Here is a 129,861-nt window from a genome sequence, read left to right as displayed (position 1 = left end):
TTTCTTCAATGACAGCAAGTGGGATTCAGGATCGGTTAGGAAACTAGACTGATTCCACACACTCTAACTGAGCTTGACTTAGTTATCTGACCAATCAATCTGAATAAAACACACAATGTATAATATATAACTATATAGATTGTCACAGAGGTACACAGAGGCAATGTCACCAGTCCATCACAGAAATAAGAAAGACAGACAGACCATCGGATTTTGAGTAAAAGCCATTTGCAAAGCTGAGGTTCAAAATTAATTTTTATAGATCAGCATCAGCATCTTAGTTAACCAGCATCAAACCCTATTGTTGCCATGGAAATGACATGAACAACCAATGAAACAGCAGCCATAGCAAAAGCCTACAATCATATTCACTGCTTCTTACTTGCTCTCATTCTCAACAGTGTACCTGGAGCCGTATTTTGCTATTATGCTTTATACTAACTGTTTTAACTATTGCAAAGCTGTTTCATTGATAATTGACCATTTAAAATCAACAGGCTCACGCCCAATTTACTACACATGCATTTCTTTGGCTTGTAGAAAAAAACTGCAACCCCATGAGGACACCAGCAGATGTGAGACGAACTTGCAAAAGCCCCACAGAGGGGACCAGAAATCAAAACTGGATCCATCTTACTTGATGCATGCTAAACACTACACCAAAGTCTACATATCTACTCCCATTCAATACTTCACCTTAAACAGCTTTAACTGTGCATTACTTTCTGCTCCATATACAGAGTTATTCAAAGACAAAACCCTGCATAACATCCTTCCTCGCCGTGATCAACTTTATTACAGAGATCAAAGGGCTTTACAGCAGATTCAGGCATCCTAGAAATGTGATCGGCAGAAATGAAAAAGGATGGTTGGTGGAGGTGAGGGAAGCGGAGTACAGGAAGTACCGGGTGGTGCGGTCTGTATTTTGCCCTTGTTTGGCATTGGACATTGGAGGAGGAGGTTAATATGGAGGTGCTGAGTGAATTTAGATATTAAACAGATGCAAGGGACACAGTTAAGAGAGACATTAGCGGAGAACGTGAAGGGCAAAGTAACAAAAAGACACAGCACACACACACACACACACACACACACACACACACACACACACACACACACACACACACACACACACACACACACACACACACACACACACACACACACACATAAACTTGGATAGGTCTACCACATGGTTCCTACCTCCAGTAAACATAACACAGACAATCATACAAACAACTACTCCCTTATACATAAATGCCTCTTATAAATGTGAAGTGTACCCTCAGTATTTTTCGTAGTTTGTTTTGTGTTTTTCTTACGCTGACCTTGTCTACTTCAAGAGCCTTAAAAGATTTAGGATGAGACGGATTATCTGAATGAGGTGGCATGAGTCTGGATCTACCTGGACCGTTTAAGGCAGTGGCCAAGGGGAAACATGCAAAGACACATCAACTCATATTCAGGTGCGCAGAACTCTGAGTAGCCATGAAGATCACACATGCAGACAGGCAGAAACGAAGCAACACATACAGAAAAATAAAAACAACAAAAAAACATGCACCAACTCGTAAATACAAACACACAGGCTCTACCTCTGTTGGTCAGGAACCTGGCACGGGTGCAGCGGAAAAAGGCTGATCTTACCTTTGTGGTGCGGGGTCATTTTACAGACTGAACACCTTAAATGACATCACACGAGATAAACACTTAAGCCCCCACTAAAAATATCACATGCTGTCAGTAATTCAGGCTGCAGATTGGCTATTAATAAACCGCTTGCTCAATGCCAAATGCAAGAGACAAACAAACAATGGGATCACACAGAAAGGAAACAATTCACGTGTCTAAACATCTTTACCCCTCAAATGGTAAGCTATTCAGAGTAATCTAAAAGAATCTATCTCTACCTTATGTACTTAATTCAGTCTTCAACAAACTTCATACTACTTCATATAAATTAGATTATTTCTGAGTGATGCTTGCAATAATCGCTGTAGACCCATAGCATACAAGGTAAAACTATTTGACAGTTAGAGGAGGGGCACGGCAATTTGTTAATAGCCCGTCAATAACACTTTAATTTATTTTCATTAACAAGAGATATACTCTATGTTTAGTATCAAAAGCTTTGCTCATTTAAGTAGCTGTATTCATGTAGATATCTACAGAGGAGTGATGTTTAAACTTTACTTGGAAACAAGAGAGGTAGGTTATTGTAGGTACAGAAATAACTGTTTATTGTTACATGTTACCCTAAAATTACAAAAGGTCTGAGACACAAGTCATCTACTCAATGTAGTGTATCTTTAAATGTTAGCACAGCAAATCACACCGACTGTGAACAGGTGGATGTTTTTGGTGTGTATGCATCAACATTTAACGGGTACATTGAGCAATAGACCTTTCTCACAGAACACACTTTGATTTGCCAAACACAGGTATACATGGCTAATCGCATTAATAATGGTTGATTCCATTTAAGTGTGTCAGTTCCAAGGCCCTGGTGCTGTGCATGTCAACCCATTGCATGATTTACTGGCACACTGAAATACAACGAGACCAGAGTTTATGTTGTTATACCCATGCTATTCTTGCTATTGCACAATATTTCAACCAGGGTTTTATATAGAAGGTGTAGTGTGAGTGTAGCATGATGATGGTCCATAAGAAAGATATTTTAAGTATTGAGATAAAACCTACTGGAGCAAGCACATGGTTGTGAGAAAGGCAGGATTAACGCTGCGATTTTTTTAAAGAAAAGGGGGGCAGATATATCTTGTTCTGGAAGACACAAATCTTCTGCCAGTAGTTAACTATCTCACATTAATTAACTAATTATTCAGACTCACAACAAGAACAAGGGGCACTCTCTCAAATAGCCTTACGTTTCTGGCAAAGGAGATGGTTTCTCTTACAGGTTGTATAGGGAGGTCATTCAATTAAAAGAGTACTTATAAAGCCGTGAAGCTCAGGGCCACTTGACAAAAAATGGGGATGTGGATGTCACATTCTTCAAACTGTCCACACTTCTCAGAATCATTAGACAGACACTCAGCTGGCTTCAGTCTATTGGCACAATGCAGTTCACTGGCAGATAACTGCTAATGGGTTCTTACAATACTGAATGCCTCATGTGCACTGTGGTTTTATCGCTGGCACAAGATTTGGCAATCATTGAGAGAACGTTTAACGAAGGCATAACATATCAAATTCAACATCAAGCCTCAATTTAAAGAAATAAGCAGAATTCTTTGTTCCTTGTCGTTATGTTGTTATTTGTGTACATCCCCAATTATATTTGTATGTGTATCATATTTACACAAACTGGAAAAGTAAGCATTGTACGATGACATTAAACCCACATCCCCAAGTTGTTTTGGTTCAGGCATTCTCCTCATGCAGGCCTGGATTGGTCTATTTCCATGGCCTTTTGGCTGTGTTCCTCCTCTGCAGCTGAGGAAGGTCAAAGGGCATTGGCTCACCCCCACTCTTTAGTTAAGTTTCTAGGAAGCTTCTGAGACAGGACAGCAGAGCAGTGTCTTTTCTCCCCTAACGGCACTAAGAGAAAACCTCTGCCTCTCACACAGACCACTCTCAAACAAGAATGTTATTCTACTCAGAAGAAAACAACAAGTTATTCTCGTTACAAAAACTGCCCAACAGTTATGCAGCCAATGAGAATGTGATTGAGTGGTTCTTTCCACGAAAACAAAAACCAAAAAACAGTATTTCAGGAGTGGAAACAACGTGATGAAATAGTTAATATCCTCAAGGTATTACTGCCAATATCACCTTAAACATAAACCCACCAATAACGCTAGTCAGTTGAAGTTGTCTTAATGTATAGCCTTGACCAAGCGAGGCTGGGGGCAGGTAAACGGTAAACTCCACATAACCATTATAGGCACTCTGTATTTGGCAGGTACCCTTGAGTTGGGTTACATCGTGTGAGAAAGTGATACCTGTCGACATATCAGTATCACAGGCACCCAGTCAATCCTAACTCAGCTCCTGTCTCAGCTGTGTTTGGGCTGAAGCCTGTTTGGATAATCCAATAGATAGGAAGCTTGACACAGTGGTATGCCAACAACACGCAACACCTCATCCATAGCTGTACATGCAGCGGTGTAATGTGTGGACACTTTAAGGCCCTAACAAAACACAAAATACAGCAGATGCTGTAGTTGGAAAAACCCTGGGCCATGGTTTAATCTGTTTGTGTTTTGAATACAGTGTCAGTGGCGTTTCCATTCAGCAGTAATTTATCTCAAAAGACACTTTTGCAATGACATGCTGGAGTTGCCTTCACACATGGGTACCATAGCTTTCCCATGTATTTCAAATGCCTGAAGAATGCTCAAGTACTTGCTTCATTTTATCCAAATGGCAAGGTCTCCGTGTTTGAAACTGTTAAATGTAGAGTATTTGCTCAAATAACAAGCACACTTTGTTTTCACTCCCTCATTGCATAGTATTAAAAGCTAGGCATTGCAAAAACACAATGGCATACCCTCAGTATCTTCAGACCAAGGCTCTTTCTCACAAACTGTCTTTCTCACTCACATTCTTGTGCATAGACTGACAGAATTTGGAGGCAGCTATGTCTGACACTGCAACGGTGACAGCACACTGTTAAACCATGTGTATCTATTCAAATATATCAAGTTTTTAAAGTATGGGACAGAGTCATACTGATAAAAGAGCTGAATATGAAAAAAATAAATTGAAGACAAAAGGAAATGTGAGACGAAAACTGAATGAGGTAAGATCAAGACACTAAATGAAAAGATGAAGGAACAAGGATTGCAGGAATGAGTGGAGCCTTATAAAGGATAGACTGAAGGTACGATGAAGCCAAGGTTTGAAAGCTGATATCATAATATTTAAAGAAATTTGATCATTGTAACGAGAAGACAAGCGACTGCTTCAACCAGGACACCCAACACTGTAAATTATCTCATCATGCAAAGGCAAACAATCTCAGTCCCTAATATTAATCCTTGGAAAAAGCCAACACACGTGCAAAAACACAATACAGTAATATAACGCTCTAAGACGGAGTACAGTTACACTTTGAGGCTTGGTGCATTGCAGGCTGTACTACTGAAGAACGCGTTTTTACATGCACAAACAAACGCAAGCAAGAATGCGCAAACAGGCTGTTCCACACACATACTAGGATTCACACCTGAGAGTCAGTAAATAACCAGGATATAACCAGGATATAACCAGGATGGAAAATAATCTGCCACCTGCAAAATGCTTGTAGGTGTTCAATCTTGTTAATTTAGGTCTTACTGGATCTGCTTTATGTGGTAATATAACCCTAACTCAAATCCCTGGCCCATGGCAAGCTAGTTTTGTCAAATACTCCCACACAAATGTAGTCACTATAAAACATCAGTAACACACTACAATATAAACATTATTCCCTATCCAAAGCCAACACATATATAGCTATCTTAATTATATTATTCCATATCATTTTTGGGAAGGGAGATATGACACAACTTGATTCCTATAATTACTTTGGCACAGACTGCTATCAAAATGTAGGAAGAAGCACCATTGAGTGTGGCCTTATGATGGATGTTTAATGTAATAAATCAGCAGGGCAAAAAAGGATGACTGGGATAAGACATAAAGCTCCACTGTAGAACAAGTGAGAAAAACAGTGAGGAGATTTATAGTGAGGTCTTTGATAAAATAAATGTGTTTACACTGTCTGTGTGGGTATGGATGTTGGCGGGTGATACAAAGCAGTGTGGGCTGCGTTGGAAGCAGTGCAGTGTGTTTCTGTGCCACAGACAGCTCTGCACTGCAGTGCTTGTGTGTGCACGTTAAGAGAGTGCACGTCAGATGATTACAGGAGAGCCCATCCAAACTCCCCTCTAAAGACGCCCTCCCCCATTCAGAGCTAATCTACACCCCTTCCTGCACTAATGCAGCCCTCATTTCTATCTCTTTGTCAAGTGAACATCAAGTAGTCAGTCTTACCCAAAATAGCAGCATTTATCCACAGGGAAAAGCACATCATACCCTGAAACCAGCAAACAGCATTCAATCCACTACAGCTGAAATCTAATGGAGGCAACTTCTTTTCCTAGAAAAAATGTTTCTCAACGTGCACAAGCATATTATTTTCCATTACCTGCAGTACACTGCAGTACCCCCCATTAACCTCTCATCCACCAGTTGTGTTAAAATGTTGATATCTTTGTGACTCTCCTCTTCTCACTCTTGTCTATTTTTCTCCTGAGCTAAAGTTTTGTACCTGGACAGTGAGCAGTGCAGGTGATACATGAGAAGAGTTGTGAAGACGGTGCCGAGACTGCTGGGGTTCGGGGTGCTGAGCCTAATGATGGTTTCTGAATGGGTGCTGATGGGAAAAACTTGGCCATGTTCAAGGAAGCTGGCTAAAAACCTGCAGAACACCCAAAAAGAGACAGAAAGAAAGGACAGCTAAAGGATTATTACAACAACAACAACAACAACAACAACAACAACAACAGCACCTTTTATAGAGTTTCAAAGTCCTTAACATACAATACAATAAGCAAACAGAAAATTTGATATCTGTAATTCACATGTGGAGGATGTTTAATTGTTTTGTGTCATTAGTGTCAAAGAAAATATATAATTGTGAATTGTCTGCATAGAAATGGTAACATAATATTATGTTTTAAATAATATAACCAAGTGTTAGCATGTAAATGGGAAATAGTATGTGCCAAAGACTGGATCCCTGTGGAACTCCATATTTTAGTGTTACTGAAGCGGATTGATAATTCCCAATTTCCACAACAAATAACATTCCTGGAAGATAAAAACAGAACCAGTGTTGACATCTACATCTGAATTTAAGTGGACGACAAGAATTTCAATCGAGAACAAGAAGCTTGCATTCTTTATCAAGACCTTGCAATTTTTCAAACAACCTATTTGTATGTTATATTTACATTAGCCCTCTCAAGGGGTAAACACAAAATACAAGATAGTTTTACATAAGAAAAGATGAACTGAAAAGTGCAAGGTGTGGAGACCTGAGAAGTCCTAGGGTACAGAATTACCCCTTTCAGATAATCTCAGCTATAATGTAACAAATATGTTATGAGACATGAACATGCTGGTAACCCCCTAACAGAAGGTCACATAGTCATTTCGTAATTTCTAAATCAGACTCAGAGTCTTTCCCTCTGATGACTTCCTTGTGCCGCATTTATATCAGTCTTAACATAGGGCATATCCACTTTCTGTCCAAATGTCCAACCCTTATTTATCTCTACTCAGAGCCAGGACAATATTTGGCATTAAGATGGACTTTCCCCGCTGGCTGGTGTTTAGTTACAATAAAGTGTTCCATTAAGGACCAGCACATTTGTACCCCCTGATGAAGACGTTTGAAACAACAGGTAATGAGTGGAGCAGTGAATTAATGGAGGGTGAATTGCAGACAATTGAGGGTCCAGAGAGGTCCTTGCCTACCTGAAACTCAAACACCCTTTTCTTGGCTTGGTGTGCTCAAAGGACAACCCCTGCAAAACACACAGAAACACATAAACAACACCTTATAGTTATGACTGCATTTGTTGCTAAACAAAATGTAAACAAGGTTGTACATACACGGGCACAAACAAAGCCAAACCCCCAAAATAGAAACTGTTGTTTCCATGCCATTGACCTCTTCTACCCTGACAGTGTTTTTTCGCCATGATGGAGAGTTGCTTATGTGCATTTCTCTAGAGCCAAACCCCTCAACTGAACTCCCAACGAGTCAGTGGAAGATTAGAATTCACACTGCCCAACTCTCTCCTGGCTGGTAGGCAGGGAACAGCCTGTTCCTAAAACACAGTGCACACACACACACACAGACACACTCAAACATACATACATACATACATGAGTAGTGTCCGACAAGGCATGAAAGGTGCATGTGTGTGCACACATATTGAGGGCTGTCAGGCATACGAACTTCAGGGGAAAAAAGTGATGCCTGATTAATCAGATGCAGCACAGTGATGGGAACACACTGGCGCAGTAATTCTCTGAATGTTCAGGTCTTACATGCAAACCCCAGCTGGGGACTCCACTGGGAGAAACTAGGTCCTGCATTGACAAAAATAGATAAAGAGTGACGGTATTATCCAGAGGGAGAGAAGTCTATGGAACCAAGAGATGTTAGACAGAAAGGCTGTAAATGTGGAGAGATAGTGAAGGGAGTCAGACACCAGACAGACACAGATATGTACTTCAAATGAGCTGGCAGTGCCAACAAATGCTTGGATGGTGCAAACAGAGGCTAAATATAAATTTAGTAATCCCTCAACAAAAGGGCACTTAATGGGAGTCAGCCTGAATGGTAGGATATGAGCTTGAGGGAGTGAGGTAAAGGGAGCAATGCTGCTGGCAAAGGCCCAGGATTCTGCCACAGCTACTCAGAGCAGGTCGTCCACTCATCGAAATGGAACGGCTTCGTGCTCAGCGCCCTCCCAATGACAAATACCACTCTCCCCTTTGCTTACCAACTGACTGCCCTCGCAAAGGCCAGCAATCCACCTCGATGCCAAACCTTACAGAACCATGCTTCTCCTTTCAAACTGGGCTCATGACTACTAATCAGAAAAGTAAATTAGCAGATTATCGTATGCTATCTCAGGATTAAAACTCGTCCAACTTTCCGTGATTGAGAGATGGTGACTGAGTTTGCAAGGGAACAATAGCCCTGATAGTCTCCCTGTTGGATTGGGGTAAGTACCTGAATTATTCAGAGGTCAAAGAAACGCTGCTGGCTCCAGGCCTAGGACACACTTTGATACTTGCGCCTCAAATGAGGTGCCAGCACAGGGTTACTTTCTCTCCACAACACAACTCTGATGTGGTTTCATCTTGTCCATATCCAGTGTCTATTTCTCCCTTAGATTTGATCTCAAAGGGAAGCTCTTCTTTGCTCCTGTGGAGATATCGACCTATCTTTAATTTCCACCTTCCTGAAGATAAACATTGTGGGAGAGGCATTAAGAAGATATATTGTGAGGCTTTTTGAAACAGTGCATTTGTGTAAACAATAAAAACACAAGTTAAAAGCAGACCTGGAGCATGAGTTTTATACAAAGGCCTTTCTAAAAAGGTATGTCTTAATCTGGCACTTGAAAGAAATAACCGATTCAGCTAACCGTAGGTGTGCTGGCAGAGCGTTCCATAATTGTGGAGCTACTGCCTCAAAGGCTCGGTCGCCACGGGTTCTAAGGCGAGTGCGTGGGACAGAAAGCAAATTCAAGTCGTTTGACCGGAGAGTGCAGGCTGATAAATGGGGGTGAAGAAGTTCTGCTACATATGATGGAGTCTGAAAGACTAACAACCTCACTGGGTTTAAATGAAAGACGGAGTTGTATGTCATGTTGGATGTTATGGTCTACAGTGTTGAATGCAGAGCTGAGGTCGAGAAGGATTAAGACAGAGCAATCACCTGCATCAGAAGACATCAATAAGTCATTTGAAACCCTCAGGAGAGCGGTTTCAGAATGCTGTTAACGAATGCCTGAAAAGTCAAGAAAAAAGTATGTGACAATGTCTCTGTGACAACTCTATGTGGATAGACCTACGGTATACATGGGATCACTGAGCAATGCCCTAAAAGTTATATCAGATTAGACACACAAAAAACAACTATCTTGTTAAAAGCACACTGGTTGGTTTCACCAGCAAAAAGTTCTTAATCCCTTTTAGCGCCATCCCAGTAAACATGGCGGTGTGTATGAGCATGTGTAATAAGAGCTCTCAGATCAGAGGTTCGGGAGATTAACAGGGGCTGAATGATTGACTGCGATGCTGTGGCATCGTGTAGAGTTGGGGATAACTGAATGAGGAGAGGGACCAAAAAAGCTTTTTATTTTTAACTATGTTTTACTTGGTCTGTCAACCTGCATATACTGCTGTCAGCCTTATCAACATCATAACAGAAAGGTTGCCGGCAGTTGCCTCCCAGAGTTTGTTGCTACCAGGTAAACAGGGGGAGTCCAGGAGTCAGGGGAGATCTCACACAACAAAGAAATAACATGTATAGCACTGCATTTAAGTTCATTTTATAATCATAAAAACTATGAAAACCAGCAAAAACTTACATATAAGAAGCTGACACAACAGAAGGTCTGGCGATTTTGTTATACAATTAACAAACAATGAATTGATTACAAAAATAGTTGCAGATGCATTTTATGGCAATCTTCAATTACTTTTTTTAAATGCATGGCAAATTAAATTCAAATGAAGGAGAACATGTTGTAATGTTTTGGTCTCACAAAGTCAATTCCCATATTATTATTTTTTTCTTTGAAGGTATACCATAGCTGCTTGGCTTTGCCTAGCAATATATCTACATGTCTTCGTGCAACTGCTGTTACACAAGATGAATTAAAACCTTGTACCAGCAAGATAATACAAACTAAATGCAAATTAAATAATTGCAGATTATCATGCAATGAGTATCTGATCCTATGGGTGGATGGAAGCATAAAATACTGTGTGTGCTGTATGTAACTAAACGTTTGTGTCAGTGTACACAACCGTGCTGTGGGAGATCGTGCAACAGTGTATGAGAAGTGCTTGTGAATTATGTGATGCTAAAATCTATCTTCAGCGAGACGACAGCTTGTCATCATCAAGTAACCACCTGGCTTCAGTTATCAATGACACAAAATACTATCACAGCATGGGGGAGGCCGGCCAAGCCAGTCAGAGCCCTTTGACCGTGGGGGAATCTTCACCATAACATGTTATGTAAGGGCCAAAGAGGAGTGCTATCCATAAGGGGAGATGCACGTGATTTTATAGGCTTTTGAAAAAAGGCATGCTCACTGGCTGGGCTGAACTTTAATTACAATAGCTGTATTCCAAATCAACATCTGGAAAAACCTAACCACATAGTTGCACATGGGAGAACTTTGCATTTCTGACAGAAATCTACATGGTTAGGTTTAGAGAAAGATCATGTATTCGAAATCTAACTATATGGTGAAAGAGAAGTTACCAAATGTGATGCTTGGTAGTGAGAACAGGCAAAAAAAATAATAAAGTGCAAAGCTGTATTCTGCGACGATACAACCAGAGATGATCTATTTTTTTGATTCAACAGTCACATATATCACCCACTCGAACACTTGAACAGACATACGGTTATCATGTGACTGCTAACATGACCGCGTCTCTCCTCAGTAACTCACCTTAATATCACACTGCTATAGGGAACATTAGCTTACTTTTTGGGCTAACCAACCATATACAGTACCAGTCAAAAGTTTGGACACACCTTCTCATTCAATGGTTTTTCTTTATTTTTATTTTTATTTTTTTCTACATTGTAGATTAATATTTCATCCAAACTATGAAGGAACACATATGGAATTATGTGGTAAACAAACAAATGCTCAACAAACCAGAATAAGTTTTATATTTTAGATTCTTCAAAGTAGTTGAATGAGAAGGTGTGTCCAAACTTTTGACTGGTACTGTATCTCACTGCTTCTGTCTAGCGGTAACCTTGGTTACGACGTTACGCAGCTGGCTACAGTGAGTTGTTAGCCCACACTGGTCCGTTCTGTTTACTGTGTGTCTGGCGTTACGGTGCATGTTGTACCGTAAGTATTCAGTAACAGTTAGATTTCTAGAGTAAATTAAAAATGAGCTCTTTACATACACTTCCTCATCGTAGCCCCCTTCATTTTTCAGTGTTGACAGATTACTCTAATTGGCCCATATTCCGGAAGTAGCAGACCCCAAAGTGGAAATCAGACCAATGAGGTGGAAATGAATTAAGCCAAGTACATTTGCTCATACTTACTGCGTTTAAGGGGTTACTGGTACTTTACACAAGCTGTCCCAATTTGTTATTCAAAATGTGGACAAACGCTTGAAATATTCCTTTCTGTATTTTTACCAACATTGTGAAGTAACCAGACTGAGCTCCACCCAGACCATTAACATTCACATTATAAGTAAAGTGAATGCAGACCTCTTCATTGTGGTGCTATCACTTAAGTCCAATGATCCATATGCTGAGAGAGAGCAAGAGAGAGGAGACACCTTTTCTGTCTGAAAATGGTTGCTTTATGGAACCAACCCTACAGTAGTTACTTGTCATCTCAATTGCTCTCCTTTATGTATTGAGCTTCTATTTTAGAATTCCTCATTTGGGAAATCCACATGGCAGAAAAAATGCACACATGCTGGCTCAAACACAATGACAATGACGCAGACATTTGCACCAGAAAAGGAATGAACCAGCATGGCAAAGACTCTCACTGGAGGGTGAGACACATGTTGCTGACACATGTTGGCGCAACACATTGATGCATTATGTAACTAGCCTCACCTCAGTCATTAACGCTTGCAACTTCTGTGAGTCAAGGGGATCAAATTAATTTAGTAACATGATGATTTTACCACAGAGAGTCACAAGGCTAAACTTATTTCAACTCTAGATTTTTTATGATACAAGCACTCAAATGTTATCCCCATTGTTTGAAAGAGAACAGCAATTTAATATTTTTACTCAATTGCAGCTTTGATTTAATGACGTAGATCAGCACCCAGGCATTTGCAAAGGTCCACAGGGTTTGGAGATAAGAACAACAACAATATGACAACAGCATCTACACAGAATACACAGAGAAAACAAGCCTCCCACTGTCCTTGGAGCTTGTTCATGGAACACCGAGTGGGCTCGTTTCTTTCTACTCAGTCAGTCTGAGAAGACAATGCCTCCTTTTTGTCTATAAGGACAAAATCAATGTCATACTGTTCCCTTAGACAACCCCTCCTTGTCACATTTGGACTGTATGCATCATGGTGGGTTATGTCACAAGATCTCCACAACAAGATCATCATCGAATTATTACTTCTCATCTGTAGGCCAGATCTCCTCAACTTAGGGTCACACTTATTTGGGACATGCAAACAAAATTCCACAGTATGCTACAAAAGCTGGCTTACATGCTATGTTACATTACTCCTTAAAAAAATAACCTTATTTTTTTGTAGGAGGGATAGAGATCAAACATCTTGAATTCATCTGGAATCATATTCTTACTGCAACTCATATCTCTTCCCCTAGCGTTCCCTAACTGGAACTCAGCCATGTTGTCAAATTGACATTGCGGCCCCAACATTCAAAAGTAAACTAATGTTTCTTTTACAGGGCAGCTTGAAAAACACTTTTAAGTAAAAAAATTTAAGACCTTTAATATCTCGCAAATACTGTCTCTATTACCGCAAATTATTGTGGTATAAGTAAAACAAGCAAATAGTTTACTGCATTCTTAAATGGTGAATGTGATAGAGTGAATTGGGTTATGTGACAGTTCTCCTTTCTGACTTAAAAGAGACTTATATGATCATTTTCAGGGTCATTCATCAAAATGTCTAGAACGCTCCGTTTTAGCAGCCGGGGACTCACTGGGAATGTGAACTAGTTAGACACCCATACACAAAAGGAAGTGACTGACAGAACAGAGCCAAATCTTATTTCACATACCTGCGATGGGTCAGGTGGGTGAACTGGTTTATCGACAGGTTTGGCAACTTGGTGATGATGAAGGCAATTTGAGGCATCCAACAGCACCGGATTCCTGGTGACCTTTCATACTTTGTGAGCACACTGGAATGTGTTCAGCAGCGAAAATGTAAGAACTAATTGCAGGGCCACGGAGGGCAAGGGCATGTTTCACAATGCTTGAACTGCAAAAGGCAGATGTTTCCAGCCAAAAGCTCAAATAAACTTGGCACCAAACGGCAGACAGCAATTCGCTGATGCAAATCATGAAACATTCAGCTGCTAAAGAGACAGATATTTCTCTCTGGGTATCAGTTGACAGAGGGGAGGGTGGACAGCGTCAGATACCTCTCGCAGAGGATTTATTTTGATCCTTTCACATCATCACCTTTGTAAGGGAAAGCCTGTCAGTGTCTCTATCACCTCCGACGCCTCAGTGAATCGAGCGGCCTGTGAAGGTGCTGTTTAACCTTTTTGCACCTTCGCTGCAGAGAGCGTCCTGACAGGGAGCATAAGCTCTCTGGTTTTGTAAGAGGGATCGCCTGGCCCTGCAGAGAGTGATGCTGTAACAGGGGGGAAAGTTTGCTGTGTAGAAGTTATGCAAGCCATCAAGCAATGCCAGATTGACCACGGTGTCTGTGGGAGCTGCTTGGAAGTGGAATTAGACTGAATAGAGTTTGGATTAATGAGAGCAAAAACATCCTCTCCCCGCAACCATGCATCCGTCCGTCCGTCTGGACTGTTCTCCACCTGCAGATTTCATTCAAACATCTAATTAAACTGGTTTAGAGCTTGACAGGCATCTTAAGGCGTTTTTTTTGTAAGTCTCCAAAAGCAGTGGGAACAAAGCCATCAGGAAACCAAACTACAGTTGTGGAAACACTCAGTGCAAGCCCAATCGAAAAGAGAAAGAGAGAGAGAGAGAGAGAGAGAGAGAGAGATCTTGCATAACCATCAGAAATAAATTACATAGTAATAAATGAGAAAGTAGAACATCCATTAAAAATAAAGGCTCCTAATCAGTTAGTAATCTCTGTCCTGCAAATGTGATTTGAGGGGTGCATTGAAGTAAGCCCAGCATCATCCCCCTCAAACACACAAACACAGTGGCACAGTGTGTTTCAAAGGCAGGCAACATTACATAACTGCAATGAAATAAAACAACAACCTTATTTTGAGGGAAAATATGTTTATGCTGCTGTGTTTATGCCCCCTAAAAATCAATCAAGTATTAGCTGATCTTATTATGGCCACTTTTAAAGCTCTCATTCTGAAAGAAACAAGTAACAGGAACAAGCTGTACCGCACGCACACACAATCGTTTCTTCACAACCCTGCAGCTCAACAGGACATTTTACACCTTTTCTGTCCCCTCCTGCCAATCTTCGCCATTGTTAGTTCATCTGAACCCAGTTTTCAGTCCGTTCATCGTCAATGCACCTCTGATTAGCACACACGGCATAGAGAGCCGGTTGGTCATTCATTCAGGTTTGAATGGGAATGACGCAAATCCCCTGACCTGTTTGGGGCCCCGGGGCCTGGACCTGCTCTCTTGGACCGAGGCTCTCCTGCCTCTACACGCCTCGGCTGGCACTCAGACAGGTGAGAACAGCTGAGAGATGGTGTAGCACAGGAGGTCCCAGTAACCTGCTGCAGTCCTGCTGAGGCTCTCTTGGCATGAGCTTAATGCAATGTGCCCTGAACTAAGTTTGTTTGCTTTGTTGCATAAGTGCTTATTTTGCACCAATGAACAACAGAAACATATTGAAATTATATTGAGCGATGTTTGTCTCTGTTAGGCTACTTATTTATTACGTGCATATGCAAATACATTTATACACAGCCATCTAATTAATATACTTTATTTATACTAGCATTATATCAGCTGCTTCATATCCTGCTTGTTTAATATGAAACTATATACTGTACCTGGCTCAAATGTGTATCATTTTCTGTTGTTACCTTGAGTTGTTGACTCTTCACTTATTCCTCCGGTCAAATGTTCGCATAGCCTATAAGAACACACAACACACTTTCATTCACGCACAGCAACCAAAACAAGTAGAATCCTTAATTACGAAGGCCCCTAGAACCTGACCTAAAGTTGTGCCATTTAAAATGCAATCGACTCATGCAGAGTTTCAATCCCACTAATGATTGAAACAGATGACAGTTGACAGATGTGCACTCTAACAATCCCTATGTGCATTCTAACAATATGAAAACAAAGTATCAAAGGGCTCAAATGCATTTGCTCATTTGCCAACCTCACAGCGGTGTGTATTATATGTGTGATCGTCGATCTGGATGCACCTCAGCATGCTACCACCTTTCCAGGATAACTGAGCTACTTCTGCCTGCACAGTGTATGCAGGTGCAATAATCAATATACTTCAGTTATTATTAGTGTCTTGCGGTCTTCATTAGTCCTGCCATCTGCTGGCGGTTAAATGTACTACTGCTGTGTGTAATCCAAGGAAATCTCCTCCTCTGAAAACTAATAAATATATAAGTAATAATAACCTCCATTCACAAAAATAATAAATAATACCCTGCTTTGAGTATAGTCAAACTTTCAAAAATTACTTAATGATCATTGAATACATAAATGCACAAATAAATGTTTCAATAAATGAAGGAATAAATAAATAAAAACAAATCGATGATTGAATAAATATAGAAATGTATAAATGCTAAAATCAATGCTAATATAAATAAATAAAAGAACAAATAAATGATGAAAGAAATATGTAAATAAATAATTTAATGCATGGATAAATAAATAAAAGCTGAACCAAACAAAATGTCTGGAACGCTCCGTTTTATCTTCGCACGTCACTGCAGCCGGGGACTCACTGGGAGTGTCAATTAGTTAAGCAGCATTTCTTTTAAAAAGAACTAAGATCGGGGAGGATGAAACTTAATTTTTAGGATGAATTTGAGATGGAAGTTGAAAGCAAAATACAACAGAGCCAAATCTTATTTCACAGACCTGCGATGGGTCAGGTGGGTGAACTGGTTTATCGACAGGTTTGGCAACTTGCGGCATCCAACAGCACCGGATTCCTAAATACAGTCTATGAATCAAACACATTCATTTTCCCTTTTACATTCAAAACGTAACAATCCTTTGCCGAAACCCGGGATCGAACCAGGGACCTTTAGATCTTCAGTCTAACGCTCTCCCAACTGAGCTATTTCGGCGGATGACATTAAAGCATTTGTAATTCATGACTTAATCCACTAGGGGCCAGTCTAGCACCTGATATTGGACAATATATTGACAGACACAAGATGTTTTGTTTTTACCCTCATGATTTATAACAAATACTTTAAGCATTTAGAGCTTATGTGTACAAAACGTTTTCCTTAATTAAAGGAACAAATTCCCTCTTATATTTTCAAGTTGCTCTTGCAGTGTAATGTGATATGATGTACACATGTATGGTACATTCTGGGTAAAGCAATACAGATGCCGGTGCAGTGCACATAGGGTCAAACATGATAATGTTAAAGTTTGACTTGATTTAAGTGCTGTACACATTTCTAAAGAAGTGAAAATGAACGTCTATTGTAAAAGCTAAATTTAGTAAAGCCTACGTTGACCTCTATCTGTCCTTTTGCAAGTTAGGATCTTCATATTATAAAGTTCAAATCTCAGGTTGTTGACAGAAATTTGGCAGATTATAGATTATTATAGATGCTGCCGCACATTTTACCAGACAGCAAGGGATCATGAAGTCCATGATGGAAGAGGTCAGTCATGATGCCAGAGCCATTACAGATGCAGCATGTATGGCAGCTGTTGAACCGTGGGCAGATATACCCTAATAATATTTGTAGGCATCTTCGCTAACCACTGAAAGGTCTAGCAGTCTGAGCTGTTGTTATTTGAGCAGTGATACAGTTTATTATAACAGCTTTTTATGGTGTCTAAAGTCATCCAGCCAGTGGCGCCTTCAGCTAATGCATCATCATATGAGCTTCTAATGCACAGTACTGGACATTATCATCATGCTGTTCGCCTCACAGTGGGGTTTCCCCGCTCCCTCTCAGCACTAGATGTACCCTTCAACCACTCGCTGTAAAAATGCATTGCTGTTGTAAAATCAGCATACTATACAAGCAAGCCATGCAAAGAATGCAAACATTGCCCATCGTATTTGTTCCTGGAACAGAGATGTATTCACAGCAACAACACAATAAGGGGATTTATCTAAAGGTGTTTATTACAAATGTTATCTTATTCATAAATGGATTAATAATTCATGGATTTATCCCATTGTAATGCCAATACATTTACAAAGAAAAGAAAAAGGAATCTTCCTTGTTCTTTCTTTTTTTAGGTCCTATATTGTTACATGAACAACAATCATTAACCCCACATGGTTCCTCATCTTCTTTTTGACTGATTTTCTTGTTCTCAGGTCTTGACAGACTTCCAGTTTTGGACATCAAGTGAGGTTGGGAGATTTGCTTGAGTGAGCTCCGCCCTAAAGTTCTTTAAAGTCTTGTGAAGCAATTTTTCCCAGCAAATACCTCACATGACCTCTACTAGTAGATCTTGTGCTTCTCTCGTAATGTTTGTATCATTTAACAATGAGACATCTGCACATGTGACCTTACAGCTCAATACTCAGTTCTCTCTCTAGGAATTTGGCTGTTCAATCTCTACTCTGATTTTTTTATTTATTTATAAATCAAGGTTTTGCTGTGGACTGTTTACAACAATAAATGACCACTGAGTTAATTTGTTGATTAACAAGCTGCAGTAAGAATTAAAGGCCTGTTTGACAGTTGTGTTTGCTTTTCTTTAGCCTTGCCTGTCATTTAAGGATGTTTTTAGTGGATTTTAATATTTGTAACCCACAGAAGAGGGTCTACAAATGTGTCCCACAATCCACAAGTATTTCACTATCTACATCTATTTGTGTAAGTCGTATCTACAAAAATTACAGACAAAAAAAACTTTAAAACCTTTAAAACGGTTGTCTTTACTCTGAATACAGTTACACAATGACTTACATGGCCTCCAACTCTAAAATGTTTTAGTCCAATACTCAGCTGAGCAATTTCAACTTGCACAGGCATAAGGTGCAATGCTAGATAATAACCGCAGAGGTCTCTCTGGACTTGACCTGAATGTATCATAAAATTAATTTTTTTCATCATTTAAATGTTTTTCGACTTAAACCAAAGAAATATCAAAATCATCAAAAGTGGTAGCAGTGGCCTGGCGGTTCTTGCTAGGTTTAAGTGGTGCTGAATTACTTTGCCCTGCAGGCTTCATCCCACATGGTTGACCTTCTTTCACCCATACTGCAGAGGTCTGTATCACCTCCCTCCCACGCAACACAAAGCCCACGCAAAGATTTCAAACAGCATGTTGGTAGCTTTTCAACTAAATCTGTAGAGTACAGCTCACTGGGAGGAGCAGGACATGAACACTGGCAGGTACTGGAGGTGCTCGGTGCCTACTGAGGGCACCCGTTGGAACATGGATGCACCCACTAGAAACAGTAAAGGATGGTTTTCTCATCATAAAACCAATTCAACAGTGTAGTTTGATTTCACCATGCCAACAGGAACAAGACAATGCTAAAATTAACACATAAAAATTTCACCACCTACTCACTTTTATTATTGGCTGCTTAGTAATTGTTATAGAGGCATAAACGAGATATCATATGCAACATGCCGTCCCCATCCAACAAAGATCACAGAGAATATCAATAAATGATGAACACAAGAATACATTTATTTATTGCAACAATGTACGCATGTGTCCGATAGGACTTGGCGTTCTTTGGCTCAGCAGTATATCACCATGTGTGTCCCTTCTGGTAACAAGAGAATAATCATGTGAGGTATATGGACACTGGTGTACATAGTTCTTATGCTGTTCTCCTCACAGCAGGTCTCCTTGTAAGGGGAAAAACAGTTGTCACAGCTATATCCGAGGCCAGGGCTTTATAGACAGAAACAATGTTTGTTTTGGATACTAATTTTTCAGTAGCCAACCTCTTTGGCATTCCACAAACTCATAGCAGACAGCATACATTAATTATTACGGACATGAGCACGGGACAAAGGCAGGAAATCCGAACCTCAGTATTTCATATTTATTGATATAATTCAACATTGCATGGTGATACATTCACATGAGAACACCATGAAGAAAACCTGTAAAGATAGCATATTCTTGGTGTACATACAATATAATCTATATATTTTTTCATGTTTACATTCAAGAATGCATTGTGTGTGTGAGAGAAACCACATGGCCACAGTGTGAATACAGCATCAGAGAAGTGAACACACGCGCAGGTAGAACAAAATCAGCAGGAAACACAAATCTTATTAAGACCCCCACAGTCTGTCAGTGCCCGGCTGTAGTTACTCTCTTGTGTTTGCTGTACACTAAGGGTGAGTTGACCCATGGGACCACATGATTGGAAGAGCCAGCTGCAACTGAAACACTCCTCTCAATCTAATAAAGTCTATAATCACATACAGACCAAGTGACTTGTATTGTAGATTACATGCATCTTGATCTGGTCAGTATTTACAACATGTACATGAATGCTATTACAAAAGAGAACTGCATGCTTTTAGCATGCCAAAACAATATTAAATATAATGCAATCCAAAACAATAGACCGACAATAAATACTACTTTTCTTAAGGCTGTAAGTATTCAGTTTTTATTGAGAAAGTTTCAAAGAGGTGTTGATTGAACTCAGTGATTACTTTTGAGATTGTCGATTTTGTGATGAGACTGCATTATATTGAAAGGTGTTTATCTTATTTGGTCCATCACCTGTCCATTTTACAGCGTCATCCCAACTAGCTAATTCAGCACAGCCAGCAGACTTTACCCATAAGCCTGCCAACATTTAATTTAATAAAATAAATTTCTTTTTTTACTATTTAAAGGACTAGCTAGACATTTTGGGAAAGAGGCTTGTTGACTTTCATGCCGAGAGTTAGATGAGAAGTTTGTTAGCACTCTCATGTGTAACAGAGGTATCAATCTTCTCATCTAATTCTCTGCAAGAAGCCAATGAGCCTATTTCCCAAAATGTCAAACTAGGACTTCAATCAATGTACCTACCTTCTCCAAGCAGTATATGCAAAACATCAAGACATTACACCATTTGATACAAATTTTGGAGTTCAAAGAGTTGCATTTATACAAAAGAGCTTTGCAAGATTTCTTATAAACACTGTAACATTGACCGTTGAATAACTACTTTAAGCAAAACTGCACACCCTGGCACATTTACATCTGCTCCTCATGCCATCACGGTTACTTGCTGGTAAATCTCAAACTTGTTCCCCTTTGAGTTCAGAATAGGCATCATACCATCAGAGCAGAACTAAGACAGAGACAATATCAAATACATTCAAAGAGTTTTTTGAGTATATATATTTGTTCAAAGTGTATCAAATCCTTTTTTTAAAAGCTGCCTTGGAGCATTCGAGTGACTGGCAGACCAGATCATCTGCTGGCTAAACACATTCTTTGGAGCAGTTAGGTAAGCATCACTATGAGAACGCTCTATCATACAACTCCATATGTAAACAGACTTCACTATTCGACAGAGTGCAAATTATATACACGTGTGTGTGTGTGTGTGTGTGTGTGTGTGTGTGTGTGTGTGTGTGTGTGTGTGTGTGTGTGTGTGTGTGTGTGTGTGTGTGTGTGTGTGTGTGTGTGTGTGTGTGTGTGTGTGTTGTTGTATGATTTTCTTCAGCCGCAGAGGCTTTGTGTCAACAGCATCCTGCTCTCCCTGCTGCCTGAGACGAATGTTTAGCATGGGCTTGGTGGAAATATTAAAACATCTCCCAGAGGTGGAAATGTGTTTTTCACATTTCTTACACTGGCTTCATGCACCAGTGAGTTTCATAATTTAACACACCTGTGACTCTATCTTTAGTTTCTACTAATAACTAACATGGCCGATGTGATTCAGTCTCACAGGACCTCTGCCAGGCAGCGGCCAGTACCTTTGCTTGCTTCCAGCCGCACTTGCCGGCTGGTTTTTTTGTTCTCTACCCAGGAGTTGTGTATGACCGTGCCCCCTGGTGAGGGGTCTACCTGGAGCAGGGACACCACCCTTTTCTTGACCTTAGCACGGAGGGCACGGCGCAGCTTCTGTCGGGTGAAGGCGTAGAGCAGAGGGTGGGAGACGGTGGTGCCGTACGCCAGGGCTATGAACCAGAGGCGTAGGCTGACCAGGGCGTCACTGGGGCCTATACCCAAGATTAGTATGTTGGTCACAGAGAGGGGAGCCCAGCAGCCCAGGAACGTGGTGATAATGATGAGGGACATCCTGAACACCCGCCTCTGTCGCTCTCGCCGATCCCTGTGTCGCCGCACTGCCCTTCTCAGGGCAATGATGGCAGACACGGAGGCCTGGACGCCCAGGGTGGGGGGCATGGCGGTCGCAGCACCTGTGTCAGAGGCGACGAGTGGGGCGGAGGACAGGGCAGGGGGTGAGGTGGCTGTGGCTGTGGGGGAGGGGGAAGGAATTAGGGGAGGGTGGCAGAGCTGTTTGGTACAATCTGTGGTGCATCGCTCCCCTACTACCTGCCCCCCATCATTGGTTCTGAGCGCCGCCTTCTTTTTCTTCTCTCTCCTGTGGGTCCCCCTGCAAGAGGTGTCCCTGAACCGCTGGCCCTTCTTCATGTGGGAGCCAATGCGGATGTTTAAAGCTCTCAGTATTCTGGAGTAGGTAAAGAGCATGACTGCCACTGTGGTGAAGAAGATGGGCACCTGCAGAATAAGGTGATAGTACATAGCCACACCTGTGTGGAAGCCCTGCCCGCCGAAGCACAGCAGTGTCTGGTTACGCCACGCTGGCACCACTGCAGCACTGACACCATGTGTGGACAACGACAAGGATGTCACCTGCCCTCTTTCCTCAGCTCCTTCTCCACTGGACCACTGCACCTCCAAGAATGGGATAAAACAAACAGCTACCGAGGTGATCCAAACTGCAGCAAGGAGCAGCGTTGCTCTACGTGTGGTCAGCAACCTGTTGGCTGGTCGCACTGAGATGTCATATCGGTCCAAGCTGATGACCAGGATGTTGATGGCTGTGGCTATGCTTGCAAAGGATACACCGGCCTCGTGGAAGCAGCAGAGCAGGGGCATGTTTGGTCCTGGAGGAAGCAGTACAACCACCAGAGTGAGGGGCAGACACAGCACACACACTGCCACATCCAGCACATGCAGATTCACAGTCACCATATTGCTCACCGAGTCCACTAAATTGGATTGAGAGCAGTAGAGCACCAGCACAGTCAGGTTGCTGCTGAAACCCAACACCAGCTCCAGCATGAGGAAGGCGGTGAGTGACACTTGGAAGGACAGCGAGTACGGCGTGTACCAGGACGCCGGGCCACTGGGCAAGCCCCCTCCTCCCTGCTCCTGAAGAAGTCCCATTCCCTCCAGGCCGGCCACCGTCCCAGTCCAGTCAGTGGTGGCTAGACCTGAGGTGTAGCTGTTAGTCTCCATGACAACCTCTCAGGCCTCATATATTGTATATGTCACACCGTTGATGAGCTCCCATGATGCATCGGACTGAGCCTCCATGATGCAGGGATGAATAACAGCTTGTTGACAGCGCTGGGTAGACAGGAACACAAACCAGACAGATGAGAAATGAACTGGGTAGGAGAAACTCAAAACACATTTACTCTCTCATAGCATGTCAGACAACTCAACATTACCTTGGAAAGAAAGGTCATAACATAGAGATCATAACCCACGTTGTCTAACTTTCTATCTATCTATCTATCTATCTATCTATCTATCTATCTATCTATCTATCTATCTATCTATCTATCTATCTATCTATCTATCTATCTATCTACCAACGTACCTACCTACCTGGTGATCAATTGTTATAAATAGACATTTATCAACCCCAGCGTCTGCAGATTGAACAGGTGCTGCATTATGCCATCAAGCCAGCCATCAATCTGTATCCTTTCAGTATCTCTGATTACTGTTTTGGCTCAGCCACAGACTGAGACCTGCACACAAGCTGTCAGAACGTCAGGCCGCTACAACAGGCCATCAACAATTTGTACTGGAGCTCTTGGGAAGGGGCATTTGTATGAAGATAAGTAATCAGACCACAGTCAGCAATTTACATAACATTGGTTATGATCGCTGGTCTGCCAGCTGTAGCAGACCACGTAAATATTGAAAAACCTCTAACGCCAAAGAAGAATATTTATTAAATATTTTTTTTGCATTTGCTGTTGCTCAAAACGTAGAAATTTCACTTTCAAATTCCTGAGCAATTAGTTTATTGTTCACAAGAGATTTGAATTTTCTCATTCATTCAAGCAAATGTTTTGACACAATCACAGAAGAGTTAGAAGAATTGGCTATAATTTGCACAATAACATCTCGCACATGGTTGCTCATAAAAGCTGATGAGTTGATTCTTATTGAAATTGTCAAAAACTCTTCACAACTTCTTAACATTCTTTGATAATTTGCACATGCAAAATTAGATATTGAGTTATCAAAATCTGTCAGACAGACATACTTGTGTATTCCATAAATATGAATAATGTGCAATTATTACACTATACGTTACATGTAACACATTGCTACACAAATATGTTTAACTGTGAACATACAAATGTGCATATTTTTTTCTGTGAACTACAGTACTGTCTTTTCCCAGTAAACTACTGGGACCATACAAGAGGATAAAACAACTTTTCATTTTAGTGGCATTGGCCAATTTACTGACACAATAACTAGCTTTTGAAGCTTGAATGTGATGTTTTTGGTGAGTTGATACATTTTGCAGACATGCAAGAGAGACTGTTTTTAAAAAGTGAGCCAAAGTGACTGAGAAAAACTCTGTGTTGGAAGGTTTTCGGTTAAACTGACAACCACTTAATTTAATTCATTTTAGTATCAGCGTCAAATCTGAAGAGTTAATTCACTTAAATATACTGTGGAAGGAGGTCAAGGAATAACTGCAGAATAAACCAATGCTAAACATCAATCATAAAGCAGATTTTAGGGAGATCATGTGATTAAAAACCAAGTACAGTAGGTTGGCAATTTTAACTACAGTTAAACCTACCAAAACAACTAATTTAATCTCTAATGAAGCACATTTCACACATTAAAAACATTGCTCTTCATTTTGGGAGATGCACTTGTAGCTGAACTCAGGTGGTGTTAAAAAATATGTCCACCAGCACTTCTAAAGTTCACCAACCTTGTTTGTTTAATACAGACACAAACAAAAATATAAATGTGATTTTAGGGGAGTTACAGTACATGCTGTAACTCTTTCTTGAAAAAAAAAATGTATCTGTCTGCCAAGCACATACAGTCTAATGTATCTGCAGCACCTCCCCTGGTTGATCAACAAACTCACTGTAGCAACATTATTACTGGTCAACCAACAGAAACACCCACATATCTCTAGGTATGTGTATGTCTATGCATTTGTTTATGTAGTTTTGACAGAGCTGAGCTAGCTACTTCAAACTAGCTAAATCTAATCACCTTATGACTAGCTTTATAGATATGGCACAAACATAAACAAACCAAACTCTTAGCAAGAAAGCTAATACGCCCATTTCCCAAAATTATTTTACCCAAACAATTTCTTTAAAATAACTTCTAGCAGTGGTAGCCTTATTATGATTATGATCAATGTATGGTGAGAGTGGTTTCAGTCACTATGTTTAAACATTTGGACCTTGGTAGGGATCTTTTTTCCTATTTTTAAAAAAATAGGAATTGTAGGTTCATTCCCATAAAACCTTGAAGAACACACAGTTGATTAGCAGGAGGCCACTGATTGCACCTGCGGGAAATCACACGAATGAATCCAATCACAGACATCTTTTCCCTTAAATCATCAAGAGGTGAAAATCACACACACAGTATTAAACATTTGCAGACGACCCTACAAGTCAATAGCAAAGGAAACAAACAACACAACGGATCAACTCTCGACTACCAACTGCTGGAAACCAGACATTTGTTTGAGCGATGGACTCATTTTCTCCTAGTTTCTGTTGCCACGGCAACCCACACTACAAGAGCCTAGATTAATGAGGGCACAGGTGCGATCGTATTGAAGTGTGTGACACTGAGCTCTTTGGTGACATCATACTAGTCCCAGAGATATGGTAGGGTAGTAAAGTTAAAACATCAACACAGAGAGTATGTTACTTTCCCATGGAAAAGATAAGGAAGACAAAAACAAATTCACTGGCACACGGTCTTCTTGTCCATTGACTTTCATGTGTTCCTGTTCTCCATGGTTATTGTAAACAACCAAATGGGGGAGGAAATGGAAGTCCCCTAAGATCAACAGCAAAATTGGATCAACAAATGACACACTTTACTACATTTTCTACAGCACTGTTTCAGCTATTAAGGGAGCAGTTGGCAGATACAGATTCACGGTTTAGTTTAAAACTGTGAGAGATATCTCATGGGGATGTACAGAAAAATGCAAGGAGGGATAGTGGGGAAAGTAAAGTGAGAAACAGACAGTGAAGAATTTAATGTGCGCATGAGCGCAGCCCTGCAGCCACTCTGCTTGACCCACGTTCCATCTGGTCCGTTCGTGAGTAGACTGTCTGATTTCCCCTAAAGGCTGGAATTGGGAGGGATTGAGGATAAAGGGACATCAGGGGATTTGGAAAGTAGTGGATTCTTGTTTAAAAGAGGGCATGCATCACCTGGAAGTAGGACATCTGGAATGCCTGCTACAGAGCTGAGACTGATTACAGAAAATGTAAGGGAAGGAAGTAGATTGAGCCAGCAGTCGTGGTAAACAAGATGTCCCAGGGTGCAGAGGTGGCAGCTCTTTTTTTTTCCACTCTACATCACCATAACTGCTGCTGGTTTCCTGGTTGCCTTCAGCACCCAACAGGCTGCTTCTGTCCCAAAAGACTCTCATGATTGCCTGAGTGAAAAGCATGATGACTGCCTGGGTTGGATGCTTAGCACAGGAAAAGCGGAAAAGCAATCTGGTGGTTGAACAGCACAGCCGTCAATGAGAAATGTAGCTCTAAATGACACACAGGTTTTACTGCAATATAGGGATTGACGGTTTAGCTGTGCTGAGTTTGCACGTTTTTTATATACATTTTATTTTGTAATGGTAGGTTTTCTACTTCTGTTTAGTCACTGTGAATTAAAAGGTTGAGTTGCACAGGGCATTCATGTGAAGCAGAAGAGTGAAAAATCAATCAATATGTCCCTGCTTTAACCCAACGTGCCTCGTGTCTGAACCTGGAGAGCACTGTGCTGTTTCACACTGTTCTTCTTCCACAAGCTGGTTATTAAGAATTTTCTCCCACTTTGGAAAATACCTGTATCGGAGTCATCTCAGGGTTGGTTCTGGTTCGGTCTTGTAAAGCGTTTTTGTATTTACGAATCCAGATAAAACCTCGTCAGAAAGTGCCTCCACTCCTCCTGCTAACTAATGTAAGCCAGAGGCAGGGGAGTGTGAAACCAGGCGCTGGTTTTAAGATGGCTTCCTAATTATGTTGCCTGCGAGTGGAAGACGCTCACCAGGGAGTGCTCCAGGTAACCGTGTGTGTGTAAGACCATTATCTGGCTTTGCAGGGGGAAATAAACTCACCTAGATTCTAACATACTGAGAACCAGGAAATTATCACATCAAGGAGCTTGCGTTTAATCTGTGGTCGCCTTGTCTCAGCAACACCTTCACCATTTACCCTGACAATGTAATGAAGCCGATTGTAAAAGCAATGACAAGGTGATGATGTCGAGAACCAAAAAGTTGTGTGATTTTTCCACATATTTCGTTGTTCGACAAAATAATTATGTTAATCTTGGTCATATCTTTGCTACGGTTGATTCCTTTTATTTTCAGTTCTATTTATCTGTAAAGACTAACAATGTTTAATATGTGATTTTGTATGCAGAAATTAATTCTGGGAAATGTGAAACAATACAGGTTCATGTGAAACTAAATGTAAATCACAACGCTTTATGAAAAAACAACTATTGGAGAGCAGAGACTGATCTGATAACATGATTGGTCATTTTTCATTTTAAAAGTAAAAGCCTCAGCAAGGGGGTTAATTCACAAACTGGTGCACCACATCCAAGACTACCCATTTTTACACAGATGTAAGTGACGCCCCACAGCACTATCTCCTTCCATGTAGGAAGCCAGAAACTATGTGACAAGAGACAGTACACCATGTATAATTGAACAGCTACTCACATCAGTAATCCCCAAGAGCAGCAGCACAAAGATTAACGATAATCTTGATATTCCTGTGAGACAAGCTGATGTAACAGGTTGTCAAACTGATATATAGTAAAAAGGAACGCAGTGGAAAGGTACATGAATATTAATGTAGCAATGTAGTAGTATAAATGTATTTTTATGGGACTACAACAGGATATAATATTTTTATCAACCACACTAAAAAATTATCATGATTTAATCAAATAGAGCAACATGTGTTTGATATTTCACTCTTTTGCTCTCAGTGTCAACGAAAGCAGAACCAGACACCACTGCGTGCGATTACTGGAATTAAGAAAAATGTATTATAATGTATAATATTATTTTATTATAATGTATAATATTATACATTATATACTGTATGTATAATGTGTACCTAGGTGCACCATATTTGGCTACATTCACAGTGCAGGCAAAAGTGGCGAAAATCAGATTTTTTTAATCTTGCACAATCTGTTTCTCTGTCCTTGAGCTGCTGCAACACCCGAATATCCCCCATGGGGATCAATAAAGGAATATCTATCTATCTATCTATCTATCTATCTATCTATCTATCTATCTATCTATCTATCTATCTATCTATCTATGTGTCTCAGATCAGTTTTTTTGTCTGAACAGTACAAATCACATGGAATCAGATCTTTTCATTACAGGGCTTCTTTTTTGCAATGGTACCTTTTTTTATCTCACATCAAGATCCCACCACTACCGGCTCCCACTCTGCATCCACACACACCTACGTACAGAAGAAACATTTATTGCTCAACTTTCTCTTCATCCGCATTATCATCTGCTCACAAATATACTGGCCTCCATGCACATCAACTTGTTAATGTAGGCATAAAATTCTCAATTAAGTGGCCTCCATCTTTACTTCCATAAGACAGTGTGATGATTGTGAACTCTTTTTTTTGACCATTTTTTATGCGAATGTAGGTTAATTGACCCATCAGGAAGTCCTGCCCCTCGAACGCAGACGGGCCAGCTAACAGGGTCAAACAACACCCAGCTCTGCTCAATAGACTCTCATGCCATTGTTTCAGATTCACTTCATTTTCAAACTGGTTTGGTGGATTTCAAGCTGTTCGAGGTAATACGTTGTGTAATTGTGATACTCGTAACCTGAAGAGGCTGGAAGAACTTATACTCTTCTGAAACATTACGTACGTAAAAACCTGTCACGCTAACTTTAGCAGAGTATGTCAGCACATCATTAACAAGCACTTCTATTCTACGCTAGCTTCTGAAGGTATACTGAATGTAAACACATGCTGCTTTTGCTTTTAGTGAATGTAACATTGAATAAAGACCGACTTTTTTGTCTGTCGTGATCACCAGGTGATGCGGTGGCTCACTTTTACACTGTGATGTCGAGACTTTAGCTTCTGTCTTTATCTTTATAAACGGTTTTCAATGTAGAATTCGTTTTTACATCCTGAAATATTTTTCTTATTTACAATTTTTTGTAAATAAGAAAAAAAAATTAAATGTTTATTCTGTGAGTGCAGTAGGTGACAGTGTGGGCTCCATGTTAGGTCTGACATCTTGACGGAGTAGCATTGGGGGCGGGACTTACAAAACGCTCAATTCCTAACCATGACAAGTTCTAACTGCAATCTGATAATGACCACATTTTGGAAAAATCTTTATCATGTTAGAATGATAACATTTGCTCAGTAAAGCATATTCACAAATGATTTTTTTCTTCACATAACACATGGGAGTTCACATGAACTCTATAAACATCACAAAATTATAGAGGTTAGGAGTAAATCAGTTTAACTTCATTGAAATGCAAACTTATGCAGCAAGGTGACTGAAAATCTAATCACACCGTCAACTCAAACGAGGGATGCTGTGAGCAAAGTATGACATTTCTGTCATGTACGGTTTCATGCACTGTATGACACTCTGATGGTAGGAAAGAAAAAAGGGAATAGTCAGGGTATTTATTGTAAAGTATGTATAATGACACTGTAGGCCTGTTACAGAAAACAAACTACAATAGAAGACTTGCTGTCACAATGTGTAGTTGAAAGATTTTGTCTACTTCAGGTTCTTGAAATTAAGCTGACCACCACAAAGCAGAATGTTGATTTAACAAGACATTACTGAGGACAAAGAATACACAAAAATAGAAAGGACAGAATGGAAGTCTGAGACTCTGCAGTGTGAGGGGGTAGTAATGACAAAATAGAGAGGCTGGAGTTAACACAGGAACATATACTGCACACTCCTACTATGCAGTACACACCCACCAGCATGTGTGTCCGCGCACGAGTGTAAAAAGACTCCCTGTTGAGACGTCAAGCTGTTATTTGAGCACTCTCTTCAGTCACCACGTCATGATGGAGACAAAAGGTCAAGTCACTGGCATGCTACTGCTCATCCTCAGCACAGTCGGCCAGAGAGAGCAACACACGCCGATAATTACTAAATCTGTGTGCACACACACATACACACGAACACAGTTGTACAACAGGACACCTGCTGAGTCTAAGTGGTCTTGTAGCAGGAGATGAATACAGAGAGGACGAAAGTCTCATCTGGAGCAGAGCTGGAGTGTTTTACAGTGTAGTAAATGTTAGGTTTTATTTTCTCTGCCAGTAGATGAACTGTTAAACAAATACGAATGTATTGAGAATTCCCCACTGAATCGGACTTCTAGCTGGTTGTCTGCCTTTAACACGCCAGCTCTTTGTGGCAAGACTCCGACCTTCAGATACGAGGACGAACAATACAGTGACATTATGTTCACCATTTTCAAGATTAGCATCAACATGTAAAATGTCATGAGCAATCTAAATGCGAATAAATTGTTATATACTGTCAATATGTCCATTTAATGCATGGTTATGGACACATAACGGGAGCGGGCTTGCACATAATTGTGAGGCCCTACTGGGACTGAGACAACATATTTGGAAATGATCAAACTGTAGAAATTTAACATGGTCATTTAACAGAACAATCCCAACTCACGGTCTACTTACTAGCTTCTTCTGGAGCTTTAAACCATATCACTCACGTAAACAGATGTATCTCCAACTTCAGTGGAAATGTTTTTGTAAACTTTTTGTAATACTATATCCAATGTCAGGAATTAACTTTGACGCTTAACTTTGAGGACGATCGTGTGAACATAGTTATAGTATAGTGTGTGGTGTTGGATTGCTTTCACGTTTAAAGCGTAAGTATATTGTATAGCATCAGACATTACAGCCTTTAAAAAGGTTAGTTCAACTCCTCTCTAGGTATAAAACTGAAGATTTTTTTGCATTTTGCTATAGTGCCCTTGTCACTACTGGTAGCATGAGGCGGTACCTGCAGTCCATTCAGATTGCACATTGTTTTCCGAACCTAGTTAAGTAGTTAATGTTTTACATGTAGTATACATACTTATTTTAAGCCCAACAATAATGTTTTCCTAAACCTAACTCAGTGGTTTTGTTGCCTAAACCTAAGCAACTGCTTTTGTTTGAATTCTGTTTGACTTGCTTTGGCATTTTCAGAATATTAAAAACTCGATTTAATTCAAAAATAAGTTGCCAGCTCTAGACAATACAACACTGTCTCATGATCAACACAAACAAGTACACACATACTACGTCAGCACACTCTCAACCTTCACTGGTATGTTAGCAAGGGCGCGAGCAGGATTAGGGGTCAGGGGTCTGCTTCACTATGATTGGTTTATTGACCCTCTGTCTAGTGTTTTTACTGCCCATAATTGTGGCTGTTGTTAAAGCTGCATCCATACTTTCAATGCAGCAATCCAATAATCATTTTGGTCCAAGTCATAAATATTTTGGCTCATTTCATAATGGAGCTGAGGAGCAGCTGGAAAAAGCCAGAAGGACCCCATGAAATATGGAGAAATACAGAGAGTGCTTTAAGGGAAAATATGAGGGAGAGTAAAATCAGGCAAAAGTCAGCCTCTTCAGCAGGAGACTCATCTTTAATGTATATATCTCTTTGAGTGACCGCTGAGGAGAAATCTGAGAGATAACTCAGTGAGTGCACCTATTGCCATATCAGTCAAAATACACTACACATCCATTATTAAGACATCTTCTCCAAACAACCGGCAATTCAGGTTTGAGCAAAGCATCCAGGCTCTCACTGAAGACCTTTGTGTTGTCCTGTTACCCTGAATTATTTATTGCTGAGCTGAAATATGGACCTCAAATAGCCAACCATTGAAAAACCTAAGCTTGGGGAAAAATAGAAGAAAAAAGAAAAGTGGGGGAATAAGAAGAAATAGAGACAAGAGAGAAAAAGCTGTTGCAGCTGACAGATGACAGATGCTGAACAGAAAGCCAATTGGTGAAAAACGAGGAGGCTATTTAACTACAGAAGGAGGCAATTAGAAGACAATTTAATCATTTGTGTGTGAGACAGAGAGGGGATGGTGATGTATTGACACACAGGCAGACACACTCCCTGTCTTCATGAGTCCAGCAGGATTTGGTTTCCCTCCTTCATGTCCACAATCAAAGCCGTCCACAGCGAACGGCGTGGCGGAGACATAGCTCAGACCCAAATGCTTTCATCAAGACTTCTCCCTTTTTCTCTTTGCTTTCATCCACCTCCACACTGTTGCAATCAACCCCTTCTGTTACTACCCATTCGCCTGCTGTGTCTTACTGCATTTAGTTTCACTTTTACCATCTTTATTTGTCCCTCTGTACATCCCTCTTTTTAGTTGTTCTCTGACAAAGAACACTGTTGCTTGTGATGAACAGCAGAGAGAGAAAACTGCATCAGACCGCATGTGGATTATATGAGAGTGTAAATCTATGTTATTTGATTCTGTGAGGGCAGATTGCAGTTCTGAAATGCCGGGCAGCATATTGTCACATCGGTCAAAGCTAATTGGTACTGTTCGCCTAACTGGTCTGTCTAACCCATAAAGGTTTTACCAAACACCATTAGTGCTCAAACAATGTAACAATCACTTTCGTGATCAATGTAATTATTTTCTCAATTAATAATTTAGACTAAAAGATGTCAGAAGATAGTGAAAAAAAGCCAGTTACCATTTATCAGAACCCAAAGTGATGACTAGAAATTGCTTGTTTTTGCCAAACAACAGTTCAAAACAAAAACGTTATCCAAAACACAGTCACAGAAAACTAAGAAATCCAGTAAATAATCATAGTTGATATACTGGAATCAGATAAATTGTTAATTGACAGGTTAAAGGAACTTGAAGACCACATTTTGGATGAAATAAGTCAAGACAGACCTGGAGTTAACAGAATCCTTTGAGTGTTTACCTTAACATATTTCAGATTAAGGTAAAAATCCACAGTGCATAATTGTAGTAACTTTAAAAGGAACAAACTAAGGGCAAGTACTAAATTCAGCTTATTACACTCCCCTTAAATTAATTATTCAGGTTTAATTATACCTTATTCAATGTAAGTTGTATTTTGATTCCTTCTAAAGGATGGGCAGATATAGACCTAACAACTAACCAATCCTGACGGGGAGTGAGAATAGATTACGAGAGGTTTAAGGCATTTTTAAAGATATTTTAAGGGATGTTTGGCCCCCAAGGCCTTTGGCACACACAACAAAACACAAATGCAAAACATCGCAAACACTATCCAAACAGACAATCAGGCTTTAATGTACAGTATGCATAGTGAGATGTTTCCAGCTAACTGCAGTGAGGATGAGTCCCTCAGGAGCGTGGGAGAAACACAGCCTCAGAGCTGTGTCGAGCACCTACTCCCACATACAGCCCGTGGGTTTAATAAAACCCGGATTCCTCTGCTAAATCGAGATTTCGTGGACAGGACATAGAGTGCTGTGCTGTGCTGTGCTGTGCTGTGCTGCTGTGCTGTGCTGTGCTGTGCTGTGCTGTGCAGCCTGCCCTTCCTCACATGGAAATAAACATATATTGTTTGACATGATATGCATTAACATATAGTGTTTCCAGTTTGTACAGATTGAGATAATTATCCACTAGAAAAGGTTATGGATTAAAATAATACGCTGCGTAAAAGTTCAACTAGCTCAAAGGAAAAAGTCAAACAGAAGGCGTGTTACCGTGTGGAATCACAGAGAAATGATTCAATGGACTTAAATTATTGTCAAACTGGGTAGGTCGCCTGCCTGCCAGCTGCTTAGAATTTTTCACTAAAAATGTCTTTATCGGACAAACGGCGGCACCAACAAACATCTATATTGCAGAGTGAAAAACACTTTGACTATGTAGCGAAGCTGCACTCTCACCTCTCGAGCTGGAGCCGTGCGCTCAGCGACTCACGTCCGCAACATGTGTGCTGATGGGGAGCGTCCCGTATGTCCTGCGGTGCCAATAGTTGACTACCGGAGCACATGCTCAGCAGCAGCAACAACAGCTCCACCAGGGGCCACCGGCAGCTCCACAGCTCAGTGGGACGGGAGGACGGACCTGTGGATCCACAGAGGACCCCGCTGCCAGGATGACTTCAGCTGACTGGTGGAGGAGGGAGGAGGCATCTACTGTGGAGGACATTCAGATCGAAGGTTTAGAACTCCTAACTTAAGATAAGATAAGATAAGATAAGATAAGATAAGATAAGATAAGATAAGATAAGATAAGATGAGATGAGATGAGATGAGATGAGATGAGATGAGATAAGATAAGATAAGATAATAAGATAAGATAATCCTTTATCAGGCTTACAGCAGCGTAGAGTAAAGTGCACACAAGAGACATAGTAGAAGAAGACAAGATAAAAAAATGAAAAATGAAAATAAAATTTAAAAAAAAAGTATTATAAATAAGCAATAATAAAAAAAAAAACAGTAGAAAAACAACAATAACTGAAATATTATATTTACAGACAGAAAAAAAACTATTTTAACTATTTTAACTTGTTTTAACTATTATTGCACAGTGTAATGTGTAATGTGTTGCACAGGTAACTTGTCTGTGCTGTGATACTGGTAGAAACTTAAAGCCCCACTATGATTTTTGTGCACCAAATTAATAGTGAAATTATTAAATGCACATATTAAAAAAGAAAGCTGTAATCTATCTTTGCGGATACATTGCCTCAAGTGATGTCACGTGAGGCAGTGATTGGCGCTGAAGACAATAAGTCTGAAAACGTACACTTCATTTGAATTGTCACAGCATAGCTACATGAATGCAATTTGACATCTGCATTTAAACTATCCTAGGTATTTTTTAGTAGCTGTGAGCTGCTAGGAAGGATTTGTGGTTGTCTCACTCAAGATCACCTCGACAGCCAGGTTCTAACCGTTAACTTTATGATTAAACGACATGCTGCTACACCCACTGAGCCACATGAATTACACAAATATGAAGTTGTGGTGATTCAAAGAAGTGAGTTTATCAGACCTCTGTAGCCCACTCCTCACCTCTGCTTAAGACTGCTCAAGGCTATATTATCTGTTACTAGCCTAATTCACAAGTATAAAGAAAGTATAAATGAAAAGAAAAACCTGTATGAAATATAAAAAAAAGCATATCTTTGTTTCTGCTGCATACATTTTTAATTGTTGTCCATGAGTTTGAAATTGTCAGGAGTGCTCCTTTAAGAATCAATTTTTTCAACTGTCAATTTTTTGTGAGTGACAGCAGGTTTCAATCTTGCTTATTTTTGTGGGTGGAGTGAACCCTTTTGTTCACAAGTTGATCAGAGGTTGTGCCTTCTAATGACCACAGAATTTACAGTAAAGCTATAAATTTGACTCAAACGTCAAAGTCAACCTAGACAACAGCATTGTTTGGTATTTTCAGTTGGCGCATCTGAACATGGTGAAGGGAAAGAAAAATCAATCCCCTTACCAAACCTGTTAAATAGAGCAAGACATTGTACCAATCAATATGGAGCCAATTGAACGGCTACAAAAACACTTTAATAGTGTCATTAGGAATACTGTGAACCACAACAAATGTAGATTAAAGCACAAGAGACAGTCAGTATGCACCCCTATGACTCATTTCAGTGCAAACAATGGCACTTGACCAGTGTTCACAATCACTTTAATGTTGTTGCCATTGGATGCAACTGCTGCTCATGCAGTCATGAGATGCAATTTAATTGTTGAAGAGCCAATACCAAATACTGTTGGAAAATGTTTTAATCATCCCATGAATCATTATCTCATTACATTTAAACAACATCCACATCCCTCAATACATTAGCCAACAATAAATCAACTAGTATTATGTCGCACAGTCAGTCTCCAACTCTTGACCTACTGATATGTACCTTAGATATTTATCTTTTTCTGGGTGTATCAGACCGCCAGTTTAGTTGAAAATCTGTCCTCAGCTTTTTGCTGCCACCGTTTTACGACAAGATGGCAAAAGTGGCACTTCTGCCGCCAGCTGATGCCATCATCTCTCTTTTCTCTCAGCATAATGTGCTTCCGGCCTCTCGCCCCCTGCAGCTGCTCTAACTTCGTTCTCATCCTCTGATTTTCTGAGGGAAGGGGCAGGCTGCAGCTGACAGGACAGTGCAGGCCAGGGACAATTAGGGAAGCGTGGGAGACACAGCTGGACCTGTTGCCAATTACACTGACTTTGACCAGGAACCACACAGACACACAAAGACAGATTAATGGGCTCACACTGCACATATAAGCTCAATTGTAGACCTACTGTATGTAGACTGGGAACGGTAAAATAAAAATGGTTAGTTTTATTTATTCATCTCCATAGGAAAAAGTTACAGTAATGAGTAAATGTGCTTTTGTGAAGAATAACTTCTGGTATTAGCTTGTACATATGGGGCAAAAAAATGTAACAGAACAAATAAAGTGACTGTGAGGCTATTGCCATGTCTGAAATGTCTGCAAACTGCACAGAAAACTGTGACATGAACACATAGAGATCGGCAGTTTCGTCTGTGGTCATCTACATTGTGCCCTAAATCTGAGAGTGGACAAGGTGTTTGCTCCACCATCGTCAGCTCTGGTCCATAATCAGTGGGATATCTTTCCCAGCAGCATGCTCTGCAGCTGCCTGATCCTGCTTTCCTGTGGCAGCACCTCCCTATTCACTGCTCGTTCCTCCTCCTCCTCCAGCATCTGCTCGATGTAGCAGGAGGAGCCCAGCAGGATGTGTCCCGTGGCCTGCATGTAGAAGAGTGTCCATCGCAGAACCTCCCTGGAAGCACAGCGCAGAGAAAGAAAGGGGTCATACTTAGCAAATTCCCATCTGCTGAGCAGCTAAACAGACACACACAAACACAAACAGAGCATTGGAGTAACTTGAGATATACATATAGGTATGAGAATATTATTTTTGTTAAATGACATGTCATGCCTTGAGTAATTGTCATAGAAAATGAACTACACAAGCTGAAGAGAAAAAGACTGACATGAAATGAGAAAATCATACCTCACATCAACTGGATCTCATAAAAAAACTGACATCTATGAAACAAACCTCTTCCACTGCACTGTGAGCACAAAAGACCCATATTTGACAAGACTGCAAAATGTAATCCTCTCTGACTGAAGCTCCGTGCCAACGCTAAAAACAAGCCGAACTCAGCAGCGATGACATAACATGAATTTAATCTCAGTAAAATCTAGCCTTTGTTCTTCTGCAATCTGATAATTTCAACTCGTCCTCCCACACAGGTATTCACATTAAAATATGAATTTACATGTTAGAGGTTGTGCACAGAATACTACTAAAAACTGGAGTTGATATGTTAGAAAAGCAGCTGTTATAAAGTAGAAAATGAACCAGAAAAAAATTGAATTGTTAGTGGGTAATAGCATTGCAAAGGTGATGATTTGCTGGGTAATTTATGAATTAGAAAGTCATTAAAGTAGATCAATTTTCATTTCTGAATGGATTAAACTATAACTAGGGAAAGTCACCGGAGAAACGCTTTGAGATGAAGAAGAAACAAACATTAATAACATAATAGTTCAACACAAAAGCGTAATAATGAGATGAGGTTTCAGGTATTTGACAGACACTCACTTCAGCATATTTTTGGCAGCATAACAGCGCAGGTCATACGACAAAGAATAAGTCCCGTACAGGGTTGCTTTGACGTTCAGGCAGCCAATGAAATCCTTGGGGTTGTTTTTGTAGAGGTCAAAGGTCAGCTTGGCCACATCTGTCCGGCGCTGTGGCCTGTACACGCTGAGCTGATCTCTGGAGGTGCCGTTCTGTGAGGCGACAGGACCAGAACCAGAAGTTGGGTCAAAGGGGCACAGACACATTTTGTTGGCGTGATTGCGACCGGCAAACTGGGCCAATTGATAACGCTGAGCTCCACCAGCAGACATTACAGACTGAAGCGGCTCCAGCCAGCAATGATGGGGAAGGCAAATGACAATGAAGCAACGTCAACATGAGGTCACCAGAGGAAACATGTAGGGGGATGCAAATCAATACATGCATCAATTTCTGTGGAAATGAATTGCTTTCGGGGGAAACGCCATTTAAATATTACCCCAGCCTTTGATTCTTCTCTAAAAATTATGATTAAAGAAACTAATCTCTGGTGTTTGCCCCGAGCTTAGACTTTGCACAATAACTGACATATTCCTCCACTATTCAGATTGAGGATACAATATTTGCTGATTAAATTTAAATTATCATTCTTCAGCCTACAGACCCCTGTACCATCCATATTCATGACTGCTTGATAAAAGAAACAGATATATCTGTTCAGTCAAAACATCAAATAATCACTGGCATAACAAAGGCTGAATGCAAGTGGTCAATCAATATGTTAAACACCACACTGTGCAGCTGATCAACAGTGTCATCTACTGGTTGATGTGAAAAAAGGTCAAACACTATCATACCGGACGTGGGGTCCACTTGTGGCCCTTCTCCAGGACCATGAGGACAGTGTTGTCAGGCAGCGTCTGGAAGAACTCCTCTGTGTCCACCCCGGTGCCGTCTTCATCCAGCACCAGGGCGCTAACACACACTACACCCAACGAGTCACCGACCTAGAAGAGCAGGCACAGGGAGGCGCAATTCAGATAACGCCCATTATGTAAAGATAGAGCATTGTAGCAGTCAAATGTCCACATCCGTCTTGTGAACTTTAACCAACATGAGCCTCACAGATGGCGCAGCAGTAAGTGAGTCACGGGCCAATCTGTCTGTGGTAATTATAATCACCGGTTGATCGTCATCCACTCTCAACTATTTCACAATTACTGCTCAGCCCTTTCGACACTTTACACATACACTCCTTGCCTTGTTCATCAGGTCTTCTAGCGTGTCCGCCATGATGCCCTTCTTCACGCTTTGGTCAGCATTTGTGACCCTGTAAGGCTTTGGCCGAGGAGCTCGACCCGACAGGAGCTGCTGGGTCATGGAGGCGCTGGCTGAGACGCTGGCTGTCACACACCTGAGAAAAGATACTTAATACTTAAACTTCACAATGTTCAACCTTCTCAACCACTATCAACTGGTGATTGTTGACCATCCCGTCCAACCCACGGAGCAGTTCTCTTACTTGGAGAGGGTTGATGGAGTCAGAAGGCTGAGGGACTTCATAGCGTAATCCATCTGAGAGCACATTGACCTGCGATAGGAGGTTTAAACAGTGTAGCAATTAGACTTTACCTATAAGACAATACATCATCACTTGCAAAGAGTTACATTACCAAAAGGCCTCCCAGAAGGAGCAAGTAGTAGCTATGAGTGAACATTGCAGCTTGAAAGATTGTCGTTTTACAGTCAAAAAAATAAAAAAAGGCAAACGATCTAAAGTCAATTCTGGTCGAGCATGCCCTATTAAGTGTCCAGGCCTCCATGTTTACATCTATCATAATTAACTCTAATCTGTAAACCAGACCCTTTCTTTAATAAACTACACAAATTTCATAATAATTCCCAATAAAAACAAATAAAAAAATCTACAACATCTTATTGTTAAAAAAAGATGAAAAGCTGTTGTCCTGACCGTGTTTGAATAAAATCCTTATAGTGGCCGTTGTGATCCTGAAGTGCTGCTCCTAACTCCACTGAAGCTTTCTGATACACTCTTCTCTTCTTGCCGTTTCTTGCACCACTTGTTTAGTGAACTTTGTTCTGATGACTGTTGAGCTTGTTGCAAGCTTTATTGAGTAATTCTCCATGAGCACGGCTCTGACCCTCCCCTGTGAAAGCCCTGGATGTCAGTTTGTTATACGGAGACATAGATACATTTAACAGAGCATCTGTGAATTGGAACTTCTTCCTACTGAGGAAAACTGTCCCTAATAAAATATGCAGTGTGGTCTGTAATTTACTCAGATTAACCCAGAGATTGTTATTGGAAAGATTTCTAAAAACATTCAAATCATATTTTTCAATGCTTATTGAACAAAGTAAATCATATTTAGCTCCACTGTATTGGAGTGGTGGCAGAAAACGTCTATCTGCATTGCTAAATAGTGGTTATGGTAAGTGAGAAAATGTTATTTGAATTATTGGGTTTATCAACCCTCTAAAGACAAAACAAAAGGTTTGTCTTTAGAGAAAACCAGGAGTCTTGGTTGACATAATATTTTTGCTTTACTTGCTCCTGATGAGAGTAGATTTGTCAAATTAGAGCTTGTGGTCAAATTCTCATTTCTAACACAATTTTCTAATAAATCCGATTTCAAATACTTTCTTGACATCAAGTCAAACACTTTTGACTCTGCCAGAGGTTGTGGAGAATATGTGACAGTAATGTAACATTATTGACCATTACCATTATTGAGCATTTCACAAATTAGGTCATGGTTCAATGTTAACAAAGTTATCTCACATATTGAGGTGTTGGCTTATGGAGGTAATAAGTGTCCACACCTTCCAGTGTTATCACATGATGGTGCACACCTAACGCTGAATGTATTCTGAGATCACCTTTGTACACTAGCCATAACAATTAAATCCCAGGGATTGATATGAGAACTATGTGACAGATATTTTACCAAGGTTCAATTTAAAATCTGCTGTTTCAGTAGGAAAAAGCAGGGACACAGGTGCTATAAAACTGTGTTTCTCCATCGTTAAAAGACCACATTTAACTGGTTATGTTCCTGAAATGGTTTAATGAAAAAGAAGTCTGGATGTTGTCTGATCAGAAGTGACCTGGTGAGACCTCACTTGCTGTGACATTTGCAGCATTTAGATCTTGTTTTGTGCACAAACATCATGTCGTTACACTATGGACATACTTTGGGTTGAAAAAATAGCATTTTACAACCACTTAGAGAGGGCCAAATAAGGAGAATAAAATACCAACGATAGCAACATAACATAATGCTAATTTTAGTAATAGAAATGCACTAGTTTCTATTAAATGTGTGCAAAAGCTGGTTTTATATGTCATAGAACAAAGTGTGGTAAACCCCAATTAAAGGAGAACTTGAAACAAGTGGAACAAAATGAAAATATTCAGACTTATTTCCCCCCCGGGTGTTCCTGATGTTAAGGGCAGCCACATGACCCCATCACTGCCTCATCGCTCATTCATAACACCTGGATCAGACTGATGCACCTCTACAGTCTGCGCCATTTTGGATCCTTTCTCTCCCTCTGTTTGCATGCTCACTCTGGAACATTTAAACAATAGGCTGCTCAGTGAAGAAGTAGAGGTAATGAATATATTTGACGATGTGAGGAGCCGTCTTTCGCCAACCTGTAAACTAATGATAGAGAAACAACGAGGACATCATGTGGACAAACGAGGAACCGCCTCCGTTTGGACTCCGTTAGGTCGGAACCCTGTTGTCACTTTGCTTTGGAGAGTGGTGAACATCTCTAGGTAAGTTAAAGTAGCACAATTTGGTAATGTTATTCAATTTGTACTGAAGTAAAAGTACAGATGTTATCTATTAGCAACACATTTTCGCTACTTTAAGCATTCTAGTTTACTCTACTTTGAGCATATATATGTGTGTGTGTGTGTGTGTGTGTGTGTGTGTGTGTGTGTGTGTGTGTGTGTGTGTGTGTGTGTGTGTGTGTGTGTGTGTGTGTGTGTGTGTGTGTGATGCCTACCTCAAACTGCCTACTTGATTTAATGCCGTTGGAAACAAGTTAAAAAAAATATTGTAATTATCCTGCAAGAGCATCAACTGTGGCATAAATTCACTTGTCGAGGCTAATTTGTGAATAAAGTTTAAAATTCAAACTGAATAAAATAAATGAAGATTGTGATGATTCATCAGAGAGAGAGAGAGAGAGAGAGAGAGAGAGAGCCTTATGATGATGAGTGGAGTTTTTTGTTTTGTTTTTATTTACACAACAGCATTAGAGCATTTCTACACATCAGACTACGAGGCTGTAGAGTGGAAAACAAAGCTTTAGGTTATTACTACATTTTTACAGTATGATTTCTATAATTGCCAAATTTCTATATCCTGTGATAACTTCTGTAGAAGAAGCCTGAGAATACCATATCCTTAAATCGATTATTGTTACAGCATGCTAATGGAAACATAAACAACCTTGTGTGCATTGATTCCAGTTGAGGTAACAACCAAATGGGAAATTTGTATATCTGCAGGGGTCTGAGGGTTTCTCTGATGCCCAGTAGTGACTTCATAGTGGCCTTAGTACTAACAGTGCACCATATTAAAAACATTTCTTGTAATATTTGCATTTTTGTTTCCTTTAACTACCACAGCTTGAAGTGGTACAAGAAATAATTCAAAGTCATGACCAGCGTAAAACAGAACAAACTCAGATGTTAATCAGATGAGCAGTTTATTTCACTCTGTTGCTTCATATTTCATGCTCACTGCAGGAGCATAGATGATTCATGCCACAGATATTAGGGCAATGTAGAGCAGATAATGCATCAGACTAAAAATAGATGCGACTTGCTTGCCAAATTTATCAAGTATCAGTGAACAAAGGTCTATAGAAAGGGTCTGTTCTTCACTCGGAGGTCAATATCCTGCCCACGTCTTTGTCCTGTTATCACATATCAGACCCTGCTGTGGGTGACGCAGGCTCATTTGGCTCAGACCCATTCATTTGTGCTTTATGGGTTGCTGATGCTTGTAATTATACCAAGCATGCCTGATATCAATGCAGTGAGTGAAATTAATTAGACTTGAGGAACAATTTGATTATCATATTAGATTTAATTGAACAACCTTTTCTTTGAATTCAAGATTACACATGCAAACACAAGAAACAGATTTCAGAACCTGATCACAGTTTCTGACCCATGGGTGAATAATCTTTGAGACAAAAGACCAGCTTCATCTTACTTTTGTTTGACATTGTTTGCAGTGTCCTTTTGTTTATGTTTTACATCATTCTTTCTATTTACTTCTGTTTCAAGAGTCAGTCCATGGAGGGACAACATCATATAATAATTTAATGCAAGTATAAAAGTGAAGCAAACCTAAGCTCTAAAGGACAGATACTGACCGTAATGACTGATTTCACCTGAACTAACACAGTTTCTAACCAGGTGCCAGTGTCACAACGTAAGAAGTTGAGTCCTCTGTGAGGTGAGATTTCGTCCATTTAGCACCTGACAGCTCCCAGGGGCCCCGCTTCTTATTTCCTCTTGCCTATTCGTGCCATCAGTTCTGCATTGGCTGCAGCCTTGGTTCTCATGTCCTGGTTCTTGGCCAGGTCTATGAGGACACTGAGGATGCTGGTGGGAACATCAAGGGACAGGGCAAAGCGGGACCCCTGCTGGGCTCTCTTTGGCACCTGGGAGGCTGGGCGCGGGGCTCGTTCTCGCTGGAGCACAGTGTGACGCTCTGATCGGAGCAATGAGTTCAACACACTGCTGCGGTTCAGGATGTCGATAGCAAGCACATCCCTCTGTATGTCTTCATCGAGTTTAGCAAGAGCGGGATTGCTCCTCTGGCTCTGGACGACCCAAGGCAGCAGCAGAGCCAAGCAGAAACACACACGCACACTTCTCATGGTTAGGACTCTGTCTGCAAGGACGAGGAGAAGAACAGATCAGCTAGTGGCTCTAGATTTTCACAATTCTGACACTGCAATATTTCTCTCAGTGATGGTATGCATGAGGAATTTTCTTATCTGCAATTATTTGAAGTAAAAACAGAAAACATTCATTCTTTACTGAATACATATGCAAATCCCTCATAAATCGAAAAGTGAGGCTATTTATGAAAAACAGGAGGCTATTAGATTAGAATAAAGATGCAACGCAGGAAGGAAATCCTTAACATTTTGTATTCCAGGAACATTTTTGTAAGATTAACATTTTAATAATCCCTGTCAATGCACGAATTGAAATAAATAATCCATCAAGTGTGCAGTAAATGGTAGATTTTAAATATTCTAAAATGACATAAAAGCATGTTAGAAAAAGTACTTAGTTTATACAGTTTTCTGCAGGGAATTACATATTCTCTAGTATCATGTCAACTTGTCCTATAAATAATACAGCATGTTGTCCAATTACCTACCAAATCATGCATTATGTTCTGAAATGAGTAGGCTACAGACAAACCTGGGTAAGTACTATCCAGTGTCATAATCCAAATCAATACTTACTCAGTGTCACAGCTGTGAAAGTCAGTAACTTGACAAAAAGGCACTTCTCCTTCTTCTGGTCTAAAGCAGGGCTTTGGTATTGATCTCTTGTCTTTGACCCTATAATGCTGTCTTCTGATTCCCAGCTTCTTCTTCTAAAAATACAGGAGGATCGACCTCTGTGACACGCAGTCGGATGTTCAAATGGACTTCTGCCGGCTCGTCCACGACTTTGTCTTCATCCACGTCTATCTTCTCAGTGGCACTGCCCCTTCCCCTCTCTGTTTATCTTTTATATCTTTACACCCCCTTCACCCTCCCCTCATTTCATCTCATTTCCTCTACACTCATTGCCGTCTTTCTCTTTTCTAAAAATAACACAGTGATAATCACAATAGTTTGCCTTGATTGAATGGGAGAGTTGCCCGAGTCAAAGCACAACTGAGACCCACCACTTCTGTTCAAAAGTTAAGTACCAACACTCTGCAATAAACAATGCCTTTCTTATTATGGTGTTAAAGTGTTCTGTATTGTCAATCATCCATGCAGACTGGGTGACCAAAGCCTCATCATTACAACATTATAAAGGGGAGGAATGTGTTGTGTTTAAGGGCAAAGACAAACAATATTGCTACTGAGAAGGGACATTTCCATGCTGTTACAGATTGTTCTGATCATCTTTGTAGTTCCTGAGTTTGTGTGATTTTTAATACTGTCTAGTTTTAGGACTGCTTTAAGCAAATGTGCTCACGGATTTTCATAAACATTAAGATTAATTTCACATGTCTCACTGTCAGGTTGTGGTGTAGGCATGGAAAGTGAATGGCAGCCACCAAGATATGTCATTAACAAGGCACAACAACTCAAACTCTGCAGTAACTGAACTGTGTCTGTAACCAACAGGCACCCTGCTATTCCAGGGTGATCATCCATAAAATATGCTGGCCTTCTTTCTCTCCTCAAATACAGGATAAAGAGTCCACTGTCTTAAAAAAGAAATGTGATTTCTCATCTGAAGCCCAGTAGATCCATCAGGATCTTCGAAACGTTGCTCAATGGACAAAGGCCTCAAAATGGAGAGTTTAACTGTATCGTGACTTTCATAAGACAAACAGAGAAGGTGTGATACCATGAAGACATATTAATGGTGGGCATGCACTCTATACCCGTTTGTGGTTTCACAAAAAAAAGTTTAAATCAATAGAACATTTTCTCATCAACTAGTCAGACTACAGACAAATCTCCAGGATCCAAAACAAGCAGCCTACATCAAAAACTCCTCATATGGGAGTTCCACATGAAAGAGCAGGCCCAAATTCTTCCGCATTACTGTGACAGTGATTCAATTATACAGGGAGCATTTAGTTGGGAGTAACAGCAGCTAAAGTTGGTGTCATCAATTAAAGTTTAGCGAGTTTAGCGATTGCATTTCTTGAAATTGGATTAATGTGTTTCATCATAATTGAAGTAAAATAATGGGAACTGCTAATTTGCTATTTGGGTTTTATTTTAAAATGATAGGCTTGATAAAAGATCAAATAATCAGTGTTGCTTCGTTTACTCATGTTGTCAACTCTGATTTTGTTTAATAACAGCCACCCCAGCTATGTGCTTGTTTTGGCACGACAAGGAAAAATGTAAATGCTGGACAATGTGCATCGTTTCTTTTTAAAGGAACATAATGTATGAGTACAGATAATCTCTATTTTAAGACCAAAGAGAGAAGGGGGGGAAGAGGTTAGACCGGAGCAATCATAAAGATAGCCCTCTGGAGGACAACAAGGAGGAAGTGGCTGTCAGGCCCGGGAGGGAGACCAATAAGACAAGCCTACCTCGTTTCCTGAGTCACCTTCAGTCCAGCCCATCAAGGGGCTTATCCTCATTTTACTAATGAGGATAAGCCCTCATCCTGGGAGTCGTTCTCCCATAGGTTTCTTCCTTTTTTCTCCCTGTTAAAGGTTTTTTTTTTAGGGGAGTTTTTCCTGTGCCGATGTGAGGGAAGGACAGAGGATGTCGCATGTGCACAGATTGTAAAGCCCTCTGAGGCAAATTTGTAATTTGTGATTCTGGGCTATACAAAATAAACTGAATTGAATTGAATATGAATATCACAAAAGCAGCCTGATTACGAGAGTTGGGCCCTCAGGGGCCTTCAGGATTACAAACAGTCTCAGTTACCCGCAGATAAACAAACATGGGTCACACAAATGTCATCCAGCATCAAACAGAGATGTCCTGGGTTGTAGGCTAAACCAATAGCATTATTACAGATCCTGCATGACGCAGGACTACACACTTATCTAAGAGGATGTCATATCTATGTTTCAAGATCTGTCTGTGCAGATCTTGAAACATAGATGGATCACATATTTTCTTTTCCATGAATGTGGCTGTTTTTCAGTCCTGAAGAACATTCTCAAATAACTCTTTGTGATACTGTTTGGCACAGACAAATCAAATGAAAGATATATATATTTTGATATATATATTTTGATTCCTACAGCAAAATAGATCATCAATTAAGCGCAGCAATCTTATCTAGTGTACTTCCTCTAAAAATCTGAAGCCTACAAGTGGCATCCTTTTATGTGTGGATTTCAGTTCTGGCAATAGTCTCTGTATAAACAGTTAAGTTATTTCTGAGACCTTCTTTCTACTTATTGCAGTTGACCATGATACTAAAAAGCGTAAGAGGTTCTGAAGGTGTAATGTAAAAACACACTGGCACAATCTTTTACAGTATTTTTTATTTTGTCAGAATGAGAGCTTCTGTTATGTACAATAGAGGACAGAAACAAACGTTACAGAAATTATAAATATACTGTTGCTCCAAACTGGTTGTATTTAGAGTGTATTCTGTGTGTCCGGTAGATGATTATTTAATATTTTATTATTCAAGTCTGCCCTCTCTCCCCTCCTCTCTTCAAGTCAATACGAAGTACCATACCGTACAATCAAGAGGTAACCGATGTCTAAAATGTAATACTCAACAATCCTCATGTGCTCACTCTCGCAGTGATCGTGGTAGGATAACGGAGTGAGGTTGAGGATGAAGATGAGGAGCAAACGCGGTACACACGGAGCAACACATGGAGCAACACAAGTACACATCTTAAAACCTCAGCCAGTACATGGCACTGCGCATTCTGTTGTAGTCGGGTAGCTGCTCGACAGGACCTGTTGGAGGAGGGAGCCAGGAGGGACAGTTTAGAGAGACGTTACAGATGGGACCTGACCTTGCTAAATATTTTTTTTTTAAAAAAGGTCTAAAAAAAACACAAAGAACTCACCAACAGCTGCCACAGCAGGACATTTATCATAGATATATTTGGAGCAGACGTCTCGCACCATCCTGGGGGTCACGGCCTGAAAGAAAACATGTGGAGGGAAGTCAGAACTCTTCTCCTGGACTGACAACAAGACTTTGTTTTCCTTTATTGTACAAATAGCACAAATGGACAGAGCCCTTGTTCAGAGTGTCAACTCACATCGATCCGAGCATCCCACTCTGCCAGAGGAATACGGCGCCCATAGTTCAGGACGTGTCTGCCGATGTCATCGCAAATTGGTGTTGTTCCTAAAAGGCAAAACAGCCGTGTTGACTTGTGATTCAGAGGAGTTTGTTTGTGTTTTTGTGTAGGTGCAAGACAGACATGCAACGTACCATTGAGCTGTCCAACCAGGCTGGCCTTTAGAGCGTTCTTGCCTCTGGCTACATCACTCTCTGTCACTGTGGTACACAGGTTCATCCTGCACAGAAAGAGGAGAAGATAAGACGAAATATGTACATTGTCCTATAATTGTAAAATGACATAACATTAACGTTATGGTGTTCTGCGAGTGTGTGTGTGTGTGTGTGTGTGTGTGTGTGTGTGTGTGTGTGTGTGTGTGTGTGTGTGTGTGTGTGTGTGTGTGTTTTTCTGGAGTCATTACTGACCAGGCATTCTGGGACCAGTGCATCATATCTTCAATTTTGTGCTTATTGGCCACAAAGTAAATGCCCAGCAGGCCGGTGTCGCAGTAGGAGGAGTGGAAGGCCTGGAAGCTGTGACACAGGTTCTCCTCCACGGCCAGACGGGCCAGACGGCTGCTCAGATGCTGCAGGAGAGAAGAAGAAGAAATGGGCGTTGATATCCGACTGTTCACAATCAAAGTGAGATTATAATCATACCAGCATCAGGTAGCAGGTCATAATACTTATGGAAATACATTTAGGTTGAACTGCTCCGAGTATATGATAGTTAAAGCAGTATAATGTTAAAGTAGTACAGCAACAATGTTAACAGAATAATAAGATAAGAATATAAAAACGGAACTTATTAATAACTTCTACAGGTCTGTATAACATTCCCCCCTTTGTCACCATCCAACTGCAGCAATGATGGAACAACATCATGTACAACTTCTGCCCCCCCACAAATGTGCTAATCATAGCGTTGTACCATATAACATCATACAAATTAGTTTAAAAAAATACTTTAATAATTATATAAAATGGCCACTCAAAACAATAACAACCTCAAGTGGGCAAAGCTTAAAAGGGGACGCAACTGTATGAGAATAATTAACTTTAGGAGGTATTACCTGCAGCTTTCACTTTCATCATTGTCGTCTTTTCTTAGTTAAATAAACTAAAACATGCTTGTACAGAAACATATTTCACCAACCTTTCCGCCACCATAGGTGAGGTCATAGCTGCCGATGATGGAGTTGGCCACCATGAGTGGCACGATGTCTGGGCTGGCAGCACTGGCCCCCTCCACAGCCACGGCAATGTGGGCCAGAGGCAAATCATCATCACGCATACGGATCTGGAAACAGATTAAAATAAAAACTATTTATCCATGACTATAAACAAAATATTGCTACCAATGCATGCTCTATGCTCTTCCAAAAGCCAGAACCTATCTATCTATTGCATCGAACACATTAATCTCAAGTAGTCTCAAACTGTAAGAGGCCAAGTGGACGTTTGTGGCAAATTCGAAGAAATTCCCTCAAGGTGTTTCTGAGATATCAAGTTCACGTGAATGGGATGGACGTGATGTCAGTGACCTTTGACCTACAAAGTCTAATTGGTTCATCTTTGAGTCCAGATGGATGTTTGTGCCAAATTTAATAAACTCCCTTCAGGTGTTCCTCAGATATCTCGTTCAATAGAATGGTACGGATGGACAATCAGAGTATCTGATAATGCCTCCGGCCACGTCTGTCAGCGGCATGAAAAATATTCCTACAAAACATTCTTAAAATATCTCACCTCACTGCCTGTAAATCGGCAGGGTGACATCACAGGCACGGCATCTCCCTCATACTCGAAAGACACTCCGCTGAAGTGAGATTTGGCCAAACTGACCAGCTCCTCGTGGTTCACACCTGTGGTGGAAGCACATCAGATAGACGCCAAGTCATTCCAGGAAAAGTAGAAATTCACAGCTACCAGAGTGCCTCCTCACAGTGTGTGTTAGGACTAAGGACCTACCTCCAGCAGCAGAAAGCACCATGCGAGGGGCTTTGTAGTGGCTATTGATGTAGTCCACTAGGTCATGGCGGGTCAGAATCCTGGAAGAAATGCATACGAGTATTGCTTACACAATGCTGCACAATTTGATAGACTATGGAATAAATATACTGGGAAAAAAAAAAAGCAAAACGCTACATCATGACAAATTGTTGTTGCGCCATGTTGAAGGGATAATTAGCATCATCACAACTAGAGGGGTGGAAATTTCTCAATTTCTAAGATGCATCGTAATGCGGATGTGAGCGACTCTGCATTGATGCAGGGACAGAACATATTAGGTAGTTTAGTGTCATTTCATTTCAGCTCAGTAGAAGTCTTTACTGCTTTTTGTTGTCACTTATTCTCTGGCAAGTCAGGAAATGCACTGTCTTAAGCCAAGTCTGTGCATAACGCTGTATATTATAAGCAGTGTATATTATAGATTGTTCAAGTCTGGTTTTTGAAAGCACTAAGTAAATAGAAAGGTAGTTCAGATTTATCTTACTGCTTGTATGAATTCTTGAAAAGGTAGCCATGTGCAGTAAAAAAATAATAATACATGAATGAATACACCAAGATGCCTTGAGAACTGTCCATTCGAATCATTGACAGGTAAATCGTAATCAAATCTAAATGAATCATGAGGCCAGTTAAGATTCCCAACACTGCCCTGTTTTGACAGCAATGTCCCTTTAATGAAAGCAATACTGAGATTGTGACTAAGTTTTAAATGTGTGAGTGTGTGAGCATGCAGTTCCTCTTGCCTGGCATTGCTAGAGGGTCCTAGCACACTCTGCCCCAGAGGAGTGCCCTGGAAGGCTGTAGCATGCAGCAGGTCAAGGCAAACTTCCTGCAAGTTTCCCCCGACTTCCTCGAGCTCACGCAGCACAACACCCCTCTGCTGCTCGATATCTGCCTCATTCAGCAAGCAGCTCTGCACCACCTCTGACAGCAGCTCCACGGCTGAGAAAACACATAAGAGAAACTATTTAGATTCACAGTTACTGCCCCATGTAGTATCAGGCAAAGTAATTGTGGTTCTCCATCCATCAGGAATGTAAACATGTTTATTGGTTGATTCTTAACGCCTTCATCTTACAAACAAGAATGTTTTTTTTTAATCAAATGATCGTTAAATCTAGGTGACAATCCATTTTCTTTACTGCTTAACCAGGTCATCTCACCTTTGGGCAGGTCTTTGGCAAGAGTCTTCATGTAGTATGCAGTGTGCTCCCGCGAGGTGTAGGCGCTCAGGTGAGCACCCATAGACTCAACCTGCTGCTCCAGGGCTGACTGGGGGTGCTTCTTGGTTCCCTGGGGGGCGAGAACGAAAGGTTAAGGGAAAGAACTGCATCCTTTCCTGTTCATTTTATGCCACACAGGGGTGCTGTTGTGTTTGGTTTTGCAACTAGGCCTAAATTAATTCTGTTAATTTCAATGGATAATCATCGAAAATTATGTGATTGCTGGAGGATTATCAATCTCCAAATAGTTTGCTGAGACAATGTTTTACCTTTTACTCGCTAGATTAGTCTAAAGTAGTTCTGTAGGCCAACCAAATATAACAAAAACGTGGTTCAAAAAGATTAATGTAGAAGGAGGTTTGATTTTATCTTCAAAAGCTTATATGCAATGTTACATAAAGTCAGTGTTAACCGTTTTGCTTCGACTTCCAGACCCTGGTCCGGAGGCAAAGGGTAGACTTTGTTTTGCCTGCTAGGCCGAACATGATTCTCACTTGAGGATTACACTGTATATTTACTACCACTTGTTAACCTCTAACTTCCTCTCTGATCCAATCATAAACACATCTGCTCTGAGATACCGTCACAAACTCTCTGACCCACCCCACAGTTGTTAAGCTTGCACGACACACTGAAAATTTCCTGAAAGGACGCACAATACTATTATAACACCATGTTTCCATCCAAACATTTTTTATTTGAATTATCTGATAGGAAGCGTCAACTCCAGCATTACTTTCCCAGGAGCTGTCAAACACACTGCTTCATTTATAGGAGAGACTCTATATATAAAGAAATCAATCAAGAGAGATGCTTTCGGCACTTCTGTCATCATCTTGCTTCGAAAAGCAGGCAACATTTTGTCATATTAGCAGAAACAGAAGAACCAGCCCAAGAACAGTCAGGGCGAGACGGACAAGCTTTCTTTTTCCTTTTTTCCCCCTAGCATTGGACTTGTGCTCAGGTAGTTACTTTATTTTCCTCAGCCCAACCCAGCTAAAGGATACACATTTAATTCACATTATATTTGTTGCCACATTTGTAACATTGGCCTTAAAACACACTTTACTATGGAATCCAATGATTATTCAAAATGGTCATGGGTAGCTCAAATAATCACTTTCAATTGATTTTGTAACAATTGTGAAAGGCCTAGATATTTCTCAAGCAGATTCAGATTTTATAGATATACGGTTCTATGGGGGACCTTGGGAGTTTTTGACCTTAAGTAGCACTATGGTTACTTTGCAGAGCAGCTGGATTGTCAAGATGACACAAGAATAGCTAGTATACATGTCACACTAAATTCCATTTTATCAGGCTTAAAGTAATGCGTATGCATTCAGTAAGGCAGAGCACAAATCAATAAGCATCCTGTGAGGAACTAGTGGCAGTTACGGAATTGGTTTATGTGTATGACAATGATAGGCGATGATGGTTTAGCCAAACGTCTGCAAAGTATTTTTTGAAAGCGCCTGTCCTTTTCCAAACAGTTTCCAATTACTGCTTTTCAGATGGTTCTGTGTGACAAACCATCTGGCGGGTCAGGGAAATGCATTCAACAGAGAACAGATCATAAACCCAAGGGATACACTCAATGTGTCATAGTGAATAACAGTGAATCTAAACCTTGCTTTTCTTTGTTTACAGGAAAACTTTACAGGGTACCTTTAAGGTCATGAAGTCTAATAATGTCTACCTTGAAAGCCATGTGCTCCAGGAAGAAGCCTGCTCCGTTGTTCTTCTCACTCTCATAGCGACTACCAACACTGATCCACAGTCCAACCTATGATTTGGGAAAAGATATGTGAAGAAAAAGGAGAAATATTAATCAACCACAACACATAGTATTCAATGACAGTGAATTGGCATGTCTATAAGTGCTTAAACAACATTGTACATTGGTTGTTAAAAAGACCCCCTATTACTGTGTTCTTACAGTGCACGTGGCATGTCCAGTCTCCTCAGATGCGACCCTCAAACCATTGTCGAGGGTAGTCAGGCGAGTTTCAGGGGCTCCCAGCAGGCTCTGGGCATAGCTGACAGAGGCCTGGCCGCGCCTCAGTGACAGAATGATGGGCTGGAAGAAAAGAGACGACAAGAGGCGACACAAGTCATTTTAAAAATAGAATAACATGCATTACTGCAACTGAAAATAATAATAATCTCATATGTGCCCTGATTGTCTATTACTATGCACTACATAACATTTCTACACGTCTTCTGTTATTAAAACCACACATTTTACAGGGACTGCACACCACAGATTTGAGGTATGTATTCTCACTAAAGCCAGAGGGAAAGTGCAGAAGCAAACTGAATGTGCAATTGAGTACCGAGAGGCTCGGTCCGCTGCCTGTATGTCTGACTGTTCCGATCTGTACATATACAAAGCAAGGGTAGAAAAGTTTGGCACTGGACAACACTCTGTAGCTGACATTGACACCACAGCCACCTGCTGCTATCTGCCAATGACTTAAATTAGATAAAGCCAGAATACAACTATATATCTGTATATATATCTATACCTATTCTTATCGGATGTAAAACATGTAGCTAAAACTGTCTAGTTTAACATATCATCCATCACATTGTACTGTAACGTAATGGGATGTCATTCCAAAACAATTTTCCTTTCAGACGGTCATTTCCACATGTATGATTATTTTCTGAGAACAATGTATATTGACAGTGACGTTATTACAAATGTACACAAGAACCCGTTATGCAATGATTTGGGATTACTCTAAGATACTGTAAACCCCTCTAACGCTAACGTTACTGTTCAGGTTGGTTCTCAACCTCGTTTGTGTTGACATAATGGTCGACATGATATAAAAGTACGTATTCAACAATAAAACACATTGTCACCATCAGCATTTCCAAAGTCACCATGCTAACGCTGCTAGCAGGGAGCTTAGCTGCGGTGTGAGGACAGGTGAGGACACGGGACAAACGTCACAGCTGCTGACCTTGTGAAAGACCGAAACAACGACCAGCTGATCTGAAAAACACCTTTTAAAATGGACGTGTGTCATTGAGTGGTCCTGACAAGACGAACTGCCTTGTTTGACAGGTGACCTTGCATGCAATGCTAGCTCACCAATGCTAACCGCGTAGCTAACCTCTTCCCGTCTCTGTGCTGCGGACAGCTCTCGGCTCTCGGTTCAGGAGAGCCGAGAGCTGTCATGTTGCTCAAAGCTTAGCCTTCAAATCAGTACTTACACTGCGGGCTTTGGCGAGGGCTCGACCCACAGTGCTCCCGACTCGGCACACGGACGCCGCCATTTCTCAGCACGGTTACAGAAAGTAGAAGAGAGTGCGGCAGTCCTGGGCTGTTTTCCTGTCTCGTCTCTTCTTCGTGTGTTTTAACGCTTCGATTTGGGATTTGTCGCCACCAACTGGCCATTGTGTAGTATTGCGGTTGACATCGGTAGTAAAATGCAGACAGGTTTAAAAGACTCCTCTGCGTTTGTTTTTCTCCCATTTGGTTGAGTTATGGTATTGTCCAACTTCATCATGCCGTACTGTCTTCTGTATGTACCATTAATCCTTAATTTTCTGGGCTCAAGTTTTCAAATCAGGAGTTCAGCATCACAAGTATGTGCTGTAAAAGTAAGTTTTTCCACCTAATAACAACAAAAAATATTGTTTCCCTTGATGTCATGGTGTTTGTTTTGTTTTTATTAGCCTCTGTTTTTGACTCCACCACAGTACACAGGAGGTGAAGGGATTTTTGCTCACAGCACTGAAAATGCCCTTTATGAAAATCAACAGCAACATTTCTGAAACAGTCTCCCTCTTACTCTGGATAATCTTCAAACTTGGCTGTAAACATGTATTGGAACTACTCTACCAAAGAAATAGTCCCGGTACAAATAGCTGACAACCTGTTCTTTGGCTTATCCAAATTGTCGGGGGCACTTTTGTGTTTAATCACATTGAAACCAATAACATTTTAAGAAAATCGTGTGTGTGAAAAAAAGACATGGTAATCTAATAAAGTCTGACCTTATTGTGAGGTCGGCAAAAATAAAGTTTAAGCTGAAGGAGTTTGTGAATCATTTGGTCAACAAACCTTTTTAATGTTTTTTAGGCACTCAAGGTGCTGCTTGTCTGGACAGTTTTGGAAAGAGACAAAGAGGTAAAGGGTTTGACCTCCTCTGATACCTCTGGTCTCCTCTTCCACAAAGGTACAGAGTGAGACTGGGTGCTGATGGGCAGGTGGATGGATGTCACAGTCATTGGCAGGTGAAGTGAGAAGGTTTCATCAGGGTCTAGCACAGGCAGCTCAGGAGGAAGAGGAGGAGGTGGAACCCCACTGCTGCTGTTTTTGAGCTGAGTCTCTGCAGTCTTTAACAACCTCTTAGGCAGAGGCTTTACTTTTTTTGCTTTAGGGTCCTTTTTCTTGACGGGGCCACAGTGTTTTGTTGCTGCACAGTTGGAGGAGTGCAGTGGAGGAAGTGAGCAGGGGCGTCTGATCTTGTAGCCCTCAACAAGGAGGTTGACCCCGACATACTGTGGCACGTATACTGCTGCCTAGAGACAAAAAAAGGACATTTGAAGTAATGTATATCTCCCTCACAAAGTGGGCCAATGAATGTACACTAGAACCTGAAGAGGAGGGATAACTCTTGCTTACCTGCCTATATATGAGCTGAAAGTCTCCAGTGTTTGCAGTGCGGTCTGCCCTCCGGTCCAGGACGACTCGTAATGTGTCTTCCTGCACAGCAGTACAGAGGCGAGCTGTCACAGTGGTGGAGGGAGCCATGGTGGGACTTGCATTGACTTCTATCAGCCATGGACGCAGGTCATGACCTTAGAAACACAGAACAAAATATCTAAATCATAATTTTTCCTTTGTTTTCATAATTGTGTTTATTAAAATTTGATATAAATTAGAATTGAATGCCATGTTTATTTTACTAGTTATATATGGCAGTATAACATATTCTGTAATATAGCACAATTAACAGTGATTCCAGCCTACCTAACATGAAGTCAGCACCGTAGAGCTCAAATGTGTTTTTGCGTGACTCCATCAGATCCTGTGTTGTTTGTAATGCGTGGATCACAGCATTCTTCATCCCAGGGACTACCACTGTCTGCCACAGAGCTTCTCGGCCCTGGCTGGATAGAAAAGTCCGGAACTGGTCATCCGACCACATGTTGTCTGCTGGGATACCACGGTGCCGTTGTTGGGAGGGTATCAGGTGCTTCTGGATGGAGTTATTGCACAGGTGGACAGAGCTGAAAGAATGGGGTAAAGAGGCCAAGGTTGGAAAGAGAAATGAGAGGAAATTGGTGACAGGGAATGGAGAGAAGTATAATGAGACATGAATTAAGAAGGCATGATTAGAGAAATGATACAGGCCTCTCACTACTTCTCCTCTCCAACTACTTTCTTGAGAGATATTCCCGTCTTACTTGTCCAGTGTATCTAGTGAGAAAGGCTGCGTAGAGAAGCGCAAGTAGCACTTTTTATAGAACCACACAGTCAGGGGGTTCCAGTCGGTGACCAAGAACCACTGGCGCATGTCAAATTTGGTGCCAAGGACCAGCAAAGGGCGCTCCAAGTACTTCTGCACCACCCACTTGCCTTCCTTCATTAGGTTTGGATCAACATTCACCAGCCTGAGGATCTGATCCAGACGATAAGCACATTTGATACCTATGAAGCAGGGGAGGAAGGTCAGCCAGGACTATGTCAGATATTATGTGAACCGTTTGATAATGTCTGACTTCTCACCTCTGCCCCTGGACTTTGCTCCAGGTTTGATGATCCAGATGTTGTGTATGCCGTCTATGTCCAGCTGTGGGCTGACCTTCACCAGCCTCTGCAGCATGGTTTTGCAGCAGTTCACAAAATGATCACTGTTCTCCATCTCTGCTCCTTCACTGAGCGAGGAAAAAGAGAGACTATAGTGAGATACTGAAGGGCACTTTGGTTTGCCAGTTTTCTTTTATCTCTCACACAGTACTCACTGAACAACAAGGTAGTAACCGTTGATAAACTCTGCCCACTCCTCCTTTGTAAGTGTCTGTGGCGTCTCCAAGTGTATGTCAATGTCCCGATGCTCCAGACTCTCTAGAAACTCTTGGCATACTTTGAGTGCGCTGTTAATCATTTGAGAAAGGACGATGGGACTAGTTCGCCGTTTGCCTCGTTTCCGCAGAACCTGAACGTTGGTTGCTTTTCCCTGAACACCATGCTCCCTCTCCACAATGTACTTCAAAAAACTGGTGCAGGCGGTCCTCCTGTAGTCCTCTACACAAAAAAACAGAGACAGGGAGGAATGTATTCTTAGCTTCCTCTGTGAGTGAAAGAAGAATAATGCTGGAAATCGATAAAAAGAGATAGGTGTAATGTAGTCGGATAGGCCGTTAAATCAGATCTGACCAATGAAAGTATGCTTGTCATCCTGTGCTCCTAGTCTGTAACAGCGAGGGAAGAAGGTGTCTGGGTCCGCTGAATCAAACCAGTGCAGGTTCCTCAGGTTCACACACAATCCCACCTGACGAAGAAAATAAAAATATCGATGGTGGGTGTGACAGAAGACCACTGAATAGTAATTTTTTGCTGTAACAAGTGATTATAGAATATAAATGTACCTTGGTGGTGAAGCTGCCCGCTTTGGCAAAATGATTGGTCATCTGTTCTTTTTGCAAGCTGTTGGTGTTGATGGCGTCTCTACGGTTTGTCCAATAGAAATAAACCATTTCATTCCTCACCAGGCGAGACTGTATGAGAAGGGGGAAAAGATGCTGAAGGAAACAAAAGCCGATAAAACCCTTCAATGTCAAACATGTTTAACAAAGTTGCCAACAATCTTTCACTTGTTGTAACCCTTCTTGCCTTCTGCATATCACCTATGCCTCATGTTAGCATACAACCATAATTGTTATTTTTACCATGAGATCATATAGTCCATCTGGAACCTCTTTTTCGAGATTGTCTGAGTTATCTGAGAAGAAGGAGAAATGTAAATGAATGATAGGCTATAGTTAGATCCGGTAATAACATTTCTGAAATAGTCATGCTTTCATCTAGCTCACCGTCATCGCTGTCACCAGCATCGTTAGTGCTGGCTCTGCTCTCATTGTTGGGCCGCTGGTGAGCATGAAGGTTTGGCCGCTGCACCCGCCGCTCCACCCAGCCTCTGGTCCTCAATGCTGCCCTGACAACAGGGTAAGGGCCCTGGACAGAGAATACCTTATGCATCTGAGAGGAATCAAAGCAGACACCAGTAATGGACAACTTTGTGGAACAATCAGAAATGTATGTGACCACATAAATGTTGAATATATCCAGTAATGTTAACCCACCTTGACAGCTTTTTCTGCAAGGGCTTTGGCTGTCCTCAATCTCTCTGGGTTAAGAACAGGAAAGGGGACAAAAGTGCGGCAAACTTTGCCCTGTGCAGGGGAACCTGACGTGCACACATACACAAATCAAAATCTAAATCTGTTGAGTAATTTATACAGTTAGTTGTCTGGAAAACTCTTCAGAGATGATGCTGTTCATGCAGTAGGAGGAGACTATCACAAGGGAACCCACTCAGCATGTTGGTTGTTGACCTGCAGGGTAAACCTACTTGTTTGGGGGCTTTTTCCTTCATCTTGCTTGCACTGCTGGACCACAGCTGTGACCTTCTGATCCTTTGACAAACCTCCTTCGTCCGCTGCAGTAAAAGAGGGATTGTTACAGCTGAATATACTGAATATTGGTACAATAGAATGGCATAGCCTTCTTCAATGGCATAACATGCCAACATAAAGCACTCCAGTACATCAAAGAGGAGAGGCAGGGGCATATTCAAAACATACAGTTTGTAACAACATTCAACATTGCATATGCAACTGTAAAATATATATTACAAAAGAAAATGTCCACAAATTTGCAGATGAATAAGGCATAGGCCTAAACTACAGGCCTTAAAGGCCTAAACCACGGGGAGGGCAAAGCCAAAGACAATGTAACTAAAGATTAAGGCTTGACATCTTTAGCTTGGAGCAAAAAAGAGGAAAGTCATTAAACTTTAAAACGTGGCCTCTGAGTTCAAACACTTGGCCATCTGTCCTCCTGAGTGTGACCTCATTATTAATTCGGCATTCATGATCTATACGGCAACTCTATTAATGCAGTCCTTTAGAGGTGTGAAGTCATACAGAAGTTACCTTAATGTTTCAGTCTAGAAATGGGTCCCTCAGCAGCAAGTTACAACAGGAAAACCCACAATTTCCTCTATTAAAGGCCCTAGCTGTAATTATTTTGAGAAAATTAGGTTCTTAACAGTTAAAATTGAAATATAGGCCTATGTAATTGCCATTTGGAAGTGGTAGATTGTTCAACTAACCATCCAGTGTTATTAATTATGGTGATCGGGGCGCCCTTTGATTAACATTTGAAGAAAATACATCTTAGTGATTTCCAGTACTATTTGTCTGGTCCTGGGGATGTTCAGATGGGGACCATGTTTCATTTGTTGCTTTCTGTCTCTTACCGCTGTCTGGGCATGGTGCGTTGCGTCTGTTGGTAGCCTGGCGTCCCTCCTGTCCCAGCTGGACAGACTGTTTGGACCTGGTGGCCTTCATACTAACATCAGCTCTCATTTTTTAGGGAAACCTTTTCTTTGATTCTGCTCCATGGTTTGGTCAGACACAAACAGCTAAAGATGACAGCCACAAAAATAATATGCACATGATTAAAACGCTGTAAACAACTGCAGAGGTGTCATGCATCTCTGGCTACTGGTCTTGTAGATCAGTGTCTATCCAGGAGCACTCAACCATAAAGTGGGTCAAATTGCTGTGCAGAGGACTGGTTGTCTACACCTGTCAAGTCCATACCCAACACCTATGGCAGGGTATGATACTCATCATTTCCCTCAGTTACCTGTTGAACAGAGGCCAAAACCAGACAAATAGCCCAACAACTGAAATGCTCATTAAATCACATATATTTTATTCTAATAATACTTTAAATCAAGCCACCACAGGTTACAAGTCCTCCTTTCTTTAACTAACGTTAGCTTCGCTTCATACTCTTTTCCAAACTTACTGGCAAAGTAGTCATACTATTACTACTATTATCATATTATTCAAGCAGAGCTTTGACTTCCTGGTTTAACGTGTGTTGCTCTTACCTGCTGCGGTCCACAGGTGTATCACCTCGAGTGTCGGCTGAGTTTGACCGGAGGAATGCCTGACTCTCGACCGGTTTATTGTCACCATAGCAACCGCTGGATAGACAGCTCCGTCTCTCTGTCTGTCTGTGTGTGTGTGTGTGTGTGTGTGTGTGTGTGTGTGTGTGTGTGTGTGTGTGTGTGTGTGTGTGTGTGTGTGTGTGTGTGTGTGTGTGTGTGATGACGTAGTCTGGTGGAATATTTAAATACGTTATGTTTTTTGTTGTCTTTATTTTGAATGAGACAGTTCTCAGTGTTCTGTCGCCATCTTGGGGCTGCCGTACGTCACGGTGTCACATGGTGCAGCAGCAGCCTGCCCTCTGCCCGGGCAGATCACGCTCTACGTGTAGCAGTCTACACGCTGATAGCTGTAATACAGCTCAACTTTATCATTTATGTAATACAGCTCAACTTTATCATTCATTTCAGAACACACAGGAGCAGGTAAGCGGACCGATGGGCTTTTAAAACTTACTATATTCGGATTAGTCTGTTGCAATTATTGTTTTCGTAGTAACTCTGCCTCTGCACTATACTTTTGCTCTGGTTTATGCTTTAAGATGCTTGTTTAAGAAAGGAGATGCACTTATGACTTCTGGTGACTAGTTGTTCTCTTGAATACCTATGTTGAATACACTTCCTGTAAGTCGCTTTGGATAAAAGCGTCTGCTAAATGACTGTAATGTAATGTAATGTAATGTAAAAACGTTTACTGCAGCCAATTTAGTGAAAAATAAATGTTTTGTTTCCCTAAATGAACTTCAGCTACACCGCTTAACACAGTAGACGTGTTAACTCAGTTCACTTAACATATGTTGAACCTCTTTCTCAGGCGGCTGAAAAGCTCTATTTTGGGCTAAAAATGTGTGGAAGAACCGCGTGTACGCTTGCTTCAGACGAGGTGAGCCGAGCCTGCTCCTACAGAAACCGGGGAGGGCAGCGGAGACAGCCCCGCTGGAGGGATGGAGACGCGGACAAATACCGACCGTCTTACAACAAGAGCCCCACGTCCATGAGTCCCGTCCTGCTGTCCCAGAGGCATTTTGACAAGGTAAGGTGACTCTCTCCGTGCCTGAGTGGGATTGATACACTGTCATTATGTGAAGATAAGAGTTATTGCATTGAATTATTGCATTGAATTGCATTATGTATTGCCAACACATATGCATTACATTACATTACATTACAGTCATTTAGCAGACGCTTTTATCCAAAGCGACTTACAGGAAGTGTATTCAACATAGGTATTCAAGAGAACTACTAGTCACCAGAAGTCATAAGTGCATCTCCTTTCTTAAACAAGCATCTTAAAGCATAAACCAGAGCAAAAGTATAGTGCAGAGGCAAATTACTACGAAAACAATAATTGCAACAGACTAATCCGAATATAGTAAGTGCTACAAACTACTACGAATAGGATAAGTGCAGTAAACAAATACAAATTCAATAAGTGCAGCGAACTGATACGAATACAGTAAGTGCAACAACTAATACGAGTGCAATAAGTGCTACGAGGAAGGCTCAGGTTATTGCATTGAATTATTGCATTGAATTGCATTATGTATTACCAACACATATGCTATTGTGTTCACTCCTTGTATGTCTGCAGAATGCTCCTATTGATGAGTGTGTGTTGGCCTCCATGCGCTGGGGTCTGGTACCATCCTGGTTCAAGGAGAATGACCCGAGAAAGATGCAATACAGCACCAACAACTGCCGCAGTGAAAATATATTGGAGAAGAAAACTTACAAGGTGCATGCAGTTTTTAGCCAATGCTAAGCTATATTATCTGTATTGTTTTAGGTCTGGTCTTTGTGCTGGATGTGTGCACACTAGTGTCTAATCACTTTGTCGTCTCCCTAAAGGACCCCTTGATAAAAGGGCAGCGCTGCGTCATCCTGGCTGATGGCTTTTATGAGTGGAAGAGGCAGGCAAAAGACAAGCAGCCTTTCTTCATATACTTTCCTCAAACCAAGGGAACCAGTCAGGAGAAAAAGGAGGATGAGGATGACCCCATGACCTCAGCGGGCAATAAGGACAATTCAGAGACAGTGTGCCCTACAGAGGAGGCCTCCCTGAATTGACTGAGGTTCATATTGGGGTTTTTTCTATTGCAATATAAGTACCCTGAACATTTACTTTCATCTAGATGAGAAGTGGAGAGAATGCAGCTGGTGCGGAAATTACCATGGCTAAAAATATCCTGCGTGAGAGATGAGCCAAAGACAAAATGTGCATGTGTCCCCCAGGTGTTTCTTTAGCATTCAAAATGTCATGATACATACAAATTCATGCTTTGGTTTTGATGCTGGTGCCAGGCTAAGGAGCGTAACAAATTACAATCATACCAACAAAATTGGTCACATTTTTCATAAATTCTGCTAATTCTTGTGGCCGTCCCCCTCTGCTCTTTGCTACGTGTTGATCAGGGAGGAGAAGCACTAGCTGAGTGGACGGGATGGAAGCTGCTGACTATGGCTGGACTGTTTGACTGCTGGACACCTCCAGGTGGCGGAGAACCGCTTTACACATACAGTGTAATCACTGCGAACTCTTCCCAAAACCTGGAAAGCATCCATGATAGGTAAGGATAGCTAATGAGGAAACACTTCTTTTCATTGGTGTCTGAATTAAATCTTAAATGACTGTGTGGTTGTGGTTTAGGATGCCAGCTGTCCTGGATGGAGAGGAAGAAGTGAGAAAATGGCTGGATTTTGGGGAAGTGAAGTCTCTGGACGCCATGAAACTGCTCCAGTCTAAAAACACTTTGACGTTTCACCCCGTCTCTTCACTAGTAAACAACTCTCGCAACAACTCTCCAGAGTGCCTTCAGCCAGTGGATCTTAACAGCAAAAAGGTATCAGATTAACTGTGGTATTTAACTTTTCTGGTGAGTTTAGAAGTTTAAGCTGACCAATCTGACCCTTGATCCGTAGGAGCCTAAACCCACAGCAAGCAGTAAGATGATGATGAGCTGGCTGAAGAGCAGTGAACCTTCAAAGAGGAAGGAGCCAACCACATGTGAGAGTAAAGAAGAGCAAGAAAGCGAGGCAGAGGCTCAGTGCAAGTCTACAGGAGCACTTCAGCAGTGGCTTCAGGGGGCCAATAAGAAAACAAGAACCAAATGAAGATAAGAACTGGGACTGAAAGCTCTGCTGTTAAAAGACCATTTAGGCATTATTTATTCCACTTAACTATTTTGACAGCTGTGAGAAAAACATGCTTTTGCTAAGTTAGTTACCGCTTTGAATGTAATAAAAATGCTACACAGATACTATTTTTCAAAATGTTATCAATAAATGTCAGAAAAAAAGACAGCATGCTTTAATCAAGATTTTTATTACCCTTATTACTTGAAACGCAAAGACATTTCGAAACAATGTAGATGCTATGCATTTATCATATTACTAATATAATAATGACGAATGCCAATACTTCCCCCCACTTTTTTTTCTTCCAAAAGTTACAGTATGTATGCTATCTTGTAATCTATGATGCATTTCAAAGTTTTAACATAATATGAACAGACAGTTAAAGATCTGATCGGTTAAAAGAAATGTCAAGCACTTAAATTGTTTGCCAACACGAGCAACTGGCGAAGTCGGATATGGAGATTTACAACACAACTTTTTGCCTTCCCCACACAGTGATTGAGAGGTTTGCAAATATACAAAGTCTTGCAATAGTTGACAGTAAAAACAAGTTAACTAACTAATAGTACTCAGTTATGAATGATATTTATACTTGAGAAAAGTATCAGGGGCTATCGGGTAGAATGACATGCTGTCTGTATTTGGTTCATTCCCACGTCAGATGTTGTACCAAGAATAACTGATTACGAGAGGAACCTTAATTTTCCCAATAGAGGAACAGCAAATAGTGTAGTAGGGACAAAACTTATCAAGGAGCCGAGTCTGGATTCAAACAATGTCCTCAACCTGAGCTACAATTGCATTTATTGTGGCTCCAAAGTGAGATGTTTGAACAAGTCTTAAGTAATTGTGGATGATAGCAAAGTGCAACAAAAAAAACGACATGGAACTTGAAATTCAATTATATGCCAATTAACGAGATTCAGCAGGCAGCATATTAATGTGACCCACATGCACCTTCACACATTCTGATCCTTCAGCTGACTTTTTTTAAATTTATTTTTTAAGTTAGGTGAAACCATGGTAACAAGTGTTTTGGAGAGTCAAAACAAATTTAAGCCACAACACAAATGAAAAAAAAATGGGGGAGCAGCGTTTCCTCTCGACACAAACATGTAGATATAATGCTTCGAAACTGGGCATGAAAGCAGCGATATATAGGGAACCAAAAACAAAAGGTTAGCCCAAACCACCACCGTCATGAAAAAGTACGTGGGGAAACACTGGGAAGCAATAAGCATCGTACGAGTGAATTCCATGATGTTTCTTTAAGGTGTTCTTTAGGCTAGGAGACTCGTATTTTATAGAAAATGTGTGTTTTTGTATACATAAGGAGGTGAGTGCAGCATGTTTTTGTGTAGTAGTATACTCGATGAGTTGGATGCTGCTTGTATGTTGGGCTTTAGGGATTAACACAGTGGGCCATGGGATAAGGGATATATAGACAAGGCAAGACAGGGTAGTGAGGGCAGAGACAGCCCCCCCCCCCTGCCCATGACGATCTTCAGAGCCCTCAGCAGCTGCAGGTCTCCGCTGACGGCTTGGCTCGCTCGTTCCTGTCAAGCTTTATCGGTTCAGGGAACTCATTGTACAACTCCACTTCGGTCTCCTGAAATCAGACAAAACAGTTGCATCTCCCAGCTTTCACAGATACAAATGCTGCAAAATGTTATTACTCAACATTCAAGAGACTGGGGTCAAACTGTCCAATAGGATTTCTTGCAGGCCTCTTACCTGTTTAAGGGCGTTGCGTGCAATAGTCTGGAAGGCCTGCTCCACATTGATTGCCTCCTTGGCGCTGGTTTCGAAATATGGGATGTTGTTCTTGCTTTGACACCAAGCCTGTGCTCGCTTGGTTGTCACCTGAAACACAAAAGGAGCTGTTGTTAAACTGAGAAACATAAGAGCATGGATGTTTAATCCAAGTTCATTTTAAAACTGTTATAAACAAAAATTTAAAAGGCCTCAAAAACAACCAACCATAACTGTACATTTCCTTGAAAAACAAATGTTGCAAATAACGACACCCCGGGCAAACATATTATCTGGACCCACCTGTCTGTTCTCCAAGTCTATCTTGTTGCCAAGCACCACAAAGGGGAAATTCTCCGGGTCTCGAGGGCTGGCCTGGATTAAGAACTCGTCCCTCCAGCTGTCTAGAGTCTTGAAGGTGTTGGGTGCGGTCACGTCAAACACCAGGACGCAGCAGTCTGCTCCACGATAGAACGCCACGCCCAAGGACTGGAACCTCTCCTGACCTGCTGTGTCCCAAATCTGAGTTACAGAATACAAAAGACATGATGTGTTTACATACACCAAATAATCAGATAACTGTAAATTAAGAGATTAAGGTAATACTTTGGCTGTAGAGTTTACATGGTTCACATTAACCAGATCTACCTAATCTCCACTAATGTGAAGTCTTGAGCTATGTTTGGTACCGTCCAAGAAACCTCTGAGAAAATCTAGAGACTTTGTTAGAGTTGTTGTTTGCCTTTTTTAAATTACTTTTTTACCCAGCATCACAAAACTGTATGCTGTTTGTGTAGAAAAACGCGGCGTTGGAGCCAGTTCATTGCCGCCCTGTGGTGCAAGTGTAGAATACAAATACTAAACAAAAGAATCTGAAATCAAAGTAAGCAAAACTGACCAGTTCTCAAGCTCATGTTAAACTTAATCTTGATTTAAATCTTCACTTCAACCAACCAAGTTCAAGCCTTAAAATATGTTTTACTTAATGCATATATAAATTGCTTTTACAGAAAGTCATAGAAAGAAATAATGCATTTACTGTGGTAAACCATTAAAACCTTATATGATAATTGTGTTTTAATGAGAGAAATGCTACTGTGGCTTTCTTGCATGCATTATTTCCTCAGTACCTGCATTGTGACAAGTCTGTCATCCACCATGACTTCTTTCGTCAGGAAATCAGCACCTATTGTGGCTTTGTACTGGTTACTGAACTTCTTATTCACATACTGGTTCATCAACGAAGTCTTCCCAACTCTAGGAGGAAAAAACAAACACAGGAGATATTGAGAAACAAGTGATACAGAAAAGGTAATTGTGATGCATTGATTAGTGAAGACAAAATAGGTTCCTTGCTTGTTGTATAAAGTGAGCATATTATTATTAGACCAGATGATATACCCCAATATGGTATTTTCTTTACAATAAACCATCAAGCATCACTCTTTATTGTTGTCCCACCCCCTTAGTTTTTAGGCTATGGCTCAACAGCACTCACCCAGAGTCTCCGAGGATGATGACTTTGAGTAGTACTTTCTTCCTTGATGTCATTGTGCCACAGCTGTAATGACAAAAAAAAGAGAGTAGATTAGAGGGGAGAAGTAAATCCCTAATAGAGGCAGACCAACGCTGGAATTGCTCAAACAAGATGAATAAGCAGTCATGCCCCAGAGATGACCCTTTTGATATGGGCCAACAGGTTTCACAAAAAGATTATACGGCCTGTGTGCTTCTTGAAATACACTACAGAGAAATTGGGCTGTTCTTGGAATGAAACAAAGCTCAGTTTCTCCAATACATACATACATTTCCTTCACTTCACAAACAGAGACAAATACAGTAATGGGGGGTAAAACAATATGCTGCACTGCATTGTACCATGACACGAGACTCTAAATACAATTCATGAAACAAACAATTCACTATACTTTTATTTTTCTAAAATATAACAATGGCAGTGCTGGGCCAGTTGAGCTGAAATAACATCGACTATTTTTAGCACCCCAAGTGTTTGTTATTGTTATACTGTAAAGCATTGATTTTGTGATGTTTGTATTTTGTTTATACAAACCATTCAATGGGAAAATAAACAACATTGTTTCATTCCCAAGATTTCATTCCTGTACCTTTATGGAGCTGGACACTTCAACAAATTGAAACCGAAAATGGAACACACACCTAGTTACTCAAAAAGATACTGAATGCAACCACGAGGGATATTAATCATTACATGTCCACACTGTATTGCATCATGACTTTGCTACTGAGACCTGTATTTGTCCTACCAAACAGGTGATGCACTTCAATCATTACAAACAGACACTTAAAGGATTTTTGTAAAACTATTAGTAAAGCAAACTTAACCTGGAAAAGAAGGTGCAATCTAGCACTTCACTCAGCTCTTCTTCAAATGTACTTGTCCTTCCACCATTAACTAATCTATATTTGGCTTGATATAAAATCCCTGATAAACCTCTCTATATGAATTCTCCCATTTTTTTTTTATATACTGTCATGCTGAAATCTGTCTCATTTATTGATGAAAACATCTGAAATTGAAACTCTATTTCTGGTAATAAATGATCTGGATCATCAGATGTACTAATTATTTTTTGTGCTAAAACCCATAGCTGATGCTACTTGAAACATTATCATCTTTGTGCCTGCTCCAGACATCGCCAAGCATTTCTTACTTTGACTGAATGTGCTTTGTGACAATAAACCGCCTCGTATTGCTGTAATGACCAAAGTCCAAACTCTATTCCCGATGGGCTTTAAATCATCATTCCAATCAAGCTAAACCTTGATGAAAGCAGTGTTAACAATAAGATATAATAGGTTTAATCCACCCATAACGTCTTGAATCCACATCGATGCTATTATGAGGACAAACTATCATGGAGCTATTGCTGCGGCTCTCATAATCTGCACCCCATGACACTGTGTCAGGGACTGATCACATGGTGTTAAAACACAGGACTAACGGAACCATGACTTGGCAAGCATGATTAGCTCAGCAAACGCTGTGGTTGCATACAATAGACACAAAAGTATAATCCTTAGTGGTGATCATTCTGTCGACCTCTCTGGTTGTACTTAACCCCATAAATAAATAAATAAATAAACAGGAGCAGAGAATCATGCCTCTCATTTACACCTAACAGGCATAAAAACATCTGACACACATCACACATCACATTGTGGGATCAACATGCTAGATAGACAGCTAGGTAAATACATACATTGAAGGAAACGATGAAACGTAGGTTGGGTAACAGTATAACTACTAACCAGACCTTGAAGCTAACAATCACCCATCATTGACACTTATTAATGTATGCTAACGTTTGGTTAGCCGAGCAGCTTTATTAACAAATGTGAAACTGAGTTGACGACAGCCAACGTTATATCGTGAATATACAAGGTCAGTAAAACCAATACCTAGAGTCACGAGACACTAACCTGGGCGATGATCCTGTGGTAAAAAAAAAATATCAAAACTGGACTTTTCTTCTGCCTCGGTTGGAAGCGTTAGCTAACGCGCAGGCTAGCTAACAGGCTAACAAGCTAACAGGCTAACAGCTCCTGCTAACGTCAGCCGGACGAAAACAAGACGTTTAACGCGTCGACAGCCTTGTGCTCTCCGGTAGCTGGCTTCGCAGCTAACTCTTGCTGTCGAAGTCAACGCTGCCACTGTCGATGTATGTCTCTCTTCGTGTAGCCGAGGCGACTGGTACAATGGTCCGCTTCGCCCTGATGCCGTTGACGCTTGCTTTTCCTGTCAAAGCTAACCTGCTATCTGCTAGCCGAGCGCCGCTCACTTCCTCCAAAACAAGCTGTGTCGGTGGGGGCTGACGTCACGCTGGACACGCCCTGATCCACAGGAGCCTGAGGAGTCACAATAATAACAGAGGTCATACATGACCATACAGACAGGGGCAGAGGAGCGAGGCTAAAGGTTTAAACTACCTGAGTATGCTTCACCTTTATTTTCATAGTCTTAGATATCAATTGTGACGATTGGTTAATTAATGAGTAGACAGAACAACAATATTTGGGCCTATATATCATCTAGTGAAATATATATATATAGATCCTTCCTTCCTGCTGCTGTCAGGTTGCACAACCAGCTCTGCTCCCAGTAGACCACATGACACTAAAAACCTCTGCAAAACAAATACACTGTGCAATACAATAGTTATAATAGTTTCTGTCTGTATATATAATATTTCAGTTACTGTGGATTCCTTACTGTTTTTCTATTGCTCATTTGCTTATTTATAATTATATTATGTAAATTTCCCCATTGCAGGACTAATAAAAGATTATCTCATCTTATGTCTTTATTTTTAGCAATGTATAGTCCCCTATCCCCTACTACTGTTATGATTACCGCCTGATTGCAGACATTCACTCCAGACTTTTCCTACAAAGACATCAAAGCAAACAAGTATTGCAATTATTGTTTTCGTAGCAATCTGCCTCTGCACTATACTTTTGCTCTGGTTTATGCTTTGAGATGCTTGTTTAAGAAAGGAGATGCACTTATGACTTCTGGTGTCTTGAATACCTATGTTGAATACACTTCCTGTAAGTCGCTTTGGATAAAAGCGTCTGCTAAATGACTGTAATGTAATGTAATGTAATAAGTATCGGGTCTTGACCGGTAGTCTATAAACCTAACTTAACAACGGCTGTCAGAATGCTAAAACACCTCCGACTCATTTAAAAGATACATTCAGCTGCCGAAACCCGGGATCGAACCAGGGACCTTTAGATCTTCAGTCTAACGCTCTCCCAACTGAGCTATTTCGGCGCATGTAGTTGACAGAAAGCAAATAAATGAAAAATGATGGTGTAACTGAACATTTATGCTTTCATAAAAGACTTCCAATATAGTTGAAGGTTCACTGACACAGGCCCATCAGGAGGGCTGAGTCACTGACTACTGCTAAATGTACTGGTCGACAGTCCTTCAAAGTCAAACATTTAGTGAGCAAAAGTTTCAAGGGTTAACTTTAATTGTTTGTATCTTCTTAAAAAAAAATAAAAAAAAATGTAATTATTGTTTCTGTGTTTGTGCCACAATCACTTCGACGCACAACGCGTGGTAAAAAGCGCGCCGTGACGTCATCACGTTGGACGGAATGAAGCGTCATCCTTTTCTGATGTAGAGCGGCGCGGCGGCCTTTCTTTGCTGCTCTACGTTTTCCTCCCAGCTCTCTGTTTCTTATCCCGGTATTTCTGCTCTGAATTTCTACCAACCATGACTCGAAAGACGCCACTTCTCGCCGCTTGCATGCTGCTCCTGGCCGCTGTGAGCTCGGAGGTTTCAGCGGACGGTTTGGTGAACGAGGAGGTGAAGAGGACAGTGGACCTGGGGACTCATCTGGCCAAGATAACCGCGGAGATCGTGCTGTCCAACCAGGGACACTCTGCCGTCCACAGCTTCATCCTAGCCGTAGAGCCGGACCTGGCCCCGCACCTGGCATACATCGGAGCTTCGGTGAGCAAAACACCAGTGACTCAAACAAAGCCAGCGCCTCTATCTGTAGCCCGGCTGGCTAGCCTTTAGCATGCTAGCTAGCTAACCTATTCATTGCATGCCACTCATTTATTGGTTGTGCAGATCTTGCTGCGCTCAAATAATGCATTTGTTTCTAAATTGACGGCAGCAGTAGTGCGTTGGTTAATAGCATGCTACAATACAATGTAAGTGAATGCATGACATCACAGCTAACTCTGGCTTATTTGATCCAGTGTGGTCCTGCGGGTAACGTTAGTAGAAGTCAACGGTAGCTAGTTTACTTGTAGCCTTATATTTCTACGTGCAAGGTATTGGCATTGGCTCATTTGCTGTAAGGTACATTTAGATAAGACCAATTCATTTTGAGTGGCTAAAGGTGTGTGTGTTGTAGGATGTTAACTTCCGCAGCGCTGCACGCTCTGTCGGTGGCTGAATGACACGTATGAGCTGGGCAGCTCACTTCCGTGTGTGACTGCGCAGGACGGCCCCCTTCCACTATTATGTGTGAAGCTGCAACGATGCTCTGTTTTTAGTCAGAAAAATAAGATGCACACGGTTTCTATTAGGAATTATTTTATTGTATTATTTTAGCATTACCATTGCTATGTAGACCTCTCACTTGTCCTGTATTTAGATTGAAAGTGTTTCTTTCATGGAGAGTATGCTCAAACCACCATGTTTCCACAGGTGAAGGGTGATGAGGAGGAGGATGGGACACTTGAACTTCAACAGACAACAATTCAGGGCCAAAGGTATGACTCTCACAATATTATCCAGCATTTCTTTGCAATCCAAAAAATTACAAGACATCCTGTGCAACTGTCAGCCCAGTGACTTTTAATATGAAAACAATACTTGGCAACTTTCATTAATAAACATTTAGGTCATTTTGGCAGCTTATTACACGTACAATGTTGATTTATAAATCCAGTCCGTCTCCTAAAAGAATCCTTTAAAGTATCCAAAAATGAATTCCTTAAAGCAAGTTTGCATTGTGTAGTTCCTGAGAAGCTGATATTTTACAGCATTATGCAAATGTGTCTTACCCATGCTCCTCTCCCTCATCTGATCCCACACAGTGGTGTTTTTTACAAAGTGCAGCTGCCTTCCAGTCTGGCAGCAGGTGCCCAGCTGAAAACGAAGGTGGAGATGACGTTAAGCCACGTCCTGAGGCCCTTCCCCACACACATCACGCAGGCTGAGCGCCAGCTGGTGGTCTTTCAGGGGAACCACTACCTGTACTCCCCTTACCCCACCCGCAGCCAAACTACACGTGTCCGCCTGGCCTCCAAGACTGTGGAGACCTACACCAAACTGGGTAACCCCAGCAAGAACGATGAGATCATTGAGTACGGACCTTTCCGCGAAGTGGCTCCGTTCAGCGAGGTACGGCTTTGACCAGGTTTGATTATCTTTAAGTGAAGCTGCAGGAAAGTTTCTAAAACGTTCTGTGTTGTGTATGTTCTCTATTGTCCAGGATACAATGAAGATCCATTACGAAAACAACTCACCCTTCCTCACCATCAGTAGCATCATTCGGACCATTGAAGTCTCTCACTGGGGTAACATTGCTGTGGAAGAGACTATCGACTTGAGGCACACAGGAGCCGTCCTGAAGGGGCCTTTTTCTCGCTACGATTATCAGCGTCAGTCAGACAGCGGCATCTCATCTGTCAAATCCTTCAAGGTGTTGTATAAAACATAAACCACTGTCTTGTTTAAGATGATGATGATGATGATGATGTTTAAGATGATGACTATGTACTTTCTCCCCAACAGACTATCCTTCCTGCCTCGGCTCAGGATGTCTACTACAGAGATGAGATTGGCAACATTTCCACCTCCCATCTGCAGGTTCTGGATGATTCAGTGGAGGTGGAGGTCAGGCCTCGCTTCCCCTTGTTCGGAGGCTGGAAGACCCACTACATCATCGGCTACAATCTGCCCAGCTACGAGTACCTCTACACCCTGGGTGAGTTGACTTCTGATAACCTAACTAACCCAAACATAAGAGACCATTTTGATTCCTACCCATGTTCTGAAGAACCACACAAAAAAAGAAGAGTAGATGCAGATAATTGAGACTAAACCAGTGTTTGTCTATCGCCAGCTCAGCAGGGCAGATTCACAGAAGCTTGCTGTTATCCTGATTTAAACCCAGGCTTCTTAATTAGACTGAATCCCAGGGTGTGTTATTTATCTTCTAGGTGACCAATATGCACTGAAGATGAGACTAGTTGACCATGTGTATGATGACCAGGTGATTGACTCCCTCACTGTGAAAATCATCCTGCCAGAGGGAGCCAGGTCAGTGATTGCAAGCAAATCTTCTGTATGTTAGGTTTTGTAGAGATTTATGCAGTATTCAAATTTTTTTCTGTAATGTCCTCTCAGAAACATCCACGTGGAAACACCTTACAAGATCGATCGCATGCCAAACCAGCTGCACTATACATATTTGGATACGTTTGGCCGACCAGTGCTGGTCGCCACAAAGAACAACCTGGTGGAGCATCACATTCAGGATGTTGTGGTAAGACGAACAGTAGGAAGAGTTGGGAATTTGGACATTATATATTATTTACTTGCATATTTGTAGGAGATTGTTTGGACTAGTATAACATGCCGCTATTACAGTGTTATTATCCACATAAAGCCAGATAACTTGCAGAATAGCAAAAATGACCTGTATGTTTTTGTTTGTGGAATCTTTCTATATCACAGTGATTAGGGGTTGTTTAGTGCTGTTAATGTTATGAAGATCTGCCTGGCTATACTCTACTTTCATAATGCATGAATGCAATCTCCCAGCGTCGACGGTCAAAACAAGGTGTTCAATTTACAATAGGTTAGAGAGAAAAGCATGCAATGGGGTTATGAAAGACCTTTTGACCGTAACGTTTATTATGGCTGTGGACATTTGTCGCATTTGTTCCCCTTTTTCTCTTCTCATTTCCTCACATCTCTCTACTTTAGCTTTCTAATAAAAGCATAAAAGGCCCAAAAAAGAAGACCTTTATGATATGAGCTGTGAAATTGTATACAAATCTGAGTTAATCAACCTCTTTTGTGATTTCCAGGTTCATTATAACTTCAACAGGATCCTGATGCTGCAGGAGCCTCTCTTGGTTGTAGGGGCCTTCTACATCCTCTTCTTCACTGTCATCATCTATGTCCGCCTGGACTTTGCCATCACAAAGGTATGACAGGTTGCTATAAAGGGAGCCTGGTTTCTGCTGGCAAGTTTTCCCTTGCTTCTTTGGCAGATATTCTGCATATTTCTCTCTACATTCAGTTCTTGTGGATTTTAAATATGTGGTAATTTCTTTCTTCTTTGTTCAGGACCCTGCGGCTGAGGTGCGTATGAAGGTGGCCTCCATCACCGAGCAGGTGCTGACTCTGGTCAACAAGCGTCTGGGTCTGTACCGACACATGGACGAGGTGGTCAATCGCTACAAGCAGTCCCGCGACACCGGGGCGCTAAACAGTGGTCGGAAGACTCTGGAGGCCGACCACCGCAATCTCACCAACGAAATCAGCTCACTGCAAGCGCGCCTCAAAGCCGAGGGCTCCGACTTGGCTGATAAGGTGAGAGCTTACACTGAAACGGCGTAAGTGAAATGATCCAAAAAGGTACAGTGACGTTAACTCCCCTCTCTGTGCTCTCAGGTTGGCGAGGTGCAGAAGCTGGACGGCCAGGTTAAGGAGCTGGTCTGTCGCTCCTGCCAGGAGGCGGAGCGGCTGGTGGCCGGTAAGGTCAAGAAGGAAGCTTACATCGAGAGTGAGAAGACTCTGACCGCCAAGAGACAGGAGCTCGTCGGCCGCATCGACAGTCTGCTGGACGCCCTCTAAACGCCCTCCTGCCACGCTAGCACACATAAACAGACACACACCACCCATGCAACAATATTCAACCGACTATTTGTATGAATGAGAGTTAAAGGAAATGTGATACAAATGCTTACACATTCTTTTTTTTTTTATACCATCTTTGAACCCAGACATGGACAATTAACATCTCATCTTCTGGTAGTGATGGGTTTATCCAGACATGTGTGCCTTGTGATAAACTTGAGGTCACTGCGCGCTCAGCTCTATAGCAGCTACGTCACAACTTTTGGCTTTTTTTTTTGTTTGTCTGTTTTTGAGTTTGTTGAGCTACAATTAAACTTTGTTACTCTGCTCAGACGTGACACCTGATTTTGATGTTCAAATCTGGACTTTGTATTTTTTTTCCCCCCGTTTTCAGTTTGTATGGTTATGGGACTTTTATTTTGGAAACTAATAGGAGAAGGGCCCAAGTGTTTTCGTCCTCATGTCTTTACTCACATATGCCGTATTCTAAGATTGAATCATCTCTCAAGTATTAAGGTGATCTTTTTTCAATCGTGTCTCTTTTGCACTTACAACTTTTTTCTACTCGCCCATGACTGATGTTTATATTTGAACAAATTTGAAGCTCTGATTCTGCATCGTCTCAAATGTTTGTTTTTGATGTTCCTCAGTCATATTTTGTATGATTTTCTTTTGTTTTGTAAGTGGTGATTTTTTTTTTTTTTTTTTTTTTTTGACCATGAGATTAGTGAATACATGAGATTAGGTTGTATGCGAGAAAAGACATGCGAGATGGAATACAGAGGTTTGTGAAATGGGCAATGATATGGAAAGCTGTCAAATTTGAAATAAAGTTTTGAGAAACTCATCATTTAGCACACTGTTTTTTTAATATTACACAGCAGGTGTATGTTGATGGACGATGGAGTTCTAATTTACAGCTGGTGTATTATTTCATTATGGGAAGCAGTACCCTTGGTTAATCAAAAGAGGGCGCACCTGTGTCAAGAACCACCACTTAACCATATTGGAGGCCACGCTGCATTTTTAATACTCTGCAGATAAATTATCATCCTGACATCCCAAAATAAAAATCAGCGATTATATGCACTGTGACTGCCCCTTTTTAAAACTGGCACCTCAGAGGGACTTTCCAGCACATTGTTGCATTCCTTGTTTCAGTGAAACCCCACCTATCACCCTCTCACCACCCAGCAGACCTGCCTCGATCACAGTCGCAACCCAGCACAAACATAAGGGTCAGTCTGAGGTCACTGCTTTCCCTCTGAGGTCACCAGGGGTCCTGGCAGGTCACTTCCTGCTCCATAATAACAGGCCCCGTTCCCCTCACAATGATAATGTTAACATATTGTATGTGCCATACAATAATCATTCTGAAAATACACAGCAGGGGGAAAGCAAAGACAATGTCTGTTAGCACTGATGCTCGGCGCTGGTGAAAGGCCACACAATAGCATTTTTGTTAACGTGTTTGTACTTGAGTGGAGATTCGGAGCGGTGAGAGTTCGGAGAACCGGCAAGTCTCATTCTCCCAGCAGAACGCAGCAGGCGGACTGCTGCTGATGGCACACGTCCACCTCAACAACAGTGACTGTGTGGAACAAAACGCTGAGCTCACGTCTGGTTGCAGCTCTGTGAAGATGCTATCGGGTCACTCAGTGAGTTTGAGCGTTGGTCTGACATGTTTGAAGGATTTCTTTGGGGACTGAACATTTATTTAAAATTTGTGGATTTGAGAGGTTTAATGATATGAATTACTGGCCTTGAAAATATATCTTTTTTAAAATAAAAGAACCTGAATTCATTAGTACATTTACGCTTTTCTGGCCTGCTTTCCATCCTCTTAACAACACTGTGATGGAGGTTCATAATAATACCAATCCAATTTGAAAATGAATTTCCCCAGGATTTTGGGACCAGAGTCTGTATTTATTAAATTATTATAACTATGTTTGTTTTGAAACAATTGTTGGTTACAATACATGTCACATCTGCCAATATTTAATCTGAAGCAATAAGTCAATTTCAGAAAAGGTTCGGAGGAAATAAAGTAAAGTAAGCATTGAATTTGTTTGCAAGTTCCATGCGTTTTCATTGTCTACACTTGTCATTGTGGTATTAAATAAACCTTTTTGTATGTTTTCTCTAATGTATGCTAACACCTTTATCAGCAACAATCAATTCAGCTCATTTCCTATTATTTGATGCCTTATTTATATTTTAAATATCATCAATATTTTAAGTTATTGTGTTAATTGTTCCTGGATATTTTAAAACATCTGTTACATAGTTTTGCAAAGAGCCTTAACTCTTCACTGTTGCTGTACTGTTGTCTGTCTTTGTAATGCATTATCATTTCAGTTATTTAGATTAATTGTATTTGTGTGATATTGTTATGTAAAAACTTAATTTTGTGCCCCTAAAAAGCATTTATATACGGCACTTTGTGATTTGAGGAAAGAAACAAGCACATCTAACCAATTAAGTTATTGTTTCTTCAGTTCTTCTGTCCATTTGAGCTAATTTGATAATTAAACTTAAGCAAATACATAAATAAGGTGATGTTAGGGCAGCTTACACCATAAAATCACATGAATTCCACCAAATCAAAGGACTATTCTGATCAGCTCAGCTAGTTAGCGTTTAGCATGGCTTGTTTATCTGGTACTTGCTTTCTCAGGAATAGATTTTTTTTTGTTTTGTCACATTATATGATTTCTTTGTTGGAGCATCATTATTCAATACAGGAAACAAAAAATTGGAACCAAATTATCTCTGGGCTATCTCAGTCACTGCTGATTGTTGTTTTACCTTCAAAAATTACACACTTATATGGCATAATACTTTCTATATAATAACACAGATGTCTGATTCTCGTCGTCAACCCAATATGTTGTTACTGTTTTGGCTTTGAAAGTAGGCAATTGCCTTTCTGACTGGCCATTCATTCTCAGAGCACACGTGATCAATCATGTGATCATCTGTTAATAGGAGCAGGTCTCTTGATAAATGCCTCCTATTCTTCAATGTGTCTTTGAATTTGCTGTTAAAATTATGCTTTTAGCAAGTATCACACTGCTGGACTATTACCTGCCTCATGAAGGGAATCAACGAATAAGGCTCATGTTTTTGTTGATGCATTTGCATTTGCATTCCCTGTGTGACTTACGTTACATCATTAACAGGGCATTGACTTGTGTGGTATTGGTGTTCGGATGATTGGCCTTTCAGTCTTTTCAGTTCCAGCTCTGTCCCCTGGCCCAGGATGTGATTACCGGTCGCAGAAGAACTGCGGTTTATCTGTTGGCGTGAGCCGAGCAGAATACTGTTTAAACCGGAATACATGTGCAGCACTGTATCCTGATGTGGCAAACCGTGTGTGTGAGTGTGTGTGTGTTTGAGGTGGATGAGGGGGTTTGTGCAGGGTGGTGGACGGGTTGGGCCATGTGGTTGAGCTGTCATGGTCCCCCCTAAGGCATGGAGTTGATTATTATCTTCCTTTCCTGAAGTATAGTAAAGATGCAGAGTGTGTTCCTTCTTTATCTGCCAGAAAAAGAATGAATATGCAAAAAGAATGTGGAGTCAAACTACGTATCAGTTGAAGGGGTAATCCACAAGCCCTGGGCCTTGTGACGTGGTGGTGATTGATTACATTGAGGGCTCACCTGCAGTTCTCTCCCTCTTAATCTTTCTTGCTCTGAAATACACACACACACACACACACACACACACACACACACACACACACACACACACACACACACACACACACACACACACACACACACACACACACACACACACACACACACACACACACACACACACAACACACAAAGAGAGAGGCAGAAGTCACCAGTCAGGGAACAATATCCTGCTCAGAAGACCCTTCACAGCACACTCTCATAAATCACTGAGACAGAGCCACCACCCTCACTGTCAGTGTGTTATTATGCACACACACACACACACACACACACACACACACACACACACACACACACACACACACACACACACACACACACACACACACACACACACACACACACACACACACACACTGAGGTCCACGTTCCTAACAATATACATCCATTCAATTTCAGTCAATTCTGCTACCCAGCCATAAAAGGATGTCATCGAAAAGAAGAAATATGACTCGATTCTAAGCTCAAAACTTGCCCTCAAACACGCCTCACCTGCGCTGATTCCCTTTGGCTCTGCTTAAAACACACATCTTCACAACAGCAGCTCTGTGTCCCGCTCTGCCCCGGCCCTCAGCACCGGCCATTCCTCAGTGACAGGGTGCCGGGATGAGGGGATGAGAGGCTCTGAAGGGCGAGGTGAGGGATGGATGAAAGCGCCCGCGGCTAAGGTCCCGGGGCCCTGCGTCCTGTGCAGGTGGCAGGTGTGATCTGGCCGGGTGCAGAAGCGTGAGGGCAAGGAAGAGGAGGACAATGAAGGCGTCTGTGGCCCTGGTCGCAGCTGCAGCAGACGGGGAGGAGCAGGGCTGACAGATCAGACAGTCAGACAGACGGAAAGATGGAGGAAGGGAAGGACAGCGTAGGACGCGCAAAGATGGAGATGGGACTTCAAACGGAGGATCGGGCCCTGGGTGCAGAAAGACGCATTCTTGTCTGGCATGGAGGAGGTGGGGACGGAGGGAGAGAGGAGGGAAGATGGATGGCTCAAAAGAAGGGCGAGCATCAAAGTCCACAGTCGTCCTCATCTTTTGCAGATGTTTACATCGCGCACACTTTTGCCCAAAGCCCCTGTGCTCTGCCTATATCTGTGTGCATATTGATGTCAACCTCCCTCTCTGTATGGATTTGTATCGATGAGACAGTAATCCTCTTCCCCTGCCGCCCTTGTGTGCAACTGTCCACAGCTCCCACTAAGACCCACTGATCTCTGCCACATGGCGCTCCATCAAAGCACTGATGGTCATGCCTATCAGGGCGAGTTCTGCCAAAAAACGCGCCCGCCTGGCTCATACATGTCCCTCCATGCAGGGGATGAGCGGCAAATGAAGGTCTAACGCGACTTTAGACTTTGTATCATCTTGGATCACATGAAGGCGAGTGAAACAAAGCTGGTCTCTGTTAAAAAAGCACTCTTGTCTGAACGTGTGCACAGACACGCGCACACGTTTCCTACTTTCTCTATCGGACCTGATTAGAGTGACAGGGGCACTTCCCATTGGCTGTGAGAGTGGCCCTCTCCTTCCCAGGGCAGCCAATTTCCCCTACTCCAGAGCTGATAGGAAACTTTGATTGTCGACTGAGCTCAGGAGAGACAAAGAGATTTTTCCTTTTGCAATCCACATATCGCTCCATCACATCTCTACCTACCATCTCCCCACTTGCTCTCTTCTCCTCTCCTCCACCATCTCTCCCTCTCGAATTTTCTCGCCTTATTTCCATGATCACCACTGTTGTGGGCTGCTGAATGTGAGTCCATTAAACTGGCACTGACTGCTTTGATGGGCAGGAAGTTTCACTTCATATGGTGACATCTGCATCCTGTGACACAATCCTACCCTGTGTATATGATCGACTGTCCTGGCTTACCACCGTCCTCTAATAGCATTCTGATCATTTAATTATGTGAGCACAGGAGGATGCTGCTGAAAGCATTTTCATACTGGTATGTACTCATGCTGGCTGTGAAGTGGATCAAGAAAGAGAGGGGGCGGACAAAATAAGCAAGGCGTCTAAACATGTGGAGGGAGGCAACAGGAAACAGCTCTCCCCCTCTCTCCCTCTCTCTCTCTCTCTCTCTCTCTCTCTCTCTCTCTCTCCCTCCACAGCCTTGCTGGCCCTCCCTGAGAACACACTTCCTGTCAGAGCTCCTCTAACTTCCTGTCCAGCCACCAGGAATCCCAGCTGGAACATTCCAGCTGTGCAATAGTCTCCCTCCCTCTCTGGGCTGCTTGATTATTACAATTTCTTTCTTGCTCAATCCCTCAGAGTCACTATGCACAAATATACAGTGAGTAGCACTCACACACACACACACACACACACACACACACACACACACACACACACACACACACACACACACACACATAGAGGCTCTTGGGGTGCTACTGCATCTCTTGCTCGCCAGGGGTCACTACATAACAGCACATCCTCTCCTGCGTGACTTGACTGCGTCTCTCTCCTCCTCAGTGCTGGGGAGACTGGGCTCTTCTATCTCCTCACAAGGCTCTCATTTATATTACTAGGTTGTTGGTTTGAAAATGCACAGTGCCATTAGTCTAATGGCATTACATGAAATGGCACATGCATGTTTATTAAATGTGCCTTGACGCGGGGTCCATATGGGGTGGAAAGAAAAGCAAGGTTTGGTGACTTTGTGTATGACCTTTTCGGAAAGAGAGCTAATCCCGAGCTATAATAGACTCCGGGACCGATATGGAAAACTGCTGCAACGTTATCTCGGTTGTCTAGGAGACCATCAGAGCACCGGGGCCGGTGGAGATGCCACGGTATTAAAAGGGGAGTGTGTGTGTGTGTGTGTGTGTGTGTGTGTGTGTGTGTGTGTGTGTGGTTGTATGTATGTGTGTGTACTGTTTCCTTTTTTTTTTTTTTGTCGTAAGTGTCACTCATAAATACTGCATTATAGAAGCACGTTTTTTTTTTTTTACTGCCATGTTTGGCCAGCAGCAATATTATTTTTTTTGTATGTTAAAATGATATTATAAATTCAATTTACAGACATAGGAACACATAGGAAAAGGTCAGTGGTGGAAAAGTGTCTAAATTAAACTGCACTCTCCTGACATCAATTTTATAATGTAGATTGGTAGGTCTTACTTTTTTCCAAATGATAGCAAACATAGACTGTTATTTAAATGATAACCGGGCCCGATGTGAGACTGGAGGCCTGCTGACCAGACCAAACGAAACCAGAGGAAACTAACGGTGCATGTTAAGCGGCTTAAGCCTGTTGAGAAACTGAAGATAATGCTATCACGTTTCGAAGTGTTTATTAGGAAGTAATCATTTTCACAAGTACAATCATAGTCGGAAATTGAGCTCATTGCGTTATCTGCATTTTATGCTGTTATCTAGAGATAGCCTAAAAACACCAAAAACATACTTAGATGTAGCCTATATATTAACTGAACTGCGAGTTTTCTATTATTGTAAACGTGTGTTAAAATTATTTATTTTAAAAAAAGGATAGCCTAAATATTTTTTATTTTTTTTTAAAAAAGCTCAACATCCTGGAGTAGTAATGGGACTAATCAGACAGATAGGCATCATATCACAGTGATGTGTGTTTAATATGTTTAATACAGCTCCTATTGATATGTAAAGTGTCGTGTGTGTACCAGTGGTCTCGCCAATAAACGCCTTCTGAAGCCAAACAGAGCCTATATATATATTGTATATTGGCTATACCGCTGATGCGCGTAAAATATTTCTCATTCCCTGCGCCTATCTGTCTCTATCAACGACACACACACACACACACACACACACACACACACACACACACACACACACACACACACACACACACACACACACGCACACACACACACACACACACAGCCCAAATGATGCATTAGATGCATTGAATGTATTTGTTGTGCAAGTTTGAAAAGGCGGCGATAATCTGGGAGTGAGAGATAAGGAACACCAATTTATTCAGCAGCACTTTGGACCCCAGCTCCCAGCCTCGGTCGGTGCTGACACCCCCAGCAGTTTGCTGATAACGATTAGGCCATTTATTATCTTCACAGAGAACAAAGATTGCGCGGTGCCGATGAAATATTACCCCTGGTAATAATCAGAAGAAGAAGGGCCCTGGCATCTAATGCAGTGTGCATGTAATACCGTCCGTCCCTGACGAAAACCACACACACACACACACACACACACACACACACACACACACACACACACACACACACACACACACAGGCGGAGAATCGTGCAGAACATGCAGAAAATTGATTAACAATACAAGTGCACATAAAATATAACATTAGGCTATAATGTTGTGAAGTCGATTATTGATACAGATAATTGGTCTATTTATTTTTTTAATTTTTTTTTACATGTAATAATAATAATCATCATCATCATCAGCCCAAATTTGGTGGTCATCATTTAAAGAGGTTGTTATTTCCTGATAGCGCCGAAGAAAAGTAGTTGACACTGGTATAAACTTGTAGTTATCTATTTGACTATCTGCTTTTAACCTGATTGAAAGTTCTGGTGAATTGTCGTCGTCTGACAGACCCTATTGTCACAATTCTTAACTAATTCGATTCTAATTAGGCTAACTACTACTGTTAAAAGGCAGAATGTTGACTGAAATATATTGTTTTGTATCACCTTATTATATTAATATTGAATACAAACTATAGTCTACATGTTGCAACTAAAATATGACGCCCATAAATATATCAAATAATCAAAAGTCACACTAATAATGCTGTTTATCAAATAATATATTCTATATATTCATATCACAGTCAAGATAATAACAATATAAAGACAAACTTTAAAAATAAAGATTTACTCAAAAAAAAAAAGCCTCATGGGTGTTGTCAGTAAAACATTTTAGAAACCATCAAACACTTTTTTTTCATACTGAACAAAGTGACATTTCTGTGGCCGTCCATTGTGCCAACACTGGATATTTTAAGCTCTGTCATCTTTGCTCTGGTGATTTTAAACATTGAAACAAATGTTATTTATTCAGTCAGACTTCACATTTCTCTTTTTCTTTCCCTTCTTTTTGTGTTGCGTGTTGCACTCTGGGGAGCACGAGCCCCGAGTTGCAGAGGTCCTCGCGCCCCTTGCACCTGCCTGGCTCCAACGCCGCGCACGAGCCCAGGTCGCGTGCAGGAGATTTCAGGGGCTTTGCATGTTTTACAAAGTTGTTGTTACTGTGTGGGATTTAGAGCACACACAAAAAAAAAAAAGGAGGGAGGGAGGGCCGCATCTTTCTTCTTTAACACATTTAACAGGCCAGGGGAGGAGGAGGGGGGGGGGGAGTCATGAAGCAGAATCTGGGTAAGTCAATTAGGACCAGAGAGGCTGTCTTTCCAAAGTTACAGTGACAGCAAACATAAGAGTAACATACCATCAACAACATTTAACAATGCCTTATATTTATATTGACTTACAGTAGTTTCATCACTGCACATTTCTCCAAATGCACAGTACACTTCTTTTCTTTTGGCTACCAGCTGCAAAACATTGGTCGTTTACAACTTACTTCCAAACTCACATAGAGATGGAGCATGTATCACGTTGCACAATGCTGGGACAGGTGGGGTGGGGCAGGGACATCCAGGGAGTCCTCACCCAAAATGCAATTATTTAGTTTCTTTATTATTTAAGAAGTGAAATAGCCTATTATGCTTAAATCACCTCTTACATCAGACCTGGGGTCCTTGAGATAAAACACAAGGACCCTGAGTAATGGGCCAGTTCAACGCTATTGATCGCCTCTCGGGAACAGGTATTGCTGCCAGTTTCTGTCTATTTAACCGGGACCCGGAAGACGGGCTGCTGGCTGACGTGCCGTTACGTTGCTGTTGCTCATACGGCCACTGAAGTTTTTTGCTCATATTCAGAAAGGTTTGGATGCAGCGAGAGAGGAGGGAGGGGGACCACACACACACACACACACACACACACACACACACACACACACACACACACACACACACACACACACACACACACACACACACACACAGCTCTCTGCCCGGTGAGGAGACAGCGAGCAGCCGCTCCACACCACCGGTTCTTACATGTTGTCTCTTATGCCTCTTTTTTTATAAAAGCAGGGCTCGACTGGACACTTTTCACCTCACCGGTCGTGTATTTTGCGCAGTTTTTTTTGGGAGAAGCGCAGAAAGCTGTGCGGTGAATCGGATAGACCGACTTTTCTCTGGGTTGGACTCAGAAAGCGCAGCTACTCTGCTCACACCGAACCGGTAAGTGAAATAATAATAATCTTTTTTTATTATTATTTTTTTTTGGGGGGGGGAATGTTATTTCCATTTAAATAATAAAATAGGAAAATAAAATAATAAAATAGGAAAATACGTGCACAAAGATAGGTCTGTAGAGGCTATAAAAAATGGTAAAAAAAATAAATAAAAAAAAACCATCACGCCGTTCGCTGTTAACATTATTGAAGCAAAAAACAATAGCTTCTTTTTCTGCAACATCGCTTGAGCTTTAGCTTTCACGACTGTTAAGGGATTGATTATACTTGCATGCTTTTTGTTCAAAGGGCCTAATTCCAGCTTACATGTACCTTCAGATTCAGCCTTGGTTTGTCACGGCGTTCAGACTGTAAACCTGCATAACATCTGCAAAGAAAGCGGCACAATATTGGATTAAGCGTGTAAAGAAAGAGACGTGTGCACTGTCTCAAGATTCGTTGTTAGACACTTTTATTTTATACACTTGCAAAGTCAGCTTCCATCCTTTTTAGACCATTAAGTAGCTATATTATTTTTTTCTAAATGAACAGAAATTAAAAAAAATAAAAGCATTGAGCCAAAACTGACAATTATTGCATCTGCCAATAATAATATTGAACCTAGCAGGTCGCGTAAATACCAGTAATAATTAATTCTATTGTAGCCCACTTTACGTTGCCGTGGGCAAGGTGTTCTATTCCTGCAAGCAAAAAAAACAAAACCCAAAAAAACCTCGATCACGAAATGGATTAGTGTATCATCAGCCTGATGTTAGTGACGACAAAGGTATTCAATTGTCACGCTTTTAAAAATGCGTAATGACTTGAGCGCTCATCCTTCATCAGCAGAGAGAGCAATCACACCGCTGTTCTGGTGGAGCAGAGACAGGGGCGGGGGTCTCCACAGGCATGCAGGGGCTGCAGAATACATGGCACCTTTTACACCACCCAACCAGCACCAACCAGCCCCCCCCCTCTCTCTATTACCTGTGCTGCTGTGTGCAAGATGCTTAATGTGCTGTTTTGTGCATGAAAAAACAAAACAACTAAATGTCTGAAGCTCTGTTATTGAAAACAGATTTGTAAGAAAGTAACCTCTATTATTTTTTTTGAATGGCTGACTAACACCGCAGTTGAGGAGCTGCATCTCTGACACTTTTTTATCAAACAGTTTCTAGAAACATCACAGCATTCAGCTATGGAGAACTTTCCCAAGCTCCAATGAGGGATTTTGGCAATAAACCATAAGAAGAATCTTCTGCTCCCTAATCCCTTTTGTTAAGTGCAGTCTGTGTGTCATGTCCTGCCCTATTCTGAAATGTTATTATTCTCCGCTCAAACTGCTTAAATGGGAGTGAGTGTGGCTCTCGTAGCAGCATCCAGGCCCCTCTCCCAGCAGTTATATGGCCCTGTGTCTGGGTGCTTGTGTCTATAAAGCCCCCCAGTGCCCTGGCTCGATCTAATTAGCCGTGAGTAAAGGGGACAATAATGCTTCAGCTGGTTTGTGTCATTCTCTTCTCCCTGGCTCTGCTTATCTTCACAAGCACCACTGTGGCTCTTCACACTCCCCCCACCCCCCAACACACACACACAAACACACACTCGCACAGTCACACACCTCTGCTCTGGATAATGATGGATGACCGTGCCCAATGGGAACAAACAGGTAGATAAAGCCAATCCCATTTAATAACAGCATGGATCGGAATGATAATCTTGTTGTTCATTAGCCACTGTGGCTGCACAGCGATACAGTTGTTGCACAAAGTTCTCACCCAGCGCAGGAGGTGTTGTGGGAGGGATAGTGTTCTCCGGTCTTGGATAGCATCCCTGGGTGAAACAATACTGCTGTGTCCTTGAGAACGACAGAGGGAAAGCAACAGCACGCCCCCCCACCACCACTCCACCCCTCTCACTAACCCTCCGTCACCCTCTCCCATCTTTTGTTCTAGCACAGATACAAATGGGATTAATGAAGGTATAAATTACAGAGGGCTAAATCCTGCTGAGTAATCCATTTGGCAAACATGCAACAACAATGGGCCTGCTGCAGTAGCTAGCTTTAGCCGGACCCAGAAGCACAGACTGACCACCGCAGGCTATAGGGACATGTTACAGTGCTCAGGAAAAAAAATGACGCGTTCACTACTAGCCTCAAGAACAAGAGCATCGCTGGTCATCCATTCATGCTTGAACAGAGGGAGTCGTTGTTGCTTCGGGTTCAAGAAGTGCAACAGCAATTATTCAATAGCAACATAAAATAGCTTATTTTATTAGACACAAAAATAGTGTATGATTGATGATTGATCTTGTGTGGATTATAATACAATATCTATAAGCGTACTATGAATAACCACACAAAGGTAAGTTCTCACTCCACCTGCCAACTTCTCATTGGAATGTCAGTTATTCAGGTAGCAGGCCCTCTGCTGCCCCACATGCACTAATTTGTTGATTTTAGGAGTTGACAAGCTCAAAGGGCTAAGCTCATCAACTCACTGCCCCTGGCAACATGCCAATGATTTAACGACTGACGACTGACTGACACACACACACACACACACACACACACACACACACACACACACACACACACACACACACACACACACACACACACACACACACACACACACACACACACACACACACTGGTATAGCAGCAGACCAGAGAGCATGATTGTCGTCCTAATGACCTGCATGGTGGATACCGTGTCATCAGGGTTATGAGGGGTCGTTTACTCAGAGAATTTGTCCAGGTATCACAATCTTCACGTGACACCCCCGCACAACTCCCCCCCCTCCAGTGATTATGTGACGTCAGGTCCAGGCGTCAGCGTGGCGGCTAGTCTAGGCTCCGAGCTCCCTCCAATTATTCCCACAAAGACACACACACACACACACACACACACACACACACACACACACACACACACACACACACACACACACACACACACACACACACTGTAAGTAGGGCTATATCTTTATGGGCACAGACATGGATTTATGCGCCCGAACTTATAATTTAACGCAGCTAATACTACAATAAGTATGGAACAGAATAATACTTTTTATTCATAGTTTTATTTGGCCTAAACGCTCTTCTTCACCATATATTTTGTTCTTCATCCAAACTGGCAGAAACATGCTTGTACATCTTTAAAGGCAGCAAATAATAACAATAATAATGATAATAAATAAATAAATCAACACGCCTTTGTTTGGGGATTTGATTTTTTGTTTTGATTGTTATTGTGCGTTGTGAATGGGGGCGTTAAGAGACACTGATGGTCACCAACCGGTTTTCATAGGTGAGGCCTTGCGCCCATCCCTGGTGCCACCAAGTAAGAAAGAGGCGCCATTCTTATGCAAACTGTGTGTTTGATTGCTCTGTCCGCGACACAAAACCTCTGTTTTCACAAGAGGAATGCCCTGCTACTAATTAAAGACAATTAGGCGCTCCCAAACAAAGGGGCCAATCTCGGGGCCATAAATCGACTCCCCTTGTGTTGGTTTTAGAGGTGCTGAAAACTCTTGTTTATTTACATAACAGCAGTATGCAAAAATCAACACCTACAATTATTGTTGGTGATGCAAGGTTAAATCAGCAACATTTTTACAAGTAGGTGTGGAATGTTAACATCACTCAAAAGTCTTGAAAACGTCTCAGAAATATTGTTAATATATTTTATGAAGGCAATTTACATTAGCTTACGCTTTCTACACCAGTATAATAGGCCTTGTAAGCCATATATTGTGAAAGCTGAATTTTCCTTCATGTTAGATGTCTGTCTTTAGGCTTATAACTGCCGCTAAAAAAAAAAAGCAGATTATCAGGGACCGATTGCTCATTCAGTGTGAGCTTCATGAGAGAGAAAGACCCCGAGAAATTACACGTGCTGATTGATAAGTCTTTTAGTTTTTTTTCGGTGCAGGGAAATGGAAATTGAAAGAATGAGAGCAGAGCAGAGCAGGGATGCAGCGAGCCAATTGTGGCAGGGCTGCTTGTGATTGGCTGAGGCCGAGGCCCCGCCCACACCGGGCTTGATATGGGAATTTTACGGCGCCAGTCGCATCAGTCTGCGCCACATCTCATTAATGAGCCTGCGTGGATCAAGAGGTTTACTTACTTACTTACACAAGCTGTATTCGCAGTCAGCTGATTGGAATTGCAACAGGTATCCAGAGGACACATTTGTATTTTTTTTTTTACTTTATGCGGGGACGGGATGCATGGCTTCGGCTTTGAGACAGCTGTGCACTATACTTTCTTTTCGACCTGTAATATTAAGACCCTAAAATGTGCAAAGTTTATTTCATATGTTAAGTGGTATGTTTAGATTTTAAAAATATATATATATATAAAAAGGACGTCTCTTCTTTGCATGGGATGAGAGGTGGAGCGCCCACGGAGTTTATAAGCTAAATTAACATTTTGTTTTCGTCCCATTGCAGGATAAACGGAGGAGAAAGGAGACCGGGATATTTAAGGATTCTATTTCTGAAGTAAATAAACACAGCCGAGACTTTCACAGCTCAGGAACTATATTGTGAGGAGGATTTAACTTCCACCTGGAGGTAAACACAAGCCTGAAAGCAGCCCAACACACAGAGGAGAGGACGCGGCCAGCTCAACCATGGAGGTCGCAGCAGCCGATCAGTCTCGGTGGATGGCGCATCATCACGCAGTGCTGAACGGCCAGCACCCGGACTCGCATCACCACAGTCTAAGCCACAACTACATGGAGCCCATGGCGCCTTTACTGCCCCAGGACGAAGTTGACATGTTTCTGAACCACTTGGACTCTCAAGGGAACCCCTACTACACCAACTCCCGGGCCAGGGTCACCTACAGCCAAGCACACGGTAAGTTTACTGTGACTCCTTTTAACTGAAGAGTGTGATGATAAAAATATATTTACATTACATTACATTACAGTCATTTAGCAGACGCTTTTATCCAAAGCGACTTACAGGAAGTGTATTCAACATAGGTATTCAAGAGAACTACTAGTCACCAGAAGTCATAAGTGCATCTCCTTTCTTAAACAAGCATCTCAAAGCATAAACCAGAGCAAAAGTATAGTGCAGAGGCAAATTACTACGAGAACAATAATTGCAACAGACTAATCCGAATATAGTAAGTGCTACAAACTACTATATATATATATATATTTGAGCATGGTATTATTTACAAGTTTTTTTATTTTCCATCAAAGACCAAACAGAGCTTTATATATTACAGCCTCTGTGTGTATCTGTTTGTGTGTGGCTCTGGAATAGGTATATTAATTTCTTACGGAAACTTTAAGTTGAACAATTAATGCAATGTGCAGTAATTTGCAAAAAAAAAAAAAATAAAATAAATATCCATCTTGACTTCATGGGCCAATTCACCAACGTAGAGGGAATTTCTAGCAGATGACAGCGAAAGGAAAGGGAAGTATGTCATTTAACCCCTCTCTGTTGGGGCAGGGGTTTCTGGAGAGAGAGAGAGCGAGAGAGAGAGGCACTTCCCGGATATAAAATAAAAACCACAAATTTACTAATAACAATCTTTAGTCCGGGAGCTGCAGACGATGATAAAACAGCCCTGGTGAGAAGCTCCTTTTAGTGTTTTTTTTTTTTTTTTTTTTTTTTACTATAAATCTCTCGTCTCTATCTTAAATAGACACGATGTGCGAAGTCATTTAATGGAAAATAATTTTAATTGTAAGGGGGGAAAAAAAAAAAATTGAATTTCAACAAAAATATTTTATCTTCATCTGGATCTAAATGTCGGAGTATTTGGCAGGTAAGATAAAGGGGTTTTTAATGTTTTGCAAACGGGTGACAAGAGGAGTGTGTCAAAGAGGCATTCAAAAATATTATATATTATTAAATAACTATATTTGGATTCCAGCTCGCCTCACTGGGAACCAGGTTTGCCGACCACACCTCATCCACAGCCCCGGCATTCCCTGGCTGGACCCCGGGAAAGCTGCCCTTTCCGCGGCCCACCACCACAACGCATGGGCGGTCAGCCACTTCAGCAAACCCGGCCTGCACCCCGCCAGCTCCGGCTACCCCTGTAGCAGCAGCACCGGCACGGCCCCGGTCTCGTCGCTCACGGTGTCCCACTCCAACGCGCACCTCTACAGTTTTCCTCCGACCCCTCCGAAGGACGTGTCCCCGGACCCCGGCCCTACCTCTCCGACCTCCAGCTCCACCAGGATGGACGAGAAGGAGTCGATCAAGTACCAAGTGCATCTGTCGGACGGCATGAAGATGGAGAGCTGCAGTCCTCTCCGCAGCGGCCTGGCCTCGATGAACGGCCAGGGCCCGGCCACGCATCACCCGATCCCGACCTACCCTGGCTACCCTCTGCACACACCCCACGAGTACAGCGGCAGTCTCTTCCACCCCGGCAGCCTGCTCGGCGGGTCCTCCTCCAGCTTTACGCCCAAATGCAAGAGCAAGGCCAGGTCGAGCTCAGGTGAGTCTCAGACTGTAGATCAAAGTGATAAGGCCTAATGAAATGGTTATGGTGGAGCATTACACACTATAGTACCCGATCAATCACCAGCAGATATGTTTGTCACCTTGTAATATGTATTTTTTTTCTTATATAAGTGTATATATGGGCTCCTCCATATTGGAATGTATGCGAGTGCTTCTTTTTAAACAGTTTTTTTTAGTTCTTAATTATCAGCACTAATCTTGACTAATTGTTAAAGTTGATGCCACTTTAGACACGACTTGTTGCTCCAGTGTGTCGCTTACACAAAGATGGATCATTTCCATATCGGGCCCTTCGGTCCTCTTAGAACCGGTCCTGACAAGTCTTATCTTTTGTCCCATCGCACTCCTCGCCACTTATGAGTCGCATCCACTTAAAAGGCGTCTCTTTAGTGAGGAATCAACCTCAGAATAAACTCATCAGACTAATCGGGGTCAACTATTTACTATACTACATGTTCAGCTATAGGGCCCTAATGCGCACGATTAAATGTTTCAGTGTGCGACCTCAAAGAAAAGAAAGTGTGATTAAAGCTAATCAAATTAAACCAATTATGCATATAAAATGAACGAAATTATTGTAGTTTCATAGATTAAACATAACTTAATATTAAATTATTTTTTTTATCTTTCACTAAGACTTTTCCACCTCGACTGTATGTTTTTTTTATGTTCAACAGTCGATTTGGATTCTTCCTCGTGCCGTGAAGTTGTTGTTCTTTCAAACGTGGCCTTTATTGCACTTAAAAACGAAGGAGTCACGACGCCCTGGCTCCTGCCATATCCTGTATACCTCCAAGTGAACAAATCACGACCTCCACCCCCGCCCACAGCTCTCTCTAGTCCTAACAAAGCACAGGCGACAGAGCCCTGCTGTTTGTGTTTTTAAGCATGGCCTTGGCTCAGAGCACCGACATGAAGTGGAGGCAACCAAGTCCACGGTAGATTCTATGAGTAGATGAAAGTGTATCTAAACAACACTTGTATGCATAACTTGGACTTAAAAAAAGGAGAATAGTGCATTAAGTAACACTGATTAAAAATGTACATAATTGTTTTTTAAAAAAAACCCAAAAACTGGTGAAATTGTTTTTTTGATAAAACTCAGTCTATTATCTGACTGTTTGGATAAGGCATGAGATTCAATAGACTGCATGTGTGGGTAGTAATATTTATGGAATATTTAGACTTTAGGTCTGACATTAATGTGCAGACATTTGTAAAAACAAACCCAGTCTGGTAATGGCTCTGTAATTTCCCTACATTGTTCCAGCTGGTGTACTTTGACATAATGGACAAAAAAATATATATATAATCCAGAAACATCATTAGACTGTTAGGCTAACAGGTTACTCCAAATGTAGCTGTGTAATTATCGATATTGTCATCCATTGAGCACATGCTTTTTAATACACCTGGGTGATGCTCGCAGCCTGATAATCTGAGTGAATGAGAGCTGTTGTAGCAAGAGAAACGTAATACTGTGACATTTAAAAGAAGCTGGCCAGACTGTGCCTGAATCAGCAACACAAACATATCAGCTACGGCATTAAAATGGCTCTTATCTATCAAAGTCTATGTCCATGTGCCAGTTATGGTGATTGATTGTTGTACAAAATGCCACTATGACATTTCAGAAATGTGACTCTCTACAATACGTTTTCACAGAAAGCTTCCCTTTTTTCCCCCTTGTTTCAACACCAAACATTGCATAAGACATAAATACAGCAGTCATTGCTGATACATATTTTAAGTGTTAATGAACCCGCTTTAATGTGGTTGATTAACCTGCGAAACGCTTAAGAGGAAGTGAAGGGAGGTACAAAAAAAAAAAGCGGTGAGATGCATTTCAAAAGGAACATAGCTTTTTACTCAGGTCAAATTCCATTGTATAGTGAGGGTGGGACTGTGGGTGTCGCTGGCATTATAACAGGAATAATGAGATGATGCTCTAGGGAGAGAGGGATACTTGAATTAAATGAATTGGTCGGTTTAGCAACAGGCTGTTTGAAGTCAGTCAAACCTGAAAGGGAGAGGAGAGCATGTGGGAATAACTAAAGAAAAGCAGGTTTTTATTTAGAAAAGCACAAGTATGCACAGGAAATCTAGTTCAAATTCAGTTATTTTATAATAATAACAGAAACTTCATCAAAATGACGTTGGATGGAAAACCATTTCTATATTATAAATTGCAGCCAACTGGCGCGCAAGCTTTTCATCAAAGTCTGCAACACTGTCCGCCACATTTAATACCAACACCACACACGTATGCTTCCTCTCATGGGTGCCCACTGAGCTGATGAATAATGTAGTCCTAATTTGATGGTGTTTCTCATTATTCGTGTTGGGACACCTCTGGACATGTTCTGGCGGTCTCTGGCCTCCCCACTCTGGATCAGTTTACATGGAGGTGTCTGTGTCCATGACAGCCGTGCACACTTGGTACACCTGCACTCTGATATGGACGTTGTCACCATCATGAGACAGATTTTGACTTCATATTACAGGGCCATCTGGAGTCGCACGTCACCGTGTAGTTGCCTGAGCGGGCTAGACAGCTGCTATGTGTTGCTTCTGATGGACAGTGAATTTTTTAATTATATAAAATTGTTCTCTTTTCCCCTCCTCTTGAACTCTATGCAGAGGGCCGTGAATGTGTAAACTGTGGTGCCACCTCCACCCCTCTGTGGCGAAGAGACGGTACCGGCCACTACCTGTGCAACGCCTGCGGACTGTACCACAAGATGAACGGCCAGAACCGACCACTTATCAAGCCCAAACGCAGACTGGTGAGTCCCACTCCCTACTCCATCGCTACACTCTGAGAGAAGGCACCCAAATATGAGCACAAAGCAGATGCCGGCAGCACAATTCCAGGAAAGTTATATTTTCCCTATGATCTTCCTGGAATTGTTTGTGCCTCTCACCCCCCGATGATCCGCCTTCACGGCCTGTTACAATACTGCTACTATTGCCATTGTTCCTGCTATCATTATTGCTGGTACTTCTGATACTGTTACTGATACCATTGCCCATGCTGCTTTAGTTAACACCAAGCTTGAGTAAATGAAAAGCAGCGTAGACACATAACAATCTTGTGGTGGATGTACCACTGCACATCCACTTCTGGTATTAACCCTACTAAAGCTGGACACATTTCACTGCACCACAATTAATTAATTTCTTGGCTTTTAATTCTCAAATTATTAAAAAAAACCTCTTTTTTTTTAAAGAGTGATTTTTTTTTTACAGGAACTCATGAATCCTTTAATGTTAAGCAGAATTTTTTTCCTCTTATACTTAAGTGGTTGGTTGTTATTCAGTTCACAAATTTGCGACAAATAACAATACGATGTATGATTTGAAAAAAAAAGTTTAACTGGTTTGTATAAAAAAAGATAGTATCAGTGAATTAAATAATTAATTTGCAACACAGTCATAAATAATACTAATACTAAATCCCACTAATAATAATAATGGCTAAATTATTACAAATGAATTACTGGCTCTAAATTTGATGTTTAAAAAATAAAGTTTAATGCTGGCACAACCTTGAAACTTTCATAAAAAAAAGTGGTCTAGGCTGATTATGATTGCGTCTACGATAGCGTGTCATTAACATCAGCAAGATCCTTTGACATGCCAATAAATTGGCTACTTTAAAACAAGCTTGATAAACCTTATTATGGGCCTAATATATATATATATATTTTTTCTTCCGTGTTGTCCCTTGGCCAGCTCCACGTCGTTCGTGCTTGTGAAAAAAGTCCATTACATTTTCCACTGGGTCGGCCCATATGGCTGTAGCTTTTTGCATTTTCAGCTCAAGTGTTTTTCAGAGTTTGTGTTCAAAGGGGCATCCAGTTGTTTCCTATCCGGATATCTGTCCGGCCCAGATAAGGAAGTCAGGCTCCCGGCTGTTTCCGCCTTCAACCAGCGCGCTGCATTCTCTGTGGCCAGACTGACATGTACCGTAAAGAGATTATCACAACACTGGAGGAGCCGCTTATGTGTGAAGAGACGGGGCCGTGAGGGGCGGGGACTGGGAGAAAGAAAGGGATTCATGTTCTTCTCTAGTTGGGTCATTTCAGATGTACAGTCTGCGGCTTTCTATCCCAAAAGATAGGTTACATTTGCAGGGGCGCCGCTAGGGATTTTGGGCCCCATGAAAAGAATCTTTACAGGGCCCCCAACACAGCGGCAAAATTTTTTGATGCTATTTTACATACAATTATGCATTTTAATGGTATTTTTGACTGGGCGGCTGTGGCACATGAGGTAGAGCGCTTGTCCCGTAACCACAAGGTTGGTGGTTCAAACCCCTCTACTGGCAACATGCCGAGGTGTCCTTGAGCAAGACACCTAACCCCAAGTTGCTCCCCGGGCGCTTCATTGCAGCCCACTGCTCCTCCGGGATGGGTTAAATGCAGAGAAATAATTTCCCCATTGTGGGACTAATAAAGGCTTAATTATTATTATTATTATTATTATATTTGTGAAAGAAGAACAGCATGACAGTTGACATGTACAGTAGGGGAAGAACTGAGCACTCTGAATACAATGGAATTCATTTTGAGTCATTTATTTGCTGCACCACTGATTCTTAAATTGGAAATAAACTCTTCCATGAAAAAATAGGGGGCCTCTCTGGGCCCCCCTCCATCATGGGCCCCTAGAATCCGTCTCCTTTACCCCCCCTTTTCGGCGCCCCTGTCCATTTGTATTCCTCTATAAGAGAGAACAGGGTTTTTATTGTTGCTGCTCTCCATGTCAATAGCAACGAGTCCACCTGAAATTAATTAACAAGGAAGAAAAAAAAAAAACCCTGGATGCTGCCTGCAAAGCGGAGAGCTGGAGGCTGCTTGCATGTAAAGCTAATGTTTCTTATTATGTGTGAAGAATTGATCCGCAATGGACGCAGGAGGCACATTGCCAGGCAGGACACCGGGTCTTACGCGACTTGTAGCCCAGTTTCCCTGGATCATGGTAAATAGGGTGTTTCACACAAGGACTTCTCTTGAACCTGTTAATACCAGCATACTTATTTTCGTACATTAAATCTGATAATCAGCGGCAGGCGTGTTCAGAGTCAGGTATATTCTGTTGGCCAACAAAAACGTCCCCCATGTCTTTAGCGCAAATGAGAAAATGTGATCATGGTGTATGGCGGGTCTTGCATACATGCAATTGATTTAGCAGGGGAATTAAGTGTTTTCTCGGTCTGGGTGACGCTTCTTTTGATGCTCTTCTGCACATGGCTCTGCGGTCTCACGGAAACCCACGTTCTGCAGTTTGATTTAAGCCAAACTTTCCGTCTCTTATTGATTTTGTGCCGAGGCAGAAAACACTAATTCATCGCATGCGATGTCAGGGCTATGGCTTTAATAACATTAAATGTTGAAAAGATTAAACTTCTATGTGTGTCTAAAGAGCCGAGATATTTAGGCTCCTACATGTTCGTGTGTGCTGCTCGGTGTACGCGCTGACCTCCACGTGTGAGTGACTGGGCCATTATTCACGCTGTGTTTTTCTCTCTCTTCCTCCAGTCCGCTGCTCGACGTGCAGGCACCTGCTGTGCAAACTGCCAGACCACGATCACCACCCTGTGGAGACGCAACGGGAACGGAGACCCGGTGTGTAACGCCTGCGGCCTTTACTTTAAACTGCACAATGTAAGTAGCCTGCAAAAACAAAACAAAAAACAACCACCTTGCACTCAAGTGCAGAGTTCTGGGGGGGAGGAGGAGGATGAGGATGAGGATGAGGAGGAGGAGGAGGAGGAGGAGGGGGGGTAGGCCCGCTGGTCGTTAACTGGTTAAGTGGGCGGACAGCTCGAATCGATTTAGGAGCAGAGAAACTGTGAGAGTGTCGAGGCGAAGCCTGCTCACCCTGTCGAGCAGAACCCACCGGTCGTCTTTTTTTATTAATCCATCGTTGTTTCAATGGGGGGCGGTACTCCCCGGAGAGGCTGCAGGGTGGGACTGTCATTCAGTGTAACGGCGTCGGTTACACTGATGAGGATTTGTCTGAGGCTGCTCCTTTCAGCTCCAGCCAGGCCCTCATCCCCATGTATTCATATTGACCGGGACTGTTCTGTTTGAAATTAGACAAAAGCCCCCAAAAACGCCCCAGACTCGCCTTATAATGCAGCTATATATGCAAAACAGATGCTCAGTATTAATAGCGGTTATTTCATGCTGGTGTTATTCCTAATATTGGGCTGCCGTGAAACAAATGCATGTAAATCTTAACAAGAAATGCAATATTTGACATTTTGGAGACATTTTAAATTATGAGCTGCAGTTGGCGGCAAAATAAACCTCAACCGCTATAAAGTGTACTATTCACGCTCTCAGTGAGGCTTTTGTCTGGCGTGCCTTGAGCTAATGTGCTGTTCTCCACAGGTCAACAGACCCCTGACCATGAAGAAAGAAGGAATCCAGACACGCAACCGCAAGATGTCCAGCAAGTCCAAGAGGAACAAGCGAGCAGGGGACGGCTTCGACGAGCTATCCAAGTGCATGCAGGACAAGGTCTCTCCCTTCGGCGGTGCGCCCGGCCTCAGCAGCCACATGACCCACATGGGTCACCTGCCCCCCTTCGGCCACACGGGACACATGCTGCCTACTCCCACGCCCATTCACCCTTCATTCGGTCACCCCCACCACTCCAATCGCTCGCCGGTCTGGGCTGAGCCCCTGAGTCACTGAGGCCCCTCCAGACCCAAAAACTCCTCCGCCTGTAGGAGCCACCGCGTCGCCATTAACACTAAATGGCCTCCACATCACGTCGTAAGCTGAGCAGACTTGTTGCATCGTGTACAGTGGTTGGAGGGGAGAGACTTTCAGTTGGACTTAATGACTGAAGGTCGCGTCATTCCTGAGCTCACTGATGGGACGCTGCAAGGCAGGACTTTAGCGAACTCTGTGAAGAGCTAATATGATGAGGGGTTTCTTAGTCCCTTGGTGAATGAAGCTTGCAGGAATGGAGTGAATGGAGACGCTTGTCATTCTTTTTGCTTATTTTTACTAAGTCACTTTGGTACCCACCTCTCCATGACCCTGTAACAGGAGACTCAAGAGAGGTCTTAAAAAGAAACGCTGTTTTCACCTCACGGCCATCTCATTATATACTGAGATACGTGCACCCTGTCTATCCCCTGGCTGTCGTCCATAACTGCTGTGGACAGACGAACCCCTTCAGTGCTGGAGGTCTTAAGACTGTCTGATAGCTACAGCACCTGTGCACCTCTGTTACCAACCAGTCAGATGCAGACTACAGTACCCACAAACCAGTGCTCCCCCTCACATGCTGGATTGTACACCACCACATCGCTCACCACCTGTTTTTAATAATGAACTTTTATGGAAAAATACACAGTAAATAGAGTGTTTATAAATGCTTAATTGCTATTATTGTTGTTATATTTGATGTTATAATTATTGCTACGATAATTTATTTTCCCTCTTTAAGCTTTCGTCAAAGACACATGGAAACTGATGATTTAAAGGTCCAGTGTGTAGAATTTTAGCGGATCTATTTGAAGAAATTAAATATAATTTTCATAACTATATTTTCATTAGTGTATAAATACCTGAAATTAAGAATCGTTAATTTTTCATTAGCTTAGGACGAAGCATTTATATCTACACAGGGAGCAGGTCTTCTTCACGGAGTCCACCATGTTGCACCAACATATTTATACAATGTCCCAGAAGGGACAAATCAAACACTGGCTCTAGCGAGAGCCTTTCATGTTTTTTCATTACCTAAAGGTCATCGTAGCTCTCCAACACACTTGTAAAAGGAAGAGTAAGCGGCGGGGTCTTCAGTTGATATTGGTGACCTCTATGCTAGATGCCACTAAATTCTACACACTGGTCCTTTAATTGTCATAGTTATTACGTTAAGAAAAACACTGACCTATCTTAGATGAAAAGTCCCTAAGCTGTACGTTTTTATCATTTTTCCATCTTACAAAAGTAAAGGAAATAAAGGAAAATAAAGTTTAATACTAAAGTACGCTCTGTCGCTGCCTCGTAAGTTAAGTCTGTCTCCATCTTTCTTCTACACACAAACATACGGGCATAAGACCGAACGCTCATTTTAACGAAGAGTGCTTGATTATTAAAATCATAAGGGGATATCAGATGCATCAAGGGAAGCTCTGTGATCCCTTGAGCGTGGTAATGCTTTGGTCAGGCTCCTCCTCTATCTGTGATGGCGTGTTGTTAAGAGAAGGCCTCTTTGTGGAGCTGAGGCCCCGGGCTGGACCATTGTACCCAGACAGCAGACTCCAGCGGAGTCACACACAGTCATACATATGCACATACCCACATGCTCATGCACACACACACACACTTGGGGAAAAAAAACAAACACAAACCCCAATTGACCAAATGTTAACCAATATATCCCATGCAAGGTCTCCTTTTTTTTTAAAACATCTATAAAAGCCAATCTTTTTAAAATAAATGTGTAACTGACAAATACTGAGTCATGAGTTTAGTTCAGTGGGAGAGCCCTCGCTCCATGTGTCTGCTGGAGTAGCCCTCTCTCTTGGCTGCGGTGATTGGAGTGAGAGGAAGGACAGTGGGTCTTTAGTGGGAAAGAGAGGAGGAAGGAAAGGCAATCAGGCGACCTGAGCAAACACGTGGGGGTCTGCTCAGACCCTTCGCACACAGATGTGCACGCAGCTGAGGCTGCCAGGAAGCAGGCTCTGTTACTCCCTCATCTCGTACTCTTTCGTTCTCTTTCCCTTTGTTTATCTTTTTTTTTTTAACCCTCTCTCTTTCTGATCTCCCATTTGTTCTGTTTGTCTTTTACTCTCCGTTCTCTCTCTCTCTCTCTCCACATTGCTCTTTCTTTCTCACCCTACCATTTGGACGATTACAGTGAAATAAAGGGGGCTGAAAATACTTTGAACAGAGCCAGCCACTAATGAGTCTGCTCGATTAGGGCCAATTGGAGGTCATCATCACTGAGTTCAGCATACCCTCACACACCCACAACACAAACCATCCGATTAAAACAGTCCAAGCTTAAAGCGGACAACTACCCCTCCCTGAACTCTCCGCCCTACTCACATCTGCTGGGCTGCTGTGGAGGTTGATCCGCTGGGGTTTCCCAGGGGTTGATCAAATTAGAAATAATATTTATTCAGGGACTTATATAGGTGCTGTTTTGTTATCCAGTGTAGCTGTAGCACTGCGTTGTCAGCTTATGCTACATTGTAGCACCCACAGCACACAAGCACACACATAGAGACAGGACTGGCGCACTGCATCTGAGTGTCCGTTTTCAGAGAGGGGGTGGGGTCCCCCCTGATCCACTTGCTGAACACCAGTGAAAATGTAACACTCGACTGCCAATAAGCAGTCTAGCCATCTGTGTGCAGCGCAGTGCTGAAAGCGCTGGGCCGTGTGCAGGCCGCAGCAGCTCCAGCGGGTTGCGTGCTGTTGCAGCCAGCAAGCCTGCTCCGGCCGGGCTTGGCCAGACTCCCGGAGCCTGAGAGGGGGAGACGGAGAGAGCCAGCACTCTTCAATGAGGCCCTCCAGAGGGAAGGAGCAGGCCTCCCAAAAATAATACCGCGGTCTGCCAGACCAGCAACTCCCGGGGCTGCCCTCGCCTGAACACGCATCCAAACACGCAGACATGAACACACCTGTGTACAAACATACAAGGATGATGCGTGGAAACAGAGGTGGTGTTTGTGGAAAGCAGGGGTGACATTTCAACTCCTAGGCCTGAACACACATTTGGAAGCCGGCACATGACGTGCTCTTGAAATGAATGCTTGTTTTGGTTTTCAGCGTGAGACACCGCTGTTTCATTTTCTTCATGGTTACATTTTTACAGACTCTGTAATGTGAAGGTTTTCTATACCGTTTACTCACCAAATCTCACCACACTAACGGCTACATTCAACGAGACATCCACCTCCTAACTCACATCTTGAATTATGTGACACGAAAAGAGCCATAAAATAGGATGTTACTTATCTTCACTATCAAAGAGGCATTCCATAGAGGAGATGAAGAGGAGAGATCTCGGATGCGTCGACGGGGTGAACATAGTGGCCACCTACATCAGAGCATAGAGAGGTTTACGACTTCAACCTGGAACTGGATGTTTCAACTCATCTCGACTCCCTACCTCCTAGTCTTTCTCCCCTACACTCTTCCGTTTGTCCTCACCAACCTCCCCCCACCACCACCACCACCACTACCGCTCTTTCCCTCAGAGCTCCATGTAACTCTCCATTTCTCCATATTCCCCTTCTCCACCCCCCCGCCCCCCTACTACTCCCACTCTTTCCTTGTCTCCCTCTCCCCCAGTGTATTTGTTTTTCCATCAAATTGAATTAGCAGAATCAAAAGGTATCTCGACCATCCCCTCACAAAGTTGAGTTAGGGAGAGAGAGACATAGAAGATGAAAGGAAGTGGAGCACAGTTCAGATGCAGGTCTCTTAGTGAGTGTGTTGCAGTGGGGGTTGACCTTTGCCTGGGTCTAGCTAAAAAAGCATCCCTCCTTCCTCAGACCCCTAGAAGGATATTAAGGCTGCAAGACGGGACAGTATTTAGATAATACAAACATTGGACATTTATTCCTGCTTGTATTTGCGATAAAGTTGAGTCACTCTGTAAGTTGCTTGTTTTTTTCCGACCTTGAGCAAAAAGAGAACTAGTGCTTTCTTATGATGGAGCATTAGCTGAGGTCTAAACTGTAATGGCTACCGGGTAACAGTGATGTGTGCTATGATCAGACCCACACATGAACTTCCTCTTTTCATGGATCAAGAGAAATTCATAGAAAATACCCTTTTGACAGGAAAAAGGTGGGTGCATTCAGTAAAACATCTGGTGAATACTATTTATAGAAACCATTTGACACTTCTGAAATTAATCAACCTTACCTTGTAACAATGATGTGATCTGCAAAGCTATGACAGTAAAAACTGTCACTCTGAGAGAGGCAGAGCTGACAGCAGATAATCACTGATGACCTGTGTTGACGGGCAACAACCGCATCCTGACCTACCAAATCGCACTGATGATATCTCAAAATGTCAGAAATTAGTCAGAAAAAGTCAAAAGTTTTTTGGTATTGCATCATTTTGTATGTCTCCTGCATGACCCATAGGGTTCTTCACGTCTTTTTTTTTCTTCACTTCAGACCCAACATTGAAATGCTGCTATACTTGTTACAGCTGGATACCAAGCTTGACTGAAAAAATGGCTTTTCAAAGCAGTATAAAAACAAGAAAAAAAACGGAGTGAGAAGTTCAAACAGGAAATACTTATGTTGTACGATTAGGACCAATTAAGACCATAGAGGTCCGTCAGAGACAGTAAAAAGAGATTGATTACGAGGGATACCATTTAAGTGCAATTCTCTGCAAGGTTTCATCCTGCAGGGTAACAGCCTGTATGCAGTAAGAGCACTCACTATTAAAAACTGCCTACCACTGGCTTGGTTAATTTGTTAATTATTTGAGATATCTTTCCTTTATAAAACTCATAGACACATTAGCTAACCATATGACAAAACTGCCTGTGCAGTATATTTTAAGGCCTACTTGCAAAAATAAGTTTATTTACAAACAATAGTCAAAAATAAAAACTGTGTAAATGTCAAATAAAATACAGAATGCGCCCCCCCACACACACACAAAAAAAACAGAACCCCCTTAACTTCAGAAAGACCACTCTCTGTATTTTTCATCAACATGTGAATTTGAAAGTAGAGAAGTGAAAGAGGGGGGAGACACAGGGAAAGTGTTTCATATAATTCATGGGTGGCTGGAGTTCGACCTTATTGCCACGGTTTGTGGTTTTGAAAAGGTTTCTGAGTAGAGCATACTAATAATCATACTAAACAAGGTTTATGAGTTCACAGAGTTACAGGTTTTTGTGGCTGCTGGGTTATGGTTACGGTTGTTGTCAAAGATGATTATCGCCTCTCTAACTTGTTATCCACGCTGCTGACAGAGATGTTACTGCTATGCTAATGTATCTGGTTCTTCCGTTTGCACACAATCCCAGATGACATGAGGCGGATTCAAAATACTGACATTATGAATTAGCATCAGTAATATTACTGTTTACCAATTCTGGTCCCCTCACACATTCGTTTCTACGTTAGTCGAGTGTGTAATCGGCTTAAAAAGTAGCTGTAACAGGCAGGGTGTGGACACGTACGGCACCCCTCCCTAGACTCACCCTGAAAATGAGGTCAGTCTCCTCTCACCTGGGACAGGGCGCATTCAGGATGTTCACCTGGGACAGGTAGTGTTCAGCTCTCATTCATGTCGTGTTCTGCTGGGCTGAGGCCCTCCTGCTCACCTGCTCCGACAGACAAATTCATCCCCACTGTCTGAGGACAAATGAGCCCATTCATCCGGAGGCTCCCATTGACAAACTGGGGGGCAAGTACAGTACTAATGCTTGGGAGGGCTCAGGGGAGTGTGCGTCTGGACCTGCCATCCTCTTCCTCGCCCATATAATGTCCCTCGCCATTCCCAGCCCCCGCCCCACTCCACCTCGCTTTCACTAGCAGGTAACTGGAGAAAGGCATGAGTGGGGGAGTCCAGGGCGCCTTGGCCCGTGGCCAGGAGCGAGAGGATGGGACCCAGGTGCTTACCCCTGGATGGATCCTCTGGACACTCCCACTGGGACTGATGACCAGACAGAGAACAGGAGGACTGTGGAGGACGTTAGAAGCCCACAGAGACCTGCCGTGCCCTGCTCAGAATCCCAAGCTGTTCAGCTCGCTATTGTAGACTAACGATGGTTGATGTGCGGTGGATTAAGTGACAGAGCCGCTCTGTGGCTGCCCTGAATTCACCTCAAGCCTTCATTCTCATGCACCAAGTTATCCTCGCAACAAAGCATGGCTTCTCTTGATGTATTGAGGTATTCAGGTGCCTCCAGATTGATGATGACAGGTTTGCCTGCATACAGAGTTACACCAGAGAAACACAACATGCTTTATTTGTCCTCTAGGGGAAATTCTTCTTCTTCCTTCTGTTGTTATGATATAATTAATTTACAGACAGGCACATACATCAATGTGGAGAGATGTCAGAAAGGTGGTTCACACTGTCAGCACTGTACCGCAAGCAGTTGGAAGATTGGTGCCTTGCTTAAGGGCCCCTCTGCAGTGGCGTGGAGGTCCATCTCCAGCTACCAGCACCACCACCACACTCAGTTCACGGTCCGGCTACCCTCCGGTTCCCAAGCCCAGTCCCCAAAGATGAGCTACTGCCGCCCAGATGCTGACATGATTGCTGAATCCCACAGAAGGAGCCAGCCGGCCGGGCCTCATTTCAGTCCTGCTTGTCTTGTCACTCATGCACAGAGCACTGCATGAGCTGACAGGCATTCCTAGATGACTGTTCTCAACGTTTATCTCAGTACGAGATTTAGTTGTGTCTATGGGTTTGTTTACCCAATACTTGTCAGGTTAATACAGATAGGCAGACACAAACATAAACACACACAGGCACACACACAGGCCAGTTTCTGCAGGCCAGTCTTTAGAAGATGGAACAATCAATGAAACACTGTGTGCTTCATTTACAAAAAGTATGATATGATTGAACCACTGAAGAGCCACAGGGATGTTTCGGAGAGAGATGAAAAAGATTTAAGCGTCATTTCTAAGGGGCAAAATTGTGGATGTAAAAAGCTCTATTAGATCAAGCAGACCAAAAAGGAAGAAAGGAAGTTTTATCCATCTATTGCTGTATCGATGTTTTATTATTTTCTTTAAAAAAAAGAAAATAGCACAAGTTTAGCATTGTCTTATTGGGACCTCTTTCATAAGCAAGGCCAGTTAGTCTTCTTATGTAGCATGAATTATCGCGTTAACCTTGACATTCATAAATTGGAGAGACAACCTGCTCTTCAACTGTTGTTATTTAAAATTTGTTTTTCTTTAAACTCGTTTCAGGATAGGAGACATGTGCAGACCTGCGACCATTAAACAGTGCATGCCAGAATTTATCAGTGGCATCACATGCACATAAAGTCATACACACACACACACACACACACTGCAGGCCTATCTGCTGAGGATCGGTATGAAAAAGGCGGTGTGCTCACTCATTGGCTCAGTGGGATGTCGCAACCCCAGCGCCTAACTGGTCCTTATCTCCCCTGAGCAGACTGCACAGCTTGATATGCATCTGTCATATTTGTCGGAAAGAAAAGACACCGCGGCGAGAGCGCGATGAGTCAAAAAACGGGCCAGCAACATAAACTCACTTCCCTGCGGTTTCTGCATGACCATGATCATTTGCTTGTCTGTGTCGACTCCCTGGTTGAGAAGACGTTCGAGACAAACAAGTCCAAGTTTCGGACTTTCGATATCGAGTAGCTCTAATTACAGTTTTCTTGCATGTGGATATCGTAGTACACATGATCATGCCGTGCCCACATGCCTGCACAGAAGTACATTTTGGCAGTCACGCTGCCCTGTCAGAAAACACGAAGCCAAGAGCAGATTGTCATCATTCCATCATGGCCATTACCATGACGACAGATAAGGCCCTGTCCTCTTGTCGTCATAGCGGCCTTGCATCAGCTTCATCTGCTGCTGTGGCTAGCTGAGCCTCAAACCGTGCGGGTATGAGTGTCTATCGGAGAGCTATCTGGGCCGATAAGAGCTAGGAGAGAGACAGCAGAGCGACGCGTTTACAACCGAGCTGCTCACAGCGCTCAAGGTTGCAAAGAATATAGACAGAATAGATGCTGAGCAGGTTTGTGTGTACGCCGTTCCTGACACGAACACATCTGCCTACAGGCATGTATACGAGTGAACAAGCGGGCCAACAAGAGATGCTCAAATTGATCCTCTCTTAGCATTTCACACATTCCATCTCCTCCCTCTGGTGGGTCAGGTTGTTAAAGGGGCCAAAAGGTCATGTAGGCAGGTATAATCCCTGTTCTCTTGCTTTAGTAAAGTCAAGTCCATTTCTCTGTGCTACGTTTATGCCTTTGATTGCCTTTTAGCCTGCCAAGCCATCATTAATTGGCATCACACACATACAAACACATTATACACACACGCACTGATGCATGCACACACACGAATACAGAGCATCTAATCCTGCTAATCCACCCTGCCAGTTGAACAACTGGTAACATGGTTAATCACCCATGTAAAAAATAAAGACAAGACCAAATTGACTGATAGAATTATTCCATTTACCCGTCTGATTAAAACATTTCACCACTGCCATGGTTCACTGGAGATCATCTCGAGAAAGAAAAAAAGGAGAAGAAAACAACACATGAAAATTAATTAAAAGTCAGTGATGTAAACGGCTTCATTCAATTATTATTATGCAAGCTCTATTGCATGATAACTGACACGTACAGAGACATCGAATTAACTTAGAAGAAAAATAGGGAATCTGGGGACCACTATGGAACTCTTTAAAAGGGCAGGACAGACTTCTTGAAACAGGAGACACTTTCTCCAAACAAGGGAAGCACTCTCCTGAAACGGAAGAATGAGCGGTTTACGACACCCTTTTCAGACGGCAGAAATGCTCGCTGGACACGAGCTCGTTCAACCTAGGGTCACTTCCCAACGGCCCTTGCTCCCGGTGTGACATCATAGGCCACCGTGTGGGATAGGGGGGTGGTAAAAGTGAAGCGTGCTGAGACAGTGGGGTGCAGACCGAACTACGAGGCAGAGTGAGACAAAGGAAAAGTGTGGTGGCTGAGAGAGGGCCCTCTGATTCGTTTCCTTGGCAGGATGACAAAACTGTGCGGAATGCAGTGGAGAGGGGAAAGAGAAGTGATCAAGAGCTCAAGAACGAAAAGAGGGGAGAGAAATAGACGACAGACGAGGGGAAAGAGGCCTGCCGAATAAGCCAGGATGGCAGGGCCTTCCATTGATTCATTTCCCCTTTCCCACCCCATTACCATTCTCTGTTTCTCTCTCCCACCCTCTTCTGTAACTACACAACCATTAGAAAAACCCCGCCGCTGTTCCTTTCTGTATCAAAACAGCATCTTTCTGGCCTGCTGGGGGGAATAAAATGGAGCTCTCTTTACATTGACCCCTAAAGATATGTACATTGAAGACAGAACATGTACAAACTGTACATGCCAATTAAAGTAAATGAAAGCTACCATCAATACCCACATTTAAGCATGCATGCTGAGGCACAAAGACAGCAGACTACACACACTCACACACACACAATTACAGTAGAGAGGGCAAAAGGCTGCCTCTGTCAGCAACATTTCACAGTGGCCTATCATGGCCAGGCGTACCAGGCCTGCGGCCAACCACTGCTTATGCACTGGGTAAACACTACCACCTCTGCCCCACGGAGTCTCCCACACACACTAGTAGACTGCCATCCAACACGCAACCCCAGTCACACATCCAGGCATGTGATTAATAGAGTATGAGCATTAGATATGACAGCATCCCTAAGCCTTCTGTTACAAAGAGCCACACACACAACCTCTCTGTTTCCTTTTGGCCCTTTTTTGTGCCCATCGCTTGTGTCCACGCTTCGTCCACTGACTCTGGACTCCTGTCAAGCCAGTGAGGCATTTTGCTCTGAAATGCCACCTTGGCATAATGTTTCATGTTTAATTTGACAGTGATGAAATGCTCTGCCTTTGTATAATGTATTCTTAATACCGCCATTATATATGAAGGCTCTATACTGAATACTGACAGCAGATCCAAGTTTCGAGGACACAGACACAGTATCAAAGGGCAGGGAGAATATTACACAAAGTCTGTGTCCAAGCTTCTCGGTGGACATTATATCTTTAACGGATGTAAATGTTCAGCTCACATCAATGTATTTTGTTCACAGTGCCGACAGAAGTGCATCATGATTCGGCGGTTTTATTGAGAAGGCTAAACGGAAGCCCCATGTTTACACAGTGCTAAGTCAGGTCATGAGTCATTTGCGCAGTATTCACCAGTTTGAATGTATTTTGGCTTCATTATATGCCCATCATGTGACAGTAGTCAGCCAGAGTGCCCCCCCCCTTCCACGGCTCCATAGCTCCTCTTCCCTCCTCTGCTTCTTCTCATGCCCGTCTCTCACCCCCGCTCTCTCTCCCCCCCCACCTTCTACTGGCGCCTGCACGGTTAGTTAGGGATTGCCACAGGACATCATGTGACAAACAAGCAAACACACACACACACAAACACACTGCCGCTTGTGAGCGTTCACACACACACGCGCACGCACACACACACACACACACACACACACACACACACACACACACACACACACACACACACACACACACACACACACACACACACACACACACACACACACACACACACACACACACACACACACACACAAACATCACTAGACGTACAAGCATGTAAACTACAAGCACCAACAAATTCTTTGGTCATTCTCCCTTCCATTGACTCCTTTCATGTGGGCTAAGTTGAATGAGCAGTAGAGCGCTCCAACAACAGAGTCCATTCTACTGCCAGAGTCGAGGCTGTGTGTCCATTCGTGTTAGTCCCGGCAGTGGCCAGACACACCTTGAGGCAAAATGTTATCTATCACTAACTGTAGTTGCAGCCTTGCCAAATCTGGGATTTGTTACTTGTTTTTTTACATGACAAGTTCATTTAAGCTGGTCGTGAATCAGACTGTTTTTAAATTATTTATATGGTTTGTCCTGAAAGACTCCGTAGCCATTAATATTTCTGAGAAAGAAGACCGTTGAGGCTTCAAGCGCTTTGATTTATGAGGGAGGACTTTTTCCATTTTGTGACTTACGGATGTCAGAACAACAGGAAATATGTATATCTTGAAAGGAAGCCATTATTAGGATAACACCCAGTTGATCCCCATACTCACTACTTGAACCCCTTACCTTCAGCATCCAACCCAGCCACGGCTCGCTTGAATCCCTCCTACTACCCCTCCTCACTCTCCCTCCTTGTCTGGCAGACCTCCAGCGTCTGAAATTCTAGACAGCGCTGGTTCTGCCCTTTCCACAAAATTTAGGAAGCCATTAGCAACATCAAATCATTACTACAGGAAAAGGGAGAGAACGATGCGGGGGGGGGGGGATCAACGACGAAAGAGAGGAAAAGAACGAGTGAAAGAACAAGACACACACAGAAATGGAGAGATATCAGATTTCTGCTGATCTCAGTCAATCCATTACAATAATGTGAAGGGACCCATTTCACTAATACATAATGGAATACCCATAATAAACAGCCAACAAAAAATCACAGGCCGAGAAGGTTGCTGCACTGGATGCAACAACACACTCTCCCTGAAGGTAGGCCTAGCACACTTACAAAACTAAAAATAAAGTCTTGAAGCTTTCAATTTCTATTTTTATGAGAGAAACTGCAGGAACAACATCCACCGCTTATGTCAGCACTATAAGCACAAAACTGAAAATAAAATAAACAGAGACAAACTGGCACTACCAGATGTTACATTCACACTAATGGTGATTGATTCCTCTTTTCATGCCCTCCAATACTTCTACTTTCCCTGACTCTCACTCTCTCGTTACTGCACTGTCACCCCAACACTAATCCAGTTCAAATGTAAACAGGCTTAGGTCTTCATTCCTCGCTTAAACCGTATCAAATGTATCAAAGCAGAGGCTCAGTGGTGTCCCTGGCTACAGAGGGGTCAGAGCGGGGCCACACGGGGCCACAAACTCCACTCAATTAGCTGAAGAGCCAGCTAGTCTAACTGACCAACTCCGTGTGCGTCTCTGCCTGTGTGTGTGGCAGACGGGAACAGTGTCTGTGTACATAGCGCAATATATGTCCCAGAGTGTGTGTGTGACTGAGTGTACATGGTGCTGTGTACTGGGTTAATAGGTCAGTTCACGGTTGTAAGGGGGCATGAGTGTATATAATCGAGTGTGTGTGTGTCTGCGTACATGTGTCTAGCAGAGACATGAAGTCTCAAAGCACCACCAACCAGAAGGGAAAATATGTGGAAGGTTGTCTACAGGCTAAGGACAATAAAGCAGTCTGTGTCTGCAGCAACATTATTTCTCCGGTTAAGTCAGAAGCCCTGGAGGAGTCCTCGATGGAACTGAGAGCGCATCGCCCCCTTTTTGTGACAACCTTAAATATCCTTTTATTTCCTTTTATATATAACACAGAATACAATCCCCTCTTAGATGAGATGCACATGAACTCTTACGAGATAAATAGAAAAAAAAACCTTTTGAACCTTTTTAGGAGCAAATTATCAAACACAACCATCACAAAGTCACAACTTGTGACCAGGATGTTTACTTAAGACATTTAACACAAGTGATACATTTGTCTACTTTGTTGATTAAAATCTACCATTCATGTCTCATTTAAAAAAGGCTATTTCTTTTTTTTTTCTCCCTGGGGGGATTCTCTCACATGGAGTGGTTGTCCTAAGATAAAATCCTTGCACCTACCCTTTGACCCTTCCTATAACATGTTGGTGCATCAGTGGTTGATACATACGTGGGAAAGCTGTCATTATTTAACTATCTTGTTCTATTATGGAACAGGAGGAAGGGAGGAAGGGTCCCAGGAGACTTTTATTACAATCATTTTTGCTTGTCAAGCTCCAATCTTCAGCTTCTAATATATTAATGCTCATTTTCACAAGCTTGAGCCAATTGGACACAATCAAACTAATTAGCAAAATGTAAACCGCAGTTTGGCTCCACAGTCAAATAAAGAATCAGCAAGACAGTGAATACATTCTAATAAAATAATAATAATAGTGTCTGTTGTTTTTTTTGTTCAATTGTCCCCGTTATTTTCGTACTTTCACCAAGTCAAGTAATCTATATCATTACGGACAACATATTTTGTGGGCTCTGGCGGTCCCTTAGCGGCCCTCCAGTATAAAGGATCCTCCTCCCAATCACAATCCCAAGCCCATCACTCTTCCTCAGGCACTCAACTGCCAATCTGAGCCTGATCTGGGAACCAGTTCTTATCTGATCCCCCAGGGCTCCCTGGAGGGGGTTGAGGGGTAGAGGTGGGGCGTCCCAGCCAAGCCAAGCCAAGCCAAGCCATGTCTGCATACCTAAAACTCCCCAAAAACTGCCACCTCAAAACTTAACAGCCAGGGATGTGCAACCCAACTGTAAGAATGTATGTTTTAATAGTTGGTATAGAGTGTAGACATAAAACAAAAAATATTAATAATTATAAATATTATGGCACAGGGTCCATAATATGTTATACATGTCATAAAATTGTTTTTAACTGATGCTGAAAATCTATTAGCCATTTGCCAGTTATGTCTATAAAACATAAAATACCATGGCAAACCTTTTTTAAGATTGCTTATACCATGAAGGGAAAAGTGGTCGAGTATACTTGTAATATAGTACAAGTAAAAGTCATGCTTTCAAATTGTACTCCGTATAAATATTATCATAAACGGCACTCATTAGGTAGAAAGAAAGGCCTTTTTTTAATTATTACTGATGCATAAGTGTGCGTGACTGAATGGCTATATTCAATCAAATGATCAAACTGAATCATTTGTATGTAAAATGTTAATCTACAAAATAAATAATAACTAGAACTATCAGATAAATGTAGTGGCATAAAAAGTACAATATTTCCCCTAAAGTACAGTGGAGTACAAGTAACCTATACAAAGTAGCATTAAATGTAAATACTCAAGTTAAGTATCTAAAAGTTGTACTTTGATACAGAACTTTATTAATACTACATTTAATATTGTCACTGATTAGATCCTGGTCCTGGTCTTATTTAAATCATATACATGGTTAGACTGGTGATAAGGTGAGTAAAAAGGCCGTGTTTCAAGTCCTCATGTCTATAAACATCTACTCTGATGCAGGTTCTAAAAACAGGACTGGAATTTATCTGCTGCTTCACAAGAAGAAATCTCAATTGTTGAAAGAATGATTTATTTATTTTTTGAAATATTGGAAAGATAAATGAAAAACATTAAATAACATGAAACAGGAACGGCTGCTTCTTTGCAGCAATGACTTCAGATATGTCAAATTATGGAGCCATGGCTGCTTGGACTTTTTTTTACCACCACAATGTCCATTCAGTAACTTTTCTGAAGCTTTCAAATAGCACTTTGAGGACTTCTCTGTCATGTTGGTTACATATAGGTTACATTTGTTTGTATTGCATTTTCATTTTGCAAAACATTTGTATGATTTGTATAACAACTTTTAAAAAGCTGTACTGGGGCGTGGATAAGGTTTAGTCTACCATATTTTTGCAATGTCCCTAGTTTGATTCAGAATGGGTACCTTTGTTGCATGTCATCTTTCTAGTTCCCTTTCCCCCTGTCTCCGGCTTATCTCTGCTGTCAGCTGTCAAATGAAGGAAAAAATGACCCAGAAATTCATCTTAAACAAGCTGCACTGTTGTGTAACTAGCTCAGACCTCTGAGGTGACTGGAAATGATCTTTACATTTGTGATATCAGGAATCCCATATAGCATTCAGTGTTTAAGGAATGCTCTGTCAGTGTGTCTACCTCTCAGTGTGTATGACATTGTATCGGTGTGTTGACTTCCTTTTATCGACATATTCAATCATGCAGAAATAAGCTCTGTCAGGTCTTGTAGCTAATCGTCCCGAGGCTCGTCAATCAGACACAGATTCAATTGGAGCCTTTTAATTAATAATGCCGTTTATCGGGGGGGACATTGGGAGCTCGTCTTTGTAATTGGGACGCCTGATTAGGCTCCGGAGGAAGCTTTTAAGCCAGCAAGGTTATCAGTTCTCCTCCCTCTGCCTGTCATCATCTCCTCAATGTGGGCTCCCGTTTTCCTTGTCTGATAGCTTTTATTTTATTATCTCCCCCTGCTGGTTCCTCTGTCTTTTCCTTTTTGAATCTTCTCTTTGCTGCCTTCAACAGGTGTCTCGAATGGAATTCCTTCAGTGAGCTGCAAGCACAGCATATAATACATCTCAATACTTCGCCTTTTTATACATTGTTTTCACAACTCCCTGCAGTCTCAGTTTGAGTCAGGCTTGATGCTGCAGAAACTGAGCCTCAGCACTCAGAGAGCTGGACAGCTCCTGTCCAGCCTGATGTGAATGGAGACTTATTGATCCCGGCAGGCTGTGGTTAGGGGGCCCTAATGCATTTACACCCTGCTGTAGTCCCTCTACACATTCTGTTTGTCCCTCTTAATTACAGCTACACCATAACAGATCCATGCAACTCCCCTGATACTCAATGACTTTCTCTTGGCTCTCCCATTTTCTCCCCCACCTTCAGCCACTCCTCTGGGATCCCTGGGGTATTATCTCTAACGGCAGTGTTTGTAAGGCCAGTCTGGTGTTGGCATGGCTGATGTGTTTTGTTGTGTTCTTTCAAATTGATTCAAATTGAGCAATAGTGTATGGCAACAATGGGGATGCGCCCGCAACTGTCAACTGAGGCTCCATGTTGTCGTGGACTGAGTTGCTTTTACTTGGAAATAAAGTAACAGCATTAGATAATGTAATAAATATCATGGGATCTAATTCTGAAAATGTCAAACATATTACAGATTTTTTAAAGCAGTTTAAACTGGTTAATAACCACTATGTAACTGAAAAATAAGCTCAAGGACATGGTGAGATTAATTTAGTGATCAAACTAAAAGAAAAGTGAGGAGAAGGAGATGAAACAGCATTTAATTTCATTGTTGTGAATTACTGCGTCTGACAGATCAAACAACATTTTTGTTAGTGTAAGACTAAAACGTGTCCTCCTTCCTCCCTTCCTCCATCTCTGTCTTCCTCTCTCTTGGTATGCTGTGATCTCTGAGGAACGTCCCACCCTGTCTCGGTCTCAAACTCTTAACCCCACCTTTACTCCCTCAAAGCTTTGTCTTATGAACTGCATTCTTGCATTTCTGTACAGCCCCGGCCTAATTTTTACCTCCCATCACCTAATTCACTCAAAAAGGACAATCAGAGGAGCACTGCAGTGTAAAACATCCGGTACACTTAGTGAAAAAAAGCCTGATAGTTTAAATGAGTTCTTCTTAAGAAACCAACAACACACGTTCAGATGACTAACAGCAATAACAAATGAATCACTGTGGATAAAAACAAACCAAACTTCTTTCCATGCAATAAAACACTTTAATGTCCCATGTGACTAATATCTAACAGGGAGATAATGGTGTTAGGGGTTGTGCTGGGGGGATCTGTGATCTTTGTCTGCCTGTTTAGAAAATACATGTAAATCATCCAAAAATAGTCTTAAAATGTGACACAAGAGCGAGCCAGATAAGAGAGGTATCGAGGGGGGGTGCGACAATGAAAAGAGAGCTTACCAGTCTATTTATGTTGATCATTTAAATAGAAATTTCACCGTCAGAATGATCACTTCTGAAAACCTTATTTGCACATTTTGTTACTGTGTTGACGATGAGGAAGAACAACGTGAAGGAAAGGAAAAAGTACCTTGTAAATCTTGGCTTTTTTTTTTACTGCACTTCCCAGAAGTAATTTACCATTAAATACGTTTGTCTAGTAATGTCACAACTTTTGGGTTTTTGTGTTAAAGTTTGTGGTACAACATTCTGTATCTGTTCAGTCAGTAGATCAGATACTAAATAAACCAAACCCCCCAAAAATATGAAAAAGGAAAACAAACTTTAAAGGGGTACTGAAAATCTTCTGAATCAACTTCTTAAAAACATTTTCTTTATTTGCGTTTTCTTCTGTTCTCCTCGCTGGTATAAAGTGGGCCGGCAATGATGTCACATAATTTTGTGCACCAATCAAGATTCAGCAACATTTGAATCTGAATGATGATGATGGTTGTGGGGTGTAGATCAAATTTTAATAAACCAAACACACACAGTCCTTATAAACCAAATAGTTATTCAGTGTCAATCTCTAAATCATAACTTCAGATATTAACTTTAACTATGCAGCCTATTTCGTCATGAACATTTAATGTAAAGGAGAATATCTATGAATTGGGACCAAGTTTTAAGTGGATCTACATTTTCTTCTGCATTAGTCAGTAAGTATTTTTTTTTAAATAGTTTTCATTTTAGCTCTCCAATACTTATAAAATAAGGAAAATACATACAGATAATCATAGGACCATAGCTTTTCCCCAACATTAGGACCAGACATAACAGAACAGTAGCATTAATGGTATATTCTGTATACAGTGGCTCATCCGGTAACGTATCTATGAAATCTTAGAACCAGCCAAAGATATTACAACACTATCTGGCTTTTCCTTTCAGGTTGTACCCAGTCTTCTAAATTGGCAAACAAGTAGCCTTTTCTGATATCCACCTGACCCTAGTTGGCGGTCGTTCATCCTTCCAAAACTGCTTAATGCATTTGTTGCAAGAGCCATTCTAATAAAAGTAAGACTGCAATTACACAATAACACACACCACGGTTCAGCAGGGATTGTAACTGTGATGATATAACTTATGGCTTTAATGACACGATTCCAAAACAACTTTAGGTATGGACAGGACCAAAACACAGGAACTTATTCTATGTAACATGTATTGTGTATAATAGACTCTTTTTCTTAAATTTAAGGTCCTATAATCTGGTGGATACCAGAATATGTATGCAAAATGAAGCCACAACTTTTTTTGCGTACCTCCATCCACACTTTATATGCTTGTATAATGATTTGATAAGCTGTCCGTCTTTTAAAATGTGAGTGATGGTGAACTGATGACAGTGGCAGGTAATCAAGATGAAAACTTGCAGTTTTTAATTATGCTTCATAATCACGGGTCTCTGCCCACAAAATGATAAAAAAAGAAATAATAATAATAGATATGTAACTGAGAACACTTTTGACTGTATGCAAAATCATTTAAACAAAAATGTTCTAGAATATACCAATTCCAGAAACTCCAGGGTGATGTATGAGCTGGCAGTGACTCATTGAACAGCGCTGACTAATTTTTTTTATGGAAATAAGTAACTTCCACCCACTACTGCCTACTGGTCCCCTCTCATCCCAGTGCTCTGTTTTGGTGTGGAAGTTCTGTCCCGCGGCCCATCCGTTGGCTGGGTCCTAATCCAGTTAGGGCTGAGGGGGTCTGGCGTTTCCCGTTTGGCTCAGCAGGCTGCGCTAAATGAGGTTTTTACTTGCCCTGGGGGAGCCCCCTTTAATGGACCCTGGTAAATTAATACATGAAGAAGAGAGGCAGGCCAGTGCAGGGAAGGCTGCTCGGACCCGAGGAGAAGGAAGGACAGTGACAGTAATTAACAGGTAGAGCGATCAGTCAATCCAGTCATCAATCCAATGTGAATCGGTCTCTCAGATAATCAATGACAAAGCGGCATTGCAAGGAAAAGAAAGAAAAACAAATGTACGGATGTCTACCGGCAGCTACGGATATTAAGTGAGTTAAATAAGGTAGCGGTAATGGTATAAAGCTCTTAGTGACTCAACATGGAGGCGGCAGAGGTATATACACTGCTCAGTGCACTTCCTCTCTCCCACTATTGGAAAGAAACTATTGTGTGTATGAATGTATTTATAAGCTGTAGCCACAGTTGGAGCCCTTTGGTACAGTTAGAAAATAGCTCCATCTATATCCCTGCCCTCGTTCTCCCTCACACATACACGGACTCGCAAACAAACAGCCCTCCACTCCACCCTTTCCCACCGGGTCCACGGGATGGGCAGCGGACTCAGGGGAAATGAGGTAACACATACAGGCACACACACCCACATAGAAAAACATTGGCAGTGTAGCGCCATCCAGGCCTCTGTTCGGATTTGTCCATCAAAGCTGTCAATCTCTGGGCATATATGATTGCGCCCCACACACACACACACACACACACACACACACACACACACACACACACACACACACACACACACACACACACACACACACACACACACACACACACACACACACACACACACACACACACACACACATCCCCACCCCCAGACCGCAAGCACCTTTTAAGGGCTAGAATATTTGGTCCTGCCGGTTGCCATGGGAACCATCCAGATGTTGGCCTCTGATTAGCTGGCGACGGTCAAATGAAATCAGAAGAGGTGTGATAAGATCACGGGGCGACAGAGACTGGGAGAGTGGTGGCCGCAAGCAGGAGGGGGGGAGTCATAGAAAAGGGGTGAGGTGGGGCATTGGTGAGGGGTTTACACACACATTCACACACTTTTATGCAATTCACTGGGGAGTGCTATTTTATTTTACCCAACCACTTCCATTTTCAGTCTGTGTAATCTTTTGTCTTTCACAAAAAAATGGCACCAATTTTCACTCACTCAAAACCAAACAATCACGCTCTCTGTTTGTTTTCTGAATGAGAATTTGCCGAGAACATTTGCACTGAGTGACAACTGAGCACCTTTGACTTTTCCCCTTTTCTCCTGAGAGTCAAAATAGAAGCAAACGGATGTAGCGGAGCAGCCTGTTAATCCCACAGAGAGCTTGATGTTAAGTGACCTATATGACTTTGAATTCGCAGTCAGCGCTCTGCTTTCTCTCCAGTGAGGCTGATTCCCCGAGTGATACGAGGGCTACAAGCTGCACAATCAAATGGCTTTCATACAAACTCCAAACAGCACTTCTCTTCTCCCCTACCTGTCCCGCAAGTACCTAATCGCATCCAAAGTCCCATTTCCTGTCAATGAAATTACATTAAACATCTCCCTCTAGGTCCTTGTCCAAAGTGACCCCAAACTCACAGAGACTGATAAGGGTGCTAACTAGGTAAAGGCTGAAGCACTTCCCAGTGTTCGGCCAGTGAAAAGAGCCACAGTGAAGAGGACGCCGGGGAACTCGGCCCTGCCCCTGCTCGCTCCATTTTCCAATAAACTCCAGCAATCAGATCAGCGCTGCTTTAAATGGACGACTTGATGGCAGCAGGCTGCATTAGCTGCTGGTGTTCTCCCAATCCGATTAGACGGAGACAGTGACAGTTTCCAGCCAAAAGAGGCAGGTAACACACACACACACACATACACACACAGCAAAAACATAATTTACTGCTATTTAAATACACAGAACGCACACACGGATATTACTGTAAGTTGCAATATAAAAAAGAAGGGTATTAACATGAATGGGGATCATACACACACACAGAGACACACAGTGACACATACATGCAGGACCTCTTGTGGCCATTTGTGGCGCTAATTGGATGGTCCGAGGCAGATGTCATTATTGTTGAGCAGTCAGCCACTTGATGTTTCCAACTTGTTTGGCAGTCATTTGGGAGAATTAGCAGCTCCTTTAGGGCAGAGGTCATGCCCTAAGGCTACGTTATGTGTCTGTGTGTGTGTGTGCTTGTTCAGATGTGTGCGTGGGTGATTTATGAATGTAAAAAAACTACTCTCTCTCTCTCTCTAATGGGTCCCCTGCTTTGAGGCCCTGCCTTTTACGGTCGTATAATCACCCGAGATTGTTTTTATGCACACAATGGGGTACTTTTCCGTTGTGCACGTGCCTGATGTGAGAACCTGGCAACAAGCTGCTAAGTGCAACAGGCAGTGTCATAAAAATGGTTGCCATACCTCAGATAGCTTCAACCTCTTTCAGGGCAGCAGCTCCTCCTGAGGACTTACCGCCGAGAGAATGGTCCCTCAGTGTGCTTATCAGGTAAAACAAACCCCAATGATGCAAAGTAATGGCTGGGTCATATGAGAATGCATGTGTGAGGTGGAGACTGGGAACTGGGCTCCTTATCACAGGGCTAGACAGAGAGGAGTGAGACTGTACTTAACAGATTTAGACGCTCAGTGAAGCCCAGCACCTGGACAGAGAGAAAGAGGGGAGGAGAGTCGTATCTCAGGTTACAGTGCAGCCGGCCCAGCCTGAATCTTAGAGATACAGAGGAAACCTGGACAGGTCAAGAGTGGTAAAACTTTTAGCGAGGAAGGCAGACCGAACGGCTGTTTTTGTGATTCAGACAATTTATATGTTACTTTTGCAATCTACAATTTCAGCAGTTTCACAGTTTTGTCAAATGAACTTCTCTTTGCGCTTTTTTGGAAGTGCGACATGGCGTTAAAAAAAAAAAAGGCTGGATGTAGATGGAAAGATTTAAAATGAGTTTACTCATGCATAACTCTGTGAGCAGATAAAAGCAGACCAGCGGCTGTTTTTTAGTGTTTTATGTTGGAAACACATTTGTGCAGCGCTGCGCTACCTGACGCCTTCTGATCCCGTGGCTGGTGATGGACTGCGGATCAGCCAGTTAATTTAGGCCAGATAAAAGCCTCTCATCTCTGCCGAGGTAGATTACTGTAATAGCAGCCTTTCTCATCTTTTGATCTTTTTTTTACTGCTGCGTCGGTTCATTTGCATGTGTCAGAGATACAGCTTTATTTAGGGCGCTTATTAATGGGAACAGGAGGGATTCTAGATACTAAAACCTGAGGAAGATTAACACTGACCCCCCTGGATCTCACATGCTGTTTCTTCACATACATTTACGAGCATATCATCCTTGTGTGCAGGTACACGCTCACAACCTACAATACTGTAAATATACACACACGTATGAGTAAGGTGTAGACAGACACATGTGATCTACTAACGCTGTGTGAGCACAAGCAGCATGCAGAAAAGGACACAATCTCACAAAGTGATGCACAAACACATGTAAACAGCATATTTAGAGACGCACATCAACACACACACACTTAAGACAAACACAAATATTCCTTCATGTCTGCCCCTCACTGACAGCGTGTTGGACTTCTAAGCGTTCTCTCAGGCCTCGCTCTGTCATCTTCCTGTCTCTCCCCGCCTGCTTCGCTCCGGCAGATATGGTCGATGTGGACGTGTACTTTGTCCAGATCATCCGTGAGATGAGATGAGAGGAAGTGGGAGGTATTGTTCTTCCTGTGGCGCTAAGCCCCTGGGCGATTACCCTGTCAGGAGGGAGAACTCAGCGCTGGCGCCGACTGCCACAAACCGGCGCTAAATCCCAACTGATCGCAAAAGAGGCCGATTTTACACTTTAGATTCCTCCCATCTCTTAATGCGGCCGATGAGGCAGAGGATCTTCGCCTCTCCCTCATCTTATCCGCCGCCGCTATCCTCCTCAGACGGTGGCATCAACCCCTAAGCTTGCGCTGCGGGGATAAGACTCAACGCCTTGTCAGGCCAGATCAATGTGATTTTTACAATGCAGTCCGAGAGAGGGGCCCGTATAGCCAAGCCTGGCAAAACAACAGCACATAGCCCCTTCCACATGCTCAGGCACTGCTCAAAAGTGACTCTAACCACTTCTGTGTATCTAGCTTGCTCAAAGAAGATACCATAATCTAACAACAAAGTTGTACACAAAACCTGCCAACTGCATCTCCTAAATCTGACTACTTCACACATACCTGAACCCACCCCTCCCTTTCCTCACACTATCTTTAACTTTATCACAGGGGTTGATCTCTCTGAATGCCTCATTGAACTCCCCCATCGGTTTATCTTATCTATTTTCTGAGAAACACTCCTCGGGACAGTTCTTCAAATTCCACCTCATGTCGTCAAAGCATTTCTTTAGAGAGATCACTCGAGGATACTTGCCTTGAAATGACACTGCCATGTGCATGTTAGAGAGGACATTATAATGGAATGGCAATTATGCTATAGCATGCAGCCTGTAATGCAGTCAATAATAAGTTTTTTTCTAATTACATTTCCTTCTGTAAAAGATTGGAAAAAGTAAAAGGTGACACTGGAAATAAAGCACATTGACTGAAGGTGAAATGAGAAGTATCAGAAATATTGTTCCCCATCACAGCATCCAGCTGCATGATGACATCCTCCTCTCTGCCAAGTCCTCCGACTGATTTCCTGTTTGGGTTTGATTATCATATAGGGCCGCTCTAGTATATCATCCCCTCCCTCTCTTCTCCTCTCCTTTAGTTTTTACGAGTGACAGTTGGAAATAAAGTAGAGCGTAAATCTCTGGCAGTAATAAAGCTGCTCAGGCCAATGTTCCTTCCTAATGCTGGTTCGTCTCTCCCTCATCACAAATTTGTACTTTTTTTACAAGACAAGCCCCGACTGCCTTTCATTGCTCCCACTAAGTCATCCTCAAGTGTCAGTTCTCAATCCAGGTTTAAGTGTATGGGGAGATCCACAGTTTAGCACAAATACATCCTAGTGAGTAGCAACACACATTATGAACACGCACATAAAGTCAGAGTGTGCTCTCACATGCTTGGGCCCAAACACACAAACATACTTCCAACAACTTTTGGACACACACACACACACACCGTTCCCTCTGCCTGACCACATTCCTGTAAAGGGCGGTCATGAATCTTGGTCAGGAATCTGTGTCCTCTGCTGGTAAGGCAGCCTGTGGCAGCACTCCTCCTATCCCCATTAAAGTCATCCCTGGGTGGGCAGGAGAGCCCCACACCTCCCTGACCTCCATCCATCAGCCAGGAGGGAGTGCTTGCCTCTGCTCCTAAATCCATCTGCTCTAGCATGCAGCACACAAACAACACACACACACAAACACACACACACACACACACACACACACACACACACACACACACACACACACACACACACACACACACACACACACACACACACACACACACACACACACACACACACACACACACACACACACACACACACACACACAGCCTCAAGCAGCATCTTACCTGTCCAAGGCCCACAGGTGTCAAAACATGCACTAACAGCTCCAAACACACAGCCCACAACCATCTAATCAGTCAACTCTTAGATAACAGTGTCAAGTGGTCAGCTATTCAACTTATCACTTACAAATCCATTTTCTACTCCTGATTTGTAGCAACAAGAAGGACAGAATGCCAGTAATTCAGGAAAACTTGAGAACGATCACAAGAGCTACATGTGACTTATCTTATAAAGCAAGCACAACACACACATTTATCACAAAAGGTCTGATTCTTGGCCCAAACGACCGGGCATGCTTCTGCATTCAGAAGCAGTTTCCGTTGCATGACAACAACAGATCTGGGTGAATGCTCACAGGTGGGTGTCGGGAGGCTAAAATAATTCCCCAAATCAATGCAGCGTGTCATTCATAGAAAACCGCAGACAGATTGGTGCTAAATTGACTCACTGTGCTATAGAAACGTGATCTCTGTTAAATAATACTGAGGCTCGCTTTGACAAACTAATCTCAAAGTGACACAGCCAGAAAACGAACCCAGTGATCACTCCCAACCACAATTGTGCGATTGTTGACCTGATTTTGTTGTTTTCTATAATTCTGTTGATCAGAAGGTTTGAATAAAATCTGGCTCGTGAGAAAGTGGCCAAAAGATTATATTTGCATATCTGTGTGTTGCTTTCCGTCCTGCGGTAGCACAAGTGAGCTACTTTCACAACACAAATGATACGACATTATTCCTCTATTGTATGGCTCCCTGTGCAAACCTCCAGCAGCATGTTCACAACCAAAATCAATCTGCTTATGAAAACAGTCTCTAGGTTGAATAAATGGGGAAACTCTGTGATTTAAATGTGGACAGGGAAAGCTTTTGTTAAACGATTGCGGAAGCCTGGTCAAGGACGGTGTACCAGTTAAGTTAGGAAGACAACTCTCTGTAGGGCTCTCTTACCAACATTCTGATCATTAACGCAGGAGATACTGTGCTCCTGACCAACAGGTAGCATTTATGAGTCGCTATCAAACTTGTCTGGCAAAAGGAAATAATATGACTGAGAGCAGCTCTACTGTGAGTTCGGCATATATATTAGACATACTATAGGTGATGACAGAGAGAAGGAGGAGACAGAATGGAGGTTAAACCAGCAGAGACTCAGCAGAGTAACCAGTCGGTTGTCTTTAACAGATGTTGAATGTGATGCACACCTGTGCAGTTTGCCTACCGACTAAAGAGGAGGAAGAAAAGATTTTCCAATCATTAAGGCGTTTGTTGAAAATGTCAATTATTGGCTCCTGATTCCCTTATTCACAGGCTCTAAAAGAAGCCCCCACAATTCCAAATCAACTGATGGACAGAGGAGTACTCATTTCTGGCAAAGGCCCCCACAAAATCAACTCAGGGCCTGACGGGAGCTTTTAAGTGAAAAATTGATCCCTGGAGTATAAGTTTGAAAAATAAAGAGTCCGATAGCCATTTGGCCAGTTGGAGCATGTCAGGTCAGACAAACACAGACCCTGAGGCTGCCACAAAGTCAGAGGTCAAAGGCTGAGAGCCTTGGTGGTGTGCAGGAAAACCCTCCCACATATAGTAAAATGCAGTCTGTAAACAACAGATTATGTCAGTAACAGGGGCTTTTAATAAATATGTGGGGACGCGGATACCCAACGCACACATGAACACACACTCCCCCAGTCGATCGGTCCGTTTCTCACAGGGGTGGGACTGTGGGAACCATGCTGTCACTTCCTGTGCCCGCGGGCCTCATCCAATCGTCATCAGATAAGAGCCACAGAAAACGTCTTGATCTCAATTGTACCCCCTTCAGCCAGACCCTCTCCCCACCTTTCCCAGCAAAATAGTTGTTTGGAGACAAAGTTTCTTTTTGTATTTCGCCCATAATTACGCTCCCTTTCATCTGCCCCCCTGTTCCCCTTGACCCCTGCTCTGGGGTCAGTGGCCAGGATATCCCACTCTCCTCTGGCCAATAATGTGCCTTTTAGGGTGGATGAAGAGGGGCATTCATGCCAGGCAGACAGGAGAGCAGCGAGGAGAGTAATCACTCCATCACACTCTGCCCCCGTCTGTCCCAGCTCCTGCCCAAACACCCAAACAGCGTGCCTCACTCCTTACATCAAAGACCTGGACCCGGACTGCAGCCTCAGCTTCAGCACTGCGCAGCACAGAGGGAGACTGTGTCACCAGCCAGGGAAAATAACAGTGGTTCGCCAAAGCAGTTGTGATCGCCGTGGAAACCCCCAAGAGTTTCACAATCACATTTGATGATACAGCGAGGGAGATCGCAGAGATTCAAAGAATTTAACTCACACTCGCATACGTGGAAGTAGCAGCACACACTCAAAGACTAAAGCGTAGACTGTGATCAAACAGACCTTTAATAAAGAGGGGCTGGACAGCCAGAGACCTGAGCAATGAGTCATTAAGGAAGTGTGTGAATCTTGGGGAATTTTCCATTAGCTCGACCTTGGGCAGACACACAGACCTTACATACATTAGCATTGTTCCTGAGCAGCTTTTAACAGGAGGTGGTCTGGCGCGTAGTAGACTAGTCACTGGACGCCGTCTGAGCAACACCAACTGTATTCAGGTTACCTTAACATTATGAATTATGTGAAAGGGGTCTCACGGCATATCTACAGCATGTCCATGTGTATCTTATGGTTGTACTTTACTGTAAGATGTTGGAGGGGGTCTCTTGACCCTGCATGCAAAGAACAATAAGCAAAGAGTGTAGCAGTATCTTAAAAAATTCCACATAAAAAGTTGAAGAATGACTGGAGTTCTGCCAAAACCTTCCACTCTGTCAAAGAACCTGCGTCCTCGCTGATACCTGGACCAACTGTACTGAAAACAGCAAACTCAACTCTCAGGTAAAACAAGTGTACTGCATGGAACCTTTACTCACTGTAGCGGAGGACGAAGAAGAAGAGTGCTTGTCAATAATACATTCATGGTCTGCATGTTGTTTATTGGATTAAATAAGTGGCACAGAGACCCTTCAACTGTAGGCCTTTGCCACACGTGAAGATTATAAGATAGGATCCCCCAGAGTTTCAGCAGTTGGGTTACATTTTGAGAATTCCTGCCTTGCTGTTAGGAGTTATATTTTACTAATTACTAAGTGATTGTACTGAAAGTAAATTTACATTGTATGGGCCCTGCAGTAGAGGTTTTTTGGAGCATGTGGATAAATCTTACACATTGCACCTAAGAAAGTCAGAAGTTTAAATGAAATATAACAAAGGACCACTGCAGTGTACAACAGCAAGGCTGTGATGCTCTAGCTTCATCAGCAGTGTGGCCTCGAGCAGCCACCGGCCTGAATAGACTTTAACCAGTCAGCCTGCAGCCTACCAGCCTTTAGAGTTTCACTGTGATCAATAGCTGGATTAATTGCTGAAAGGGGCAGGGGGAGGAGCAGAGCGAGGAGAAGGAGGAGGTCGCCAGAGCCTTAGGCAGGGGAGGGTTTCACAAGGTGGGGGTTAAGATGGTGCTGACAGGCAGGGAAAGCCGAAGGGATTTAAAAAAGGCGAGGAGAGGGGAGCTGGAGTTGGGAGCAGTAAGAACGCGCTTCAACCCCCTTCCACCCTACCCCACCCCAGGTCACCTGGCAGCGTGCGGGGCGGCGGGCCGTCAGATTAGGATCTGAGAGGGGGAGATAACGAGTTTATTGCCCCCTGGACGGGGCTGTTGGAGCCAGGGAAGGAGGTGGGCAGGCCAAGCAGGCCTGAATGGTGGTGGTGGTGGTGGGCGTTTCTGTTTGTTTTAACCTGGGGAGCTAGATGCAGCCAGAAAGGGTCCATGTAAAATAGCACCCCAGCAGGGCAATAAAACACACAGGCAGCTTGGTTAGAATACCAGCAACACCACTCAACCAACAGTTACAGCAGCTCATCCAACACACCCTGGACACACACACACACACACACACACACACACACACACACACACACACACACACACACACACACACACACACACACACACACACACACACACACACACACACACACACACACACACACACACACACACACACACACACACACACACACACACACACACACGTGCTTGCTTGGACACAAACATATAAAACCTTATAATCTCTGCGTGTATGTCTGTGTTTTTCCTCGGCTTCAGTAGCTACACTAACTGATTGTCAGGTGTTAATTGAATATCTGATATTGCAAATAATCACAACAGTTGCCTTTCCACCACTGTCTCAATTTGAGTGGGTTGAGTAAATTCATATCCCAACATATCCTGTTAGGACTTCCACCTTCTCATTGATCAACAATGTGCACTTTCATGTTATCTCCTGAGTTATTGGAAATGGGATAAGCCTGATCCTATTACAAGCAAACACAGAATAACCTATGAAATCTATATGTATTTCACACCGCTGTGATCTTTAGTCACTGAATTCTGTGCACGTATTGGGAGCCTGTATTAGCTTTGCGTGTCTGGCCCAGGCGTTGCAGGAGAGATAAGGGGAGCGGATATGAGAAATATGAAAAATAGCGCTGTGATAGGATGATCAGTGAGAATGAGCAATACGGGCTGCGGTGACAAATGGGACAGGGAGCCAAAGAGGAGAGCAATGCAAAACGGCATTAGAGCCAAGGACAGAATGATTTTCTAAGAGGAGCGGAGGCAGAACATACTTTCTAAGAACGAACAGGTCAATAATAACCTCCTGATATCAGTCATTTATTCTATTTCACCTCTTTTCAGTTTCTAGTCATCTGTGAGAGACTGTTTAACAGTGAAACAGAAACACATTCACAAGTTCAGGTGCTGTGATTTCCCTGCATGGACTACAGTGTACACACTAAGGGTTTTAACAGTCTACAATGTATTTAAGGTCTGACATTAGCAGAATATAAGCTGAAATACTGGCAGCATCAGAAAAAAAGACCTTCAATGCTTGCTCTCAATACATCTCATCTTTACGAAGATAAGATTATATTTCATGATATGTTTGGGTGTTTATCAGGGAACAATACAACCAAACAATTGAGACAGACATCCACAGCATCAAGAGAAATAGGATGAATAGCACAGATCCTCCTCAAACACACAAACCCCCCACTTTCTCTTCAACACACACTCTCATACGCACACTCAAAAGGATTTCGGGGCCCTGTGGAGCGGCACGTGAGCAGCCCTCTGTCAGCTGTGTTTGCAGTGAGGCAGGCGAGGGGCGCCCTGCACCTCCGAAAGAGAGTAGCGACCCAGGGAAATGGGAGAAAGGAGGGGTGCTGTGTGGAAAGGCCAAAGCCTGGAGTGGAGAGAAAAGATCGTCCACAAAACAGCTTTCCTCCAGAGAGAGAGAGGGAGAGAGAGAGAAAGAAGAGGGGGCTGTTGGAACAATGCCCCCTCAGCTGCAGGTGCAATGGCTAAGACCGTGTGTGTGTGTGTGTGTGTGTGTGTGTGTGTGTGTGTGTGTGTGTGTGTGTGTCTGTGTATGTGTGTGGAGGGAGCACTTTCTTTTTTGTGTTAATTGAGCTGATCTGTTGTCTTTTCTCTGCTGCAAGTTTAAATCACAGCTGATTAACATGTGGCCTTGTAGAGCTCCTGTGTGTACAGAGTGTGTGTGTGTGTGTGTGTGTGTGTGTGTGTGTGTGTGTGTGCGCAGAATTACAGAGTGAGCTCCGCTGCCAGCGTGAGCAGAGTAATGACACAGGCACAGGGTTTGTAGACACAGGCGGACAGAGAGTGTTAACTTGATTTGCACTTGTATGGAGCACAGAGCAATGGTTAACACATCTGAATAAAGGCTTTATGCGCTACATGTCGTACAATTGGAAGTGCACAGAGGCGTCAGTCAGCCACTAGATTAAACGGCATAATCAGAAGATTAAAGGCTTTATACCTAAGAACAGTGTAACAACAGGGCATTCAGCTACTGTATTTACTACCACAGAGTCATATCGCGATTATAACACTGCATCCCTTCAAACACAGCCATCCCCATAATGATGGAGTGACTTTGTACTTTTCTCTACACAACATGAGAAACATTAAAACTTTATATATTAGGGGACAGTTATTGTGACCACAGTAGGTTAAACAAAGAACACTTGAATATTGTTGACTTTCACATCAAAACACTTTGGCGACTGAACTTATTAAGGTCCGGGCTCCTGACGCCGATAGTCTGTCCCCGACAGCAGCCCCGTGGTGAGAGATCCTGATATTCAGACCCCACCAGACTGGACGGCCCTGTTTGGACAACTGGTTCCTATCCCACACTCACATGAGGCACTAAGGCCACGGGAGGACGGCCCCGCAGCCCCGGGCCACACCAGGGCCGGGCCTCAGTGCTAACATGCTGGTAGAAAAGTAGCCATGTACCACCCACCGGCTTTAGAGGTGGTCCTCACCCACACACCCACACACCCACACACACAGGAGCAGAATTTGTGGGATTAAACAGTGGACGTATGTATGTCGGCTCTAACTCACACACAAACTTAATGCACCTCAAAGTGAGAGCCCCAGGGCCATCGGCGGGGCGCTCAGACAGCCCCAGTGAGGCAGAAACACAGAAACATGTGTAAGTCCTTAAAGAAGACACTCGCCTCACAGAGGAGTGTGTCCCCTGTACCTCCCCCCATCCCACACCTCGGCCCGTCCCTTTCATAGGAGATTATTGGGAAAGAGAGAGAGAGGAGCAGAGGGTAAAGATGGGGAACGGTGATATGGAAGAGAGCGAGCGAGAAAGATGAAGACAGAAAGACAGACATTCTGCTCTCTCCACCCCTCTCTGCAGATATTACTGCTTAATTAAAAGGGCAGCATGTGCTAAGTATTATTCCAGCTGAGATCTTTATCTCCAGCCTATGTAATAAGATCTTCAGCAGGCTTACAGCTAAATTTTCGAGCAAATTTCCTTCCTATTCTTTGCCCTTATTTCCTCTTGGCCTACGTGTATTTTGTGCTGTCGCTGCAATCTTTTTGCGTGCCTGCATTGTAAGTGTGTGTGTGCCTGAGCCGAGCGGGACTGTTTTGCATGTTAATTAATGTAATATTTTGTACACCACTCGGGAGCGTGTAAGTGTTCTCTTGAATGTGTTCCAATTAAGAAACATCCCTCAGGCACAAATTGGTTTGGACACACTGAAAATGTTCCCATATTTTTACATATTTAGGAGACGATGAAGAACGTGAACAAAATGCATAGTTTCCACCCAGTGCAAGTGTTAAAAAAATAAATAGTTTTGTTTCTGTAGAGTCTTAAAGAGGAGCCCCCCTTCTTTCTAACTGCCTGACCCAAAGAAATCTCTGCTCATCTCCATTTGCTCAACAACTGGAAAATGATTCACGTCTGTTGCTAATGCTGCCACTTCAGAGATGGTGGCTGTCCTGGATGCCAGGCTGCGTCCTCTTAAATGAACATCTCCAATACCTTAATAGTGCAACAACCTTTTGAAGTATTATTAAAAACATGTGCCCAACACTGCTGAACTACAATAATATTGGATTCACTATTCTGTCCACACAGAAATCACCTTCAAATCAGTTGTTTATGAAGGAAAACACACTGCAGATTTACATACAACACACACTCACCAAGGCATTCATGTATTATGGCTACTAGAGGGGTTGGCCATGAGCCCCTTTTGCATTTTTTTTTCCAAAAGAGTGGCTTTGGACTCACATTCAATCATCTGGTAAATTAGTTTAATCCTGCAGCAAATCTGTCCCTCTCCTGGGACGTTTCCAGAGGTGTCAATCGGAGATAAGGCCTGTGTGACAATAAAGCCACCAAACCACAGGGGGGGCAGCACTGCTCTTTTACTCTTCCATACATTTGAAGCTATTTGATTTATGGGAGCAGAAAGAAAGACAGACTTTTCCTTTGTCATCAAACTGTTCAACGTATTGAAAGAAATGGTGTGGACAGTCAGTGTGCTGGACAGACGTGTTACTTTTAACATATTACGATTGCTTACCTTCTGTGTGCCAGATGACGGAGAAAAAAAAAACACTGTGTGGAGAAAAGTAAAATAAAAAATTGACCATTTATTAAAATCACAATAATACTGCTAGAAAATACCTTTAGAAACATGTAAAGGGGTTGTTTTTTCTTTTTGTTAATCTCTGACGGTAGAGCCAAAATTCCATTGATAGTCCCACAGGGTGTTTTCATATTTTTTGCTGTTATATTTATATGGCATCACTGTGTGTTAGGGGATCTTGAAACGGTACCAGC

General features: G+C 42.3%; 9 protein-coding genes and 2 non-coding genes across 12 annotated transcripts; 3 read left to right on the top strand and 8 right to left on the bottom strand.

Annotated features, from left to right (window-relative positions):
- Positions 1–16,680: 16,680 nt before the first annotated feature.
- trnaf-gaa (transfer RNA phenylalanine (anticodon GAA)) lies at positions 16,681–16,753 on the bottom strand. The gene has a single exon. It is a non-coding gene; the product is annotated as a tRNA-Phe (tRNA).
- Positions 16,754–21,527: 4,774 nt separating this feature from the next.
- On the bottom strand, positions 21,528–23,072 carry LOC129106280 (G-protein coupled receptor 22-like). The gene has a single exon (XM_054617663.1). The coding sequence runs from the start codon at positions 23,070–23,072 to the stop codon at positions 21,528–21,530; it is 1,545 nt and encodes a 514-aa protein (XP_054473638.1).
- Positions 23,073–35,696: 12,624 nt separating this feature from the next.
- Positions 35,697–39,865, bottom strand: cidec (cell death inducing DFFA like effector c). Its single transcript, XM_054617168.1, has 6 exons — positions 39,756–39,865; positions 39,306–39,374; positions 39,044–39,197; positions 38,641–38,790; positions 37,805–37,995; positions 35,697–36,973 (listed from the first exon to the last, which is right to left on the bottom strand). Exons 2-6 carry the CDS (start codon positions 39,368–39,370, stop codon positions 36,790–36,792), a joined length of 744 nt encoding a protein of 247 aa, XP_054473143.1. The 5' UTR covers positions 39,371–39,374; positions 39,756–39,865; the 3' UTR covers positions 35,697–36,789.
- Positions 39,866–42,893: 3,028 nt separating this feature from the next.
- LOC129106349 (urocortin-3-like) lies at positions 42,894–44,522 on the bottom strand. The gene is made up of 2 exons (XM_054617738.1): positions 44,315–44,522; positions 42,894–43,728 (listed from the first exon to the last, which is right to left on the bottom strand). The coding sequence occupies exon 2, from the start codon at positions 43,712–43,714 to the stop codon at positions 43,337–43,339; it is 378 nt and encodes a 125-aa protein (XP_054473713.1). The 5' UTR covers positions 43,715–43,728; positions 44,315–44,522; the 3' UTR covers positions 42,894–43,336.
- A 2,500-nt stretch (positions 44,523–47,022) lies between these two features.
- On the bottom strand, positions 47,023–54,386 carry LOC129105710 (cytochrome b-c1 complex subunit 1, mitochondrial). Its single transcript, XM_054616878.1, has 13 exons — positions 54,266–54,386; positions 52,980–53,120; positions 52,740–52,826; positions 50,981–51,110; positions 50,561–50,759; positions 49,776–49,855; positions 49,554–49,669; positions 48,961–49,104; positions 48,231–48,391; positions 47,958–48,043; positions 47,782–47,870; positions 47,584–47,659; positions 47,023–47,470 (listed from the first exon to the last, which is right to left on the bottom strand). The coding sequence occupies exons 1-13, from the start codon at positions 54,326–54,328 to the stop codon at positions 47,406–47,408; spliced, it is 1,437 nt and encodes a 478-aa protein (XP_054472853.1). The 5' UTR covers positions 54,329–54,386; the 3' UTR covers positions 47,023–47,405.
- Positions 54,387–54,713: 327 nt separating this feature from the next.
- LOC129105755 (tubulin monoglycylase TTLL3-like) lies at positions 54,714–60,235 on the bottom strand. The gene is made up of 14 exons (XM_054616934.1): positions 60,187–60,235; positions 59,545–59,709; positions 58,636–58,722; positions 58,367–58,470; positions 58,097–58,262; positions 57,953–58,005; positions 57,653–57,781; positions 57,441–57,555; positions 57,026–57,308; positions 56,790–56,938; positions 56,468–56,711; positions 56,031–56,290; positions 55,683–55,858; positions 54,714–55,579 (listed from the first exon to the last, which is right to left on the bottom strand). The coding sequence occupies exons 2-14, from the start codon at positions 59,651–59,653 to the stop codon at positions 55,133–55,135; spliced, it is 2,322 nt and encodes a 773-aa protein (XP_054472909.1). The 5' UTR covers positions 59,654–59,709; positions 60,187–60,235; the 3' UTR covers positions 54,714–55,132.
- Positions 60,236–60,567: 332 nt separating this feature from the next.
- Positions 60,568–63,454, top strand: hmces (5-hydroxymethylcytosine binding, ES cell specific). Its single transcript, XM_054616927.1, has 7 exons — positions 60,568–60,669; positions 61,058–61,276; positions 61,835–61,978; positions 62,092–62,305; positions 62,645–62,810; positions 62,891–63,083; positions 63,163–63,454. The coding sequence occupies exons 2-7, from the start codon at positions 61,088–61,090 to the stop codon at positions 63,352–63,354; spliced, it is 1,098 nt and encodes a 365-aa protein (XP_054472902.1). The 5' UTR covers positions 60,568–60,669; positions 61,058–61,087; the 3' UTR covers positions 63,355–63,454.
- Positions 63,455–63,549: 95 nt separating this feature from the next.
- On the bottom strand, positions 63,550–68,985 carry LOC129105747 (ras-related protein rab7). The gene is made up of 6 exons (XM_054616926.1): positions 68,593–68,985; positions 66,629–66,691; positions 66,261–66,387; positions 65,434–65,652; positions 65,113–65,241; positions 63,550–64,987 (listed from the first exon to the last, which is right to left on the bottom strand). The coding sequence occupies exons 2-6, from the start codon at positions 66,679–66,681 to the stop codon at positions 64,892–64,894; spliced, it is 624 nt and encodes a 207-aa protein (XP_054472901.1). The 5' UTR covers positions 66,682–66,691; positions 68,593–68,985; the 3' UTR covers positions 63,550–64,891.
- Positions 68,986–69,873: 888 nt separating this feature from the next.
- trnaf-gaa (transfer RNA phenylalanine (anticodon GAA)) lies at positions 69,874–69,946 on the bottom strand. Its single transcript has one exon. It is a non-coding gene; the product is annotated as a tRNA-Phe (tRNA).
- A 328-nt stretch (positions 69,947–70,274) lies between these two features.
- rpn1 (ribophorin I) lies at positions 70,275–75,359 on the top strand. Its single transcript, XM_054616898.1, has 10 exons — positions 70,275–70,636; positions 71,345–71,409; positions 71,737–72,043; positions 72,135–72,344; positions 72,437–72,629; positions 72,865–72,964; positions 73,052–73,190; positions 73,738–73,857; positions 74,000–74,245; positions 74,327–75,359. Exons 1-10 carry the CDS (start codon positions 70,397–70,399, stop codon positions 74,507–74,509), a joined length of 1,803 nt encoding a protein of 600 aa, XP_054472873.1. The 5' UTR covers positions 70,275–70,396; the 3' UTR covers positions 74,510–75,359.
- A 13,210-nt stretch (positions 75,360–88,569) lies between these two features.
- gata2a (GATA binding protein 2a) lies at positions 88,570–98,966 on the top strand. 2 transcript variants are annotated; one of them, XM_054616561.1, is made up of 6 exons: positions 88,570–88,656; positions 88,934–89,344; positions 90,381–90,953; positions 93,620–93,765; positions 96,523–96,648; positions 97,381–98,966. In XM_054616561.1, the coding sequence occupies exons 2-6, from the start codon at positions 89,116–89,118 to the stop codon at positions 97,684–97,686; spliced, it is 1,380 nt and encodes a 459-aa protein (XP_054472536.1). In that variant the 5' UTR covers positions 88,570–88,656; positions 88,934–89,115; the 3' UTR covers positions 97,687–98,966. The 2 variants fall into 2 exon arrangements, with proteins under 2 accessions (XP_054472536.1, XP_054472537.1); XM_054616562.1 differs by lacking the exons at positions 88,570–88,656; positions 88,934–89,344 and adding an exon at positions 90,173–90,272.
- The last annotated feature ends 30,895 nt before the right edge of the window (positions 98,967–129,861 follow it).

Source organism: Anoplopoma fimbria, chromosome 17, assembly GCF_027596085.1.
Source record: "Anoplopoma fimbria isolate UVic2021 breed Golden Eagle Sablefish chromosome 17, Afim_UVic_2022, whole genome shotgun sequence".
NCBI classification, from domain to species: Eukaryota; Metazoa; Chordata; class Actinopteri; order Perciformes; family Anoplopomatidae; genus Anoplopoma; species Anoplopoma fimbria.
Note: the sequence above shows the minus strand (reverse complement) of the source record. Positions and strands in the feature narration are given on the sequence as shown.

What these genes read in the sequence shown, in the direction of transcription:
- LOC129106280 (XM_054617663.1), bottom strand. Translation starts at nt 23,072, where the DNA reads ATGGAGACTAACAGCTACACCTCAGGTCTAGCCACCACTGACTGGACT.
- cidec (XM_054617168.1), bottom strand. Translation starts at nt 39,370, where the DNA reads ATGTGCTCTCAGATGGATTACGCTATGAAGTCCCTCAGCCTTCTGACT. An exon ending in TAGAAGACCTGATGAACAAG is followed by an intron (nt 38,791 to 39,043) that starts GCAAGGAGTGTA and finishes CTGCTCTTCTAG; the next exon opens with GTCGGTGACTCGTTGGGTGT. An exon ending in GCTGCCAAAAATATGCTGAA is followed by an intron (nt 36,974 to 37,804) that starts GTGAGTGTCTGT and finishes CTGTGCTTCCAG; the next exon opens with GGAGGTTCTGCGATGGACAC.
- LOC129106349 (XM_054617738.1), bottom strand. Translation starts at nt 43,714, where the DNA reads ATGAGAAGTGTGCGTGTGTGTTTCTGCTTGGCTCTGCTGCTGCCTTGG.
- LOC129105710 (XM_054616878.1), bottom strand. Translation starts at nt 54,328, where the DNA reads ATGGCGGCGTCCGTGTGCCGAGTCGGGAGCACTGTGGGTCGAGCCCTC. An exon ending in TCACCTATGGTGGCGGAAAG is followed by an intron (nt 48,392 to 48,960) that starts GTTGGTGAAATA and finishes TCTCTCCTGCAG; the next exon opens with CATCTGAGCAGCCGTCTGGC. An exon ending in TCCTGCTGTGGCAGCTGTTG is followed by an intron (nt 47,471 to 47,583) that starts GTGAGTTCTTTG and finishes CTCCTCCAACAG; the next exon opens with GTCCTGTCGAGCAGCTACCC.
- LOC129105755 (XM_054616934.1), bottom strand. Translation starts at nt 59,653, where the DNA reads ATGAGAGCTGATGTTAGTATGAAGGCCACCAGGTCCAAACAGTCTGTC. An exon ending in AGGAAAAAGCCCCCAAACAA is followed by an intron (nt 58,471 to 58,635) that starts GTAGGTTTACCC and finishes TGTGCACGTCAG; the next exon opens with GTTCCCCTGCACAGGGCAAA. An exon ending in TGCTGGTGACAGCGATGACG is followed by an intron (nt 58,006 to 58,096) that starts GTGAGCTAGATG and finishes CCTTCTTCTCAG; the next exon opens with ATAACTCAGACAATCTCGAA.
- hmces (XM_054616927.1), top strand. Translation starts at nt 61,088, where the DNA reads ATGTGTGGAAGAACCGCGTGTACGCTTGCTTCAGACGAGGTGAGCCGA. An exon ending in CCCAGAGGCATTTTGACAAG is followed by an intron (nt 61,277 to 61,834) that starts GTAAGGTGACTC and finishes GTATGTCTGCAG; the next exon opens with AATGCTCCTATTGATGAGTG. An exon ending in TACAGAGGAGGCCTCCCTGA is followed by an intron (nt 62,306 to 62,644) that starts ATTGACTGAGGT and finishes GCTCTTTGCTAC; the next exon opens with GTGTTGATCAGGGAGGAGAA.
- LOC129105747 (XM_054616926.1), bottom strand. Translation starts at nt 66,681, where the DNA reads ATGACATCAAGGAAGAAAGTACTACTCAAAGTCATCATCCTCGGAGAC. An exon ending in ACAGACTTGTCACAATGCAG is followed by an intron (nt 65,653 to 66,260) that starts GTACTGAGGAAA and finishes TCTGTAACTCAG; the next exon opens with ATTTGGGACACAGCAGGTCA. An exon ending in CACGCAACGCCCTTAAACAG is followed by an intron (nt 64,988 to 65,112) that starts GTAAGAGGCCTG and finishes GTCTGATTTCAG; the next exon opens with GAGACCGAAGTGGAGTTGTA.
- rpn1 (XM_054616898.1), top strand. Translation starts at nt 70,397, where the DNA reads ATGACTCGAAAGACGCCACTTCTCGCCGCTTGCATGCTGCTCCTGGCC. An exon ending in AAGTGGCTCCGTTCAGCGAG is followed by an intron (nt 72,044 to 72,134) that starts GTACGGCTTTGA and finishes TCTATTGTCCAG; the next exon opens with GATACAATGAAGATCCATTA. An exon ending in CGAGTACCTCTACACCCTGG is followed by an intron (nt 72,630 to 72,864) that starts GTGAGTTGACTT and finishes TTTATCTTCTAG; the next exon opens with GTGACCAATATGCACTGAAG.
- gata2a (XM_054616561.1), top strand. Translation starts at nt 89,116, where the DNA reads ATGGAGGTCGCAGCAGCCGATCAGTCTCGGTGGATGGCGCATCATCAC. An exon ending in CAAGGCCAGGTCGAGCTCAG is followed by an intron (nt 90,954 to 93,619) that starts GTGAGTCTCAGA and finishes AACTCTATGCAG; the next exon opens with AGGGCCGTGAATGTGTAAAC. An exon ending in TCAAGCCCAAACGCAGACTG is followed by an intron (nt 93,766 to 96,522) that starts GTGAGTCCCACT and finishes CTCTTCCTCCAG; the next exon opens with TCCGCTGCTCGACGTGCAGG.